Below are 128,670 nucleotides of genomic sequence, written 5' to 3' on the forward strand. Positions count from 1 at the left end.
CAAATCAAAGACAGACACCAGTTTACTAAAAATACTGCTCATTGATTTGAAGACCTTTATTAAGAGCTAATATCTCATCTTACTTGTTGAAGGAAAGTTGGAAGTTGTTGTCTCATTTGTTCCTGAAGTTGAGGATTTCCAACAAATAAAGGATTATTCAACATCATCTATAGGACAAAAATATTTAACTTCAAAGATCAAGCAGTAAAAACCACTCAAAGTTTAAAAACAACTATTGATAATACAGTAATAGCCTATGAAGATTACCTCACAGAATAACAATCATCTACTCCTTTGACGAAAACTTTCTGGGGGTGTTTGTCTTTTTTTGTTTGGTTGGTTCACTTTTGCTTTGCTGTTTTTATTTTCTTGTAAGCGAATAGATTTCCTGATACAAATGAGGCAGTCTTGCCAAGTATTACAAGAAAATCCTTTTCTGTTCAGCCTCCACTACAAACACTACAAATCTAAGTAATAGCTTTGCTGTAAGTATCACTTGAAGTCAAGGATATTTCCAAGTGAGTATTTAACACAGAAGAAAGAATATATTTTCAATCTCAGTTCAGAATTTGACTTTCAATATTACCACTTTAAATAAAAATTGTTACTTTTACAACACCATTCAGAACCACGACCAGAGTAACACCTAGATATGGCACCAAGTCCCCTCCTTTCACTTCTCCCAAACTAGTGGGCATATTTATTTACTGTTAGTTCTACCTTAATTTATAAGCAAAGCACTTGTTTTGTCTCTTTCTAATGCTGGATCACAAGTTTAGGGCTGCACAAAACATACACAACCCCACAAGTTATTTTAGAAGCATGTCAGGCATTTCCAACTACGAATTGAAGAAACTCACTGCAACAAATTGTTCAAAGTAAGCAGGTAATAATTTCAGTGAGTTAGGAATTAACATTAAAAACTGGCCCATTTGCCACAGGCAATTGTTGAGCTATTGAGTTTTGTCATTTTTTATTTAATAGACACAATATATTACTATACCAATGCAATTTACCTGTACTGCAAGATCAGGATTCTGGCTTAATGATTGCATCATGCTTCTCATGTAGGGCGCAGACAACATGTTCTGCATAAGTTGTGGGTTTTCTGTTATCTGCTGTAATAAGCTCTGCATTCCTGGTGTGTTGAACATACCAGCTTAAAGAAAAAATAAAGGGTACTTTAGTAAACATTCTGGCTACCATCAGAGAAAGTAGACTATCTAAACCCAGAATATAACTACTCGGTTTTCATGATTTTAAGACCCTGAAATTTACCTCTGTGTGGTTCTGCTTACACAGACACACCTACTCCCGAAGTTAAGATAAACATTGTACCCAACACACCATCAGCTATCCACATTATTAGCTGTTTCCCATTTGCCTTAGAACAGAAAAAATACTACAATTCATCTACAGATTCATTACCTTTGTTATTTTAAAGCAGTATATAGGTATTATTATCATCACTCAAATTATTTTCATATATTTTTATTTTTCCTATTTTTATTCAGAGGACTTTGATAAAAGTAAAATGTTCTACAAAAGTAAATAGCAATAAAAACTAAATCAAAAACCCTCTTCCTAATGAAAGAATCATTTCAGCAAGTTTGCAAGTATGTGCAAATACACACAGTTGCAGTAACAAACACACCTCCAAGCCCAGGTCCCAAATTCGGTCCGGTTGAGCTCTGTTCCGTAGTGCCAGAAGTGCTGTTTTCAGCACTACTGCTTCCACTGCTCTCACCACTAGTGCCGGTATTTGTCGCGGAAGTCTGTGAGCTGGACTGAGGAGCCCATGGATTTGGCAGAGGATCTCTATTTTCTGTACGAGATGGCTGATTGTCCCCTCCTGCTGATGCATTGCTTACTAAAGAAGCAAATGGGTTACCTCCAAACTACAAAGGAAAGCAAACACTTATCATCTACAAATTTCTAAATCATACATGAAAATAAATGTTTATGGCTCTTAATCAGTTATACTCACCATTCTACAGTAATTAGGTGTAAATATAGTGAAAAGACACTAGCACTTAGAGATACCAGGCCTCCCAAAAAATTAAATCACGTTTCTTTTTGAAAGTAGTGTTGCTACTGCACTGTATTTGGATCACAGTAAAATTGTATCTTTCATATCAGTTTCTGACTTTAAAATCTTTTATGCTTCTCACCTTTAGTTAAAAGTTACTAAACACACCCTTAAAAGGATTTTTTACTGGACCTGCAAAGCTTAAGGCAACAAATGAATTAAAAATTAAGTAATGAACAAATCTATTAACTTTAAAATAGCTTCTCAATCACACGAAGTGATAGCTGTATTTCTTCAGGCTCAAAAGAACACAGGATTTTTAAAGCTCTTTCCTCTCAAGAGTAAGAGGCTATGCAGCAAGTTCAAGTTTCAGGAATTATTTTGTCAAGTAAACATCTGGAAATTTAAGTTACTTAAATTCTGTTATTGAAAAAAAAAATCCTTTCTGTGTCATTTGTAATCTTTTCTCACCTGCTCCTGTGCTGCGTTCAGTATTGGCTCCTGAATGTCTGTGTACATACGCCGCAAGGCATTATATCCCCCTGGTATACTTTCAAGGTTGCTCAAGGCTCGGTCCTGGTTTCGCATCATTTCCTGCATCATTGCAGGGTTTCTAGCAAGTTCTAGTGTCTAGAGAAGTGGAACGTTTAATCTGTATTAATAAGAAATCCATCCTAAAGTGAAAATGTCAGCATTTGGCAATCTCTCAGTTTCCCTGTCTAACCCAGTTTAAAATTATGATTAAAGCTGAATCAACCTGCAGCTCAGTGTGAATCAACACAAATCAGTATTTAGCCAGCATTCTATCGTAATTCTTACTATATCTAACATCACTACAAAAGGCAGCCTATAGTATGAAGTTTAAAATACATACAATTTTATAGGCATCTATTAATCTCTTCGAGTTTTGACACATTTTACCACACAAGATATCTTACTTATCTTTTAATTTAAAAAGCATTTATAAGTACCCACAGTGAGACACAATGAAAATATGCAGTATTTTGGAGAATTACTACTTATGGTAAAATTGCTGGCTAGACAACAGGTTTCAAGGCAGACAGCCACATCCAGTTCTAGCTTCAGAAGACATGGCTACACAGTATTCAATGGTTTTCAGAAACTATGCTGCAGATTTTCCGAAATATCAGTCTGTTTTGGACATTAACAATGAGAAATGTAGACACTGGTTGTCTATGGCAAACTTTTATGGATTTTGAGTAAGACTAAATACTTGAAGAATGTTTACACACTCCACTAAGCATGTCCAATTCCTGCTCTGTTGTTTATACTAACAGCAGAATCACACGTCATGAACTAATAGATCTTTCTACATACCTGTCTCATTATATCTGGATTATTCAGCATGTGACTGATTTCTGGATTTCTCTGTATCAGTTGCTGCATTTGAGGGTTAGCCATAATTAACTGCCTCATCAGGTCGGGATTTGAAAGCATACTCTGAACAAATGGATTCTCCATTATCTGAACCATCATTTCCGGGTTGGACATAAGTTGTCGTTGCATCTGACTTTGCAACTCAGAGAAGTTGGAAGTATTTAAGCCCAGGCTACTCAGGCCTGCCAAACCTCCAAGGCCACCTTTAAGAGGATGAAAAAAAAAGTGACTGACTATACTTCTGATCACATCCAGATTCTTTCTAAATACAAAGTATTTGAACATATCTCATACTTCAAAATAACAAAAATGAATGCAAGTCCCATCTTTTGCAAGGCTGCTCAGGAGTTACTCACTAAGAGTTTCCTTCCTTAAATAATAAGACACATAACTAAAAATCCAACAAACTTTATTCTTAAATAAAATTTGTTTTAATTTTAACAACTTTTCTTCTCATTTTCCAAAGTCAAAATATGAGAAATGTTTGAGTTTCGGGGCTTTAGGTCCTTGTCCCACGCCCTCCAGCAACACTTAACAATAGCATTCGTAATAATAATTTGTAATATGATATGATATGATATTTTGTAATAATCTGTCTCCTCTTGGTTAGGTTATAACTAGGAGAGAAATCTCAATATGAATAATATTTCTTATTCTAATTAAAAGCAGATCCTGTGTTCCTCTTGGTAGTAATGCACCAAGAGCTAATCATATTTTGAATTTTTGTGCTTTGCTGAATCCAAATAAAAAAATTCAGAAGTTACCTGACAGACTGAAGAACCATTTAAACCTAAGAAATCATCTACTTTTCCAATTCTACCTCTTCCCCACTCCCAAATGCACAAAAAAAAAAAAAGAAGAAGAAGAAGAAACAAAACCCCATCACAACTATGGAAACAGGTTATAATTTTTAAGCCAATAGACTACAGCCTCTTCATTCACAGAAGTGAAGACTCATAATACTATCAGACTTGAAACCTGAGAAATACTTAATTGTAAGATTAGCAGCAATTTTATTACTTTTATTGCAGATCTTGGGTTCATGTTACAGGTCCGAACTTCTATGATTCATCTGTATTCAGGTAACAGGAATTCAGATGCTTTTAAGAAGTACAGGACACTGGAAGGAATTTCATTACCTATAGTGCCAAAATATAACATTAGTAGCACCTTACCACTGAAGGTGAAACAGTACAAATGTGAAGTTTGTGGTAAAACACTGGCACAGTTTATCCAGGAAGTTGATGGATGTCCCATCTCTGGAAACATTTAAAGTCAGGTTGGATGGAGCTCTGAGCAATTTTATGTAGTTAAAGATGTCCCAGCTAATTGCACAGAGGCTGGACTAGATCACCTTTAAAGGTATCTCTTCCAACCCACACTATTTTGTGATTCTATATAAAACTAACAAAACAACTCTCCTCTGGAAACTGACTGCTCAGAAACCGGCAGCCAATTCAATATATATCTGTAATCGGCTTTTCGGTGTGCTTATTTGGGTTTTGTTTTTCAAGTTCTGTCTACATTGTAATAAAGCTTTGGGATAATTACCTGAATCCAAGAGGAGATACCCACCATGCTACCTAACAAATATTCTTACCCAAGCCAAAGGGGTTACTATTTGTTGATGCTGGTGTTGAGGTGCTACTGCTTGATGTTGATGTGGTAGCAGTACTCCCAGTGGTGTTTGCCTGTTGAGCTGGGTGGTCTTGTGACCTAAAAAAGCAATTTTAAAACTTTATATAGAGTGTAACAACTTATTTTAAGAAGTGCCATTAAATGTAGCTATAGCATTATACTTGAGAATCTTAAATTACATTTTGATTCTTGGTCAAAACCCCGTTATCCCCACATGGCTTCCTGTAATAAATCTTGCTCAGACATCTGCCATGTCATCAGTTTTTCAAAACAGTAATTTCAAATAGTAAAAACCTGGACAGGTATCACTGCAGCCATTACCACCTTTTCATCCTACCCTGTGATGCCTGCCAATGAATTGTTTTCCCTGTCCTTCCCTTGCTTTAAAGATCCAAGTCTTATTTCACTATACTCACATACTACTAATAGCATGCCCACACCTTGAAGAAATAAAGCCTGAAAATTTTAATGTGGAATTTATTTCATGCCACATCTCTAACAGGATGTTTTACTGAATGTGAAATTTAGTTAATGTCACATTTTATTAGAAGACAAATCTCAGACTTTCAATAACCTTTAAGATTTCAAGGACAGACTGATAATAAAATCACATGAAGCTAAAGCCAGCAAAATTTAGCACAGGCACTAAAGGCTGCCCAGGCTGTATACTCACCACACCCTTCTACTGCAGGCAGAAAGACAGATGTTGCCATGTAGTAAAAAATATCAAGGAACTGAGCTTGAATAAAGCTAACCTGGCCTCTCTGTTCTAAAGAAAGAGACTACTTTGAAATAAAGATCAATTCTCCACTGGGTTTCAACAATCAATAAATTCTATTAGCAATACTACAGAATAAAATAACTTTCAAAACTACGAATTCGATTTCACAAAAAGATTTGAGAATGACAGTACACTAGACTTCATACTTCAGTTCACCTTGGAGGACCTTCCTCCTATAAATATAAGTCTGCTCTTGCTCACCTCAAGCAAACATCAGGAAAAAAAAAACCAACCATACAAACAAAACCATCAGAAAGATGCCTTAAATCCAGAGACTCTTCTGAGGTTTCCAAGAGTTCTTTAACTTCATCATCAGCAACTACAAACTTTGAACACAAGATGACTATAATTAGCCAGGCAGCTGTAACTTGAATGAGAAAGATTATAGACTGTACACTGATCGTGAGTCTCCTGCTAGAGATATTTGGTTTTCTTTCATCTAGAAAACACATACATCTTTCCTCCATAAGCAAAAGAAAAATAATAAGCATAAAATCCTACTTGTATTTTCTGAGAAACTGAAAAACTGTTTTGAGAAGCAACTATGCTGCTTCATGTAATAGACATGAAAGGTCCTCAGAAGTGTGACAGAAAAGTAGATGACAATAAAACTTGCAGTCCAATGGTGCTCCCATGCAAATTGGGGCATGTTCTCTGAAGATGATGGTTCACATGAGTGTCAAACTTGTTAGCCTCCAGTCTTCCAGTGATATTCCTATCAAGTGCACATCCTCTTTTATACCCATTTTGCCATCATGTTTCCTCCCAGCACTTGTGAACAAATGATATCTGTTGACCTAGAACTCTATTCAGAAACTCAGTATTTTTTCACTGCCCAATGCTAATCACTCACTGCTATTCTGACACTGTAGAAGATAGGCCACAAGATTTCACTGGAAGTCTGTAGCATTCTTGAAAATGTAGCACAGGGTTGTTTTTTTTTTTTTTTGCAAGGATTGACTGGGATATACCAGGATTCCTATTCTGAAATTACACATGTAACATAGCTTAGAAGGGAAAAGACCACTTTCAGATCCAGTTTTGGAAAAGCACTTTTACTTATTCAGACACATAGCAGCAACAGTGACAGCAACAGTCAACAGAAAAGTAAATGGCATCAGGTAAGGTAGCTGGGAACAAACCAATCTTGATACTCACAGCCAAAAATCAGCACCTTCCAGGCCACACTGGCAGGGTCTAAATCTTGTTTTTGAGAGAAGCGTAAAATATAGATATTTCAGCAAGAATACTGAGATACTTCAGGATAATGCTATACTTTCTCAGAGGTAATTTTCCTTCTCTCCAGCAGGTTTCAGCATGTTTTTAGTTTATTCAAGCAAAGCTAGTGGGTGGAAACTTTAATGCATCATTTGAAGATAGCACAGGTACATGCAAAGGATCTATAGTTCATTGTTCACTGTTTTCCCAGACATGATCAAAACATTCTGCAGATAGTAGAAATACACTCTTCTAAAATGATTCAAAAAAAGCAGGTCCTAGTGAAGACGTGGGAGTGCAACGTTGGTAAGACAGATGCAGGAACACCAAAAATGCCCCCAAAGCCACACATTTGGCATTTGTGGTCCTGGGGGTTCCTCTGCTCAGAGGCAAAGTTCACAAAGGTCCAAGAGGCTGGCAGTGGTATTTCAGTATGTATATAGTATTTCAGTATAGCTGTAGTAGGTGCAAACTATGACCCTTCTGGAGACTATGCAAGTCAAGAGCATACTGCTAATACTACTACTCATGATGCCTCTCTGCCACACTCAAGACTGCAGGCAAAAAGAGCAATGAAAAAAATAGCAACAGCAGACTACTCATTCAGATGCACAAGGCATAGAATTGCAGTATTACCTAAAACTGTATTCAAGATTGGCATGGCTTGTATCAGCCTAAATTTCAGGTGGAAGAGGCACAGGGCAGGAAAGGGAGACCTCTGACAGTATAAACATATACTTTGACTCCAGGGCAGAAAACATAATCCTTCCAGGGCATGAATACAGAACTGAAGGCATCAATTTCAAAAAGTACCTACATTTAATGCTAAGGCTACAAATTTCAACAAGACTTTGTATTTAATGCTAATGTTACTAGCCAGCGTTTGTGTCTTGGTAAGGGCTAGAAAGGGACAGCCTATTTCTGTTCTCTCCTACACTCTGTGCTGTTTCCTTCAGCATCTGATATTTTCACATCAGAGGGGATTCTCACCACAAGCAGAAAAGACCTAGGTAGAACAGGAGCAAAACCACTTTCACTATAAAAGAATGAATTAAAAAAAAAAATCCCAAACCACCTTAAAATCTCTAGTCTATTTAGTCAGTACACTAAAGCAGTTCTTAAAACTTTTCCTTTCTTGTTTTTACCAAAACAGTGTCTTCACTCACTGTGTTGGTAAAATAAGGAAAAAAAATCACTGCAGAGAAAAAAAAGAAAGAAAAGATTCACTGCAAGTTTTCACGTGTGAAAAGAAAATCTGCATAACATATATTAATAGATAGTAAAAGATGATATCTAACAACTAGGAAGCCGAAACACAGCCAGAACTAAAAAAAAGTTATATAACAAAAAACCAAACAACCAAAAGAAAAACGCAAAAGACATGTATTTAGAAATACAAACCAAATTAAAATACAAGATAAAATAAAAAAAACACTGTAAGCTCATAATTTCACTGTTATTCTGCAGCAGATTTAACTAAGGTGCTGATTGGGGTGATTTAGTCAAATCTAGTTTTGCCCAACAGAAAGTTATTAATAATACAGAGTGCTGTAGAGTTAAACAGAAGACCACTTGTTATTAAGATTACCTGTTTTGTGTTTTGATAACCAGGTGAACAGTGAGTCCATCATGAATTCCGTGCTGAGTCAAAGTATCTTGATCTTTTAAAATTTTTCCAGCAAATATCAACACAAGCTGATCAGTGTGGGACTTGAAACGCTTAGAGATTTCCTCCTTGAACTAAACAAAAAAATTATTATTATACATTTATGTAATTATATACTGAACCGCAATTTTTAAAAATAATTTAGGAACAATCTGTTTTTACATTTGCTATATTACCTCACTTGCACTGCATATTCTGTATTTCACAAACTAGAAATAATTTTGTTTCCTGAACTTCTTTTTGTCCTTAGGAAGATGGGAAATATTACTTTGTCATTTGGAAAAGGAAATCAGAAGAATTTCACATCTAGATCATTATATATGAGTCGTCACAACAAAAATCTGATTTCTCTTGAAGACTACTGTGATCAACCAGGCATGCATCCACGATATAAATACATACAGTATTTAACATTATTTAGTATAAATACATATAGAGTACTTAAACACACCCATATGTATACACATGGTAAAGTAAACATATAATTATATACTAGCAAGTACACAAATACAAATGTGCACACTGCTGAGGCCATCTATTGCTAAAGGACTGTTGATGCAATGTCACAAAGAGAATAAATCTGTCTAGATTTGCTGGAACTGAGTATACTTCTCTCCTTAGATGTCTTTTTGCTGCCTTCCTTCATGTGTCAAAACTAGCATTCCTTTCCACACAGACAAAAGTTATACCTTAGGTGGCTCTGTTTTCTGATTCAATGCATGACACAACTCCATGAAATGCAGCCCAGAGCACAGTGATGAACACATTTTTCATTTCATTGGGAAATCATTACCATACAAGACCTTTTACGAAAGAGGCTGCTTGCTAAGTGTTAACTGTCAAAAACACCTTAAATAACAGATTAGCTTCATATACTTTTTTTTTTGCTGAGTCAGAATCATCTACTGTCTTAGTTTAGAAAGACAGGTATCTGTCAGGGAAAACTGGAGTTTCCCTTGGAATGGAGAATGTAAAAACCCCTCCCTCCAAATTATTACAATTTTGCAATTAGGAGCTTTCAGGCAAAAACAGGCAAAAATATGGGAATAGGAATAACAGTTGTTTACTAGGAATATTAAAAAATACAAATGCAGTAGTACAAAACAAACAAACAAACAAACGTCCTAGAAAGCCCTGACAGAGTCTGAGATACGACCTGACACCCTGTTGTCAGGGTGTTGGAAGCAGTCCAAATGAGTCCTTCTGGAGTAACATGCTGTTCTGTGAAGTAGAGATGATCCTATAGAAAAAAGGGTCCAGTGCTGGGTCTGGTCTTCCTCCGAGAATTCAGTAGAAAACCGGCTGCATTAGTGCTTGGGATTGCAGGTTTTATGCTGGTGGAAAGGCTTTGGCTCCTCCCACTGAATGGAGCATCTCACAATGGAATGAGGTAATGTTATCAGTCATGTGAGAGGCCATTTAAGGTGATGTCCCTCGGAGGAGGATGGGTGCAGGGGGAGAGAAGAACAGTATCTCCCAACAGGTTTCAACAGATGAAAATAGAATACACATTTTTGGTTACATTTTTCAACCCAAGACATCTACACACATGGAAAACAGAATCCTAAAAACATTGTTGAAAATGAATGTAAAGATCATCTAGTCCCAACTCCTTTGCCAAGGACAGGGACACTTTTCACCAGATCAGGTTATTCAAAGCCCTGTCTAGCTTTAACACTTCCTGTGATGGGGCATCCACAGCTCCTCTGGGCAACTTGTACCAGTGTTCTCACAGTAAAGAATGTCTTCCTAATATAAAAGTCATCACCCTTGTATCATCACTCCATGCCCTTGTAAAAAGTCCCTCACCATCTTTCACAGAATTCTCTTTTGGCCACTGGAAGGCTGCTCTAAGGTCTCCCTGGAGCCTTCTCTTCTCCCAGATGAACAAAAGTCTCTCAGCCTGCCTTCACTGGACATGTGCTCCAGCCCTCTGATCATCTTGGCAGCCTCCTCCCGGCTCACTCCAACTGGTAGGTCCATGTCCTCCTGCGCTGGGGTCTTCAGAACTGGACGCAGCACTCCAGGTGGAGTCTCAACAGAACAGAGCAGAGGGGCAGAATACTCCTTGCTTGCCCTGCTGGCCACACTGCTTTTGGATGCAGCCTGAGATACCATTAACTTTCTGGGCTTTGAGAACACATTGCTGGGTCATGTCCAGCCTTTCATCCACCAGCACCTCAAAGTCCTTCTCCTCAGGGCTGTTCTCACTCCACCCTGCCTGTGTTTGTATTTAGGATTGCCCCAAACCAAGCGTAGGACCTTGCACTTGGCCTTGTTGAACTTCATGAGGTTCACAAGAGCCCACCTCTCAAGCCTGTTGAGGATGGCATCCCTTCCCTCCAGTGCCTCATTCATTCCACACTGACTGCCACAGGTTATTGGGGTGCACTCACTCCTGCTGTCTATGCTACTGACAAAGATGTTGAACAGTGCTTGTCCCCATACGGATCCCTGAGGACAGCACTCATCACTGGTCTCCACTTGGACAGTGAGCTGTTCACCACAACCCTTTAAATTCGTTATTCACAGAGCAGTCCATTGTCAAAACCATGTCTCTCCAGTTTAGAGACAAGTCATGTGACAGTGTCAAACGCTCTACATATGTGCAGGTCGATGAGGTCACTCACTTTTCCCTCATCCACCACTGCAACCTCATCACAGGCAGGTTTGTCCTTAGTGAAGCTGAGTTGACTGTCACCAACCTTCTCCTTACCTTCCATGTTCTTTAGCATAATTTCCAGTTCTGCTTCATCATTCTGCCAGACTGACCAGCCTGTGGTTCCCTGGGTCTTTACAGTTTCCCTTCCCAAAAATACATCATGGATGTTCTGTTTAGCCTTTTCCAGTCTGTGGGAACTTCCATGGGGAACTACCACAACTTCTCAAATACAATGCTTAGTGGCTTAGCTACTTCCTCGCCCAGTTCCCTCAGGGACCATGGATGTATCTCATCATATCCCACGGGTCTTGAACCTGATCTTCTACAGAGAATGGTTTTTCACTCTTCCAATCCCTGCTTTCACCAACTTGTGTAGTGTGGCTGGAGCACTTGCCAGTGAGGGAACAGGCTGGGCATCAGATAGTGGGTGCTGGGCCACTGTACTGTGCATCATTTGATTCTCTTGTGTTTTACACCTCTCTCCCTCTCGTTCATTAGCATTATTGTTGTTGTTATTGTTATTACTGTTGTTGTTGTTTTAAATATTAGACTGTTCTTATGTCAATCCATGAGTGTTACTTCTTTTTGTTCTGATTCTCTTCCCCATTTCACTAGGCAGGAGAGAAGTGATGACGTAGTTGCATGATAATTGCTGGCTGGGTTTAAACCATGACAGATTATGATGATGGAAATTAATGCATATTCAGGCAGTTATAAAAAAATAATTTTGGTTTTGTTTAGGTCCTCAGTTTGCACATTGTAACTAAATAACAGTACCAGTAAATTACAGTTAAAATACTTCGTCCACTGGGAAAACCAAAAGCAGAAGGAGTTTAGCATAATTGGCTGAAAATTAGGTGCATTTCTGCCCAATTCTCCTACTGCAGTGATTCATCCTTTTAATTATCATGTAACAATCCAACCAACAATGTCCGCTCATCTGCTTTATTGTTCTAAAATACAAGTTTTACTTCATTGTAATAATACTATGCCTTGTGGTATTACAAAGGTGTTCAGTCATGTCTGGGCATAGGAAAGGACTCAAAGTTGTGAAAATAATGTTTCATCATACTTGACACCTAGTGTATTAATGGAAACCAGTTCATTGCACTCCTGTAGTAACTGACTAAAAATAATGTAAAATCATGTCACTTTTTACATGATTATTAGAAAAATATATGTAGAGAAACATAGTGGGAATCAGACTAAAACACTGAACTGATGTCTAAACAGAGCCCTGGTTTTCCTAGGGAGAAAAGTAAAAAGCATTCTTAACCAGAGTGAGTTGATTCAAGGTTACATTCTCCTTAAAGCATGGCAACTTGTAGATTTGACATGAATTAGAACAAATCCAAAGCTCATCTTACTAAAGCACTTTGCCCAAATTGCCATTTTACCTCAAGTTAACTTGTTTACATAAATCTTTTTTTTTTTTTTTTTTGCTTTGAAACACTGCAGCATAGTTTTTAATATTGAGAACACTCACTGGCTTTTTAGCAGCACACCAGCATTTTTTGTTTATACTCTCAATTCCATGGCAAATACCCTTATCTTCCATAGCAACTTTAAAATAATCACCATTAACAAAACTTGTCTTTTTTTGTTCTGTGTTAAAACACATGGGAAAAAAAGACTTTCTGTGAAGCAGACTACGATTTTTACACCACCTGCTCCGCTTGATTGCCTCTGAAGGTTTTTGCAAGGTACGGATGGACACCATAAAATGCTGATGTCCAGCGCTAAACAAATGCGTACTGGTACCCAAGCCAGTCAAAGTAAACATCTGTCACCAAACAAAGCAAATATCTGAATACACATGAAGTAGAACTGCTGACTAAACCAGTTATCGTTTTGCACTGTCACTTCGGAGAGCAGATCTGTAATTTAAACATTAACCTATTAACATCTTCCTGGCCTTGGAAGAACCTGGTAAAGAGTTATTCCAGCTAAAGTAAAACTACTAACATTCAAACTCTCCTTTGACATTACCATCATATAATGATTCAAAAGTTTCTGTTGACTCATTTTATGACATCAAAACCAGCAACTGTAATAATCTTACTATCTACTCACTAGACGAAGTGCCAAGAAAAAGTAATAAAAAGAAAAAAACAAATAAATCAAAAAATACTTTCCCAAATCCTCTCAACCTCAGCTTAGTAAGTCATATGAAAAAATTAAATTACAGTAACAACCTGGAAGAGGTTTTGGGCAATTAACATCCAAGTCCCACTGACAGTAACAGAAAACAGGCCCCTAAAAGCCTTCAACTACTTTGAAAATATTAAACTACAATTTTATCTAGGTGACTGTAAAAAAAAGTATGGTTGCTGACTCTCCCCACATGAAACTCTGTTTTGAACACAACAGAGGATAACACGGAAGCAAATGTTCGTACATAGAAGGCTGAAATGCAGTTTTCATTCCCAGCGGTCCTTCAAAGAGTTTTACTACAAAGAAATATTTTGAAACAGCATTACCTTGTTCAGCACTGCTGTTTCAAAGCACACCCACAATATTAAAACTTTCAACTGTCTTTCCTAACAATATACACAGTTAAGCATATTGACTGAATTCCAGTCTGTCTTACACCCACACAGCATTCTCATAAGCAAACTTTGATGAGCACCAGCTTTTATATGACAGAATTAATGGTTAAAGGTCATCTTGACCCAAGAAGTAAGGAACCAAACACACTCATGGCCACAGCTGATAGCTGTAGTTTCCTTTTGCGATGAATCATGACTTGGCCATCCTACAACTGACTTAAAGTGAGTCAGTAAAACACAGGGTTTCATTGCACAACTCTAGGACACTATACAGGAAGGAAGACAAGAATTCATCATTTCAAGCAGGAATATGAGAACTTTTGGCCCACAACAGATACAGCATAGCTAGAAAGAACACACAAAATAAGTCTTCTACGTGAGAGTATGCTGTCTTTCATTTCTCAATGGAGTTACTATCTTATGGTGGCTTTTCCAACAACCCATGCTAGTTTCACAATAGAATTACTTCCTCAAATGTCTGCAACCAAATCAAACTCACAAAACTCACACATTTTAAAACACAAAGTCAGATTCTTGATGAGTTAAAAAGCTAGCAGCCCATAAAGGATAAACTGCATAAGCACATAGTAGTGTAAAGGGCTCATGACTCAAGTTCGAGCCATTTCTATTCCTTCCAGGGATTCTTCAGCAAGCCACTGCACTTCTCCAAGACTTTGTTTGGAGAAGCAATGCTTGGCAATCTACTCTCCCCCTGTTTGTTATGTACCTGATCACTGGCAAAGCAACACAAACTGGAAACTCCATTTAGAATAAGCACCTTCATTTCTGCAGTAGCCAGGAGGGGGCATGGCCAGGACCCCCTGAGGTTATTCTGTATCACCTCTTGTCATTGACAGCAACTGGGTAAATGGAAAATATTCCAGAGAGAAGGGGTTCCTTCTGGTCAACAAAACATGGTGGAGGGAGATGTCCAGCATTGTCTGTTATCAGGGGAGTTTTTCCCTTGTGAACCATTGATTTTCTTGCACCCTCTGTCATTAGTATTGTTGCTGTTAATATTTGTTTTCTTATCTCATTGCTGTTTCCAGTAAATTGTTCTTATCTCGATCTGTGATCTTGACCTTTTGTGCTTCCAACTCTCCTCTCTAGCATGCCTTGGCTTGACTGACAACTTAAGAAGAGTGAAAAGAGAAAAAAGCTTTTTAAGTTACAGGACACTAAGCTTCAACTCAACCCATTGAGGTTTTTGTGCTACATAAAAATAGAAAATGCTTCAACTCCTCTCTTTCACTGTTATTTTCATCTTGAAAACTCTCAACCGTATTATGCAACTCCTAACTAATTTATACAACTTTCAATGTTATTTAACAAATAAAGCACTGGCTCAGGAGGGACACGGAGGTGAAAATGTGGCAGAGAGAGAGGCAGTGTGATTGGGAAAGTCTCAGTAGCGTCACTGATAAGGCAATAACATTCCTAAAAACAACAGCACTGTTTAGCAAGAGCCAAAATTGGTGCACTACCAAGATTATTCTCACACTTAATACAAAAGACAGCATCATATCAACTACTAAGAAGAAAATTAACTCTATCCCAGTCAAAACCAGAACATCATGTCACCACATATTCCAAATTCTTAAGATTTTACCCTAACTTTACTCCCACACAATGACCCTTTTTACAGAGACAAGGTTTATAGTCACTAGATTGGAATATTGATTTGTTTTAAAAATCTTTACATGACACCTCTACCACAGCTAATTTTCATTAAGGTCTTCTATGCTGTTGGCAATTTTGAAGTGTATACAGGGCAATTTTTTAAAACTGTGTGACACTGCCAACCAAGGGTGAGGTATTTCAGCAAAACAAACTCACAGGACAAAAGCAGGCCCTATCTGATGTAGGTAACATGTAAAAAAAATAAAAATCGATGTCTTACTTTTATTCAGAGAAAAATCTACACAGAAGACACTTCACACTACTACTTAAATAGGCTGTCTTATTTACTGTCTGCCAGTCATTTATCAGAAAACACTTGTTGAGTACTATGGTCAGATAACCGACACCTTTGAGTTAATAGTCAGGAAAGTCAATATACTTCTGAAGGTTCTTCTATCAAATAACCACCTACCATTGCTCTACAACAATTCTGATATCACAAAACGACTGGAAAAAAAACCCAGGTTAAGAAATATGTATAATCAGAGTATATCATGAGGGAGACTCCATAAAGAATCACACAGATGTGCTACAATGCATTACTGTTAGTGAGACAATGTGTTACTGAGACACCAGACCATGGAAAACCTAACACGAAATGCTTCATGTATTCAAGTGCCTTGAGACACCTGAAAAACAACAGAAACCTGAATCACAGTCCTGGAAACAAAGAACAGACTGGATTCCATTATACAGTTTCAACTTATTTTGTTTATACGGTTCAGTAATGCCTGGATTACAGAAAAACAGTGGAACAGAACTGGATCACATTAAAAGAATTGCTCTTATAAAGTAAAGTTTCTTAAAAAGTAAACCATTACATAAAATATTAAAAGCATATGCAAGCCAGGAAAGATGCTCCACTACCAAATTACCCAAAGCTTTAACAATTTACCATTTACACCTGTGTGATTTTTATAAAGCAGAAGACTACCAATCTGGGATTGCGAGAACCAGGTACAAAAATGAAACTCTGGATTTATGGATTTAAAGTTCAACCATAAACAGTGCTGAAATTTTAGTCAAAAAATTTGAAAGCTCTCCACTTGATAAAATCAGTCTCAACACAAGGGATACATTTACACTTAAAATTAAGTAGCTCATGAGTTTTATCTGTAGTTTAGTATAGTGGAGAAAGTACATTTGTGTTCATCTACTTTTAAAAAACACACTAGAATCTGTTAAATACGCTGTTATTGAAAACTGTGTTGCATACTGAAGAGATAGTCTATTTAAAGGTTAAAGCTAAATAAAAATGGGAGAAAAAAAAACTAAAACTGCAAAAGGATCTAATCTGTTTTCTGTGGAACTAAACTCAGTTTCACTAACTCTTCCTGATGGGCATTACTCTAAAATTTTCATATAATCAAAGGACTGACAATCACTCTCTGCAAGAACTTCAAGTTTCTGAAATTATTAGCACAGATTTACTGTATCCACTGTTTGTTTGCCCCGCACTTAGTAACACACAGCATGTTACTCTGTTTCAGAGCCGTAATGCTCGCAGAATGGACAACTCAGTATCTTTCAGTTACTACACACCCACAGACAGTAACTCTGGACCAGTTATAATAAACTCATGAATACTTCAAGTGTCAACACAGGGCACTAAAACAGCACCCAGAAGCATCAGCGAGCTTCAACTCTCCTAAAACTCCCTCATTCTAAACGATGAAAGTAAAAAACCTGTTTTTCCGTGTAACTGGTTCCAACACCTCAACACTCAAACAAATCAAGTCATTGACTAAGACACAAAGGTATGAGTCGTTCCTAAAATGAGCACACTTTTTCTTTGTATACAGGCTTTACCCACACAATTAAAACAACTCTGTATTGCCATGAACTCAGAAAATATACCAAAGGGAAAAAACATTGAACAAGAGACAATTTTAATGAGCCGGAGTATCAGCACTCTCAAGGTCAGGTAAAGTGAACAAGTTTACAGGTATTCATCTTTTACCCACTGTTCATTCATTACATCTCCGCTTGGAGCAACACCAGTATCATACCTAGTCAAGAATGCAAATATTTGGTCCTTGTCCTAATACTGAGCCAAACTGTGCTCAGCACAATCAAATAGTTTTCAGAGAATCAAAGACAGATGGACAGCAATTGCAATCAACTGACCTTCCAGAGTGGCTTTGTACTTCGTTTATTTTCCATACCAACCTGTATACTCACTGTTCTAGCTCTCAACACAAGATCACAGTAACAAAGTATTCTGCTCAAGTCTTCAGCAGGAAAAAATCTTAAAAAAAAGTTGCAGACCTGGTTTACATTAATGGAGCTACTCAAAATACAATTTTTTCAACCCCATATTTGGCCCTGATGACATGAAATATTTTCTTAGAAAATCCAGGTTCCTGTTCTACCAGTATTCTGAAATGACTGTGAAGAAATAAACAACCCAATTCTGTAAGTTCTAATGTTAGCTACAGAAATATACTGAGGGAGTTTATTTGGTGGGGTTTTGGGGGTTTTTTTTAAGTCTAAAATTTACTGGCGCACCTATCTCAACTGTACAAACCACTTGCTGATCCCAGATGCATCTGAAGAGGTGTTCAAGTTGCCTGGTATTTGAGACTAACCTATTTTCAAGGCTGGCTCTAGACACATTACATCTACTGTTGATTATTATTATTATCAACAGCTCATTTTTGCAGTTTAAAAGAACAAGCCAATATTAGTCACACTATGGGGACAGCATTTTTTAGTGCTGTTATACTGCCTGGAACTTTAATCCAATGGTAAACCCAGCAGGGTTTACTTCTCAGGAATTAAGTCATAACTGAAGATCTAATATTTTAACAACAGTTCCAAAAGAGACAACATTTAAGAGTTTAATATATCTGCAGACAACATAGACATCTGAACTAATGTCCTCTGTTAATTCCCTAAATATGCATGACTGCTTTCAGTAAAAAAATCACACTCTTGACAGATTGTACAACTATTTCAGTTTATGACAACTGTTTATTTGAAAACCTGGCAGCTCCAACAGTATTCAAATCTGAAACAAACCTGTTAAAGTCACATATATTACAAAAATCACAGCTCAAGTAAATTTGTTAATTATTTCAAAAGGACCAAAACTAATGGCTGACTGCTTTTCAGGACAAACACAACCCTCAGGTTAGATTCAGTTTATGAATCTCTTTTGAAATATCCTAACAAAACAAAAGCCCCCAAACTGCAAAGACTTTTACAAAAACTGCATTGATGCTGCTCACAAATCTATGGAGAACAGAGAAGTGAAAAGCATCCCTTTCAGACTGAGACTGCTGGGAAAGCAGTGGACAGCATTAAAAAGCAAACACAGTAATTTTATTTTTGGGAGAAATGCCTAGATCAAGCTTGCAAAGAGAGCAGCTCACAGCACACAACCCTGCAGCTGCCAAAAGACTAGAGAAGAGAGCATCCTCAATGCACTGGCATCTGGAGAAAACCACAATGAAACTTGGGTCTGGGACACTTCCTAGCCCAAATGCTGATGTACAAAAGAAAAAAACCCAAAACAACACAAAACCAAACTGAATCTAGATTAGATTTAAGGATAAAAAATTGAAAGAAATATTAGCATCTTCTCTATTACAGCAACTAGGTGAAACAAAAGTCTGACAGTCTAGCTGAAGTGCTAGCACTACATTTGAAATTTTGGAGCCTTTACTTCATCTTTTGTATCTTTTTCTATTAACCAGACAGCGTCTTTCAGCTCACACTTAAGGAATGATGTCAAGTTCTGTATCTAGACTTTAGTGGTGCTTTCAGACACATAATCTTTTTTTGATGAGGTCTGCAATACCAATGACACCAGAAAAAATTGTGGAATAGCACAAAGTTGCCACATTTAGATCCATTTCAAGGAGAAAACTGGAAAATACTATGGGAAAGGAAAGCAGTTCTGAATCTAGCAATGTCTACATCCTTTACAAAGGGGAGACTCTGTTTTTACATTTTGATAGCATCTTTTCTATGACTTGCTGATTTTTAATTTAAATAAACGAAGTTGTAGCCAATAATTACACAGCAAACCTTCTACAAAACCAGAAGACTTGCAGGAAACAGCGTCGATGAATCAGCAGGTGTCACTAGTATGAGACAGAGACAGCTGGGGCAGACACTTTCACAGGAAGGCACAAAATCCCTCATGACTTGGTTAGCTGACACTAGTGTCATGCTAAGTACCATATCCATAACTAGCACATTTAAGTACAGGAGACTACAGATTTTACACAGTACAAGGCTATGAAGCCCTAAAGTTGAAGGCCTACTTGCTGCTTTTAAAGACAGTGTTAGATCAAAATAACCATTGGAAATACAGAGATAAAAGCGACCACATATGTTTTCTACAGTCACGTTAGCCAGCCAGTGAGACAACAACCACCAAAACCAGTCAGATCAACAGGACAACTCACAGCTAAAAAATGAGAAAAGCGAAGGCTTTGGGATGACCTAATTGTGGCCTTCAGCACCTGAAGGGAACTTACACGAAAGATGAAGCAAGACTGTTTGCAAGAACATGTGCTGACAGGACAAGGGGCAATAGCTTCAAACTGAAAGAGAATAGGTTTAGATTAGCAATTACGAAAAAATTCTTTAGTGTGGGAGTGGTGAGCCACTGGAACAGGCTGCCCAGAGAAGCTGTGGATGGCCCATCCCTGGAAATGTTCAAAGCCAGGCTGGATGGGGCTTTGAGCAACCTGGTCTAGCTGAAGGTGTCCCTGACTACGACAGGGGAGCTGGAACGGGAAGATTTTTTAATGCCTCCTTCCAACCCACACCATTCTACGACCCAATGACTTCACGAACGAGCTTCATCCACCTTCCGAGCCGGCCCTCTGCAGCGCAAGAGACAGAAGTCGGTGAGGAGGGTTACGAGGCGGCACATTTCTCCACTATCCCCGCTAGCCCCAGATGGCAGCGGTCTTCTCCTGGGCCGGGATCGGTGCTGGTGCTCGCCCAACAGCGCCCGGCGCGACCCGGGCGAGCAGAAGCTGCTTTGTCACCGGGAAGGGCCCTCGCCCCGCGCTGCCGGAGGCGGGAGCCGCGGGCCGGCGTTCCCCTCCCGGGTGGCGCTCCGCTCGGCCCCGGCCCCGACGCGGCCCCGCCGGCTCCCTCAGCCCGCTCCGCCGCCCCTCACCTGCCGGATGGTGCTGGTCTCCGAAACGGCGAACTCCTCCTTCTCCTTGGGAGTCTTCACCGTGACTTTGATGATCCGCGGCTCGGCGGCGCCGGCGGAGTCGCGGGTGGGGGAGCCCGGGGAGCTCCCCGCGGGCCCCTTCGCCGTGTCCGACATCGCCGTGCGCGGGCGGGGCCCTGGCCGGCGGCTCCCGGCGGTGCAGCCCAGCGCTCGCGCCGCGCCCCCGACACCGGAAACGGCCTGGCCCGGCCGCCGCGCGCCGTGATGACGCAGCGCAACGGGGAAGTTACTAGAAAGGGGCCCCGCCCGCGCGCGCGGCCGGCGCGGCGCGCGCCCCCGGGGGGATGCGCGTGCCCGCGGGGACGCGCCCGAGCCGCGTGACTCAAACGGGGCCGCCCCGAGCGGCCGCCGTGGCCTGGGGCCGTGGCCTGGGGCCGTGGCCTGGGGCCGTGGCATCCCTGCCCTGTCTGCAGCCTCCGCGGGGATCGTTGTGTCGGGACACGTCCGGAGTGCCGTGTCCAGCTGCGGGCTCCTCAGTGCAAGAGGAGAGAGACAAGGGAGGCAGGCAGCTAATGGAGAGGGTCCAGCGGAGGGTCACAAAGACGGTTTGGGGATTGGAACATCCCTCGTATGAGGAGAGACTGCAGGAGCTGGGCTTGTTTAGTCTGGAGAAGACTGAGAGGGGATTCATCAATGCATACAAGTATCTCAAAGGTGGATGCCCAAGAGGACGGTTCCAGACTCTTCAGTAGAGCCCAGAGACAGTACTAGGAGCAATGTGAGACACTAATATTGAAGCTTTGATAAAAGCTAAGGTTATAGTTAACGATAGATGTTGCTGATTTAGCTGAAATGAATAGATAAGCTTTGCTGAAATCAGTTAAAAGTTAGAGAATGGTGAAAAAAACCCAGATTTAAGATAAGCTACCCCGGATTTAGTGACTCATTGCTTGTCAAACAGAGAAACCAATCAATACAACACAAGACCTCCCGTTTCCAGAAACCCAATGAAATAGTTCTGGAAAACAGGAAACAGGGAGTTCTACCATCCATCAGTCACATCTGCATTGAAAAGGTTGAAAGTTTAGAACGAGGAAGACTCATTTTACTTCCTCCTTTTGGTGACCACTCCTCACAAAAGGACCACCGACCCATTTCAGGGAACAAACTACTCATGCTTAATAGCCTTGTTGTCAATTAGCGTATGAAGTGGAGAGGAAGAAGTGACAGGAGTATGAATATGCATTTGTATTTTGTGTATTCAACATTTTTGTAAATAAAAGGCTTTGTAATTACCCGTGATCTCTGCAGTGCGCATTAGGGAGCTATCCCACGCGCTGCCCAGCGTCGCAATAAACATACACTTTCTAACTTTAACTGTCAGAGATACTTTTGTCCGTCACAGTTGAATATTGATATTAGATCGATACTCATATTTTAATAAATCAAATGGCCATAAACTAAAAGACAGGAAATTCCACTTCAACATGGGAAAGAACTTTACAGTGAGGGTGGCAAGAGCAGTGGCATAAGCTGCCCATGAAGGTCATGGACTCTCCCTCTCTTGAGACATTAAAAACCCATATGGGCACATTCCTGTGTATCCTGCCCTAGCTGGCCCTGCCTTGGCAGAGGGCTTGGACTGGATGATGATCTCTGGAGGGCTTTTCCAACCCTAAGAGTTCTGTTAGTCTGTGTGATATTAGCTATTACTCCTGTTTATCCTCTGTGTGCTTTAACCACTTAGTTAAGATGGTTAAAAGTGGTACTTACTTTAGTGGTACACTATTAGTCATGCTAAGGTGTGCTATAAGTATTAGACTAAGCCTTGTCAACAAACTTTATCACGTTTTTGCTGTGTGACAGGATCCAAGAGAATTGTCTGAAGTTGTGTCAGGGACGTTTAGGCTGGATATTAGGAAAAGGTTTTTTGCACAGAGGCTGGTCTGGCCCAGGAGCAGGCTTCCCAGGAAAGTGGTCACAGTGCTTTTTGTGGTCACTCACCTGCTTTTGCTGATGCCTTTGCTGGTGATTTTGTTGAGTGACATAAACCGCCCAGTTGTGACAGCCCCTCACCTGCCATTCCAGGACCTTCCATCCCCACAGGCAACACAAGCTGACACAAGTCACGGGAAAGCTTAGCATTTGTTGTCAGATGCAAGGGATGGGTGCTTTGGATTTTCAATAAACTCATTCAGAAGGTCACCAGGGGTTTCCCAGCTAGGATCTGGAAGAGCAGGTGTTGGCCATGCGACTGTGGTTTGCTAGAGCTCCAGTCCATAAGAGGTGTTACAGAGGCCTGTAGTGAGATGTAGGGGTTTGATGTTTGTAGAGGAGAATTTTCTGCAAAAGCAAGCACATGTGAACGTGAGCAATCCAACTCCGGCCTACATGCTGGTTCATCGTATTTGGAGATGTGAACAATCTAAGCCTACGTGTGAGAATCAGCGTATTTGGATAAGTAAGCAGCCGGACCGAGAACTTGCAAGACTACGAGAAAAGAAAGAAGTGTTGTGAGAACGAACTCCTGGATGCATAAATGGATAAAAAGTAACATATGGAAATTTGCAAAACCACTGTGTGCGCAATATATGTTAAACCAATCACTGCAAGCAGAGAGACGCGTGCTTTTAGGGCTTGACCAATTGTAAAGCAGCATGTACCGCGTGATTAGTGCCTTAAAAAGTATAAAGATGTATAGAACTTTGTAATAAACAGCTTCACTTGATCATATTGATCATAGCATGATGTCCCATTCTTGATCTCCTGCAATAACTGGCACCCAAGGCCAAGGACTCTCACATTTCTCATATACTGCTTGCAGTGGAAAGAAGAAGCTGAGAAAAAGTGGTAAAGCCGACTGAAGAATTCCTGTTGCCCCAGCAGGAAGCCTTGCCAAGAAGGTGAGAGGGAAATCCCTGCTGTCCCTGGCAGGGATAGCCTCGCCAAGCAGACGGGAGAAGAGCCGCAGAAAAGCAGGCTGGAGCTGAATTGGTACCGAAGCTGAGACTGAAGTGCAAAAACTTGCCCTGATCAGGTAAGTGGTGGCGGAGAAAGATGCGGTTGGACAAAGAGCAAGAAGCTGTCCTAAAACTCCTCCAACATACTATCTCTGTGAGAGGTCTAAAATGTGACGATTCCATATTAAGGAATCTGATCCAATGGACGTGGGATAAGGGTCTTATCACAAGTGTAAATGTGGCTTTTGAACTATCTGTATGGGAAGCAATCGGAAAAGCACTTTGGGAAGCAGTCAGCAGCGGTGGGGTATCAGCCAAAGAGGCACAAAAATTTTCTCCGCTTTAGAAGCTTATCTCAGAAATGTTACATTCTATGAAGGACGAGCGGCAGGCTGTACCTTCTGCTTCCACTGCTTTAACTCCTTCTGGTCCTTCTACTTTTTCTACTTGTATATTTGTGCCTATACCCACTTCACTGCCCAAACCTCGTAAGGAGGAACCTGAGTTGATAATCCTAATAAGAGGCAAGCCACTGAAGCTTGCAAAGAATTACAGCAAGTGACAGAGGAGAGACAGCAGAAAAAACAAGATTCTTAGCTTGAAAGGCAGAATGCTTTGATCTACCAGCTTCAGGCAGTACATCACCATCTGAAAAAGAGGTAGAAGGAAAAGGAGAGGGAGTAGAAGATTTGTTGCAAGAAGTTTTAAATAAACTTGTTGCAATGAATATTAAAACTTCAGAAAAATACTCGAATGCTTATTCTTTTTGTGATCCTTTGCCACCTAGTGGCACAGAGATGAATCAACTCACCACAATAACACAGAACAACACAATTCAGCCCAGATCAAATTCAGTGCTTTCACCATGGACAAATGAAGGGGAAGACCCTAGTTTCAGATGGAAAGGAGTCATTCATGATGCATTAATACAAGGGAATTTTATTCCATGAGCTTTTCCAGTAGTCATTCAGCCTGGAAGAAATCCAAAATGGGAGGCATTTGATTGAAAGTTATTAGAACGTACCAGAACAGCAGTTCAACAATATGGTTTACATTCTCCTTATATGCACCAACTACTGCAGTATGTTTTTACGTGTGGTATATTGCTAGAATGGGATGTCAAATAGATTGCCTCTGTTCTCCTCATTCCATCACAACAGTTATTGTTTCATAGAGCATGGCAATCATTGTGTAAAAAAGAAGCTGCAAAACCAGGATATCAGAATGACCCACTGTTCGAAATAACAGTGTAACAGCTGATGTGAGAAGATCCATGGGCTGATGCCAACCAACAACTGAGAAGCATTCCAGAAGTGCATCAGAAGGCTCAAGAACTGGCTTTTATAGTAATGTCTACAATCCAGAGCCTAGAAAGCCTCATGCTTTTGCCCAAATCCAGCAAGGGCCCAATGAACAATTAACCAAATTTTTTGACCACCTACATCAAGCCATCAAACAACATCCAGATTTTAATGAAAAAATGAAAGAACAGGTGTTCAAAGTATTAACTTTTGACAACCCAAATTAAAAAACTAGGCAAATGCTAGAAACCTTGCCAAAGACTGCTACTGTAGTTATGATAGAACTGTCAGAAGGAGCAACACAAAATACTAATGCAGCCTATGTTGCTGCAGCTGTCAGTGGAGCCATTAAACCTTTATTGGAAAAGCAGAATAAGAAGGGAAAGTGATGCTTCAACTGTGGGAAAACAAGTCATATTAGAAGTCAATGTCGGAGGATAGTATCTGTCGCGGTGCCCACTAGAGTCCATCGACTCTGTCCCCGGCAAGCCCAGGCGCGGCGACAGGCGTTCAGTGGGGTCAGCCTGCAAGCAGCGCAAGCAGGGCTGACTCCCTTGGGTTCTTATCCCTGAGGGGCTCTTGTGTGCGATGTGAAAGCGGCAGGCAGTGGAAAGAAAGGAGGAGACAGTCCTGAGTGAACAGAGGGTTTATTAAAAACACCTCCTCAGCCCAGAACTGGCCGAGGAAGGGAGGGTGCAGTGGGTTTTTGTTAGGGGCTGGCTGGGAGGAGCAAGGGGAGGGGTTGGCTATCACTAGCCAACCAGGGCCAGTTGCTGAGGGACCCAGGGGTGGGGAAACATAACGTGGACTAATCAGGAGAGGGTAGGAGGGGAGTTACAAAGGCGGGAAGGGTAACAGATACATCTAACAAATGTGAGCTAAAAATAACTCACTGCGAGGGTGAGTGAAGGAACAAAGGAATATTAATGAGGGGGGTGAGGGTACAGAGAACTGAACTATTACAGAGAACATATGCAATAAAACTAATTAAAGCACTGCCACAAGTATCTAATAAAAAATTGTGTTGTTATAAATACTCAGCCAATTTTCAAAGTAATAAAATAATCTTTATTAATTTAAGAAAATATAGAATAAAATTTTAAACATACCAGCAATCAAAAGGACAATGGTGATAGACCCGAGATCAATTGGGTGAACACCTGTCACAGTCTCAGTGTGACCCCCCTCTGTTCACAAAATCTCGCCTGCTTCAAGTCCCCTTATATATTCTTTCAATATGTTGTCTGGGCGATGTGGTGTCTGAGGTTCGTGTCTTCTTCTGATGTTGTGTCTGAGGTGTAAGCATCCAATGATTGAACCCTTAGGAGTCCTTGTCGCCAGACAAAGAGGTGGCTCCTTCCTTAATGGCGGTGATTAGCATCATCTCTCCACCTAGCTACACCTTTGTCCTTTCTGAAAAGTAACTTTACAAGCCTGGGCTTGCCCGTTTCAGGGCAAAACCCTTGCTTATAAGTTAACTGTGTCTTATACCTATATTCTCAAGAACAGATAACAAAATACATTAATAATCCCAGTCATCTATAACAGTGTCAAGTGTGCAAAAAAGATAATCATAACACTGTTGACTGTAGGAGAAAGGGAAATGGGAGACAGAGCGCAAAGTCCCTGTAAGAGCTTTACAAGCAGCATTTTTCATGTTCCCATGATTTAGTGGTTTGGTGGTGCTATGACACAAGTGCAGGGAGCGTGGGCTGCCACACCTCAGGACCCACAGGGAGTCTCAGTTTCCTCTGCTCCGCCACTTCTGGGAATGCCAGAGTGGACATCACAACAGCAGTAGACATTACCCTAATATCTGTTGCAGTGCAGTTAGTAGATACTGACATTCAAGGTCCTCCAGGTCACAGACTTTGTACACTGTTGCTAGAAAGATCATCGACCAGCAAACGGGATTTTTGTGTTACTTGGGGTCATTGATGCTAATTATATTGAGAATTGTTAAAGCTATGATTTATATTTTAACTCAACCTGTTTCTATTCCAGCTGTCAGTCGTATAGCTCAACTTGTTCCTTTTTCTTTCTGTATACTGAATCCGGGAATGAGTGTCAGAGGTGACGGAAGTGTTGGATCCACAGGGCAACCACAAGTATACTTTGCAATGGATATTACTAAAGGAAAACCTGAAAAAATTATCACAATGACTGCTAGAGACAGGTCTAAATTGATGCTAAAAATGACTATTGATACAGGCGCTGATATTGCCATTATTTCAGCGGCCTATTGGCCAAATCAATGGGCTACAATATCTCCATATTTGGAATTGCTGGTACCAGGATAAACAGAGATGTGATTGCATTCACTTTCCCAGATGGACTGTCTCCACAATACCTTTTGTGATAAACACTCCTCAAGACTTGAGAGGTTTAATTTGCTGTGACCTGCTCAACCAAATGAGAACCACTCTAGTAACTTATCTGTTGTGGTGCAGTTTTGTTCAACTTGTGTTATATATGTTTTATCTAAAGTTTTAATGTACAATGGTTTGTTCCATGTACCCCCGTTCTATTTCCCCATGGTTTCTCCCTGGAATTCCCCCTTCCTACACTTAGTTGTCAATCCCCTACTCCCTCTCTTTGGCAGCTTGTCTGTCATCTCGGGGCTCTTCCACCAAGCTAGAAAGTTCTATCAAGGGCGTTGAGTGATAGGCGAGGTCCAGAGGAAGTCCCTCCCTGTCCCCTGTGTTTGGTTCCCGAATGTGTCCTTCACCTTTGTGACCACACCCCAGTGATTCCTGATCTGTTGGCCTCTCACCTTCTCCCCTTGTTCCATCCCCACATAAAAGCTGCTGCAAGCCACCCTGAGGTGCTCTGCTTGGGCAAGTCTCAGGAGCTGAGGAGGTGTCTTCAGATGCTCCAATAAAAGCCTTGTGACAACTCAGCAGAGTCCTTCCTTCACTTCTTTGCAATTGTTGCACATTCCATCAGTGCCTTCCGGCATTGTCCGGGAGAAGAACCCACAGGGATCGGCTCGGCTGCCGCAGCCCACTGGCCGTACCCTAAGCCACCGTGGTGCCTGAGCTAGCCCGGTTGGCTTGAGGCAACACCTCAAGAAGGCACCATGACACCCTTTTTAGTGGCTGCTGCTGAAGGGCAGCCAATCCTTTAGATCAAATGGAAAACAAGTAAACCTGTATGGATTGAGCAGTGGCCACTGACAGAACAAAAGCTGCTCACATTAAAGAATTAGTGAATGAACAATTACAGGCAGGACACATAGTTCCCTCAACTGGTGCTTATAATACACCAATTTTTACCATCCCTAAGAAAAATGAGAAATGGAAGCTGTTGGATGACTTGTGGGCAGTTAATGCAGTCATGGAAGACAAGGGTACCCTGCAGCCAGGATTACCATTACCTGTAATGATACCATAAGAATGGATCTGTTAATTATGGATTTGAAAGATTGTTTCTATATGATTCCACTGTATGGTGAAGATGCAGAAAGATTTTCATTTTCAGTTCCCTCCATTAAAAAGGCTGAGCCAGCTCAGTGATACCACTGGATAGGTCTTCTGCAATGCATGCATAACTCCCCCACAATGGGCCAAATTTATGTCGCCTGGGCTTTGGAGCCTGTGGGAAACAGATTTCCACAGTTGCTCATTTGTCATTACATGGACGGGATTCTGGTGGCAGGTTACAATTTGACAAGATCCCTATCTTGTCGGAATAAACAAATGCATTAGAAAGCAGAGGTTTGAAAATTGCTCCTGAAAAGGTTCAGCAACATGATCCATGGAAATATCTAGGATGGAAGCAGAGTTAGGCCACAGAAGGCTGAGATCAAAACAGACATTCAAACCTTAAATGATGTGCAAAAATTGGTAAGAGATTTACAGTGGATGAGAACGTTATATGGAATCACTAAGGATGATCTGAAACCACTCATTCAGTTATTAGGTACTTCCACCCAAGCAAATGACAAATGATTTTTAGGCCCTGAACAAATAAAAGCATTGCAAGAGATATCGGGAAAAAATTGTAACTGCCCATGCAGATCGAGTAAATCCAGATTTCCCCATTCAATTAATGATTATCAATTCAGAATCCACTAATGGAAATAAAATAATCAGGGAACATTCATGTGCTATAATCATGCAATGGATACCAGGTAAGAAAAATCCTCTGAGGATCCTTGAATGGGTATTTTTAGCCATCAGACCTGCTAAGTACTCAACTAGAAATATTTGCTCAGCCCATAATGAAAGGAAGAGCTAGGATTGTAGAAATTTCTGGTAAAGATCCTGAGACGATTCTTGTGCCAATGGTTCAGTCATATCTGGAATGGGGCCTGCAGAATTCAGATGATTTACAAATTGCTCTTGTTGAGTTCAGAGGTGTGATCAGGAGTAAATTTCCTCCACATCATTTTCTTTCATTGTTAAAAGATCAAGCAATGGAACAACATCCTTGGCGATTCGAGGTTCCTGTAGATAGTATAACTGTTCTCACAGATGCTGGAAAGAAATTGGAAAAGGCCACCTGTACCTGGTTAACACAAAACAATCAGTGGGACAAGGATGCTTTGTGTGGGGAATGAACAGAGTCACTTCAGATCTTAGAACTTAAAGCAGTAGTTTGTGCCTTGACAAACTGGAATGCAGAACATCTTAGCATTGTTTCTGATTCACTGTATGTAATAGGAGTAGTTCACCGCATTGAATGAGCTATGGTTAGAGAAGTTGCTAATAAAGCCTTGGCTGCTATTCTTCACTATTTGCTTTTATTGCTTAATCAGTGTGCAGTGCCCTATTTTATCACTCACATTCAGAGTCATCTTATGCAAGGTAGATTAGCAATAGGCAACGATAAAGCAGACGAGTTAGTTATGCCTGCTTGGGTTGGACCTGCAGTAGACACCTTTACCCAAGTGAGATGCTCACATGAATTCTTTCACCAGTCGACAAAAATGTTAGCCAAGCAATGCAGGCTACCCCTAACTGATGCTCAAGGCATTGTAAAATCATGTCCTTCCTGCCAGAAAATTTGTTTTGGCCTAGGGGTTGGGGTCAACCCTAGGGGTTTAAGGCCTTTGCAGACATGGCAGATGGATGTAACTCATGTCAATGAGTTTGGCTGACTCGAGTATGTTCATGTCAGCATTGACATTTATTCACAGGCTATATGGGCAACAGCTCAGTCTGGAGAAGCTACCAGGCAAGTAGAACACCATTTATATAATTGCTTTGCTCTTTTAGGAGTTCCTGCTGAGATCAAGACTGATAACAGACCTGGGTATAAATCTCTTTGCTTCACACAATTTTGTAATCAGTGGGGTATTAAACATGACACTGGCATTCTGCATTCCTCCATGGGACAAGCAATTGTAGAGCATGCCCATCAAACGCTTAAGAATCTGTTGTTAAAACAAAAAGGGGGAACCTCAGGGGTGTCTCCACAGGAGAAGTTGCATAAAGCATTGTATGTATTAAACTACCTGTGGTTGGTGGGTGATAGTCAAGAACTGCCCATGTTGGTCCATAGCCTAGCACTTGGTCCTAGCATCACATCATAGGATTCAGGTGTTTTGGCTAAGTATAAAGATCTTAAGACTGGTGAATGGGTAGGACCTGCTATGGTAAAAATGACTGGAAGAGGATATATATGTTTACTTACAGGGGAAGGACTCTGTTGGGTGGGTGCCCAGTGGGTAAAACCATTTCTTGCCGATGCTGTGCCAGGAAGCTTATCAAAGGGAGCTGCAGGTCCTGACACTGTTGCTGCAACAACTTAATTGTCAACAGGTCTGGAATTCTGATTTGTTACATACTTTGGCAGATCTTGAGTTTAGAGTAGAAGAAATTATCCCAGAACTTAAGGTAGATGAGCACCTACAGCAGAAAGCGTTTCAGGCTTGTACTTACCATGTTCAAACCCAGCTAACAACAACTATTTGCTATCGAAAGAAATTCAAGAACAAGGAGGAGGAGAAATATAGGGCAGTTAGGTTTGGATTGTTGAGATAACGTAGAATTATGGGATCCACCGCAGTAATCATGGCTTCTATTTTTACTCCTGGTGTAGCCTCATCTCAAGCTTTAACACAATTGAAAGGGCTATCTTGTTGGTCAGGGAAACAGGTAATTATCACATCACAGATTTTTAAGTGAATTGACCACTCATGTAAGCAGCATTAGACATGCAGTCTTGCAAAACCGTGCAGCTATTGATTTTTTGTTATTGGCTCAAGGACATGGATGCAAAGATTTTGAAGGGATGTGTTGTATGAATCTTCCTGATTATTCTGAGTCAATTCACAAAAGCCTAAGTCAGTTAAAGGAGAACATGAAAATACTGACGATTGACAATTCACCTTTTTGCTCTTGGCTAAAAAGTATAGGAGTACGAGGATGGTTTCTTGAGTGGTTGAAATTGGATATTATAGTGCTTGTAGTAATTTTAGTTGTGCTGACCATTATTCCTTGTATTTTGAAATGTGTAATTAATACAGCTGAGAATGCTGTTAAGAGAGTCTGGATTGCTCAAAGAAAGGAAGGGGGATTTGTAGAGGAGAATTTTCTGCAAAAGCAAGCACATGTGAACATGAGCAATCCAACTCCGGCCTACATGCTGGTTCATCGTATTTGGAGATGTGAACAATCTAAGCCTACGTGTGAGAATCAGCGTATTTGGATAAGTAAGCAGCCAGACCGAGAACTTGCAAGGCTACGAGAAAAGAAAGAAGTGTTGTGAGAACGAACTCCTGGATGCATAAATGGATAAAAAGTAACATATGGAAATTTGCAAAACCACTGTGTGCGCAATATATGTTAAACCAATCACTGCAAGCAGAGAGACGCGTGCTTTTAGGGCTTGACCAGTTGTAAAGCAGCATGTACCGCGTGATTAGTGCCTTAAAAAGTATAAAGATGTATAGAACTTTGTAATAAACAGCTTCACTTGATCATATTGATCATAGCATGATGTCCCATTCTTGATCTCCTGCAATAGATGTTAAAAGATGCAAGAAAACTAACTTGGCATTGTTTGTGACTCTACATCAATGAAATAATTCAGTACCTGTTGCTTTTGAGTTACTTGGCCCCAGCTAAAGGGTAATAAACACTAGACATTTACTGCTTTAAAGGTATTTGATAGTCCAGACACAGGGAAACCTACTTCTGGAATCAAAGAATTAGAAAACCAGAGAATCATTAAGTTTGGAAAAGATCTCCAAGATTGTTGAGTCCAACCTTTGACTGATCACCAACTTGTCAACTAAACCACAGCCACATCCAGTTGTTTCTTGAACACTTCCAGGGATGGTGACTCCACCAGTGCCCTGGGAAGCCCATTGCAATGCTTGACAACCCTTCTGAGGAAGAAATTCTTCCTGCCATCCAAACCTGAATGTCTGCAGGTGCAGCTTGAGGCTGTGTGCACTTGTCCTGTCACTGCCTCGGAGAAGAGGCCAAGCTCCAGCTGGCTACAACCGCCTTTCAGGTAGCTGATGTTGCCACTGTCATAGTCTCTGGCATTGCAATAATCACAACAGGAGAAAAGTTGGCATATGCCTTTTGAAGACTTTAAAGGATGGCAAAATGGATGGTCATGCTGACAAAATATTGGCAGTTCCCCTTCAAGTCTTTTCTGTCTGTTCCTTAGCACAAATGGGCTTGCTGCTGGTGGCAGTCAGCATGTTGAAAGGGGTTAACACAAATAGATTGAGACACCAGAAGGCTCTTGCCCCACCAGACCAGCAGGAAATATGTAATCTGTCCTCTGGGCTCTCATAACTGCTCATATCCAAAATAATATTATTTTGTCCAAAGTTGCTGGAAGATCTAATGTAAACCCTTCTGTGGGCTTTTTTTAGCAACATAAGGAAGGGATAGCAAATCAAAAAGGTTGGAAACGACATATCTATAGGTCCCACCAAACAAAAAGATATGTCCCTGCTGTCAAGAATTGCCAGAGTGGTTTTCCTTATTCCCTGGAAGCAAACTGTAAGCCAGCATCATGCACTGCAGAAAGTCTGTAGGATGTTCCCTGGGAAAACTGAGGACAAGCAGTTCATCTGAAAGAAAAAGTTAAAAGGGACCTTTTTCTCTAGGACCAGTTTTACTGGTCGGTACCGTGCTTCTCTCTTACACATGTAAGTGATGCAGAGTATTACAGAATAAAAATCCTGATACATAAAAGTGTCTCAGTTCCCTTCTCTCAGTTCACTTCTCTAGTTGTGCTCAGTGAAATGTTACTTTACTCTGCTAATTATTGGGGATGACTGAGAGACAGGAAGACTGATTCGGTGATCAGAGTTCGATTTTACTCAGGTTTCCCAAAAGCTTATATACTATTTCAAACAGGTTAATAATTTTTACTACAATAATCAGATTTAAAATCACACACAGAAAACTCACGCATTTTACAACAATCCTTTGCTTGCAGAAGTTGATTAAATCTTCTCTCTTCCCGTAAGCAGGTGTAATCCCATCTCCTGTAATTTTCACAGTTCTGTTGGTTCCTGCCATGGCACCTTGGTCATCAAACCAGCTATGCTAATCAAGTCTGTTTGACTCTCTGTCTTGTGTATTCCTAGATCTCCCCCTTCTGTATCAACCAAGAACACCCCCTTGATGGCTTTATTAATTAATCTCTGCACACATTGAAGCAAGCAAGGTATCATAACTAATACAATTATTATTACAATCATTACATGCATTCCTATCCTAAGAAAGTCTTTTAGCCAAGATGTCAGACCTTAGCCACTAAACAGGTTATCTAGCCAAGATCCAAATTTTACTTTTAGTTTAAATACACAGTAAAATATACGGAATAATTATAACAATACATAATATAATGCTTAATACATATAAGCTTGTTTTAACTAAATTTCTAATCTATTTATGGAGTCTTTAGCTTCTTAGGCGTTTATTCAGCAATTCAAATCTATCATCTGTTTCCAGGTTTTTTACACTTTTTTTCAGGGCTGAGGCCTCACAATTTTGCAACATAAACTGAATCTCTTACTAGATTAAAAAGAACAGAAAAATTTTGAAAAGCTCTGACAACAGTAGCAAGTTCAATAACTTGAGGGGATTTAAGTCTGCCACTGAACAATTCAAGACATTAAAAACATACAGGTCTTTGCATAATCTTTCAGCAGGAGTGTCCCCAGCTCCCCCCTTTTCTTGTACCAGAAGACGTTTGAGAACGCCATGGGCGCCGGGTCCGTTCTATAATTGATTGTCCTGTGGGTGAGTGAGGTATGCCCCTTTGGTGAGTGATAGCCCATAAGGAGAAGAAGTTTGCAGTTCTACAGGAAATGTATGTGGGCCATTATCTGTTTTAATCTGTTGTGGAATTCCTAAGGTGGCAAAGGCAGCAGCAAAATGACATCAAGTGTCTCTCCCTGTCTCTCCCGTGGGAGCTGAGGCAAACAGAGCACCTGAAAAGGCATCAATAGAAGCATGCACAAATTTCAAGCGGCCAAATTCAGGAATGTGTGTCACATCTGTTTGCCAAATCTGTAGGCTTTGTAGACCTCTTGGAATGACCCCTGTGTTCACATTAGGAAGGGAGCAATACTGGCAGTCAGGGCATATAGAAATGATATTAGAGGCTTGTGCTGGAGTTAATCTGAAAAGTCTTACCAAGGCCCCAGCATTTTGAAAGGTGAAAAAGGAGTGACTCAGTTTAGCTTGTTCTAGTTTGTTAGGCAAAACATGCTGCAATGATGTGTTGTGGTGTGGGTTTTTGCTTTGAGTTTTCAGGCTAGCTTTCTATTTCATTTGTGTGTTATGATTTAAATTATACATGCCATTGTGTGTCAATTCTCTGTATCCCTGCCTCTGTTGCTAGTATTTTCCTTGCCAATCTTCCCTCGCTCAATATATCATTTGCTGTTTTGTATCGTTACACTGCTTTTGCTATTCCCATTGGATTTAGTTCTGTATCCCTGCCTTGGACTCCTCCCTGAGTGCATTCTCATTGGTTGTTTGCTTTGTATTGCCCTGTCTATAAAATCCACGGCAAGACATGTGCTCCCGGTCCTTGGGGTTCAGCTTTTAGTTTTTATTCTTCAGTTGTACCTTTAATAAATCTCCTCAGTTTACCCCAAGACCTGTCTCGCCTCTGCTTCATCTCTGCACCCCAAAAGCAACCGCTGAGACCATCGGAGTTCCTGAGTGGGGAGAAAGAGTCTCCCCGGGGGGAATGTGACGCACCCCAATGCTGGCGTGCGCATCCTGGGAAACGCACACCGCAACATATTGGTGCACCAACATCAGGCAACAGCACCAACGATCTTGAGACCGCGGCACCACCAGAACACTGCAAAATGCCGCTTCAGTACCTTCTCCAGCAGACCGGCCATCCTGGACCGGGGTGGTCCCTCCCCCGCCGCACAGAGACGCCGCGTGCCACCACGCCGTCGTTCCATCACCGCCGGCTGCACGGTGTGACCCGAGCGGCCCCGGCCTGGCGGGACCCCCAGCGCGGCGCAGGGCAGCCCCGGCGGCAGCGCGGCGCGGGCGGCGCGGTGAGGCACCGTCGTGAGTCGCCGCACGGCCCCAGCTCCACCGCTGCACGGCGTGAGCCATGGCATCTGGAGAAATCAGGTGGAGCACACCCCGCCCGATGGCAGCAGTGGCGAGAAGAGCCCGCGGAACAAGCAAACTGCAATGTAGTAGCGCTCATTTGGGGAGCTCCCTGCCTCTTCACAGCCCGCGAAGAGGAAGGGAGTGAAGAACATCAGCGACACGGAACTTCCCGACTCCAGAGAGGAACCACAGCAGGAGCGGCTCCAGAACTCTTTCGTGCCCGCTCCCAGAGGGGGTGTCTACCCGGGGCCGAAAGAGAAAGCTCGCTGAGAAGGCCCTCGCAAGGTGTGGTGCCTTGGAGGAAAGGTGCAGGAACACACCGTTGCTGAGGTCTCTGCCATAAGTGACTTGGGGAGATCCAGTCGCGGAAGCGGCAAGCCGAGAAGAGAGAAGGAGTCCTCGGCAAGTCTTCATTCCATCGACACCTGCTACTCGACCAGCTGCGAGAGTCGTGGTGAGCTGAGGAGCGCTAGATCCAGTGCCAGGGTGGTCCACCTGGGGGGACTAGCACCAGCTGGACCTGCAAGAAGACGAGGTGCTTTGAGGACCAAGCACCGGGAACGGGTAAGGCTTCGGGGTCGCGCCCCTATCTACACAAGCACTTAGGTTCCCTATCGGTAATTAGGAATTGTGACTGGCTAGGCTGGTATGGAATTCCCTTTTCCAAAAGAAAAGAGGGCGGTCGGTAGCTTGCTGTTCAGACTCTACGGGAGTCCCGTGGCAGATCAGCGGCAGCTTGAGTGACATTTAGGTCCTCACTGCCCCTGCTCGGCCCCAGTGGGGGAACTGCAGTAAGCCACGTGAGAGAAAGCTTTTGGAGGGGGAGGGTAGGCTCACCGATTCCTTTCACTCTCACCCCCTGTAACCAAGTGTAAGTCAAAGGTCGCATCTCTGGGGGGAGGAGGGAGGGTGGAAGGGACAAATAAGATGGGACAGAGACTGTTAAGCAGACAGCGAGACGTTTATGTTAGATTTAAACTAATTTTAGTTACTTGTGGGAGAGAATTTAAGAAAAAGGATTTTAAGAAATGATAATTTTGATTTTCGGGTTTTCACAGGGACCCCAATTGAGAATTTCTTTTAGATTGAGTTTTGGGATTTGATTTGGAAAGATAAGTTAAAGTTTGTTTGTGTTATAAGCAAAGAGACCCTTCAACACCACGCATCTCGTCAAAATTCGAGCGTCGGGTCCCTCTCTCATGAATTTTCTGTTGGCTTCTGTGAAGCTCCCCTCACCCTCAGCCCCTCAGACTTCCCCAAACCCCCGCCTATCCTTTTTGCCGGCCGCCATTAACTTGGAGTGTGCAGGCTTTTCCTTCCAAGATGGCAATGCCCACGCTGCTTGGAGCCCACTTTCCCGCACTTCTCCTTCTTTTCCAGTCCTAGAGTCTGTCCCCGGTTCCATGCCTTCTCTCAGAGGTCCTTCCTTCCGTCGCTCTGAGGGTTCGGAGGGAAGAGGTAGCCCAATGAGGTCTCTCCCTCAGAAGGGCCCTCCAGGGTCGGAAGAGCAAGGGGTCAGCCCCTTTGAAGGGATCCCGAATCGTAAATCCAACTCCTTCTTCCAGCCCTACAGCCCCCCCCCTAAGGAGGGACACCACTCCTCAGATGGAGGAGGTAGAGCCGGAAACCCAGACTTGGATGTGTTGTCTTGCCTCCCCCCAAGATGGCTGTGCCCAGGTCACACCTGTTACCGATCCCCTGAAACTGATTGTGACAGTTACCCAGCTCCTAGTTTCTTTTCTGCTTCTAATAATTCACTCATTAATCCGAATGTTTTTGCTTTTCTTTTTGAAAAGAATTTTCCCGATTAGCAAAAACCCCTAGCATTTGAATTGATGCAAGCTTCAATTTTACTGTTTAAAGCATCAAATTAATTTGCTTGTCTTTGCTATATTATTTCTTAGATTTAGTAATTGAAAGAACAGACTTCAGCATATGCTGCAATTATTTCATCTGTGGTAACTGCACAAACTCCTATCCATTTCCTGGTCATACCTTACCCAGTGTTCCTTTTGATTTCTTACTATTGTCATATTTATATTTATTATGTTTATATATGTTGTATTTTGTTATCCTTACTATATTATATTATGTTTATTATCTACATATGTGCATTTAATACATAGTTATTATTATTACAATGATATCTTTACTAGTGTGAATTTAAAAATATAGGTTCATTGGTCTACTCACTAAACCCTGTTCATTGCCTTTTTGCAAGGGCTCAGCAGAAAGTAAATGTCCACAGTTTGGTGATGAAAAACAGATTCAAAACAAGTGATACTTAATTAATTGTTTAATGACAATTATTTTCTTTTGTAAAAGAAAAATTTAACTATGAAGTCAATTTATTTCCACTTCATAAAACTAGTATTTGTTTTCCAGACCAAAAGGAAGGGATTTAAATTAGATGCCTTATTTCTTAAGCTTGATTAAATTATTTAAATTTTGTATCCCAATTTGTTTTTCCTGTGTTGCTTTTAAACTCAAGTGTTCTCTGTGTTCCAGATAATTTTGAAATAATTTATCAAGTTGTGTATTATAGAAGGAAAGTCATGCTGCCACACCTGCACCTGCCACCTTGCGCTCTGATGTTGTCATCTAAGGACTTGAGACTGCTGGGAACCTTCCAACCAGCTGACAGTCAGAACGGCCAAATCAATGAGAAGTTTGCTGCAACCTGCTTTAGCCCAGCAAGTTTGTGTGTTTGTGTTGTAGTTGTCAGCATCATAGATTTGTTAAAACTAAGAGAACTGGTTCAAAGACTGAATATCTTTGTAATTATGTTATTCCTTGCCATTCAAAGAGCAGATCTTCAGCTGTCCGGGAGAAGATCCAACACTGAGTGATTGCAGAGCAAGGGGCATGACCAATACGTCTGTTGTTTTATTTTAGTTATAAACATGATTTAATATTACCTTAATAAAGAAAACTTGACTTTGTGAAAATACAGTAACCAGGAACCCATTAACCACAAATCAAATTTGGCTTTTAAATTTTAGAGTTTAAGATCATCAGCTTGAGCTCTAACCTTGAGACAAAGTCTCAGGGCTGCTGTTTCCCTGAGATTGTCCTTGGGGTTGCTGACCCCCAAGGTAATAAGGGTTCTCCCAAGGTTGCTGTTCCCTGGGAGTTTCCCCTGGGCTGCTGTTCCCAGAGGTAATAAGGTTTTCAGTCTTCGCTCTGGGTGTTTCACACCAAAGCCAGAGACAAGTTGAGTCCAGCAGTTTGTGTTATCAAGCTGTTTATTCTTAATTATCTATCAGTTCTTGTCCAGCTTTGCAAGGCGTCCCCAGCAGAGCAGGACACGCGGCTGGACTGGGGCAGATCAGAGAGCCCCGCACCTTAAGTAAGGTACCCTTGACCCAACCACTGTCTGAGACGTATTTTTTATTTACAAAATTTTACCAATACCTACTACCTTTACTAACATGTCAGTTCTACTCTAAGCCAATCTCTAAAACCCAACTCAGCACAAGATGGGGGACGAGAGCAAGAACAAGGAAGACAGGGGCCACTCCCCAATTCCTCCATCTTGCCTCTTCAGCCCCATATACTAAGAATCCTAATTTCTATATTTATATTCTATAATAAACCATCCACTACTTATTCTAAATTCTTAGGATTTGTGATTCTTCCTGCATGTGAGTGTTCACTCCCATGGACAGGAATCAGAATCAGTGTCCACCTGGGATCTGTGTGGGTCTAACTGACCCCCCTGTACAGATCCCAGACCCTCCTGTACAGTCTTCAAATCCTCCAGAGCGGCCAGAGGAATATCCTGGACTCCAACAACAAAGATCCCTGAAGTTTTAATTGACCAAAGGTAAAATTTTGCAATGATGAATGCAGTTCCTGGATGCTGTAAATGCCAATTTCCTTTAAATTTGCTTTCTCCTTTTTTCCCTAGTAAACATTATTTTTGACATCACACTCTCTTTCTTTTAGAAAAGAAAAGAGGGAGATGTTGTGGTGTGGGTTTTTGCTTTGAGTTTTCAGGCTAGCTTTCTATTTCATTTGTGTGTTATGATTTAAATTATACATGCCATTGTGTGTCAATTCTCTGTATCCCTGCCTCTGTTGTTAGAATTTTCCTTGCCAATCTTCCCTCGCTCAATATATCATTTGCTGTTTTGTATCGTTACACTGCTTTTGCTATTCCCATTGGATTTAGTTCTGTATCTCTGCCTTGGACTCCTCCCTGAGTGCATTCTCATTGGTTGTTTGCTTTGTATTGCCCTGTCTATAAAATCCACGGCAAGACATGTGCTCCCGGTCCTTGGGGTTCAGCTTTTAGTTTTTATTCTTCAGTTGTACCTTTAATAAATCTCCTCAGTTTACCCCAAGACCCGTCTCGCCTCTGCTTCATCTCTGCACCCCAAAAGCAACTGCTGAGACCATTGGAGTTCCTGAGCGGGGAGAAAGAGTCTCCCCGGGGGGAATGTGACGCACCCCAATGCTGGCAGCGCATCCTGGGAAACGCACACCGCAACAGATAAGGTGACCAAGGGGGCAATCCAAACCCCTCCAACAGAGCTTGGGGGTTTCTAGGATTTTTATTCTGAGTCCATCTCCAAGCTGGCATTGGAGAAGGAAATCCCAAACTGCTCCTGGTCATCTCCTCTTCCTCAATTGCTTCACTGCAGCTTTCCTTTGTTTTAATTTGAAAAGCACCTGGAGTGGAGACTTACATGGCAGGGGTCCATGTGATCTGTAGAAGGAATAGTACAAGTACTACCAATCATAAAAACAACACCAGTATGAAAGCAGCCCCACAGCCAATTTCTCTGAAGGATTTTGTCTCCAATGGCTGGAGAATTTGAAAGGGAATCCAGGAAGCCAACTGTGCTGATCACTTTGGCCACACTAGCACACACACTGTGTTCACTGGGTCATTTGCTAGGTCACAGCCTTCTGTGGTTTGGGAAATCATCCCTGCTTTTGCCTTTCCTGCACAGGGAAGCTCAGGCAAAGCTCACCCACTCCCAGCTGCCCTCAGAGGCAAAAGGAATGCCCCACGAGCTCCCTGGCTGCACAACAACGGCTTCTGTAAGGAGTCCAAAATGTCTGTGTGAGACCACAGTAGTGACATTAATAGTGACTTTGTGACCCCCAGCAATGCTGTCCTAAGCAGAAATTTAGAAGGAGGATGAGCAAGTGGGAGAAAAGGAGATGCCACCTTTCCTTTCCCGCTCTGATGGCTGCCTGTTTCCTGGCCCCTCTCTCCTCAAGATTTCTTCCTGTCCTCAGAGGCTCTTTTCTCCAACTCATGAGGTGTCCTTGTGCTGCCTGCACTACTTTGCTGCAGGGATGACAGCAATCAGGCTGCCAGAAGAGGCTGAAGAGAGGCTCCGCTAATTTGAGAAATGGATGCTGTCCAAAGGGAAAAAACAAAAGAAATTGAAAGTAAAGAGCCAAAGGAGAAAGGAAAGCATCCTTTTCCAAACTGAGCTTCTATCAGGGTCAAGCTGGATTCCTCTAGCACCCAGAAACACAGACAGACACAAACGGCAGAGCGCAGATGGACTCAGCTCTGGCTTGCAGGCAGAGCAATGTCTTCCTTGGCATGCCCTTCCCCTCCTGTGCTGGCTGGCATCTTCCTTCACAGCTGGGACAGCCAAGGAAGTGGCCCACTCACCAGCTCCCTGTCTGCCACAAAACCTGGCAGCAAAGCCGCAGAGGTTCTCATCTACTTGACCGGGCCAGGCAGCACATGGGGCTGGCACAAATCCTGCTCAGCTGTCCCTGTTTGGCTGGCAGGAACCTCTAAGAGTGGGCCAGGAGGGACAAGCTGGGTGCACTCTGAGGCTCACAGGCAGCTCCACACAGCCCTTGCCTTGCCACAGACCAGTGTAGAACCGCTTGGCAGGGACTGCTTTCCTTGAGTTCTTCAAGCCCCACTGCAGGCCTCCACCCCCAGCACTGCAATAGTTCACTGCCTTGGCTAGCAGCTAAACCTGAACACAGCAGCCAAGAGCAAAAGGGGGCCTCAGAAATGACCACAAGTTGCGAGCTCTCCTCTGAGGATTACCTAAGACACTTGGGCTTGTTTAGCCTGCAGAAGGGCAAGCCCCAAGGAGACCTTTCAATCTTGGAAGGGGCTTAGAAGAAAGATAGGGACACATCTGTTAGCAGGGCCAATTGCAAGAGGACAAAGGGGACTGCTTTTAAGCTCAAAGAGAGTGGATTCAGATTGGCTCTGAAGGTGGAAACTGTTTTCCAGGGGAGTGCTGAAACAGGGGCACAGGCTGCCCAGAGAGCTGGCAGGTGCTCCACCCCTGGCAACATTCAAGGTCAGGTTGGATGGGGCTCTGAGCAACCTGATCTCCTTGAGCATGTCCTTGCCAGTGGCAGGCAGTTTGGACTAGATGACCTTCACTGGTCCCATCTAACCTCAGTCAGTCTTGGATCCCACTTGGTTTCCATTTGAAAAGCACCCAGAGCAGAGATCACTACAGGGGGCCCATCTGATGTCCTGGAGTTTGTGCGAGGGAAGAGCTGGTGGGCCTGCAGCCTCTTTGCATCGTACCTGCAGAAGTTCCTTGGCAGAGCCTCGCCTGTCCACATCCATCTGCAGGCAGCAGCGCAGAAAGTCACGCAAGGCAGCGGGCAGCCTGAGCGTGTGCACATCTGGTGCCCCCTGCGTGCTTATCAGATACATAGCCTGAAGGAAAGGAAACATGAGAGCCTTCCTGTTTCTTCCATATCCTTAAGTGCTCACCTAGACGCCGTATTTCAAGCTCCAGTCTGCAGTGGCAATTTTTTGCCTAGCAGACCATTAGAGATGAGCCTGCTCTCCCAAAAGACAAAAGGCTCTGGTGCAGCCCCAGTTATTGCAACCTGCAAGAGGCCTTGCCTTGACAGCTCATGAGAGCCCCAGGGACCTTTTTTCAAAGTGGGCCTTGGTGGAACCAGTTGAAGCTGTGGGCATGGGATTTTGTCTAATGGAGACAGACCAGAAGGACACCGGTACCTGAGCGTACTTGCACCTTACCCTGGCACTGTTTAGACGAATGTAAGGAGTCTCTCTTTTGGCCATGTGTATTCCTACGATGCCAAGGGACCAGATGTCCACTTTAGGGCCGTATGGCTCTCCTCTCACCACCTCGGGTGCCATCCAGCGAGGGGTGCCGACCACGGACTTCCGTTTACTGTGCTCAGGGGTGAGCCAAGTACAGAGGCCAAAATCAGCTGAGGAGAAAAACAAACACTGCTTCAAAGAGGAAACCAAGGAAAAGGGTTTCTCACTCCAAGTCTCACAATGCAGTGCTCAATCTTGCTGGAAAAGCAGCTGTGCTCTCTTTCCTCAGGACTGCAGCCAAGAAAATTGAGAGTTGTCCCCTTAACAAACCTGCCACGATTCCCACCTTGGCTTTTCCTCATTCACATGAAGGTTTACACTGTAACTCTCTCCCTTTGGAAGGAGCACACACAAACCAAAGTTACTCTTGACACCTTGTGCCTCTCAGCCCCACTCAGCACCTTCCAGCCACACCCTGAGCTCGCAGCAGTGCTCTGTGCACTCTCAGCAGCTCCACTGCTGGCACCTGGCAGCCAAACAAAAGCAGCCCCAGCCCAGCTCCTCCCCGGAGTGCTGCGCCTGACCAAGAACACTCACCCAACTTGACGGCGCCATCCCGGCTCAGAAGGATGTTGTCACTTTTGATGTCCCTGTGGATCACCTGGTTGGCATGAAGGAAAGCCAGGCCTTGCAGGCACTGAGAGAGAAAAAAGAAAGAGGAGGCCAAAAGTTAGCCTGATCTGAATTCATCACACACAAAAGGAAACTGCTCATGAAGATTCACAGATCCCACAGGAACACTGAGTGCTGGCAAGAGGAAGAGCTTGCTGCTGCAACCCCAGGAGAGCAGGATCTTTCCAAGGGAAGGCATCTTTGTTTCTGAGGGGCAAACATCCGTCGTTGCAGGAGTCTGTCCCCTGCAAAGCCAGTCACAATACTGCTGCTCCGGTGGATATGTTCTCCCCATCCCAAGGACAAAGGAGGGTTTTCCAAAAGAGGAAAAGTCCCTGCCTTAGGTACCAAGGGGATCACTGTCGGGCGGGAGACTGGAGGACAAGCGTTTGATGGCTGCCTCCACAGCAGATTTGGAAGTAGCTGATGAGTCAGTTTTCAGCAGCAAGCACCATGGGGGTGCCATGCCATCCCTTGAAGCTGAGACCTGTGAGAGATGACTCTCCCTTTGGCTTTGCCGTTGGTCTCAAACTCGGACACCTTTGCATTTACAGGCAAAGAAGTCAGTGCAGAAAGATTGTGGGCAAAGGCTTGGAGAGGCAAAGCACAGAAGAGAAAATACAAAGGAAAAGGAGACAGAGAGTTCAACAATGGTAGAGAAGCGTAAAGAACAGACTATAGTAAGGGCAGGGACACTGGCAGACAGTTCCGTCCAGATGCTCTTGCTTCTCTGAAGCATAAGAGCAAGACAGAAAAAAAGCTCTGAACATGGAATCACTCAGCAAAGCTTTCAAAGGACAAGCCCATCCAAGCCATCCCAAGCACAAGCAGGATTCCTTACCTCGCGACAGACTGTTGCTATGTGTCCTACATCCATCCTTTTCTTTCTGACAACCTCAGCTAAAGAGCCTCCGTCCATGTACTCCAGCACCAGCAGGACAGCCCCATTGACAAGGTAGCTGGAAGAGGAAAACAACAGCGTGGAGCTGAATGTGCAAAGCTAAATTGCCGTACGGAAGAAAAGCCTACAGTTGAGTTTTGCTTCCAGGTCACTGCTAAATGAAGATGGAATGAAATGAAGACACGCTCCACCTAGGCTATCCAGTGCTTGCAATCTGTGCTGTCTAAATGGGGAAGACACGTCCACAAAAAAGGAGACGGTTCAGGTGGCAAGCAGGCAAAAAAGGCTGTTTTGGGAGGCAAAGATAAATCTGGAAGCAGACACATCCCAGCAGCTGCTTCATCATCTTCATACACAAATTGCACCCTTAATTCCAGCAACAAGGAGACACAAGTGTTCAGAGCTTTTGCCTTGGGCAAGTGGGTGTGCAGCACTGCGGACACCCTTTGGGAATTCTTGAATAAAGGACAGTCAAAAACAGGAAAACCAATTTCAAACCTGGCAAATTCTGTGTCTCCTAGTCTAGTCTTTTGGCATGCATAGCAATGGAAAAGAGTGGGAACATGGCAAGGCAAATCATTGCTGTGATGCTTTGTCAGCACTTCTCCTCTGACACTTGGAAAAATTCATGCCCCAAAACAGCAAAAGAACATGCAGCCAGTGAACATACAGGCTGCTGGCTTAGTAAGAGAGCCAGATTTCTAAGAACAGTCTCCAAGCTCTTTATGCCAGGAACCATTCCTGGGGACAAAATGCAATCTCCTCCCACGTCTCTTACAGGAGTGGATTGCTGCAATAGAAAGATCGCTTTTGAGCCAGTGAGGAAAGAGCTTTGCAATCTGTGCCTTGCATGTATGCAAACGAACATTCCCAGAACAACACCAGAACTATTTACCTTTGTAGGTAGGTGACAATATTGGGGTTTCTTTTTTCTTTCAAGACCAGGATTTCTTTTAACACTTCCTCGACACCCTGGTGCTGGAGATTAAGTTCTTTTATGGCCACCTACAATGATGTTGAAAGCTGTTAGGAGCACACATTACATGAGCCTCTTTCTCCCGTGCGCTCATGAGCCTGGACGCCTTGTCACCTGGGTAAAAAGGGAATCCAAACCATCAACCACAAAATGCTAACAACACTCTCTGCACCCACAGACTTCTCAAATAGACTTTGTTTATCGCTTACACACCTTTTGCTAGCCAAAAGCAATGTTGCTGCTGTGAAAAGAAATTGAAACCGCAGATAACACGTTAGCATTTCTAGGGGCTTTGACCAGCACTTCAGAAACTGCTGCCATTCTTGATTGTGCGCCAAAGTAAATACAGACAGACATGAGGGAGAAAATGCTGTCCAGAAAAGAACTCCAAGGCGACTCAAAGCAAAGTTGCAATTCTAGCACATCCCAACTTCTTCAGTTTGGATTTTGCATCTCTGAAGAACGTTCTTCACCACGCTCTAGACTTGTAATTATGTAGTGGGTTTAAAAATGAAGAATCCTTTCTGTGGTACATTATGGATACACACCAGGTTGAAATGGGCTTTAGGGCTTACAGAATGCCTTGTAGTGCAGTGCCTCCAAGTGCAGTTCTTGAGCGCAGCACTGCAGGTGGATCAGGAACTACTCCAGGACAATGGAGTAGTATTTGCTGAGAGCCACCAATGAGAATTCAGGACTCTGAACTTTTAGCCCCAAAGAACAGTGGGACTCTCCAAGACACCATCGTGTCTGTTCAGTACAAGCAGCAGCTCTGTAATGGCATGTCACTGACACAGGACCAACACAAGGTTGTATTATTCAAAGCTCTTCATCAACTTCTTCACACTGATGTCTTTGTCTGTGTGTGTGTGTATGTATATGTGTGGGTGTGTGTACCAGGTTACCTAGGACTGAAATGCCAAACTGCACTCCAGACGAGATCTTTCCTTCTTTAGGTCTTGCATTATATTTTCAAACTGCACCACGTGATGGAAAACAATGGGAAATCCTATCTGTGTCTGAACCTGGGCTTAAGAGGAATTGGTCCAAAAATGAGGGCTGTTGCCATCAGCTAATCTATGCATATTTAGCCAGTAAGTCCAAGCCAGTGTGTCCTCAGAAAAACACCACTGCTGTCCTTGCATCCATTCAGCTAGGTAAGAAGGACAAAGCCTGTCCAAGATGCATTTTGCAGCCTGCTTCTGCGGGACAGCCTTTGTAGCATAGACAGGTGGCCCAAAGCTCTGGCCACAGATCCCATCCCAGGGGAAATGAGATGCAAAATCTGCATGGGCTGTTGGCACTTACCTCTTGTCCCCTGGCAGCATCCAAGGCCTTAGAAACGGTGCCAAAAGCCCTACAAAAAGGACAGCGGTGAGAACAGAGAAGCTGTTCAGTGCTGAGAAGCAAAAGGCAGCCCAGGAGGGAGCTCTCTGCTGCCTGAAGCATCTCTAAAACACCAGAGGTCATCTACTCTTCAGCCAATGGCACAGCAGCCCAGCAGCCCTCTGCCGTGCAGCGTGTGCAAGAGAAAAGAGGCGTCCAACAGGAAAAAAAAGGGCTGCTACAAATCTCCAAAGGACACACTAGAATATGGATGTGGGGGTTTTCTTTGCCTTTTCCTTTCTGTGTCTGTGCGTGTGGCGTGCCTTTCCAGGCAATGAAACACGTAGGCCTGTTGGGCCTTCTCACCTCTCTCTTGATTCTATCCGTTAAACTCAGGCAACACCACACAGCCCTTCTTAGTGTCCTGACCACTGAATATTGTTTTCAGCAAGATTTTGGAAAGAAAACAGCTGTTATCTGACAGCTATCAGGAGGGAAGCTCTCTCTCAGGTTTTGCTTCCTTCCTTAGTGTGGCCGTCTTACTTTGACTCATACAAAACCAAGTTTCCTAGGAAAACAAGCAAACTGGTGCCACACGCTTGAGGGACAGGAGGGCTTCCAGGTGCTGCTCCCTAAAGCAGGCAAGACTTTGGCAGCATCCAGTTATCTTTGATGATGCCATGTGATCAGTACTGAGACAGGGACAATCTAAAGCCGGGCTCTGAAGATGCTTGCAGCTTGCCTGACTTCCCACTTGATACTGCACCACCAAAATACCTGGCCCATAGTTGTGTAGAAGGAAGTGTGGCTGCACTCACCCACTGCCAATATGTTGCCAGCCAGTGTATTTCTCTGCTGGATCTGCCATGCTCACAATGCTCCCTGAAAGAAACAAAATGCAAGAAGCAAACTTCAAAAGAGAGATACTGACTTCTAGGAGCTCTGAAACTCAGCCCCACTCTGTGAGGCTCTGAGCAATTCATGGTCGGTTGCCTTACAGTGACATCAACAAGAACAACAACAGCAGCAGCCCCAGCAAGCCAGGCAGCTCTGAAACACACACGGCCTGCACACAGTCTGATTCTCCATACTCCTTTGCAGGTTTACCTTGAGAGCAAACTAAGCCCAGGGAGAAACCTTCAGAGCACACAGAGATCAGAAAGGAACAGGCACCAAGGCAAGTGATTGCAATCTACAAAGGGAAGGAGGGCTGAAAAATCATGACCCTTCCTTTTCTTGGGGAGAAACACTCTCTTGTGAGATTCCACAAAAGGTTTCATACTTTCAGAGTTTAAATGCCCCCTGGGATCTGGGGTGAATTTTTATCAACAGCTGCTTTTTGCAGAGCAGAAAGAATATAGCAAAGTGAATTCCAGGAGAGGAGGGCACTTCTCTACCTCTCAGCAGTTTGCCTAAAGAATGCCTTGCCAGTTTTAGAGAACAGCAGCTCATGCCATCACCAAGAACAATGGCTGTAAGAATTAGGACTCTCTTCCTTTATGAGCAGCCTAAGTTCCAAAGATGACTTTGCCCATTCCCATTTAGTGAAGAACTACAACTCCTTGTCTTCAGCCTGGGAGGCAGCAGGCACCAGCACTGGGCTCGGCCTCCTGAACACGGCCCACGTGCCCCATCTTCCCAAACGGGCACGGCCGAGACGGGTCACAAGGACAGCGCCGCTCCTCAGGCGCTGCCGTGACACACACAGCTGCCCAAAGGAGGTGCTGATCCTTTCACGAGTCCAGGCAAAGCTGCAGCACCGTGGCGGCAGCTGAAACCTCCCAGCTAAGGAAGGCTCCAGCCTCTGCAGACACATCAGCCGTCAGCGGCAGGGCAGGTATGACTAAAAGCTTGGCAAAGCCCATGAATGGCCACTGACAACCACTGTGAAGAAGCCACAGCCAGACCGAGCTCCATCACAAGCTTGTTGACACCACTCGAGACAGAAGATGGTTGTCTCAGAGTTCAGACCCACGGAGGAGTAGATCAATCCACCCTCTGTCCCAAGAGTTGATGGCAGACACTGAGTAAAGCAGGCTCTCTTTACCTCACCGGTTATTCTCTGACAGCCCTGCACTGCCAGCCCTTGCCAGTTAAAAGAACCAGCTGAGTTTTACTGCAGAGTCGCCAAGGCCTTGGTGTGCTTTCCTAGAGTATTGAGGCCGATGCTTAGTATTCCAAGAGTATTCACTGGCTGGGCATTAACCGTGACAAAGTGCCCCGTACTGGAGGAATGTGCTGCAGAGGGGCTGCAGGCTTCCTCCTGAGAATTGCCTGCAGGGCAGTTTTGTCTGACCGTGCCACATTGATGTGACTTTTCAAGATGTACCTGATGTTCTTTTCAAGGAGGTTGGGTTAACCAAACTGTAGAATTCTCATCACAACCAAGAAGGAATCGTAGAAGTAATACCAGTCCTAAAAACAACCCCAGTATGAAACCAGCCCCACAGCCAATCAACTTCTCAGAAGGATTTGGTCTCCAAGGACCAGTGACAAGTCAGGAGTCTAAAGGGAATCCAGGAAGCCAACTGTGCTGATCACTTTGGCCACACTAGCACACACACTGTGTTCACTGGGTCATTTGCTAGGTCACAGCCTTCTGTGGTTTGGGAAACAATCCCTGCTTTTGCCTTTCCCGCACAGGGAAGCTCAGGCAAAGCCCACCCACTCCCAGCTGCCCTCAGAGGCAAAAGGAATGCCCCACGAGCTCCCCGGCTGCATCCAAGCACAACAATGGCTTCTGTAGGGAGTCCAGAATGTCGATGTGACACTGGGGTGAGGAGGAAGATGTGGTACAGCTGATGCTGAGGCACACACACAACACACTGCTCCATTGCACAGGAAATCCACAGGACGTACTCAGCATCTTCAGGCATTGCTTCTCTCTCTCCTGGCTTGACCAGCATGAACTGTCCATGCTCGAGTTTTCAGGCTGCAGAGGGGAGACTCCTTCTTTGGAGGACGCTGCTGCAGAGCCTGTGTCCATCTGGGACAAGAAATTAATTTGTGTCAGAAAGGTGGCTGGCAGAGATTCCCCAGACAGCCCATTTCAAAGGGAAGCCCTTTGGAACAACACTGGTGTAAGGCTGCAAGCTGAGCTGTCAACTCTTCCACCTCAAATCCAACCCAAACAAGCAGTCAGAGACTACAGCTTGGCACAGCCAGCCATAGTAGAGACTGTGAAAGGGAAAAAGCAACTTGAAATTTCACCCTCTTCTCAGCACTGCATTCACCATGGACAGGGACAACTTGTTCGGAATCTGTGTGGGGCACCACGTTCACCTGAACAGACCTCTCAAAATACAAAGCCAGCACTTTGTGGACAGCAGAAATACATTCACAGCATTGCCGGCCCACTGGCCAAAGCATTAGCCCTGCTGCCCACGGCAGCCGCTGAGATTCAGTGGCCCAGTAAGAGTCCTTGTGACCAGCTGCCGTGGAGAACACAGAGTATTGCCTCCATCTACCTGCTGCTGTGCAGGGGAAAGGTGAGAAGAGGAGAGACCCCTTGTTGCATGAGTGCAGTGCCTACTGCTCTTCCACTCACCTGCTTTTGTTCACACAGCCTGTACTGCAGCTGGATCCTGCGCATCCTTTCCATTTCTTCTTTGTGTCTCTTCTCCATTGCCTTCATCTCCCTCTGAGCTTGCTGTAGCTTGTCCTTGATATTGTGTCAGGAAAAATCTTACTAGCACCTGCCTCTGTGCATCCAGTGCCTGCAGTAGTCCTTGCCTTCCCTCGCCTGAGATCTATAGTCCATGGCGCCATTCCTGCCCTTCCCTCTGCTACCTGGCTGGTCAGGCTCACCTGCCCATTCTCCCGCTCCTTACTCAGCTCCAGCCTCAGCTGCTCGACTTGCTGCTGGCTTCGGATTAGCTTTCTCTCCATCTGGTGCATTCTGGTTAAGACAGCAGCCTTCTGATGCTGGAGCTGCACAGAAAGGAAGAGAAGACCGCGTTAAACTTCCCACACACCACTTGTGTGGCAAGCAACATTGATGTGCTCATGCTCTCCAAGAGTATTCTGTTCTCATTCTTGAGTTTACCAAGGCCTAGCTAAGACACAATCCCACCCAGACAGACATTGTGCAGAGAAGCAGAGCCATTAAGGAGCTCACAGGAGTCCAATACAACACACAAACTCTCTTTTCACACTCTTTGCCTTTTGACTGGCTCTGTTTCGTATGATTGCTTATTCTGCTTCTATGATGACAGCTTCCTGCTTCATGTCAAGCAGCCTTTTCTCCTGCTCCCCCTGTACCTCTGCCACGAGGTTTGCCTGTTCCTCCAGCTGCTGCTGCGCCTCCAAACGCTGTTGTTCCAGCTGTCTCTCCTGCCGAGGGGAAGAGACATATCCAGATGAAGTCCCAGCTATGCTCTCCAAAGAAAAAAATGGAAGCCTCATCCCTTCCACAACCCCCGACCTGAAGAGTTCACAGTACTGTCTTTGTGCCCTCCAGCACTCCTGTCTTAACCAGAAACTTAGCAGGAGGGTCAGCAAGTGAAAGGAAAGGAGATGCCACCTTCCTTCCCTGTTCTGATGGCTGCCTGTTTCCTGGCCCCTCTCTCCTCAGCATTTCGGCCTATTTTCTGAGCCTCTCTTCTCAAAGTTCCTCTGCCTTTTGATCAAGGAAAAGCTGCAGGTGGACTGCAGGACAAGGAGGGGGCCAGCACCCCAACGCCCTAGTCACAAGACAGGCCAGCAACAGGGACCTGTGGCATATGTTTCAAGCCCAAAGGGAAGATGTGCGTCCACTGTGGAAGGACAGAAAGCAGGGAACCCCGCTGCTGGGACCGCAGTTGGCAGCGAGGTCAGCAGCAGTTGGCTGCATGGCACGAGGCTGTGGGGAAGATCCTGCTCCTTTGCTGCCATGCCTTGGGTGGTGACCACCCAGCCTCCTGGGGAACTTGACTTTTGCCCATCCTGAAGCTGTAGCTGCATTTACTGTCCCAGCACCATCCTCTACGTCTTCACAGGCCTTCAGGTATGATTCCTTGAAGCCCTCTGCTGCCTGGCCCAGCAACATGTAGCCTACAGCACATGCTTGCAGCCATGTCCCATCCTCAGGCTGCTCTTCTGCTAAGCCTGCCCACCCAGCTAGCCTGAAAACTTCAGGTGCGTATTGTTTCTTACCAAGTTTTCCTGGAGCTTCCTTTTTTCCTCTTCCTGAGCAGATTGCCAGAGTCTGAGAGCCTTGATGTACTGCTCTTCCATCCTGCGGAGCTGTTGGGCCATTTCTTCACATTGCTGCTTGCTGAGAGATCTTACAGCTTGCAGCTCACGACCAAGGCCCCTCACATCCTCTGCAAAGATGGCAAAGGGCAAGTCAGAGACTCCCCAAGCAGAGCACTCTACTGACCTTAAGCCCTTTCAGTTTCAGGCAAGGAGGGACCTGCGCCCAGCTCCTTCACTCCTCAGAAGCGCTGCAGACAGAGCTGGCTACAAAGCAATTGCTCTAGGCAGGGCAATCACCAGAAACAAAGCGCACGAGGCTCTCACCAAGTATCACCTCCTTGGCCTGCGTGGCTGTGCGAACTTGGCCTTCCAGACAGCTCCTGGCCATCTCCAGCTCCGAGATGCGCCGCTGAGCCGCCTGCAGGCTGCTTTGCAGGCTCTCCTTCACTGACCTACAAGTTGTGAAGATGAAGAGAAATTGTTCCTGACGCCCAGGGGCACTTTTTCCAGTAAGATGTACCTTCAGATCCCTATACCTGATGATGGAAAATGGCTTACATGGAAACTCAGATACAGCAAGACTATTTCTGCCACTCAAAATAGCAAAGCAGGCGCCACCAGGTGATTGGGTAGCCTTTCCTCATGACCTTGCCCAGGACAGAAAGCCCAGCTGAGTTTGATCTCAGCAGCCAAAGCTCAAATTGCTGTTGCGTGACGTATCCCACATGGGACGTATCCACCACATGGGTGGCTGTGCCCACAAAGTCTCGGCCAATGAGCAAAAGCCCAGCCTCTGCTCCCAGCCCTGAGTTCATCAAGAACTTCCAAGTCACTTAGCAGGGCAACAGAACACAGTGAGTTCCTTGGTGACTTGTCAAAGTTTAAAGCTATTCATTGTCTACCTAGAGGTTCTTTGTTTTCCAGACGCTGTCTAAGTAAAAGGGACTAAAGGAATGCACTGAACTATGCATGAAAACTCCGGCTTCTGGCAGCATGAGTAGGAAACCAGAACAAGGCTTTCATCTGAACAAGAACTGCTTGGGAGGAGGGACAGATATCTTGCCATTTCAGTTACTGGAAGTTCATGAACAAGAGCACTTGCTACCTTGATTTAGGGCTAACTAAGCCAGCAGTGCACAAATGTCTGCGCACTTTTTAAAAAGGAAGTGGGACCAGACAAAGGCACCTTGACGGGTTACAGCGATGGGTGGACAAGGGCGCAAGCATCAGTGCTCAGCAAGAATCCCCAGACACTGTCAAGATTCACAAGACCTTTCCCTGCTGCTGCTGCTAGTAAGCAGCTCTAGGTCCTGCACCATACTTCACCAGAGTTAGCTCAGAAGACTCTCAAGATTTTCAGCATGACCCTCCAGCTTCACCAAAGGGTCAGCACCCTACTCACAGCAATCACATATAAGAGCATTGAATTCTGAAAATACCATGTAAACTACTTGGCAAGGAAAGATTGATGTTCACGTGCACTGAAGGAGAAACCAAAACCAGATAGAAACTTCCATTTCAGCAAACATCTGCATGGTTTCCCTGGTATTCAATTCAGTGCCAAGTTGCATTTGCCATAGGAATGTGCAAAGGGTCCCAAGCAGGCTCCCAAGAAGAGCTTTGAGAGCTTGAGCTGTCAGAAAAATAACATTCAGGTATTTTTCTCATTGTTTCATTTTTCTCATGTCTCTCCACGTCTCTGTCAGAGAAACATCCGGAGAGCACACAGGAGGCAATCAATCCTGATAGAACGCTTACCACCTTTGTAATTACAGACCTTCAATAATGCCTCATCCAGATTCTCCTCCCTGCCTTTACCTGGTCTCTACCAGCTGCTTGGAAAGGCCTCGTAGCTTCCGCTCCGTGCCTGGCAGCTGGGCTTCCAGGGCAGCCTTCTCTTGTGCCAGCACCGTTTCCTCTCTGCACACCTGGGACAGCGTGTCCCCTTGGCGAGAGGACTCCTGGAGCAGCCTCTCCAGAACCCTGGGGGACGGCCCCTGTGGGCGGCAAACCTGGAAGCAAGGGGGGCACCATTTTCCAAGAGGAACAACAACAACAACAACACAGTCTCGGTCTTAGCTTGCTGCCAGCAGCAGCATTTGGGGTGGTCTTGCTAGGGCGGCAGTCCCCTCTCCCACAAGTGCTGCCTAGGAATAAGGTGAGCGTACCTTTGGCACCGCCAGAGGAACCTCTTCCTTCAGCAGATCCCTGTGAGGCTGCAATTCCTCCGCTGTCTCTGCTGACGTTTCAAAGGCCCGGGCTAGCGAGGAGTGGTGCTTTCTCTCAAGGGCAGACAACTGCTCCCATCTACGCCAAGGGACAGACAAATAAGCCTTTAATAGCAACACAGTCTCCTTGCAAAAACCACAGCTTCATACCATGTCCCACATAGGGCAGGCTCAGGGGCTTCCAACAGCCCTCTAGTTCCACCTCAAGAGAATGCTGCAATGCCCTCCCTAGACCAGCATGTCTCTTTGTCATTTGTGCAGGTGAAAGAGTCTGTAGCAATGAGAAAGTAAAACCAGCTTCCAGAAGCCAAAAGCCAGGTACTTCCAGAAAGCTTAACAGCTTCCTGCCTGCTAGGTCTTATGCTGCTCTCTGATACAGTGGACTGATACTGGACTTGTAAAAGTTGTCTTTGGCTAAGACACGCTTGGCAAGTCCAGATGAGTGCTCTCACAACTACTCTTGCTTTCACTAGGGGAACAAGGAAAGAGCCTGCAAGCTACAGCTTGAGGAGGAGATGGGTACACATTTGCAATCCAATAATGAAGAGATCCCAAGATGGTTTAGGCCGGCAGGGACCCCAGGAAGCCTCTAGCCCAGTCTTCAGCTCCAAGCACTTGGTGTCAGCTATGGCATCTGGACAGGCTGCTCAAGGCTCTATCCAGCTGGGGCTTCCAAATTTCCAGGGCTGGGATCTGCACAAGCTCTCTGAGGTGCTTCTTCTGCTGCACGATTGCCTTTGCAGTTCAATTGCCTTTGCTGCCCTCAAGCCCAGCCTGGACCTCCCCTGCTTTTACTCTGGTCCAGTTCTCAGTGCTTTTTGTCAAGGTTCCAGGAGCCAGTCCCAGGAGGCAGCAATGCTCTAGGTGGCTCAGCAGCCGGACCTGCCCACGGGCTGCCCTACCCCGACTGTGCTGAGCAAGTCAAATGATGAGAAGCCAATTTGTTCTTTGACACGGGGACTCCTAAAGCCCAGCAATGCCCACCCCTGCCCAGAGATAGTGAGAAAGCTTAGCACACACCTGAAATCCCGGGCTTCGCACACTCTATCCATGCTCTCCTGCTGCTCCGCCTCTCCTGCCTGGGCCCAGCAGTCCTGACTGGCAAGAATCTCTCCTGCTGGGGCCTGCAAGGAATGGGCAGGGAAAAAGCACAAACAAACAGTAGGGAGTAGGGATGTTGGCTCCTGAGAGCTTTGAGAAGCAGAGACACAGCTCACGTGAAGACAAAAGCTGGTGTGTGGGGGTGTTGATGTGGGTAAGCGACTAAGCCTTGGCTTGCTCTGTAAGCGTCTGAAGAGAAGCAAGGAACATTTCCCTGCTTGCCTGTGGTCAACTGGCTTCCCCTCAGGATTTCAGGCCTTACAGAGCAGCCAAGAGGAACTGCATTGCAGACCTTCAGAGACAGACCTTGTCTCTGCCATGCACAGCTGCTCAGGATTCTTCTCAGCAAACTTGGGTCATGTCAAGGTTAAGGCTGTCCTGGAAGCAGTGACTGTGGCTGCCTAGCTAGGGCAGGGAGAGGGGCAGGTCCCTGCAGGCAACGGTGCCTCCTCCCTACCCCACAAGGCTGTGAACTGCGCCTTGGGACCACTCTGTGCGCTGACAACAGGAGCCTGCACAGACACTGTGCACAAAGGGGCTCACTTTCACACCAGTAGCACTAAAGGACATCCTGCTGCCGCTTATCTGACACCAAGGGAAGTTCACAGTGCCTGTCACAATGCCAGGAAAATGATGCCTGCGTGTGGAAGTTCAGATCCCGTTTCCCACCTGTCAGTGGACGGGCTGAAGAGCCAGGTCATGGCAGCACTCCAGCCCTCAGCATCTTCAGCCACAAAGGGCAAGTGCTGCCTGATCACAGACCTGCAGCTCTGCGCTGCACCAAAGCTTGGCACTGTACCAACCAAAGCTGCCACTTACTGGTTCCAGATGCTCCGGCCCTGGACTGACAGCACGTGCAGGTAAGTTGTCCTTTGCCTCCTCTTTAGCCTCTGGAGGAAGAGAGCGAGCCAGAGGAGGTTCTTCTGCTGGTGCTGTGGTGCTCTGCAGACAGACAGCAGCGTGAGGGACAGAGAATAACCTGGCGTTTAGAACCTTCTTTGTCCTGAGCTCTATCCCCAGCTGTGGTAAGGACAAGTCATGGATTTGGATACAAGTGGGGTCCTCAGTCATTAAAACTGAATTCAAGGGGGCTGATGACACTAATGTTTGGATGGGACTGCATATGCTTCCGAAGGAGATATTTCAGCCTGGCTACAATCAACGTACAGCCTCCTGTCTGCAAAACTTGACTTTCATTAGTTAAAAGCTCTTCAGCGGAAAAGGAGGAAACTGATGGAATGCTTTTGGTAGTGCTCATGCAGACATTGACGCGTGCTTCCTTTCAACCTGCCAGGCTGGCTCTCAACTACAACAGACCAAGCCCACAGCTTGCTCCACAATCCTCAGACACCAGGAATGTCAAGGGTGCCCATCCCACTCACCGAACCACGGCCTTGACTCCTTCCACCTCTGAGGCGACCTGCAGGTGGAAGGGAAAATGAACCAGGTGATGTTACAAAACTGTCTGTGCTGAGGAAGCCCACAGAATAAGATCACCCAAGCAGAGGGCATTTTCCTTTCACAGCATCCCTCCCAGAGCAACACTTCTTTAGCACAGCAAGCAAGACTGCAGGCCAATACCCTAGGCTGTGTCAACCTCTTGCCGGCCAAGTTTCTGTTAAGAAATTTGGCCGGGAAAATGCAAATTGTTCCTCAGCACTCAGGGCCTACATTGTAGCTCATTGTCCACGCTACAGCTAAAGTGGCTTGTTTCTCCTCTCTTTCCTGGGCTTTAATTTTCTTTTTGTAAAATGCATGCAGCATGTCCCTTGTGGTTGCTGTGAACAATTCCCCACAAAAGCTTTCTCCAAATGCCTCTTAGTGCTTGCAGTTCTGTTCAGACACAGCACAAGCCCAGCTGTGGGCTTCAGGCGCACACACAAGACGGCTTGGCACTCGGCCCTTCAGCCCAAAGCCAATGGCTCTTGTAGCACACAGAGAGGGTCCAGTTCAACAGGCGCATCCTTTAAGGATGGAGCACAGAAAAAAGCTGCTTTCCCTCAGTTCTGGAGAGAACCGCACAGTTTTTAGAAGGACACCTGCAAAGCTCTCCTAGCCTGAATTTTGGAAGTTGTCCACAGCCTGCTGGGCAAGAGACACCCTCTTTTTAGCCGAAGCTGTTGGCAGAAGCTCTACCAACACAATGGCACCTTTATGGCACTTTGCTCTCAATGTGCTGCCCCAAGGGATAAACTTCGACTTACGTCTCAGACCATTCAAAAATCTGCGGGATGACACTGATGAAAAAGCCCTGCTGACTGCTCTACGGACTCGCTCCATCGTTTCAGCAGGGCTGCTCCAGTCCGTGGGTCAGAAAACAAAAACGGAAAAAAAAACCCACTTGCACAAGTCCCCAGACTGCGCAAGGAAAAAGGGACACAAAAGGACACCCGTTGTAATCCACGGACTGTCCAAGAAAGAGGTGAAAACAAAAGACACCTTCCCAAGTCCCCAGACTGTTCAAAAAACAACGAAAATAAAAAAGGACACCGGCACGTGTCCGTACACCCTACAACCGCAGGGGAAAAAAAAAAAACAATGCCTACACAAGTCCACAGACTTGTGCAACAGCAGGCAAAAGAAACAGACTCCCTTGTCAGGGCACAAACTGTTGCCTGAGAACAGCTCCGTCAAGGCAATCCTCCTGCAACGAGCACGCCAAGAGCTGCTCTGGGCGCTGATGCCTTGCGTGCACCAGGGCAACCTCGTCTTGACAGCACTGTGATGTGGCAGCCCTCCACTGACATCACAATAGCAGCTTCTATGGGTTGCTCTGTGAACTTATGCATAGCAACCCAACCTCCTCTGATGCAAAAGAAAGCCCAGAAAGTTCTCCTCTGTCCCAAAGGAGCACAAAACCCCCTTGCAGTCCGTCACCCATAGCTCAGAGGATTGTTGCCCTGAGATTTCCTAATTTGCTGAGCGTACATATTAAAGTGGAAGTGTGCAGCTTCTCACACTCGTAAATGTAAACACAAGATCGTGTTTTGTAAATACTGCCCTTGTTATGGATTCCTTCTCCAAGAGAAGGGGAGGTTGAATGACAGCCTCCTTGACCAATGTGGGTGAGAGGTGGAATAACCACCCTCCAATCCATGGTCACCTTGTGAGAGGTATGTAATAGGAAGAATAAACTAAGGGTGGGCTCTCCTGCCTGCTGCTCTGTTTGAACCCAGACCTCTGTCTCCTGAGTGTCCTTATCTAGCTAGGCTCGCGGTGACAGAGGATCAAAAGTAACACAAAACAGACACCGAGCCCATACCCCCTGTATACCAAGCTGAACACTGAAAAAGAACCGGGATGTGAGGAAACCCAAGAAAACGTGCCCTTTGGCCACCACTGCTTCTGACTAAATTCAAGAACACTTGCTTAAATTCTCAAAGGGAAACTGTGCTTTAATAATATCCTGGAAAGTTCCCTAAATTGGAATGCCTGTCATTCCTATCCATTCACTGCATGGCTAACACCAACTAGCACACTGTAAGGCGTGCTGAAGGAAGAAGGATACCTTAGTGGGGAAAAAAAGCTGAGCAACAAACCACCCATATGTGTTTGTATGACACTGAACAGCGTTTGTGTGGTCAATATGGCAGGGACATGTCCTCTGCAGGGAGCAGTGCCCATGTTCTGTCCATGGTAGGGACTGCCCTTGGAGAGACCTTCACAGTGTGGATGCATCCATGGGCACATTTGCCCATTCTCTCTGCTTCCCTCAGCTCCCAAGTCAGCCCTTCTCTTGAAAATGTTCTCTGTCCAACACTAAGGTCCCAGTGCCTTTGCCAAAACCCACTGCCTTTGGCTTGGGGGAAACCTGCAAAGTCAGATTCCTCCATGCATGTGGGTTGGAAATCTCTATCCTGCCCATGGTGGATACGACGTGCTGCATAGCACTGCATTTTTCAGTCATTTGCTGCACTCTCATTTCTGGCTTGCAGGAGCTGAGTGAATTGATCCTGGTTTTCCTGAGCTAACTTAGTCTTGTCTTTTCTGGAGCACATAGCTCACACAACTGCAAAGTCCATGTCTGCTGCGGATAGTTGCAAGCACCAAACGGGGCAAACGATACCAAGTGCAGGTTCTGTGAAATTCTCCTCTGTCATTTCATTCCATACCTCCCCACAACGTGCCACGGGAAGGAGCAGACAGGTGCCAGTCTCACGGGGAACAGGAGAAGACAGCAGGTCAAGAACAGGACTTACGCCCATGGCTAGAGGAAGCAGAGGAATTTGGAAGGCAAGTGAGTGCTTGAGATGGCAGAGGCCTGCCAAGCTGCCTGCTCTTGTCTTGCTGCTGAAACCGAGAACTTTTGTGCTCTTGAGAACAACCCTTGGGCCTGAACCCCACTGGAATCAGAATGTCTTGGAGGGATTGGCATGTGCCGAGGAATGGCTTACACTGCTCATTTTTTTGGCAATTAACCAGGCCATGTTTTAGAAAGGAGGAACCCAAGTGAGTCTTCGGAGCTTCCTGGAAGGAACAAAGCCCTTTGACAGCAAGCAGCATTCCCTGGCTGTTGTCACAGGAAAAATCCCAACAAGCCGAAGACACCTGGATAAAAGGCTGAAGACAATTTGTGCTACTTTGGCCTGCAATAGCAAGGTCCTGGAGATGCAGGTGAAGGGGCACATAGTGTCCCTGTGTCCTGTTTCTGCATCCTTCTGGGAACCAGAGGAATCCTGCCTCCACCTGTGAGGAACTCAGCCTGGGAACTAATACTTCCTTTCTGCTTTGGCCTTTGTCTTTTTTCTTTCTTTTGGACAGGATTGCTTTGTAACACCAGCTGAGCCTGCCTCCAGCCTGGCTGACTGCACCCAGTCAGCAAAGGCACTGCAGGAAGCCTGGGGAGGAGGCACCGGTGCTCGAGGAGGCTTTGTGCGCTGGCAGCCCAGCGCAGGAGCGGCAATCAGAACCCCGAAATCCTGCACTCCATGGGAAGATTGCCTTCCTCGTCAGCCCGCGCTGAAGCTGTGCAGTGCCCCTGCTGCAGCTGATCCTGACGATAAGAGAGGGACTCAGGAGACATTTTCTGGGTTGTGAGCAGATCCGAGCAGGAGGCAGGAACCCCTGCAGTTTATTTACAAAGTAACTTATATACATCTTCTATAATGTCCATCCATTGGAGGACATTTCCCACCTCCTAATCACCACTGGTCAAACTGTCCATCACCTTTCTCCTCCCATCTAGTAATATGTAAACAATGGGAGACAGTTAGCTAAACATAGCCAGTGTTTACATTAACAAGCGTGAGAGAAGCTGCACATGCTCTTTCAATATGAGCACTTGACATACAGGAAAAAACCTCATGGCAACAGTGCCCCTGTTGCGAGAAAGGAGCAGAGCATCCTTTCAAACAGGCATCAATATGATTAGCTTTGATCTCTGCTGTTTATTCCTGGTATACTCCTTTTATCAGGTTACAGAGAGGAAAGCAAGCACAGCTAAACAGTTGGTGATTGGCTAAAAGTACATATACATATACATTAAATGATTGTTCATTGGTCCATGTTTTTTGGCATCTAGTTTACCTTTTGTTCTACCTTATGAATAGCATTCTGTTTTCTACATCCATGAGAAGGCCTAGCAAGTTGTTACACGTATTCAGCATCCGTGAGGAAGCATCCGTGCAAAGGCACACTAAATTATTACAATTGCTACTTTCTTACTAATTCAAGGTTTACGAGACCAGCACAGGAACAGTACAGACTCTCATACTGTTCCCTGGTAGCAGGGATTGTTCAAACCCCCTATCAATAAATCATGACCTCGCTCTTCTAAAAATTCTTCTACATGCCCCGGCGCTGTGCCTCACGCACGGACAGTCCCGTCACGACAGATTTTGTGTGTGAGGAGTAGGTTACCGTGGTTTCCCCAGCCACTTTTTTCATCACTAGTGCTCTATTTTCACTCATCAATGCTAGTTGTCACACCAAACACCAACATCAACCGTAAAAATTTAGTACACCACATGTGTTCCAGTGGGATTAACAGTGTCAGCTCCTTGCTGCAGAGCAGATCTATGAGGGGTTTTGCATGCTGAATTTCTATTCCCACAGACGTAAAATTTTCCATGTCAAAATCCCACGTGCCAAGCAAGCTTGGTGCTTTTTATGAGATAAGGTAAAAGGAAAGCTTGGTATGAGCACCCAGCTGAGATAGCAATCAATGGTTTGAGAGATGGCATACAGTAATATTTGCTTCTTGGTTCATTGTTCCAGCTAAACCTCACTCCTATGTCTGCCATGTGTGTACAAACATGCAGCAGCCCGGAGCAGGGCTGCAGTTCCCCAGCACTGCTGTCTGGCCTTTTCCTGGCACATGTGGCCCTGCAGCTCATGCAGCTGTGCTATCCCTCCCTACTGCTCCCATCACCAGCAGCTGGAGTGGGAAGCCAAGGTGCGGGAGGAATTCAGTGGCTTAAAAGTGGCTGGGAAAGAACGGAAATAGGCCAATATCTGCCAAAATGAAAACAACCAGAGTTCAACTTAACTCTCTGTGTGGAGAATCTGTCATTAAGGCCCAACCCAACATGCAAGCCAAAATCTTTTCTGATTTAATTTTGTTTATTCAGTTAGGCAGCTACTTTTCTAACAGGTTTCTTCAACCCATCTGAGATTCCATTTGCAAATTATTTTTGTGCTCCTCAGACTGTATTGCTTGGTCTGTAATACTTTTATTCTACTGAAAAGGTAATTTAAGAAACAAAAGGAAAATACTTGCACTAACTTACTACTTAAATTAAAAAGTGACATTTTGTGTGCAAGTCTCAAATCAGACAGGACAAAATGAGCAGGCAATTGATAGTCCAGGACCAGAATGTCCACATGCCAAAAAATTCCCAGGGTTGTTGTGCCACCTTTGCCCATGCACACATACAAACATAAACGTGGAAAGACACCGCCACAGCGCATCGCAAAAAGAATATTTCTCACCATTTCACCTCAGTCCTTCATGAAAGCATTCTGAAGCACCACAGCTTCGATCTGGTGAAGAGACCTAATGCCACAGGCAGCTAAGAGGGCTTACTGAAGTCATGACAAACTAATACCCTGTTTGGGTCTCTGGAATTCATTCTGACTTCCTGGACAGCAGAGAAAGATTCATCACTTGACAGAACAGCACTGATAGCAGTAGAGCAAAAAGGATGTGATAGGGAAAGTGTACTGACTAAATGAATTAGCAAGTTCAGAATATAAAATGGATTGTTGGAATCAAAAAAGGGTCAGGTGCACTTTGGATTTCATGCCTCTGTAGGAATGCACAAGGAATGGAAACAAATTCCTTGCTCAAAGTGAGTGAGAGAGGAATGTTTTCTTTTTAAGCACACACCCCACATGCACAGGGATATTGTACAAGCTGAAAATAACTGCACTTGGTGCGGTGGATTAGGTTTTGATAGTCCAGACACAGAGAAACCTACTTCTGGAATCAAAGAATTAGAAAACCAGAGAATCATTAAGTTTGGAAAAGATCTCCAAGATTGTTGAGTCCAACCTTTGACTGATCACCAACTTGTCAACTAAACCACAGCCACATCCAGTTGTTTCTTGAACACTTCCAGGGATGGTGACTCCACCAGTGCCCTGGGAAGCCCATTGCAATGCTTGACAACCCTTCTGAGGAAGAAATTCTTCCTGCCATCCAAACCTGAATGTCTGCAGGTGCAGCTTGAGGCTGTGTGCACTTGTCCTGTCACTGCCTCGGAGAAGAGGCCAAGCTCCAGCTGGCTACAACCGCCTTTCAGGTAGCTGATGTTGCCACTGTCATAGTCTCTGGCATTGCAATAATCACAACAGGAGAAAAGTTGGCATATGCCTTTTGAAGACTTTAAAGGATGGCAAAATGGATGGTCATGCTGACAAAATATTGGCAGTTCCCCTTCAAGTCTTTTCTGTCTGTTCCTTAGCACAAATGGGCTTGCTGCTGGTGGCAGTCAGCATGTTGGAAGGGGTTAACACAAATAGATTGAGACACCAGAAGGCTCTTGCCCCACCAGACCAGCAGGAAATATGTAATCTGTCCTCTGGGCTCTCATAACTGCTCATATCCAAAATAATATTATTTTGTCCAAAGTTGCTGGAAGATCTAATGTAAACCCTTCTGTGGGCTTTTTTTAGCAACATAAGGAAGGGATAGCAAATCAAAAAGGTTGGAAACGACATATCTATAGGTCCCACCAAACAAAAAGATATGTCCCTGCTGTCAAGAATTGCCAGAGTGGTTTTCCTTATTCCCTGGAAGCAAACTGTAAGCCAGCATCATGCACTGCAGAAAGTCTGTAGGATGTTCCCTGGGAAAACTGAGGACAAGCAGTTCATCTGAAAGAAAAAGTTAAAAGGGACCTTTTTCTCTAGGACCAGTTTTACTGGTCGGTACCGTGCTTCTCTCTTACACATGTAAGTGATGCAGAGTATTACAGAATAAAAATCCTGATACATAAAAGTGTCTCAGTTCCCTTCTCTCAGTTCACTTCTCTAGTTGTGCTCAGTGAAATGTTACTTTACTCTGCTAATTATTGGGGATGACTGAGAGACAGGAAGACTGATTCGGCGATCAGAGTTCGATTTTACTCAGGTTTCCCAAAAGCTTATATACTATTTCAAACAGGTTAATAATTTTTACTACAATAATCAGATTTAAAATCACACACAGAAAACTCACGCATTTTACAACAATCCTTTGCTTGCAGAAGTTGATTAAATCTTCTCTCTTCCCGTAAGCAGGTGTAATCCCATCTCCTGTAATTTTCACAGTTCTGTTGGTTCCTGCCATGGCACCTTGGTCATCAAACCAGCTATGCTAATCAAGTCTGTTTGACTCTCTGTCTTGTGTATTCCTAGATCTCCCCCTTCTGTATCAACCAAGAACACCCCCTTGATGGCTTTATTAATTAATCTCTGCACACATTGAAGCAAGCAAGGTATCATAACTAATACAATTATTATTACAATCATTACATGCATTCCTATCCTAAGAAAGTCTTTTAGCCAAGATGTCAGACCTTAGCCACTAAACAGGTTATCTAGCCAAGATCCAAATTTTACTTTTAGTTTAAATACACAGTAAAATATACGGAATAATTATAACAATACATAATATAATGCTTAATACATATAAGCTTGTTTTAACTAAATTTCTAATCTATTTATGGAGTCTTTAGCTTCTTAGGCGTTTATTCAGCAATTCAAATCTATCATCTGTTTCCAGGTTTTTTACACTTTTTTTCAGGGCTGAGGCCTCACAATTTTGCAACATAAACTGAATCTCTTACTAGATTAAAAAGAACAGAAAAATTTTGAAAAGCTCTGACAACAGTAGCAAGTTCAATAACTTGAGGGGATTTAAGTCTGCCACTGAACAATTCAAGACATTAAAAACATACAGGTCTTTGCATAATCTTTCAGCAGGAGTGTCCCCAGCTCCCCCCTTTTGTTGTACCAGAAGACGTTTGAGAACGCCATGGGCGCCGGGTCCGTTCTATAATTGATTGTCCTGTGGGTGAGTGAGGTATGCCCCTTTGGTGAGTGATAGCCCATAAGGAGAAGAAGTTTGCAGTTCTACAGGAAATGTATGTGGGCCATTATCTGTCTTAATCTGTTGTGGAATTCCTAAGGTGGCAAAGGCAGCAGCAAAATGACATCAAGTGTCTCTCCCTGTCTCTCCCGTGGGAGCTGAGGCAAACAGAGCACCTGAAAAGGCATCAATAGAAGCATGCACAAATTTCAAGCGGCCAGATTCAGGAATGTGTGTCACATCTGTTTGCCAAATCTGTAGGCTTTGTAGACCTCTTGGAATGACCCCTGTGTTCACATTAGGAAGGGAGCAATACTGGCAGTCAGGGCATATAGAAATGATATTAGAGGCTTGTGCTGGAGTTAATCTGAAAAGTCTTACCAAGGCCCCAGCATTTTGGTGAAAAAGGAGTGACTCAGTTTAGCTTGTTCTAGTTTGTTAGGCAAAACATGCTGCAATGATGTGTTGTGGTGTGGGTTTTTGCTTTGAGTTTTCAGGCTAGCTTTCTATTTCATTTGTGTGTTATGATTTAAATTATACATGCCATTGTGTGTCAATTCTCTGTATCCCTGCCTCTGTTGCTAGTATTTTCCTTGCCAATCTTCCCTCGCTCAATATATCATTTGCTGTTTTGTATCGTTACACTGCTTTTGCTATTCCCATTGGATTTCGTTCTGTATCCCTGCCTTGGACTCCTCCCTGAGTGCATTCTCATTGGTTGTTTGCTTTGTATTGCCCTGTCTATAAAATCCACGGCAAGACATGTGCTCCCGGTCCTTGGGGTTCAGCTTTTAGTTTTTATTCTTCAGTTGTACCTTTAATAAATCTCCTCAGTTTACCCCAAGACCCGTCTCGCCTCTGCTTCATCTCTGCACCCCAAAAGCAACCGCTGAGACCGTCGGAGTTCCTGAGCGGGGAGAAAGAGTCTCCCCGGGGGGAATGTGACGCACCCCAATGCTGGCAGCGCATCCTGGGAAACGCACACCGCAACAGATAAGGTGACCAAGGGGGCAATCCAAACCCCTCCAACAGAGCTTGGGGGTTTCTAGGATTTTTATTCTGAGTCCATCTCCAAGCTGGCATTGGAGAAGGAAATCCCGAACTGCTCCTGGTCATCTCCTCTTCCTCAGTTGCTTCACTGCAGCTTTCCTTTGTTTTAATTTGAAAAGCACCTGGAGTGGAGACTTACATGGCAGGGGTCCATGTGATCTGTAGAAGGAATAGTACAAGTACTACCAATCATAAAAACAACACCAGTATGAAAGCAGCCCCACAGCCAATTTCTCTGAAAGATTTTGTCTCCACTGGTTGGAGAATTTGAAAGGGGATCCAGGAAGCCAACTGTGCTGATCACTTTGGCCACACTAGCACACACACTGTGTTCACTGGGTCATTTGCTAGGTCACAGCCTTCTGTGGTTTGGGAAATAATCCCTGCTTTTGCCTTTCCTGCACAGGGAAGCTCAGGCAAAGCCCACCCACTCCCAGCTGCCCTCAGAGGCAAAAGGAATGCCCCACGAGCTCCCCGGCTGCACAACAACGGCTTCTGTAGGGAGTCCAGAATGTCTGTGTGAGACCACAGTAGTGACATTAATAGTGACTTTGTGACCCCCAGCAATGCTGTCCTAAGCAGAAATTTAGAAGGAGGATGAGCAAGTGGGAGAAAAGGAGATGCCACCTTTCCTTTCCCGCTCTGATGGCTGCCTGTTTCCTGGCCCCTCTCTCCTCAAGATTTCTTCCTGTCCTCAGAGGCTCTTTTCTCCAACTCATGAGGTGTCCTTGTGCTGCCTGCACTACTTTGCTGCAGGGATGACAGCAATCAGGCTGCCAGAAGAGGCTGAAGAGAGGCTCCGCTAATTTGAGAAATGGATGCTGTCCAAAGGGAAAAAACAAAAGAAATTGAAAGTAAAGAGCCAAAGGAGAAAGGAAAGCATCCTTTTCCAAACTGAGCTTCTATCAGGGTCAAGCTGGATTCCTCTAGCACCCAGAAACACAGACAGACACAAACGGCAGAGCGCAGATGGACTCAGCTCTGGCTTGCAGGCAGAGCAATGTCTTCCTTGGCATGCCCTTCCCCTCCTGTGCTGGCTGGCATCTTCCTTCACAGCTGGGACAGCCAAGGAAGTGGCCCGTTCACCAGCTCCTTGTCTGCCACAAAAACTGGCAGCAAAGCCGCAGAGGTTCTCATCTACTTGACCGGGCCAGGCAGCACATGGGGCTGGCACAAATCCTGCTCAGCTGTCCCTGTTTGGCTGGCAGGAACCTCTAAGAGTGGGCCAGGAGCGACAAGCTGGGTGCACTCTGAGGCTCACAGGCAGCTCCACACAGCCCTTGCCTTGCCACAGACCAGTGTAGAACCGCTTGGCAGGGACTGCTTTCCTTGAGTTCTTCAAGCCCCACTGCAGGCCTCCACCCCCAGCACTGCAATAGTTCACTGCCTTGGCTAGCAGCTAAACCTGAATACAGCAGCCAAGAGCAAAAGGGGGCCTCAGAAATGACCACAAGTTGCGAGCTCTCCTCTGAGGATTACCTAAGACACTTGGGCTTGTTTAGCCTGCAGAAGGGCAAGCCCCAAGGAGACCTTTCAATCTTGGAAGGGGCTTAGAAGAAAGATAGGGACACATCTATTAGCAGGGCCAATTGCAAGAGGACAAAGGGGACTGCTTTTAAGCTCAAAGAGAGTGGATTCAGATTGGCTCTGAAGGTGGAAACTGTTTTCCAGGGGAGTGCTGAAACAGGGGCACAGGCTGCCCAGAGAGCTTGCAGGTGCTCCACCCCTGGCAACATTCAAGGTCAGGTTGGATGGGGCTCTGAGCAACCTGATCTCCTTGAGCATGTCCTTGCCAGTGGCAGGCAGTTTGGACTAGATGACCTTCACTGGTCCCATCTAACCTCAGTCAGTCTTGGATCCCACTTGGTTTCCATTTGAAAAGCACCCAGAGCAGAGATCACTACAGGGGGCCCATCTGATGTCCTGGAGTTTGTGCAAGGGAAGAGCTGGTGGGCCTGCAGCCTCTTTGCATCGTACCTGCAGAAGTTCCTTGGCAGAGCCTCGCCTGTCCACATCCATCTGCAGGCAGCAGCACAGAAAGTCACGCAAGGCAGCGGGCAGCCTGAGCGTGTGCACATCTGGTGCCCCCTGCGTGCTTATCAGATACATAGCCTGAAGGAAAGGAAACATGAGAGCCTTCCTGTTTCTTCCATATCCTTAAGTGCTCACCTAGACGCCGTATTTCAAGCTCCAGTCTGCAGTGGCAATTTTTTGCCTAGCAGACCATTAGAGATGAGCCTGCTCTCCCAAAAGACAAAAGGCTCTGGTGCAGCCCCAGTTATTGCAACCTGCAAGAGGCCTTGCCTTGACAGCTCATGAGAGCCCCAGGGACCTTTTTTCAAAGTGGGCCTTGGTGGAACCAGTTGAAGCTGTGGGCATGGGATTTTGTCTAATGGAGACAGACCAGAAGGACACCGGTACCTGAGCGTACTTGCACCTTACCCTGGCACTGTTTAGACGAATGTAAGGAGTCTCTCTTTTGGCCATGTGTATTCCTACGATGCCAAGGGACCAGATGTCCACTTTGGGGCCGTATGGCTCTCCTCTCACCACCTCGGGTGCCATCCAGCGAGGGGTGCCGACCACGGACTTCCGTTTACTGTGCTCAGGGGTGAGCCAAGTACAGAGGCCAAAATCAGCTGAGGAGAAAAACAAACACTGCTTCAAAGAGGAAACCAAGGAAAAGGGTTTCTCACTCCAAGTCTCACAATGCAGTGCTCAATCTTGCTGGAAAAGCAGCTGTGCTCTCTTTCCTCAGGACTGCAGCCAAGAAAATTGAGAGTTGTCCCCTTAACAAACCTGCCACGATTCCCACCTTGGCTTTTCCTCATTCACATGAAGGTTTACACTGTAACTCTCTCCCTTTGGAAGGAGCACACACAAACCAAAGTTACTCTGGACACCTTGTTCCTCTCAGCCCCACTCAGCACCTTCCAGCCGCACCCTGAGCTCGCAGCAGTGATCCCTGCACTGTCAGCAGCTCCACTGCTGGCACCTGGCAGCCAAACAAAAGCAGCCCCAGCCCAGCTCCTCCCCGGAGTGCTGCGCCTGACCAAGAACACTCACCCAACTTGACGGCGCCATCCCGGCTCAGAAGGATGTTGTCACTTTTGATGTCCCTGTGGATCACCTGGTTGGCATGAAGGAAAGCCAGGCCTTGCAGGCACTGAGAGAGAAAAAAGAAAGAGGAGGCCAAAAGTTAGCCTGATCTGAATTCATCACACACAAAAGGAAACTGCTCATGAAGATTCACAGATCCCACAGGAACACTGAGTGCTGGCAAGAGGAAGAGCTTGCTGCTGCAACCCCAGGAGAGCAGGATCTTTCCAAGGGAAGGCATCTTTGTTTCTGAGGGGCAAACATCCGTCGTTGCAGGAGTCTGTCCCCTGCAAAGCCAGTCAGAATACCGCTGCTCCGGTGGATATGTTCTCCCCATCCCAAGGACAAAGGAGGGTTTTCCAAAAGAGGAAAAGTCCCTGCCTTAGGTACCAAGGGGATCACTGTCGGGCGGGAGACTGGAGGACAAGCGTTTGATGGCTGCCTCCACAGCAGATTTGGAAGTAGCTGATGAGTCAGTTTTCAGCAGCAAGCACCATGGGGGTGCCATGCCATCCCTTGAAGCTGAGACCTGTGAGAGATGAGTCTCCCTTTGGCTTTGCCGTTGGTCTCAAACTCGGACACCTTTGCATTTACAGGCAAAGAAGTCAGTGCAGAAAGATTGTGGGCAAAGGCTTGGAGAGGCAAAGCACAGAAGAGAAAATACAAAGGAAAAGGAGACAGAGAGTTCAACAATGGTAGAGAAGCGTAAAGAACAGACTATAGTAAGGGCAGGGACACTGGCAGACAGTTCCATCCAGATGCTCTTGCTTCTCTGAAGCATAAGAGCAAGACAGAAAGAAAGCTCTGAACATGGAATCACTCAGCAGAGCTTTCAAAGGACAAGCCCATCCAAGCCATCCCAAGCACAAGCAGGATTCCTTACCTCGCGACAGACTGTTGCTATGTGTCCTACATCCATCCTTTTCTTTCTGACAACCTCAGCTAAAGAGCCTCCGTCCATGTACTCCAGCACCAGCAGGACAGCCCCATTGACAAGGTAGCTGGAAGAGGAAAACAACAGCGTGGAGCTGAATGTGCAAAGCTAAATTGCCGTACGGAAGAAAAGCCTACAGTTGAGTTTTGCTTCCAGGTCACTGCTAAATGAAGATGGAATGAAATGAAGACACGCTCCACCTAGGCTATCCAGTGCTTGCAATCTGTGCTGTCTAAATGGGGAAGACACGTCCACAAAAAAGGAGACGGTTCAGGTGGCAAGCAGGCAAAAAAGGCTGTTTTGGGAGGCAAAGATAAATCTGGAAGCAGACACATCCCAGCAGCTGCTTCATCATCTTCATACACAAATTGCACCCTTAATTCCAGCAACAAGGAGACACAAGTGTTCAGAGCTTTTGCCTTGGGCAAGTGGGTGTGCAGCACTGTGGACACCCTTTGGGAATTCTTGAATAAAGGACAGTCAAAAACAGGAAAACCAATTTCAAACCTGGCAAATTCTGTGTCTCCTAGTCTAGTCTTTTGGCATGCATAGCAATGGAAAAGAGTGGGAACATGGCAAGGCAAATCATTGCTGTGATGCTTTGTCAGCACTTCTCCTCTGACACTTGGAAAAATTCATGCCCCAAAACAGCAAAAGAACATGCAGCCAGTGAACATACAGGCTGCTGGCTTAGTAAGAGAGCCAGATTTCTAAGAACAGTCTCCAAGCTCTTTATGCCAGGAACCATTCCTGGGGACAAAATGCAATCTCCTCCCACGTCTCTTACAGGAGTGGATTGCTGCAATAGAAAGATCGCTTTTGAGCCAGTGAGGAAAGAGCTTTGCAATCTGTGCCTTGCATGTATGCAAACGAACATTCCCAGAACAACACCAGAACTATTTACCTTTGTAGGTAGGTGACAATATTGGGGTGTCTTTTTTCTTTCAAGACCAGGATTTCTTTTAACACTTCCTCGACACCCTGGTGCTGGAGATTAAGTTCTTTTATGGCCACCTACAATGATGTTGAAAGCTGTTAGGAGCACACATTACATGAGCCTCTTTCTCCCGTGCGCTCATGAGCCTGGACGCCTTGTCACCTGGGTAAAAAGGGAATCCAAACCATCAACCACAAAATGCTAACAACACTCTCTGCACCCACAGACTTCTCAAATAGACTTTGTTTATCGCTTACACACCTTTTGCTAGCCAAAAGCAATGTTGCTGCTGTGAAAAGAAATTGAAACCGCAGATAACACGTTAGCATTTCTAGGGGCTTTGACCAGCACTTCAGAAACTGCTGCCATTCTTGATTGTGCGCCAAAGTAAATACAGACAGACATGAAGGAGAAAATGCTGTCCAGAAAAGAACTCCAAGGCGACTCAAAGCAAAGTTGCAATTCTAGCACATCCCAACTTCTTCAGTTTGGATTTTGCATCTCTGAAGAACGTTCTTCACCACGCTCTAGACTTGTAATTATGTAGTGGGTTTAAAAATGAAGAATCCTTTCTGTGGTACATTATGGATACACACCAGGTTGAAATGGGCTTTAGGGCTTACAGAATGCCTTGTAGTGCAGTGCCTCCAAGTGCAGTTCTTGAGCGCAGCACTGCAGGTGGATCAGGAACTACTCCAGGACAATGGAGTAGTATTTGCTGAGAGCCACCAATGAGAATTCAGGACTCTGAACTTTTAGCCCCAAAGAACAGTGGGACTCTCCAAGACACCATCGTGTCTGTTCAGTACAAGCAGCAGCTCTGTAATGGCATGTCACTGACACAGGACCAACACAAGGTTGTATTATTCAAAGCTCTTCATCAACTTCTTCACACTGATGTCTTTGTCTGTGTGTGTGTGTATGTATATGTGTGGGTGTGTGTACCAGGTTACCTAGGACTGAAATGCCAAACTGCACTCCAGACGAGATCTTTCCTTCTTTAGGTCTTGCATTATATTTTCAAACTGCACCACGTGATGGAAAACAATGGGAAATCCTATCTGTGTCTGAACCTGGGCTTAAGAGGAATTGGTCCAAAAATGAGGGCTGTTGCCATCAGCTAATCTATGCATATTTAGCCAGTAAGTCCAAGCCAGTGTGTCCTCAGAAAAACACCACTGCTGTCCTTGCATCCATTCAGCTAGGTAAGAAGGACAAAGCCTGTCCAAGATGCATTTTGCAGCCTGCTTCTGCGGGACAGCCTTTGTAGCATAGACAGGCGGCCCAAAGCTCTGGCCACAGATCCCATCCCAGGGGAAATGAGATGCAAAATCTGCATGGGCTGTTGGCACTTACCTGTTGTCCCCTGGCAGCATCCAAGGCCTTAGAAACGGTGCCAAAAGCCCTACAAAAAGGACAGCGGTGAGAACAGAGAAGCTGTTCAGTGCTGAGAAGCAAAAGGCAGCCCAGGAGGGAGCTCTCTGCTGCCTGAAGCATCTCTAAAACACCAGAGGTCATCTACTCTTCAGCCAATGGCACAGCAGCCCAGCAGCCCTCTGCCGTGCAGCGTGTGCAAGAGAAAAGAGGCGTCCAACAGGAAAAAAAAGGGCTGCTACAAATCTCCAAAGGACACACTAGAATATGGATGTGGGGGTTTTCTTTGCCTTTTCCTTTCTGTGTCTGTGCGTGTGGCGTGCCTTTCCAGGCAATGAAACACGTAGGCCTGTTGGGCCTTCTCACCTCTCTCTTGATTCTATCCGTTAAACTCAGGCAACACCACACAGCCCTTCTTAGTGTCCTGACCACTGAATATTGTTTTCAGCAAGATTTTGGAAAGAAAACAGCTGTTATCTGACAGCTATCAGGAGGGAAGCTCTCTCTCAGGTTTTGCTTCCTTCCTTAGTGTGGCCGTCTTACTTTGACTCATACAAAACCAAGTTTCCTAGGAAAACAAGCAAACTGGTGCCACACGCTTGAGGGACAGGAGGGCTTCCAGGTGCTGCTCCCTAAAGCAGGCAAGACTTTGGCAGCATCCAGTTATCTTTGATGATGCCATGTGATCAGTACTGAGACAGGGACAATCTAAAGCCGGGCTCTGAAGATGCTTGCAGCTTGCCTGACTTCCCACTTGATACTGCACCACCAAAATACCTGGCCCATAGTTGTGTAGAAGGAAGTGTGGCTGCACTCACCCACTGCCAATATGTTGCCAGCCAGTGTATTTCTCTGCTGGATCTGCCATGCTCACAATGCTCCCTGAAAGAAACAAAATGCAAGAAGCAAACTTCAAAAGAGAGATACTGACTTCTAGGAGCTCTGAAACTCAGCTCCACTCTGTGAGGCTCTGAGCAATTCATGGTCGGTTGCCTTACAGTGACATCAACAAGAACAACAACAGCAGCAGCCCCAGCAAGCCAGGCAGCTCTGAAACACACACGGCCTGCACACAGTCTGATTCTCCATACTCCTTTGCAGGTTTACCTTGAGAGCAAACTAAGCCCAGGGAGAAACCTTCAGAGCACACAGAGATCAGAAAGGAACAGGCACCAAGGCAAGTGATTGCAATCTACAAAGGGAAGGAGGGCTGAAAAATCATGACCCTTCCTTTTCTTGGGGAGAAACACTCTCTTGTGAGATTCCACAAAAGGTTTCATACTTTCAGAGTTTAAATGCCCCCTGGGATCTGGGGTGAATTTTTATCAACAGCTGCTTTTTGCAGAGCAGAAAGAATATTGCAAAGTGAATTCCAGGAGAGGAGGGCACTTCTCTACCTCTCAGCAGTTTGCCTAAAGAATGCCTTGCCAGTTTTAGAGAACAGCAGCTCATGCCATCACCAAGAACAATGGCTGTAAGAATTAGGACTCTCTTCCTTTATGAGCAGCCTAAGTTCCAAAGATGACTTTGCCCATTCCCATTTAGTGAAGAACTACAACTCCTTGTCTTCAGCCTGGGAGGCAGCAGGCACCAGCACTGGGCTCGGCCTCCTGAACACGGCCCACGTGCCCCATCTTCCCAAACGGGCACGGCCGAGACGGGTCACAAGGACAGCGCCGCTCCTCAGGCGCTGCCGTGACACACACAGCTGCCCAAAGGAGGCGCTGATCCTTTCACGAGTCCAGGCAAAGCTGCAGCACCGTGGCGGCAGCTGAAACCTCCCAGCTAAGGAAGGCTCCAGCCTCTGCAGACACATCAGCCGTCAGCGGCAGGGCAGGTATGACTAAAAGCTTGGCAAAGCCCATGAATGGCCACTGACAACCACTGTGAAGAAGCCACAGCCAGACCGAGCTCCATCACAAGCTTGTTGACACCACTCGAGACAGAAGATGGTTGTCTCAGAGTTCAGACCCACGGAGGAGTAGATCAATCCACCCTCTGTCCCAAGAGTTGATGGCAGACACTGAGTAAAGCAGGCTCTCTTTACCTCACCGGTTATTCTCTGACAGCCCTGCACTGCCAGCCCTTGCCAGTTAAAAGAACCAGCTGAGTTTTACTGCAGAGTCGCCAAGGCCTTGGTGTGCTTTCCTAGAGTATTGAGGCCGATGCTTAGTATTCCAAGAGTATTCACTGGCTGGGCATTAACCGTGACAAAGTGCCCCGTACTGGAGGAATGTGCTGCAGAGGGGCTGCAGGCTTCCTCCTGAGAATTGCCTGCAGGGCAGTTTTGTCTGACCGTGCCACATTGATGTGACTTTTCAAGATGTACCTGATGTTCTTTTCAAGGAGGTTGGGTTAACCAAACTGTAGAATTCTCATCACAACCAAGAAGGAATCGTAGAAGTAATACCAGTCCTAAAAACAACCCCAGTATGAAACCAGCCCCACAGCCAATCAACTTCTCAGAAGGATTTGGTCTCCAAGGACCAGTGACAAGTCAGGAGTCTAAAGGGAATCCAGGAAGCCAACTGTGCTGATCACTTTGGCCACACTAGCACACACACTGTGTTCACTGGGTCATTTGCTAGGTCACAGCCTTCTGTGGTTTGGGAAACAATCCCTGCTTTTGCCTTTCCCGCACAGGGAAGCTCAGGCAAAGCCCACCCACTCCCAGCTGCCCTCAGAGGCAAAAGGAATGCCCCACGAGCTCCCCGGCTGCATCCAAGCACAACAATGGCTTCTGTAGGGAGTCCAGAATGTCGATGTGACACTGGGGTGAGGAGGAAGATGTGGTACAGCTGATGCTGAGGCACACACACAACACACTGCTCCATTGCACAGGAAATCCACAGGACGTACTCAGCATCTTCAGGCATTGCTTCTCTCTCTCCTGGCTTGACCAGCATGAACTGTCCATGCTCGAGTTTTCAGGCTGCAGAGGGGAGACTCCTTCTTTGGAGGACGCTGCTGCAGAGCCTGTGTCCATCTGGGACAAGAAATTAATTTGTGTCAGAAAGGTGGCTGGCAGAGATTCCCCAGACAGCCCATTTCAAAGGGAAGCCCTTTGGAACAACACTGGTGTAAGGCTGCAAGCTGAGCTGTCAACTCTTCCACCTCAAATCCAACCCAAACAAGCAGTCAGAGACTACAGCTTGGCACAGCCAGCCATAGTAGAGACTGTGAAAGGGAAAAAGCAACTTGAAATTTCACCCTCTTCTCAGCACTGCATTCACCATGGACAGGGACAACTTGTTCGGAATCTGTGTGGGTCACCACGTTCACCTGAACAGACCTCTCAAAATACAAAGCCAGCACTTTGTGGACAGCAGAAATACATTCACAGCATTGCCGGCCCACTGGCCAAAGCATTAGCCCTGCTGCCCACGGCAGCCGCTGAGATTCAGTGGCCCAGTAAGAGTCCTTGTGACCAGCTGCCGTGGAGAACACAGAGTATTGCCTCCATCTACCTGCTGCTGTGCAGGGGAAAGGTGAGAAGAGGAGAGACCCCTTGTTGCATGAGTGCAGTGCCTACTGCTCTTCCACTCACCTGCTTTTGTTCACACAGCCTGTACTGCAGCTGGATCCTGCGCATCCTTTCCATTTCTTCTTTGTGTCTCTTCTCCATTGCCTTCATCTCCCTCTGAGCTTGCTGTAGCTTGTCCTTGATATTGTGTCAGGAAAAATCTTACTAGCACCTGCCTCTGTGCATCCAGTGCCTGCAGTAGTCCTTGCCTTCCCTCGCCTGAGATCTATAGTCCATGGCGCCATTCCTGCCCTTCCCTCTGCTACCTGGCTGGTCAGGCTCACCTGCCCATTCTCCCGCTCCTTACTCAGCTCCAGCCTCAGCTGCTCGACTTGCTGCTGGCTTCGGATTAGCTTTCTCTCCATCTGATGCATTCTGGTTAAGACAGCAGCCTTCTGATGCTGGAGCTGCACAGAAAGGAAGAGAAGACCGCGTTAAACTTCCCACACACCACTTGTGTGGCAAGCAACATTGATGTGCTCATGCTCTCCAAGAGTATTCTGTTCTCATTCTTGAGTTTACCAAGGCCTAGCTAAGACACAATCCCACCCAGACAGACATTGTGCAGAGAAGCAGAGCCATTAAGGAGCTCACAGGAGTCCAATACAACACACAAACTCTCTTTTCACACTCTTTGCCTTTTGACTGGCTCTGTTTCGTATGATTGCTTATTCTGCTTCTATGATGACAGCTTCCTGCTTCATGTCAAGCAGCCTTTTCTCCTGCTCCCCCTGTACCTCTGCCACGAGGTTTGCCTGTTCCTCCAGCTGCTGCTGCGCCTCCAAACGCTGTTGTTCCAGCTGTCTCTCCTGCCGAGGGGAAGAGACATATCCAGATGAAGTCCCAGCTATGCTCTCCAAAGAAAAAAATGGAAGCCTCATCCCTTCCACAACCCCCGACCTGAAGAGTTCACAGTACTGTCTTTGTGCCCTCCAGCACTCCTGTCTTAACCAGAAACTTAGCAGGAGGGTCAGCAAGTGAAAGGAAAGGAGATGCCACCTTCCTTCCCTGTTCTGATGGCTGCCTGTTTCCTGGCCCCTCTCTCCTCAGCATTTCGGCCTATTTTCTGAGCCTCTCTTCTCAAAGTTCCTCTGCCTTTTGATCAAGGAAAAGCTGCAGGTGGACTGCAGGACAAGGAGGGGGCCAGCACCCCAACGCCCTAGTCACAAGACAGGCCAGCAACAGGGACCTGTGGCATATGTTTCAAGCCCAAAGGGAAGATGTGCGTCCACTGTGGAAGGACAGAAAGCAGGGAACCCCGCTGCTGGGACCGCAGTTGGCAGCGAGGTCAGCAGCAGTTGGCTGCATGGCACGAGGCTGTGGGGAAGATCCTGCTCCTTTGCTGCCATGCCTTGGGTGGTGACCACCCAGCCTCCTGGGGAACTTGACTTTTGCCCATCCTGAAGCTGTAGCTGCATTTACTGTCCCAGCACCATCCTCTACGTCTTCACAGGCCTTCAGGTATGATTCCTTGAAGCCCTCTGCTGCCTGGCCCAGCAACATGTAGCCTACAGCACATGCTTGCAGCCATGTCCCATCCTCAGGCTGCTCTTCTGCTAAGCCTGCCCACCCAGCTAGCCTGAAAACTTCAGGTGCGTATTGTTTCTTACCAAGTTTTCCTGGAGCTTCCTTTTTTCCTCTTCCTGAGCAGATTGCCAGAGTCTGAGAGCCTTGATGTACTGCTCTTCCATCCTGCGGAGCTGTTGGGCCATTTCTTCACATTGCTGCTTGCTGAGAGATCTTACAGCTTGCAGCTCACGACCAAGGCCCCTCACATCCTCTGCAAAGATGGCAAAGGGCAAGTCAGAGACTCCCCAAGCAGAGCACTCTACTGACCTTAAGCCCTTTCAGTTTCAGGCAAGGAGGGACCTGCGCCCAGCTCCTTCACTCCTCAGAAGCGCTGCAGACAGAGCTGGCTACAAAGCAATTGCTCTAGGCAGGGCAATCACCAGAAACAAAGCGCACGAGGCTCTCACCAAGTATCACCTCCTTGGCCTGCGTGGCTGTGCGAACTTGGCCTTCCAGACAGCTCCTGGCCATCTCCAGCTCCGAGATGCGCCGCTGAGCCGCCTGCAGGCTGCTTTGCAGGCTCTCCTTCACTGACCTACAAGTTGTGAAGATGAAGAGAAATTGTTCCTGACGCCCAGGGGCACTTTTTCCAGTAAGATGTACCTTCAGATCCCTATACCTGATGATGGAAAATGGCTTACATGGAAACTCAGATACAGCAAGACTATTTCTGCCACTCAAAATAGCAAAGCAGGCGCCACCAGGTGATTGGGTAGCCTTTCCTCATGACCTTGCCCAGGACAGAAAGCCCAGCTGAGTTTGATCTCAGCAGCCAAAGCTCAAATTGCTGTTGCGTGACGTATCCCACATGGGACGTATCCACCACATGGGTGGCTGTGCCCACAAAGTCTCGGCCAATGAGCAAAAGCCCAGCCTCTGCTCCCAGCCCTGAGTTCATCAAGAACTTCCAAGTCACTTAGCAGGGCAACAGAACACAGTGAGTTCCTTGGTGACTTGTCAAAGTTTAAAGCTATTCATTGTCTACCTAGAGGTTCTTTGTTTTCCAGACGCTGTCTAAGTAAAAGGGACTAAAGGAATGCACTGAACTATGCATGAAAACTCCGGCTTCTGGCAGCATGAGTAGGAAACCAGAACAAGGCTTTCATCTGAACAAGAACTGCTTGGGAGGAGGGACAGATATCTTGCCATTTCAGTTACTGGAAGTTCATGAACAAGAGCACTTGCTACCTTGATTTAGGGCTAACTAAGCCAGCAGTGCACAAATGTCTGCGCACTTTTTAAAAAGGAAGTGGGACCAGACAAAGGCACCTTGACGGGTTACAGCGATGGGTGGACAAGGGCGCAAGCATCAGTGCTCAGCAAGAATCCCCAGACACTGTCAAGATTCACAAGACCTTTCCCTGCTGCTGCTGCTAGTAAGCAGCTCTAGGTCCTGCACCATACTTCACCAGAGTTAGCTCAGAAGACTCTCAAGATTTTCAGCATGACCCTCCAGCTTCACCAAAGGGTCAGCACCCTACTCACAGCAATCACATATAAGAGCATTGAATTCTGAAAATACCATGTAAACTACTTGGCAAGGAAAGATTGATGTTCACGTGCACTGAAGGAGAAACCAAAACCAGATAGAAACTTCCATTTCAGCAAACATCTGCATGGTTTCCCTGGTATTCAATTCAGTGCCAAGTTGCATTTGCCATAGGAATGTGCAAAGGGTCCCAAGCAGGCTCCCAAGAAGAGCTTTGAGAGCTTGAGCTGTCAGAAAAATAACATTCAGGTATTTTTCTCATTGTTTCATTTTTCTCATGTCTCTCCACGTCTCTGTCAGAGAAACATCCGGAGAGCACACAGGAGGCAATCAATCCTGATAGAACGCTTACCACCTTTGTAATTACAGACCTTCAATAATGCCTCATCCAGATTCTCCTCCCTGCCTTTACCTGGTCTCTACCAGCTGCTTGGAAAGGCCTCGTAGCTTCCGCTCCGTGCCTGGCAGCTGGGCTTCCAGGGCAGCCTTCTCTTGTGCCAGCACCGTTTCCTCTCTGCACACCTGGGACAGCGTGTCCCCTTGGCGAGAGGACTCCTGGAGCAGCCTCTCCAGAACCCTGGGGGACGGCCCCTGTGGGCGGCAAACCTGGAAGCAAGGGGGGCACCATTTTCCAAGAGGAACAACAACAACAACAACACAGTCTCGGTCTTAGCTTGCTGCCAGCAGCAGCATTTGGGGTGGTCTTGCTAGGGCGGCAGTCCCCTCTCCCACAAGTGCTGCCTAGGAATAAGGTGAGCGTACCTTTGGCACCGCCAGAGGAACCTCTTCCTTCAGCAGATCCCTGTGAGGCTGCAATTCCTCCGCTGTCTCTGCTGACGTTTCAAAGGCCCGGGCTAGCGAGGAGTGGTGCTTTCTCTCAAGGGCAGACAACTGCTCCCATCTACGCCAAGGGACAGACAAATAAGCCTTTAATAGCAACACAGTCTCCTTGCAAAAACCACAGCTTCATACCATGTCCCACATAGGGCAGGCTCAGGGGCTTCCAACAGCCCTCTAGTTCCACCTCAAGAGAATGCTGCAATGCCCTCCCTAGACCAGCATGTCTCTTTGTCATTTGTGCAGGTGAAAGAGTCTGTAGCAATGAGAAAGTAAAACCAGCTTCCAGAAGCCAAAAGCCAGGTACTTCCAGAAAGCTTAACAGCTTCCTGCCTGCTAGGTCTTATGCTGCTCTCTGATACAGTGGACTGATACTGGACTTGTAAAAGTTGTCTTTGGCTAAGACACGCTTGGCAAGTCCAGATGAGTGCTCTCACAACTACTCTTGCTTTCACTAGGGGAACAAGGAAAGAGCCTGCAAGCTACAGCTTGAGGAGGAGATGGGTACACATTTGCAATCCAATAATGAAGAGATCCCAAGATGGTTTAGGCCGGCAGGGACCCCAGGAAGCCTCTAGCCCAGTCTTCAGCTCCAAGCACTTGGTGTCAGCTATGGCATCTGGACAGGCTGCTCAAGGCTCTATCCAGCTGGGGCTTCCAAATTTCCAGGGCTGGGATCTGCACAAGCTCTCTGAGGTGCTTCTTCTGCTGCACGATTGCCTTTGCAGTTCAATTGCCTTTGCTGCCCTCAAGCCCAGCCTGGACCTCCCCTGCTTTTACTCTGGTCCAGTTCTCAGTGCTTTTTGTCAAGGTTCCAGGAGCCAGTCCCAGGAGGCAGCAATGCTCTAGGTGGCTCAGCAGCCGGACCTGCCCACGGGCTGCCCTACCCCGACTGTGCTGAGCAAGTCAAATGATGAGAAGCCAATTTGTTCTTTGACACGGGGACTCCTAAAGCCCAGCAATGCCCACCCCTGCCCAGAGATAGTGAGAAAGCTTAGCACACACCTGAAATCCCGGGCTTCGCACACTCTATCCATGCTCTCCTGCTGCTCCGCCTCTCCTGCCTGGGCCCAGCAGTCCTGACTGGCAAGAATCTCTCCTGCTGGGGCCTGCAAGGAATGGGCAGGGAAAAAGCACAAACAAACAGTAGGGAGTAGGGATGTTGGCTCCTGAGAGCTTTGAGAAGCAGAGACACAGCTCACGTGAAGACAAAAGCTGGTGTGTGGGGGTGTTGATGTGGGTAAGCGACTAAGCCTTGGCTTGCTCTGTAAGCGTCTGAAGAGAAGCAAGGAACATTTCCCTGCTTGCCTGTGGTCAACTGGCTTCCCCTCAGGATTTCAGGCCTTACAGAGCAGCCAAGAGGAACTGCATTGCAGACCTTCAGAGACAGACCTTGTCTCTGCCATGCACAGCTGCTCAGGATTCTTCTCAGCAAACTTGGGTCATGTCAAGGTTAAGGCTGTCCTGGAAGCAGTGACTGTGGCTGCCTAGCTAGGGCAGGGAGAGGGGCAGGTCCCTGCAGGCAACGGTGCCTCCTCCCTACCCCACAAGGCTGTGAACTGCGCCTTGGGACCACTCTGTGCGCTGACAACAGGAGCCTGCACAGACACTGTGCACAAAGGGGCTCACTTTCACACCAGTAGCACTAAAGGACATCCTGCTGCCGCTTATCTGACACCAAGGGAAGTTCACAGTGCCTGTCACAATGCCAGGAAAATGATGCCTGCGTGTGGAAGTTCAGATCCCGTTTCCCACCTGTCAGTGGACGGGCTGAAGAGCCAGGTCATGGCAGCACTCCAGCCCTCAGCATCTTCAGCCACAAAGGGCAAGTGCTGCCTGATCACAGACCTGCAGCTCTGCGCTGCACCAAAGCTTGGCACTGTACCAACCAAAGCTGCCACTTACTGGTTCCAGATGCTCCGGCCCTGGACTGACAGCACGTGCAGGTAAGTTGTCCTTTGCCTCCTCTTTAGCCTCTGGAGGAAGAGAGCGAGCCAGAGGAGGTTCTTCTGCTGGTGCTGTGGTGCTCTGCAGACAGACAGCAGCGTGAGGGACAGAGAATAACCTGGCGTTTAGAACCTTCTTTGTCCTGAGCTCTATCCCCAGCTGTGGTAAGGACAAGTCATGGATTTGGATACAAGTGGGGTCCTCAGTCATTAAAACTGAATTCAAGGGGGCTGATGACACTAATGTTTGGATGGGACTGCATATGCTTCCGAAGGAGATATTTCAGCCTGGCTACAATCAACGTACAGCCTCCTGTCTGCAAAACTTGACTTTCATTAGTTAAAAGCTCTTCAGCGGAAAAGGAGGAAACTGATGGAATGCTTTTGGTAGTGCTCATGCAGACATTGACGCGTGCTTCCTTTCAACCTGCCAGGCTGGCTCTCAACTACAACAGACCAAGCCCACAGCTTGCTCCACAATCCTCAGACACCAGGAATGTCAAGGGTGCCCATCCCACTCACCGAACCACGGCCTTGACTCCTTCCACCTCTGAGGCGACCTGCAGGTGGAAGGGAAAATGAACCAGGTGATGTTACAAAACTGTCTGTGCTGAGGAAGCCCACAGAATAAGATCACCCAAGCAGAGGGCATTTTCCTTTCACAGCATCCCTCCCAGAGCAACACTTCTTTAGCACAGCAAGCAAGACTGCAGGCCAATACCCTAGGCTGTGTCAACCTCTTGCCGGCCAAGTTTCTGTTAAGAAATTTGGCCGGGAAAATGCAAATTGTTCCTCAGCACTCAGGGCCTACATTGTAGCTCATTGTCCACGCTACAGCTAAAGTGGCTTGTTTCTCCTCTCTTTCCTGGGCTTTAATTTTCTTTTTGTAAAATGCATGCAGCATGTCCCTTGTGGTTGCTGTGAACAATTCCCCACAAAAGCTTTCTCCAAATGCCTCTTAGTGCTTGCAGTTCTGTTCAGACACAGCACAAGCCCAGCTGTGGGCTTCAGGCGCACACACAAGACGGCTTGGCACTCGGCCCTTCAGCCCAAAGCCAATGGCTCTTGTAGCACACAGAGAGGGTCCAGTTCAACAGGCGCATCCTTTAAGGATGGAGCACAGAAAAAAGCTGCTTTCCCTCAGTTCTGGAGAGAACCGCACAGTTTTTAGAAGGACACCTGCAAAGCTCTCCTAGCCTGAATTTTGGAAGTTGTCCACAGCCTGCTGGGCAAGAGACACCCTCTTTTTAGCCGAAGCTGTTGGCAGAAGCTCTACCAACACAATGGCACCTTTATGGCACTTTGCTCTCAATGTGCTGCCCCAAGGGATAAACTTCGACTTACGTCTCAGACCATTCAAAAATCTGCGGGATGACACTGATGAAAAAGCCCTGCTGACTGCTCTACGGACTCGCTCCATCGTTTCAGCAGGGCTGCTCCAGTCCGTGGGTCAGAAAACAAAAACGGAAAAAAAAACCCACTTGCACAAGTCCCCAGACTGCGCAAGGAAAAAGGGACACAAAAGGACACCCGTTGTAATCCACGGACTGTCCAAGAAAGAGGTGAAAACAAAAGACACCTTCCCAAGTCCCCAGACTGTTCAAAAAACAACGAAAATAAAAAAGGACACCGGCACGTGTCCGTACACCCTACAACCGCAGGGGAAAAAAAAAAAACAATGCCTACACAAGTCCACAGACTTGTGCAACAGCAGGCAAAAGAAACAGACTCCCTTGTCAGGGCACAAACTGTTGCCTGAGAACAGCTCCGTCAAGGCAATCCTCCTGCAACGAGCACGCCAAGAGCTGCTCTGGGCGCTGATGCCTTGCGTGCACCAGGGCAACCTCGTCTTGACAGCACTGTGATGTGGCAGCCCTCCACTGACATCACAATAGCAGCTTCTATGGGTTGCTCTGTGAACTTATGCATAGCAACCCAACCTCCTCTGATGCAAAAGAAAGCCCAGAAAGTTCTCCTCTGTCCCAAAGGAGCACAAAACCCCCTTGCAGTCCGTCACCCATAGCTCAGAGGATTGTTGCCCTGAGATTTCCTAATTTGCTGAGCGTACATATTAAAGTGGAAGTGTGCAGCTTCTCACACTCGTAAATGTAAACACAAGATCGTGTTTTGTAAATACTGCCCTTGTTATGGATTCCTTCTCCAAGAGAAGGGGAGGTTGAATGACAGCCTCCTTGACCAATGTGGGTGAGAGGTGGAATAACCACCCTCCAATCCATGGTCACCTTGTGAGAGGTATGTAATAGGAAGAATAAACTAAGGGTGGGCTCTCCTGCCTGCTGCTCTGTTTGAACCCAGACCTCTGTCTCCTGAGTGTCCTTATCTAGCTAGGCTCGCGGTGACAGAGGATCAAAAGTAACACAAAACAGACACCGAGCCCATACCCCCTGTATACCAAGCTGAACACTGAAAAAGAACCGGGATGTGAGGAAACCCAAGAAAACGTGCCCTTTGGCCACCACTGCTTCTGACTAAATTCAAGAACACTTGCTTAAATTCTCAAAGGGAAACTGTGCTTTAATAATATCCTGGAAAGTTCCCTAAATTGGAATGCCTGTCATTCCTATCCATTCACTGCATGGCTAACACCAACTAGCACACTGTAAGGCGTGCTGAAGGAAGAAGGATACCTTAGTGGGGAAAAAAAGCTGAGCAACAAACCACCCATATGTGTTTGTATGACACTGAACAGCGTTTGTGTGGTCAATATGGCAGGGACATGTCCTCTGCAGGGAGCAGTGCCCATGTTCTGTCCATGGTAGGGACTGCCCTTGGAGAGACCTTCACAGTGTGGATGCATCCATGGGCACATTTGCCCATTCTCTCTGCTTCCCTCAGCTCCCAAGTCAGCCCTTCTCTTGAAAATGTTCTCTGTCCAACACTAAGGTCCCAGTGCCTTTGCCAAAACCCACTGCCTTTGGCTTGGGGGAAACCTGCAAAGTCAGATTCCTCCATGCATGTGGGTTGGAAATCTCTATCCTGCCCATGGTGGATACGACGTGCTGCATAGCACTGCATTTTTCAGTCATTTGCTGCACTCTCATTTCTGGCTTGCAGGAGCTGAGTGAATTGATCCTGGTTTTCCTGAGCTAACTTAGTCTTGTCTTTTCTGGAGCACATAGCTCACACAACTGCAAAGTCCATGTCTGCTGCGGATAGTTGCAAGCACCAAACGGGGCAAACGATACCAAGTGCAGGTTCTGTGAAATTCTCCTCTGTCATTTCATTCCATACCTCCCCACAACGTGCCACGGGAAGGAGCAGACAGGTGCCAGTCTCACGGGGAACAGGAGAAGACAGCAGGTCAAGAACAGGACTTACGCCCATGGCTAGAGGAAGCAGAGGAATTTGGAAGGCAAGTGAGTGCTTGAGATGGCAGAGGCCTGCCAAGCTGCCTGCTCTTGTCTTGCTGCTGAAACCGAGAACTTTTGTGCTCTTGAGAACAACCCTTGGGCCTGAACCCCACTGGAATCAGAATGTCTTGGAGGGATTGGCATGTGCCGAGGAATGGCTTACACTGCTCATTTTTTTGGCAATTAACCAGGCCATGTTTTAGAAAGGAGGAACCCAAGTGAGTCTTCGGAGCTTCCTGGAAGGAACAAAGCCCTTTGACAGCAAGCAGCATTCCCTGGCTGTTGTCACAGGAAAAATCCCAACAAGCCGAAGACACCTGGATAAAAGGCTGAAGACAATTTGTGCTACTTTGGCCTGCAATAGCAAGGTCCTGGAGATGCAGGTGAAGGGGCACATAGTGTCCCTGTGTCCTGTTTCTGCATCCTTCTGGGAACCAGAGGAATCCTGCCTCCACCTGTGAGGAACTCAGCCTGGGAACTAATACTTCCTTTCTGCTTTGGCCTTTGTCTTTTTTCTTTCTTTTGGACAGGATTGCTTTGTAACACCAGCTGAGCCTGCCTCCAGCCTGGCTGACTGCACCCAGTCAGCAAAGGCACTGCAGGAAGCCTGGGGAGGAGGCACCGGTGCTCGAGGAGGCTTTGTGCGCTGGCAGCCCAGCGCAGGAGCGGCAATCAGAACCCCGAAATCCTGCACTCCATGGGAAGATTGCCTTCCTCGTCAGCCCGCGCTGAAGCTGTGCAGTGCCCCTGCTGCAGCTGATCCTGACGATAAGAGAGGGACTCAGGAGACATTTTCTGGGTTGTGAGCAGATCCGAGCAGGAGGCAGGAACCCCTGCAGTTTATTTACAAAGTAACTTATATACATCTTCTATAATGTCCATCCATTGGAGGACATTTCCCACCTCCTAATCACCACTGGTCAAACTGTCCATCACCTTTCTCCTCCCATCTAGTAATATGTAAACAATGGGAGACAGTTAGCTAAACATAGCCAGTGTTTACATTAACAAGCGTGAGAGAAGCTGCACATGCTCTTTCAATATGAGCACTTGACATACAGGAAAAAACCTCATGGCAACAGTGCCCCTGTTGCGAGAAAGGAGCAGAGCATCCTTTCAAACAGGCATCAATATGATTAGCTTTGATCTCTGCTGTTTATTCCTGGTATACTCCTTTTATCAGGTTACAGAGAGGAAAGCAAGCACAGCTAAACAGTTGGTGATTGGCTAAAAGTACATATACATATACATTAAATGATTGTTCATTGGTCCATGTTTTTTGGCATCTAGTTTACCTTTTGTTCTACCTTATGAATAGCATTCTGTTTTCTACATCCATGAGAAGGCCTAGCAAGTTGTTACACGTATTCAGCATCCGTGAGGAAGCATCCGTGCAAAGGCACACTAAATTATTACAATTGCTACTTTCTTACTAATTCAAGGTTTACGAGACCAGCACAGGAACAGTACAGACTCTCATACTGTTCCCTGGTAGCAGGGATTGTTCAAACCCCCTATCAATAAATCATGACCTCGCTCTTCTAAAAATTCTTCTACATGCCCCGGCGCTGTGCCTCACGCACGGACAGTCCCGTCACGACAGATTTTGTGTGTGAGGAGTAGGTTACCGTGGTTTCCCCAGCCACTTTTTTCATCACTAGTGCTCTATTTTCACTCATCAATGCTAGTTGTCACACCAAACACCAACATCAACCGTAAAAATTTAGTACACCACATGTGTTCCAGTGGGATTAACAGTGTCAGCTCCTTGCTGCAGAGCAGATCTATGAGGGGTTTTGCATGCTGAATTTCTATTCCCACAGACGTAAAATTTTCCATGTCAAAATCCCACGTGCCAAGCAAGCTTGGTGCTTTTTATGAGATAAGGTAAAAGGAAAGCTTGGTATGAGCACCCAGCTGAGATAGCAATCAATGGTTTGAGAGATGGCATACAGTAATATTTGCTTCTTGGTTCATTGTTCCAGCTAAACCTCACTCCTATGTCTGCCATGTGTGTACAAACATGCAGCAGCCCGGAGCAGGGCTGCAGTTCCCCAGCACTGCTGTCTGGCCTTTTCCTGGCACATGTGGCCCTGCAGCTCATGCAGCTGTGCTATCCCTCCCTACTGCTCCCATCACCAGCAGCTGGAGTGGGAAGCCAAGGTGCGGGAGGAATTCAGTGGCTTAAAAGTGGCTGGGAAAGAACGGAAATAGGCCAATATCTGCCAAAATGAAAACAACCAGAGTTCAACTTAACTCTCTGTGTGGAGAATCTGTCATTAAGGCCCAACCCAACATGCAAGCCAAAATCTTTTCTGATTTAATTTTGTTTATTCAGTTAGGCAGCTACTTTTCTAACAGGTTTCTTCAACCCATCTGAGATTCCATTTGCAAATTATTTTTGTGCTCCTCAGACTGTATTGCTTGGTCTGTAATACTTTTATTCTACTGAAAAGGTAATTTAAGAAACAAAAGGAAAATACTTGCACTAACTTACTACTTAAATTAAAAAGTGACATTTTGTGTGCAAGTCTCAAATCAGACAGGACAAAATGAGCAGGCAATTGATAGTCCAGGACCAGAATGTCCACATGCCAAAAAATTCCCAGGGTTGTTGTGCCACCTTTGCCCATGCACACATACAAACATAAACGTGGAAAGACACCGCCACAGCGCATCGCAAAAAGAATATTTCTCACCATTTCACCTCAGTCCTTCATGAAAGCATTCTGAAGCACCACAGCTTCGATCTGGTGAAGAGACCTAATGCCACAGGCAGCTAAGAGGGCTTACTGAAGTCATGACAAACTAATACCCTGTTTGGGTCTCTGGAATTCATTCTGACTTCCTGGACAGCAGAGAAAGATTCATCACTTGACAGAACAGCACTGATAGCAGTAGAGCAAAAAGGATGTGATAGGGAAAGTGTACTGACTAAATGAATTAGCAAGTTCAGAATATAAAATGGATTGTTGGAATCAAAAAAGGGTCAGGTGCACTTTGGATTTCATGCCTCTGTAGGAATGCACAAGGAATGGAAACAAATTCCTTGCTCAAAGTGAGTGAGAGAGGAATGTTTTCTTTTTAAGCACACACCCCACATGCACAGGGATATTGTACAAGCTGAAAATAACTGCACTTGGTGCGGTGGATTAGGTTTTGATAGTCCAGACACAGAGAAACCTACTTCTGGAATCAAAGAATTAGAAAACCAGAGAATCATTAAGTTTGGAAAAGATCTCCAAGATTGTTGAGTCCAACCTTTGACTGATCACCAACTTGTCAACTAAACCACAGCCACATCCAGTTGTTTCCTGAACACTTCCAGGGATGGTGACTCCACCAGTGCCCTGGGAAGCCCATTGCAATGCTTGACAACCCTTCTGAGGAAGAAATTCTTCCTGCCATCCAAACCTGAATGTCTGCAGGTGCAGCTTGAGGCTGTGTGCACTTGTCCTGTCACTGCCTCGGAGAAGAGGCCAAGCTCCAGCTGGCTACAACCGCCTTTCAGGTAGCTGATGTTGCCACTGTCATAGTCTCTGGCATTGCAATAATCACAACAGGAGAAAAGTTGGCATATGCCTTTTGAAGACTTTAAAGGATGGCAAAATGGATGGTCATGCTGACAAAATATTGGCAGTTCCCCTTCAAGTCTTTTCTGTCTGTTCCTTAGCACAAATGGGCTTGCTGCTGGTGGCAGTCAGCATGTTGGAAGGGGTTAACACAAATAGATTGAGACACCAGAAGGCTCTTGCCCCACCAGACCAGCAGGAAATATGTAATCTGTCCTCTGGGCTCTCATAACTGCTCATATCCAAAATAATATTATTTTGTCCAAAGTTGCTGGAAGATCTAATGTAAACCCTTCTGTGGGCTTTTTTTAGCAACATAAGGAAGGGATAGCAAATCAAAAAGGTTGGAAACGACATATCTATAGGTCCCACCAAACAAAAAGATATGTCCCTGCTGTCAAGAATTGCCAGAGTGGTTTTCCTTATTCCCTGGAAGCAAACTGTAAGCCAGCATCATGCACTGCAGAAAGTCTGTAGGATGTTCCCTGGGAAAACTGAGGACAAGCAGTTCATCTGAAAGAAAAAGTTAAAAGGGACCTTTTTCTCTAGGACCAGTTTTACTGGTCGGTACCGTGCTTCTCTCTTACACATGTAAGTGATGCAGAGTATTACAGAATAAAAATCCTGATACATAAAAGTGTCTCAGTTCCCTTCTCTCAGTTCACTTCTCTAGTTGTGCTCAGTGAAATGTTACTTTACTCTGCTAATTATTGGGGATGACTGAGAGACAGGAAGACTGATTCGGTGATCAGAGTTCGATTTTACTCAGGTTTCCCAAAAGCTTATATACTATTTCAAACAGGTTAATAATTTTTACTACAATAATCAGATTTAAAATCACACACAGAAAACTCACGCATTTTACAACAATCCTTTGCTTGCAGAAGTTGATTAAATCTTCTCTCTTCCCGTAAGCAGGTGTAATCCCATCTCCTGTAATTTTCACAGTTCTGTTGGTTCCTGCCATGGCACCTTGGTCATCAAACCAGCTATGCTAATCAAGTCTGTTTGACTCTCTGTCTTGTGTATTCCTAGATCTCCCCCTTCTGTATCAACCAAGAACACCCCCTTGATGGCTTTATTAATTAATCTCTGCACACATTGAAGCAAGCAAGGTATCATAACTAATACAATTATTATTACAATCATTACATGCATTCCTATCCTAAGAAAGTCTTTTAGCCAAGATGTCAGACCTTAGCCACTAAACAGGTTATCTAGCCAAGATCCAAATTTTACTTTTAGTTTAAATACACAGTAAAATATACGGAATAATTATAACAATACATAATATAATGCTTAATACATATAAGCTTGTTTCAACTAAATTTCTAATCTATTTATGGAGTCTTTAGCTTCTTAGGCGTTTATTCAGCAATTCAAATCTATCATCTGTTTCCAGGTTTTTTACACTTTTTTTCAGGGCTGAGGCCTCACAATTTTGCAACATAAACTGAATCTCTTACTAGATTAAAAAGAACAGAAAAATTTTGAAAAGCTCTGACAACAGTAGCAAGTTCAATAACTTGAGGGGATTTAAGTCTGCCACTGAACAATTCAAGACATTAAAAACATACAGGTCTTTGCATAATCTTTCAGCAGGAGTGTCCCCAGCTCCCCCCTTTTGTTGTACCAGAAGACGTTTGAGAACGCCATGGGCGCCGGGTCCGTTCTATAATTGATTGTCCTGTGGGTGAGTGAGGTATGCCCCTTTGGTGAGTGATAGCCCATAAGGAGAAGAAGTTTGCAGTTCTACAGGAAATGTATGTGGGCCATTATCTGTCTTAATCTGTTGTGGAATTCCTAAGGTGGCAAAGGCAGCAGCAAAATGACATCAAGTGTCTCTCCCTGTCTCTCCCGTGGGAGCTGAGGCAAACAGAGCACCTGAAAAGGCATCAATAGAAGCATGCACAAATTTCAAGCGGCCAGATTCAGGAATGTGTGTCACATCTGTTTGCCAAATCTGTAGGCTTTGTAGACCTCTTGGAATGACCCCTGTGTTCACATTAGGAAGGGAGCAATACTGGCAGTCAGGGCATATAGAAATGATATTAGAGGCTTGTGCTGGAGTTAATCTGAAAAGTCTTACCAAGGCCCCAGCATTTTGGTGAAAAAGGAGTGACTCAGTTTAGCTTGTTCTAGTTTGTTAGGCAAAACATGCTGCAATGATGTGTTGTGGTGTGGGTTTTTGCTTTGAGTTTTCAGGCTAGCTTTCTATTTCATTTGTGTGTTATGATTTAAATTATACATGCCATTGTGTGTCAATTCTCTGTATCCCTGCCTCTGTTGCTAGTATTTTCCTTGCCAATCTTCCCTCGCTCAATATATCATTTGCTGTTTTGTATCGTTACACTGCTTTTGCTATTCCCATTGGATTTCGTTCTGTATCCCTGCCTTGGACTCCTCCCTGAGTGCATTCTCATTGGTTGTTTGCTTTGTATTGCCCTGTCTATAAAATCCACGGCAAGACATGTGCTCCCGGTCCTTGGGGTTCAGCTTTTAGTTTTTATTCTTCAGTTGTACCTTTAATAAATCTCCTCAGTTTACCCCAAGACCCGTCTCGCCTCTGCTTCATCTCTGCACCCCAAAAGCAACCGCTGAGACCGTCGGAGTTCCTGAGCGGGGAGAAAGAGTCTCCCCGGGGGGAATGTGACGCACCCCAATGCTGGCAGCGCATCCTGGGAAACGCACACCGCAACAGATAAGGTGACCAAGGGGGCAATCCAAACCCCTCCAACAGAGCTTGGGGGTTTCTAGGATTTTTATTCTGAGTCCATCTCCAAGCTGGCATTGGAGAAGGAAATCCCGAACTGCTCCTGGTCATCTCCTCTTCCTCAGTTGCTTCACTGCAGCTTTCCTTTGTTTTAATTTGAAAAGCACCTGGAGTGGAGACTTACATGGCAGGGGTCCATGTGATCTGTAGAAGGAATAGTACAAGTACTACCAATCATAAAAACAACACCAGTATGAAAGCAGCCCCACAGCCAATTTCTCTGAAAGATTTTGTCTCCACTGGTTGGAGAATTTGAAAGGGGATCCAGGAAGCCAACTGTGCTGATCACTTTGGCCACACTAGCACACACACTGTGTTCACTGGGTCATTTGCTAGGTCACAGCCTTCTGTGGTTTGGGAAATCATCCCTGCTTTTGCCTTTCCTGCACAGGGAAGCTCAGGCAAAGCCCACCCACTCCCAGCTGCCCTCAGAGGCAAAAGGAATGCCCCACGAGCTCCCCGGCTGCACAACAACGGCTTCTGTAAGGAGTCCAAAATGTCTGTGTGAGACCACAGTAGTGACATTAATAGTGACTTTGTGACCCCCAGCAATGCTGTCCTAAGCAGAAATTTAGAAGGAGGATGAGCAAGTGGGAGAAAAGGAGATGCCACCTTTCCTTTCCCGCTCTGATGGCTGCCTGTTTCCTGGCCCCTCTCTCCTCAAGATTTCTTCCTGTCCTCAGAGGCTCTTTTCTCCAACTCATGAGGTGTCCTTGTGCTGCCTGCACTACTTTGCTGCAGGGATGACAGCAATCAGGCTGCCAGAAGAGGCTGAAGAGAGGCTCCGCTAATTTGAGAAATGGATGCTGTCCAAAGGGAAAAAACAAAAGAAATTGAAAGTAAAGAGCCAAAGGAGAAAGGAAAGCATCCTTTTCCAAACTGAGCTTCTATCAGGGTCAAGCTGGATTCCTCTAGCACCCAGAAACACAGACAGACACAAACGGCAGAGCGCAGATGGACTCAGCTCTGGCTTGCAGGCAGAGCAATGTCTTCCTTGGCATGCCCTTCCCCTCCTGTGCTGGCTGGCATCTTCCTTCACAGCTGGGACAGCCAAGGAAGTGGCCCGTTCACCAGCTCCTTGTCTGCCACAAAAACTGGCAGCAAAGCCGCAGAGGTTCTCATCTACTTGACCGGGCCAGGCAGCACATGCGGCTGGCACAAATCCTGCTCAGCTGTCCCTGTTTGGCTGGCAGGAACCTCTAAGAGTGGGCCAGGAGCGACAAGCTGGGTGCACTCTGAGGCTCACAGGCAGCTCCACACAGCCCTTGCCTTGCCACAGACCAGTGTAGAACCGCTTGGCAGGGACTGCTTTCCTTGAGTTCTTCAAGCCCCACTGCAGGCCTCCACCCCCAGCACTGCAATAGTTCACTGCCTTGGCTAGCAGCTAAACCTGAACACAGCAGCCAAGAGCAAAAGGGGGCCTCAGAAATGACCACAAGTTGCGAGCTCTCCTCTGAGGATTACCTAAGACACTTGGGCTTGTTTAGCCTGCAGAAGGGCAAGCCCCAAGGAGACCTTTCAATCTTGGAAGGGGCTTAGAAGAAAGATAGGGACACATCTGTTAGCAGGGCCAATTGCAAGAGGACAAAGGGGACTGCTTTTAAGCTCAAAGAGAGTGGATTCAGATTGGCTCTGAAGGTGGAAACTGTTTTCCAGGGGAGTGCTGAAACAGGGGCACAGGCTGCCCAGAGAGCTGGCAGGTGCTCCACCCCTGGCAACATTCAAGGTCGGGTTGGATGGGGCTCTGAGCAACCTGATCTCCTTGAGCATGTCCTTGCCAGTGGCAGGCAGTTTGGACTAGATGACCTTCACTGGTCCCATCTAACCTCAGTCAGTCTTGGATCCCACTTGGTTTCCATTTGAAAAGCACCCAGAGCAGAGATCACTACAGGGGGCCCATCTGATGTCCTGGAGTTTGTGCGAGGGAAGAGCTGGTGGGCCTGCAGCCGCTTTGCATCGTACCTGCAGAAGTTCCTTGGCAGAGCCTCGCCTGTCCACATCCATCTGCAGGCAGCAGCACAGAAAGTCACGCAAGACAGCGGGCAGCCTGAGCGTGTGCACATCTGGTGCCCCCTGCGTGCTTATCAGATACATAGCCTGAAGGAAAGGAAACATGAGAGCCTTCCTGTTTCTTCCATATCCTTAAGTGCTCACCTAGACGCCGTATTTCAAGCTCCAGTCTGCAGTGGCAATTTTTTGCCTAGCAGACCATTAGAGATGAGCCTGCTCTCCCAAAAGACAAAAGGCTCTGGTGCAGCCCCAGTTATTGCAACCTGCAAGAGGCCTTGCCTTGACAGCTCATGAGAGCCCCAGGGACCTTTTTTCAAAGTGGGCCTTGGTGGAACCAGTTGAAGCTGTGGGCATGGGATTTTGTCTAATGGAGACAGACCAGAAGGACACCGGTACCTGAGCGTACTTGCACCTTACCCTGGCACTGTTTAGACGAATGTAAGGAGTCTCTCTTTTGGCCATGTGTATTCCTACGATGCCAAGGGACCAGATGTCCACTTTGGGGCCGTATGGCTCTCCTCTCACCACCTCGGGTGCCATCCAGCGAGGGGTGCCGACCACGGACTTCCGTTTACTGTGCTCAGGGGTGAGCCAAGTACAGAGGCCAAAATCAGCTGAGGAGAAAAACAAACACTGCTTCAAAGAGGAAACCAAGGAAAAGGGTTTCTCACTCCAAGTCTCACAATGCAGTGCTCAATCTTGCTGGAAAAGCAGCTGTGCTCTCTTTCCTCAGGACTGCAGCCAAGAAAATTGAGAGTTGTCCCCTTAACAAACCTGCCACGATTCCCACCTTGGCTTTTCCTCATTCACATGAAGGTTTACACTGTAACTCTCTCCCTTTGGAAGGAGCACACACAAACCAAAGTTACTCTGGACACCTTGTTCCTCTCAGCCCCACTCAGCACCTTCCAGCCGCACCCTGAGCTCGCAGCAGTGATCCCTGCACTGTCAGCAGCTCCACTGCTGGCACCTGGCAGCCAAACAAAAGCAGCCCCAGCCCAGCTCCTCCCCGGAGTGCTGCGCCTGACCAAGAACACTCACCCAACTTGACGGCGCCATCCCGGCTCAGAAGGATGTTGTCACTTTTGATGTCCCTGTGGATCACCTGGTTGGCATGAAGGAAAGCCAGGCCTTGCAGGCACTGAGAGAGAAAAAAGAAAGAGGAGGCCAAAAGTTAGCCTGATCTGAATTCATCACACACAAAAGGAAACTGCTCATGAAGATTCACAGATCCCACAGGAACACTGAGTGCTGGCAAGAGGAAGAGCTTGCTGCTGCAACCCCAGGAGAGCAGGATCTTTCCAAGGGAAGGCATCTTTGTTTCTGAGGGGCAAACATCCGTCGTTGCAGGAGTCTGTCCCCTGCAAAGCCAGTCAGAATACCGCTGCTCCGGTGGATATGTTCTCCCCATCCCAAGGACAAAGGAGGGTTTTCCAAAAGAGGAAAAGTCCCTGCCTTAGGTACCAAGGGGATCACTGTCGGGCGGGAGACTGGAGGACAAGCGTTTGATGGCTGCCTCCACAGCAGATTTGGAAGTAGCTGATGAGTCAGTTTTCAGCAGCAAGCACCATGGGGGTGCCATGCCATCCCTTGAAGCTGAGACCTGTGAGAGATGAGTCTCCCTTTGGCTTTGCCGTTGGTCTCAAACTCGGACACCTTTGCATTTACAGGCAAAGAAGTCAGTGCAGAAAGATTGTGGGCAAAGGCTTGGAGAGGCAAAGCACAGAAGAGAAAATACAAAGGAAAAGGAGACAGAGAGTTCAACAATGGTAGAGAAGCGTAAAGAACAGACTATAGTAAGGGCAGGGACACTGGCAGACAGTTCCATCCAGATGCTCTTGCTTCTCTGAAGCATAAGAGCAAGACAGAAAGAAAGCTCTGAACATGGAATCACTCAGCAGAGCTTTCAAAGGACAAGCCCATCCAAGCCATCCCAAGCACAAGCAGGATTCCTTACCTCGCGACAGACTGTTGCTATGTGTCCTACATCCATCCTTTTCTTTCTGACAACCTCAGCTAAAGAGCCTCCGTCCATGTACTCCAGCACCAGCAGGACAGCCCCATTGACAAGGTAGCTGGAAGAGGAAAACAACAGCGTGGAGCTGAATGTGCAAAGCTAAATTGCCGTACGGAAGAAAAGCCTACAGTTGAGTTTTGCTTCCAGGTCACTGCTAAATGAAGATGGAATGAAATGAAGACACGCTCCACCTAGGCTATCCAGTGCTTGCAATCTGTGCTGTCTAAATGGGGAAGACACGTCCACAAAAAAGGAGACGGTTCAGGTGGCAAGCAGGCAAAAAAGGCTGTTTTGGGAGGCAAAGATAAATCTGGAAGCAGACACATCCCAGCAGCTGCTTCATCATCTTCATACACAAATTGCACCCTTAATTCCAGCAACAAGGAGACACAAGTGTTCAGAGCTTTTGCCTTGGGCAAGTGGGTGTGCAGCACTGTGGACACCCTTTGGGAATTCTTGAATAAAGGACAGTCAAAAACAGGAAAACCAATTTCAAACCTGGCAAATTCTGTGTCTCCTAGTCTAGTCTTTTGGCATGCATAGCAATGGAAAAGAGTGGGAACATGGCAAGGCAAATCATTGCTGTGATGCTTTGTCAGCACTTCTCCTCTGACACTTGGAAAAATTCATGCCCCAAAACAGCAAAAGAACATGCAGCCAGTGAACATACAGGCTGCTGGCTTAGTAAGAGAGCCAGATTTCTAAGAACAGTCTCCAAGCTCTTTATGCCAGGAACCATTCCTGGGGACAAAATGCAATCTCCTCCCACGTCTCTTACAGGAGTGGATTGCTGCAATAGAAAGATCGCTTTTGAGCCAGTGAGGAAAGAGCTTTGCAATCTGTGCCTTGCATGTATGCAAACGAACATTCCCAGAACAACACCAGAACTATTTACCTTTGTAGGTAGGTGACAATATTGGGGTTTCTTTTTTCTTTCAAGACCAGGATTTCTTTTAACACTTCCTCGACACCCTGGTGCTGGAGATTAAGTTCTTTTATGGCCACCTACAATGATGTTGAAAGCTGTTAGGAGCACACATTACATGAGCCTCTTTCTCCCGTGCGCTCATGAGCCTGGACGCCTTGTCACCTGGGTAAAAAGGGAATCCAAACCATCAACCACAAAATGCTAACAACACTCTCTGCACCCACAGACTTCTCAAATAGACTTTGTTTATCGCTTACACACCTTTTGCTAGCCAAAAGCAATGTTGCTGCTGTGAAAAGAAATTGAAACCGCAGATAACACGTTAGCATTTCTAGGGGCTTTGACCAGCACTTCAGAAACTGCTGCCATTCTTGATTGTGCGCCAAAGTAAATACAGACAGACATGAAGGAGAAAATGCTGTCCAGAAAAGAACTCCAAGGCGACTCAAAGCAAAGTTGCAATTCTAGCACATCCCAACTTCTTCAGTTTGGATTTTGCATCTCTGAAGAACGTTCTTCACCACGCTCTAGACTTGTAATTATGTAGTGGGTTTAAAAATGAAGAATCCTTTCTGTGGTACATTATGGATACACACCAGGTTGAAATGGGCTTTAGGGCTTACAGAATGCCTTGTAGTGCAGTGCCTCCAAGTGCAGTTCTTGAGCGCAGCACTGCAGGTGGATCAGGAACTACTCCAGGACAATGGAGTAGTATTTGCTGAGAGCCACCAATGAGAATTCAGGACTCTGAACTTTTAGCCCCAAAGAACAGTGGGACTCTCCAAGACACCATCGTGTCTGTTCAGTACAAGCAGCAGCTCTGTAATGGCATGTCACTGACACAGGACCAACACAAGGTTGTATTATTCAAAGCTCTTCATCAACTTCTTCACACTGATGTCTTTGTCTGTGTGTGTGTGTATGTATATGTGTGGGTGTGTGTACCAGGTTACCTAGGACTGAAATGCCAAACTGCACTCCAGACGAGATCTTTCCTTCTTTAGGTCTTGCATTATATTTTCAAACTGCACCACGTGATGGAAAACAATGGGAAATCCTATCTGTGTCTGAACCTGGGCTTAAGAGGAATTGGTCCAAAAATGAGGGCTGTTGCCATCAGCTAATCTATGCATATTTAGCCAGTAAGTCCAAGCCAGTGTGTCCTCAGAAAAACACCACTGCTGTCCTTGCATCCATTCAGCTAGGTAAGAAGGACAAAGCCTGTCCAAGATGCATTTTGCAGCCTGCTTCTGCGGGACAGCCTTTGTAGCATAGACAGGCGGCCCAAAGCTCTGGCCACAGATCCCATCCCAGGGGAAATGAGATGCAAAATCTGCATGGGCTGTTGGCACTTACCTGTTGTCCCCTGGCAGCATCCAAGGCCTTAGAAACGGTGCCAAAAGCCCTACAAAAAGGACAGCGGTGAGAACAGAGAAGCTGTTCAGTGCTGAGAAGCAAAAGGCAGCCCAGGAGGGAGCTCTCTGCTGCCTGAAGCATCTCTAAAACACCAGAGGTCATCTACTCTTCAGCCAATGGCACAGCAGCCCAGCAGCCCTCTGCCGTGCAGCGTGTGCAAGAGAAAAGAGGCGTCCAACAGGAAAAAAAAGGGCTGCTACAAATCTCCAAAGGACACACTAGAATATGGATGTGGGGGTTTTCTTTGCCTTTTCCTTTCTGTGTCTGTGCGTGTGGCGTGCCTTTCCAGGCAATGAAACACGTAGGCCTGTTGGGCCTTCTCACCTCTCTCTTGATTCTATCCGTTAAACTCAGGCAACACCACACAGCCCTTCTTAGTGTCCTGACCACTGAATATTGTTTTCAGCAAGATTTTGGAAAGAAAACAGCTGTTATCTGACAGCTATCAGGAGGGAAGCTCTCTCTCAGGTTTTGCTTCCTTCCTTAGTGTGGCCGTCTTACTTTGACTCATACAAAACCAAGTTTCCTAGGAAAACAAGCAAACTGGTGCCACACGCTTGAGGGACAGGAGGGCTTCCAGGTGCTGCTCCCTAAAGCAGGCAAGACTTTGGCAGCATCCAGTTATCTTTGATGATGCCATGTGATCAGTACTGAGACAGGGACAATCTAAAGCCGGGCTCTGAAGATGCTTGCAGCTTGCCTGACTTCCCACTTGATACTGCACCACCAAAATACCTGGCCCATAGTTGTGTAGAAGGAAGTGTGGCTGCACTCACCCACTGCCAATATGTTGCCAGCCAGTGTATTTCTCTGCTGGATCTGCCATGCTCACAATGCTCCCTGAAAGAAACAAAATGCAAGAAGCAAACTTCAAAAGAGAGATACTGACTTCTAGGAGCTCTGAAACTCAGCTCCACTCTGTGAGGCTCTGAGCAATTCATGGTCGGTTGCCTTACAGTGACATCAACAAGAACAACAACAGCAGCAGCCCCAGCAAGCCAGGCAGCTCTGAAACACACACGGCCTGCACACAGTCTGATTCTCCATACTCCTTTGCAGGTTTACCTTGAGAGCAAACTAAGCCCAGGGAGAAACCTTCAGAGCACACAGAGATCAGAAAGGAACAGGCACCAAGGCAAGTGATTGCAATCTACAAAGGGAAGGAGGGCTGAAAAATCATGACCCTTCCTTTTCTTGGGGAGAAACACTCTCTTGTGAGATTCCACAAAAGGTTTCATACTTTCAGAGTTTAAATGCCCCCTGGGATCTGGGGTGAATTTTTATCAACAGCTGCTTTTTGCAGAGCAGAAAGAATATTGCAAAGTGAATTCCAGGAGAGGAGGGCACTTCTCTACCTCTCAGCAGTTTGCCTAAAGAATGCCTTGCCAGTTTTAGAGAACAGCAGCTCATGCCATCACCAAGAACAATGGCTGTAAGAATTAGGACTCTCTTCCTTTATGAGCAGCCTAAGTTCCAAAGATGACTTTGCCCATTCCCATTTAGTGAAGAACTACAACTCCTTGTCTTCAGCCTGGGAGGCAGCAGGCACCAGCACTGGGCTCGGCCTCCTGAACACGGCCCACGTGCCCCATCTTCCCAAACGGGCACGGCCGAGACGGGTCACAAGGACAGCGCCGCTCCTCAGGCGCTGCCGTGACACACACAGCTGCCCAAAGGAGGCGCTGATCCTTTCACGAGTCCAGGCAAAGCTGCAGCACCGTGGCGGCAGCTGAAACCTCCCAGCTAAGGAAGGCTCCAGCCTCTGCAGACACATCAGCCGTCAGCGGCAGGGCAGGTATGACTAAAAGCTTGGCAAAGCCCATGAATGGCCACTGACAACCACTGTGAAGAAGCCACAGCCAGACCGAGCTCCATCACAAGCTTGTTGACACCACTCGAGACAGAAGATGGTTGTCTCAGAGTTCAGACCCACGGAGGAGTAGATCAATCCACCCTCTGTCCCAAGAGTTGATGGCAGACACTGAGTAAAGCAGGCTCTCTTTACCTCACCGGTTATTCTCTGACAGCCCTGCACTGCCAGCCCTTGCCAGTTAAAAGAACCAGCTGAGTTTTACTGCAGAGTCGCCAAGGCCTTGGTGTGCTTTCCTAGAGTATTGAGGCCGATGCTTAGTATTCCAAGAGTATTCACTGGCTGGGCATTAACCGTGACAAAGTGCCCCGTACTGGAGGAATGTGCTGCAGAGGGGCTGCAGGCTTCCTCCTGAGAATTGCCTGCAGGGCAGTTTTGTCTGACCGTGCCACATTGATGTGACTTTTCAAGATGTACCTGATGTTCTTTTCAAGGAGGTTGGGTTAACCAAACTGTAGAATTCTCATCACAACCAAGAAGGAATCGTAGAAGTAATACCAGTCCTAAAAACAACCCCAGTATGAAACCAGCCCCACAGCCAATCAACTTCTCAGAAGGATTTGGTCTCCAAGGACCAGTGACAAGTCAGGAGTCTAAAGGGAATCCAGGAAGCCAACTGTGCTGATCACTTTGGCCACACTAGCACACACACTGTGTTCACTGGGTCATTTGCTAGGTCACAGCCTTCTGTGGTTTGGGAAACAATCCCTGCTTTTGCCTTTCCCGCACAGGGAAGCTCAGGCAAAGCCCACCCACTCCCAGCTGCCCTCAGAGGCAAAAGGAATGCCCCACGAGCTCCCCGGCTGCATCCAAGCACAACAATGGCTTCTGTAGGGAGTCCAGAATGTCGATGTGACACTGGGGTGAGGAGGAAGATGTGGTACAGCTGATGCTGAGGCACACACACAACACACTGCTCCATTGCACAGGAAATCCACAGGACGTACTCAGCATCTTCAGGCATTGCTTCTCTCTCTCCTGGCTTGACCAGCATGAACTGTCCATGCTCGAGTTTTCAGGCTGCAGAGGGGAGACTCCTTCTTTGGAGGACGCTGCTGCAGAGCCTGTGTCCATCTGGGACAAGAAATTAATTTGTGTCAGAAAGGTGGCTGGCAGAGATTCCCCAGACAGCCCATTTCAAAGGGAAGCCCTTTGGAACAACACTGGTGTAAGGCTGCAAGCTGAGCTGTCAACTCTTCCACCTCAAATCCAACCCAAACAAGCAGTCAGAGACTACAGCTTGGCACAGCCAGCCATAGTAGAGACTGTGAAAGGGAAAAAGCAACTTGAAATTTCACCCTCTTCTCAGCACTGCATTCACCATGGACAGGGACAACTTGTTCGGAATCTGTGTGGGTCACCACGTTCACCTGAACAGACCTCTCAAAATACAAAGCCAGCACTTTGTGGACAGCAGAAATACATTCACAGCATTGCCGGCCCACTGGCCAAAGCATTAGCCCTGCTGCCCACGGCAGCCGCTGAGATTCAGTGGCCCAGTAAGAGTCCTTGTGACCAGCTGCCGTGGAGAACACAGAGTATTGCCTCCATCTACCTGCTGCTGTGCAGGGGAAAGGTGAGAAGAGGAGAGACCCCTTGTTGCATGAGTGCAGTGCCTACTGCTCTTCCACTCACCTGCTTTTGTTCACACAGCCTGTACTGCAGCTGGATCCTGCGCATCCTTTCCATTTCTTCTTTGTGTCTCTTCTCCATTGCCTTCATCTCCCTCTGAGCTTGCTGTAGCTTGTCCTTGATATTGTGTCAGGAAAAATCTTACTAGCACCTGCCTCTGTGCATCCAGTGCCTGCAGTAGTCCTTGCCTTCCCTCGCCTGAGATCTATAGTCCATGGCGCCATTCCTGCCCTTCCCTCTGCTACCTGGCTGGTCAGGCTCACCTGCCCATTCTCCCGCTCCTTACTCAGCTCCAGCCTCAGCTGCTCGACTTGCTGCTGGCTTCGGATTAGCTTTCTCTCCATCTGGTGCATTCTGGTTAAGACAGCAGCCTTCTGATGCTGGAGCTGCACAGAAAGGAAGAGAAGACCGCGTTAAACTTCCCACACACCACTTGTGTGGCAAGCAACATTGATGTGCTCATGCTCTCCAAGAGTATTCTGTTCTCATTCTTGAGTTTACCAAGGCCTAGCTAAGACACAATCCCACCCAGACAGACATTGTGCAGAGAAGCAGAGCCATTAAGGAGCTCACAGGAGTCCAATACAACACACAAACTCTCTTTTCACACTCTTTGCCTTTTGACTGGCTCTGTTTCGTATGATTGCTTATTCTGCTTCTATGATGACAGCTTCCTGCTTCATGTCAAGCAGCCTTTTCTCCTGCTCCCCCTGTACCTCTGCCACGAGGTTTGCCTGTTCCTCCAGCTGCTGCTGCGCCTCCAAACGCTGTTGTTCCAGCTGTCTCTCCTGCCGAGGGGAAGAGACATATCCAGATGAAGTCCCAGCTATGCTCTCCAAAGAAAAAAATGGAAGCCTCATCCCTTCCACAACCCCTGACCTGAAGAGTTCACAGTACTGTCTTTGTGCCCTCCAGCACTCCTGTCTTAACCAGAAACTTAGCAGGAGGGTCAGCAAGTGAAAGGAAAGGAGATGCCACCTTCCTTCCCTGTTCTGATGGCTGCCTGTTTCCTGGCCCCTCTCTCCTCAGCATTTCGGCCTATTTTCTGAGCCTCTCTTCTCAAAGTTCCTCTGCCTTTTGATCAAGGAAAAGCTGCAGGTGGACTGCAGGACAAGGAGGGGGCCAGCACCCCAACGCCCTAGTCACAAGACAGGCCAGCAACAGGGACCTGTGGCATATGTTTCAAGCCCAAAGGGAAGATGTGCGTCCACTGTGGAAGGACAGAAAGCAGGGAACCCCGCTGCTGGGACCGCAGTTGGCAGCGAGGTCAGCAGCAGTTGGCTGCATGGCACGAGGCTGTGGGGAAGATCCTGCTCCTTTGCTGCCATGCCTTGGGTGGTGACCACCCAGCCTCCTGGGGAACTTGACTTTTGCCCATCCTGAAGCTGTAGCTGCATTTACTGTCCCAGCACCATCCTCTACGTCTTCACAGGCCTTCAGGTATGATTCCTTGAAGCCCTCTGCTGCCTGGCCCAGCAACATGTAGCCTACAGCACATGCTTGCAGCCATGTCCCATCCTCAGGCTGCTCTTCTGCTAAGCCTGCCCACCCAGCTAGCCTGAAAACTTCAGGTGCGTATTGTTTCTTACCAAGTTTTCCTGGAGCTTCCTTTTTTCCTCTTCCTGAGCAGATTGCCAGAGTCTGAGAGCCTTGATGTACTGCTCTTCCATCCTGCGGAGCTGTTGGGCCATTTCTTCACATTGCTGCTTGCTGAGAGATCTTACAGCTTGCAGCTCACGACCAAGGCCCCTCACATCCTCTGCAAAGATGGCAAAGGGCAAGTCAGAGACTCCCCAAGCAGAGCACTCTACTGACCTTAAGCCCTTTCAGTTTCAGGCAAGGAGGGACCTGCGCCCAGCTCCTTCACTCCTCAGAAGCGCTGCAGACAGAGCTGGCTACAAAGCAATTGCTCTAGGCAGGGCAATCACCAGAAACAAAGCGCACGAGGCTCTCACCAAGTATCACCTCCTTGGCCTGCGTGGCTGTGCGAACTTGGCCTTCCAGACAGCTCCTGGCCATCTCCAGCTCCGAGATGCGCCGCTGAGCCGCCTGCAGGCTGCTTTGCAGGCTCTCCTTCACTGACCTACAAGTTGTGAAGATGAAGAGAAATTGTTCCTGACGCCCAGGGGCACTTTTTCCAGTAAGATGTACCTTCAGATCCCTATACCTGATGATGGAAAATGGCTTACATGGAAACTCAGATACAGCAAGACTATTTCTGCCACTCAAAATAGCAAAGCAGGCGCCACCAGGTGATTGGGTAGCCTTTCCTCATGACCTTGCCCAGGACAGAAAGCCCAGCTGAGTTTGATCTCAGCAGCCAAAGCTCAAATTGCTGTTGCGTGACGTATCCCACATGGGACGTATCCACCACATGGGTGGCTGTGCCCACAAAGTCTCGGCCAATGAGCAAAAGCCCAGCCTCTGCTCCCAGCCCTGAGTTCATCAAGAACTTCCAAGTCACTTAGCAGGGCAACAGAACACAGTGAGTTCCTTGGTGACTTGTCAAAGTTTAAAGCTATTCATTGTCTACCTAGAGGTTCTTTGTTTTCCAGACGCTGTCTAAGTAAAAGGGACTAAAGGAATGCACTGAACTATGCATGAAAACTCCGGCTTCTGGCAGCATGAGTAGGAAACCAGAACAAGGCTTTCATCTGAACAAGAACTGCTTGGGAGGAGGGACAGATATCTTGCCATTTCAGTTACTGGAAGTTCATGAACAAGAGCACTTGCTACCTTGATTTAGGGCTAACTAAGCCAGCAGTGCACAAATGTCTGCGCACTTTTTAAAAAGGAAGTGGGACCAGACAAAGGCACCTTGACGGGTTACAGCGATGGGTGGACAAGGGCGCAAGCATCAGTGCTCAGCAAGAATCCCCAGACACTGTCAAGATTCACAAGACCTTTCCCTGCTGCTGCTGCTAGTAAGCAGCTCTAGGTCCTGCACCATACTTCACCAGAGTTAGCTCAGAAGACTCTCAAGATTTTCAGCATGACCCTCCAGCTTCACCAAAGGGTCAGCACCCTACTCACAGCAATCACATATAAGAGCATTGAATTCTGAAAATACCATGTAAACTACTTGGCAAGGAAAGATTGATGTTCACGTGCACTGAAGGAGAAACCAAAACCAGATAGAAACTTCCATTTCAGCAAACATCTGCATGGTTTCCCTGGTATTCAATTCAGTGCCAAGTTGCATTTGCCATAGGAATGTGCAAAGGGTCCCAAGCAGGCTCCCAAGAAGAGCTTTGAGAGCTTGAGCTGTCAGAAAAATAACATTCAGGTATTTTTCTCATTGTTTCATTTTTCTCATGTCTCTCCACGTCTCTGTCAGAGAAACATCCGGAGAGCACACAGGAGGCAATCAATCCTGATAGAACGCTTACCACCTTTGTAATTACAGACCTTCAATAATGCCTCATCCAGATTCTCCTCCCTGCCTTTACCTGGTCTCTACCAGCTGCTTGGAAAGGCCTCGTAGCTTCCGCTCCGTGCCTGGCAGCTGGGCTTCCAGGGCAGCCTTCTCTTGTGCCAGCACCGTTTCCTCTCTGCACACCTGGGACAGCGTGTCCCCTTGGCGAGAGGACTCCTGGAGCAGCCTCTCCAGAACCCTGGGGGACGGCCCCTGTGGGCGGCAAACCTGGAAGCAAGGGGGGCACCATTTTCCAAGAGGAACAACAACAACAACAACACAGTCTCGGTCTTAGCTTGCTGCCAGCAGCAGCATTTGGGGTGGTCTTGCTAGGGCGGCAGTCCCCTCTCCCACAAGTGCTGCCTAGGAATAAGGTGAGCGTACCTTTGGCACCGCCAGAGGAACCTCTTCCTTCAGCAGATCCCTGTGAGGCTGCAATTCCTCCGCTGTCTCTGCTGACGTTTCAAAGGCCCGGGCTAGCGAGGAGTGGTGCTTTCTCTCAAGGGCAGACAACTGCTCCCATCTACGCCAAGGGACAGACAAATAAGCCTTTAATAGCAACACAGTCTCCTTGCAAAAACCACAGCTTCATACCATGTCCCACATAGGGCAGGCTCAGGGGCTTCCAACAGCCCTCTAGTTCCACCTCAAGAGAATGCTGCAATGCCCTCCCTAGACCAGCATGTCTCTTTGTCATTTGTGCAGGTGAAAGAGTCTGTAGCAATGAGAAAGTAAAACCAGCTTCCAGAAGCCAAAAGCCAGGTACTTCCAGAAAGCTTAACAGCTTCCTGCCTGCTAGGTCTTATGCTGCTCTCTGATACAGTGGACTGATACTGGACTTGTAAAAGTTGTCTTTGGCTAAGACACGCTTGGCAAGTCCAGATGAGTGCTCTCACAACTACTCTTGCTTTCACTAGGGGAACAAGGAAAGAGCCTGCAAGCTACAGCTTGAGGAGGAGATGGGTACACATTTGCAATCCAATAATGAAGAGATCCCAAGATGGTTTAGGCCGGCAGGGACCCCAGGAAGCCTCTAGCCCAGTCTTCAGCTCCAAGCACTTGGTGTCAGCTATGGCATCTGGACAGGCTGCTCAAGGCTCTATCCAGCTGGGGCTTCCAAATTTCCAGGGCTGGGATCTGCACAAGCTCTCTGAGGTGCTTCTTCTGCTGCACGATTGCCTTTGCAGTTCAATTGCCTTTGCTGCCCTCAAGCCCAGCCTGGACCTCCCCTGCTTTTACTCTGGTCCAGTTCTCAGTGCTTTTTGTCAAGGTTCCAGGAGCCAGTCCCAGGAGGCAGCAATGCTCTAGGTGGCTCAGCAGCCGGACCTGCCCACGGGCTGCCCTACCCCGACTGTGCTGAGCAAGTCAAATGATGAGAAGCCAATTTGTTCTTTGACACGGGGACTCCTAAAGCCCAGCAATGCCCACCCCTGCCCAGAGATAGTGAGAAAGCTTAGCACACACCTGAAATCCCGGGCTTCGCACACTCTATCCATGCTCTCCTGCTGCTCCGCCTCTCCTGCCTGGGCCCAGCAGTCCTGACTGGCAAGAATCTCTCCTGCTGGGGCCTGCAAGGAATGGGCAGGGAAAAAGCACAAACAAACAGTAGGGAGTAGGGATGTTGGCTCCTGAGAGCTTTGAGAAGCAGAGACACAGCTCACGTGAAGACAAAAGCTGGTGTGTGGGGGTGTTGATGTGGGTAAGCGACTAAGCCTTGGCTTGCTCTGTAAGCGTCTGAAGAGAAGCAAGGAACATTTCCCTGCTTGCCTGTGGTCAACTGGCTTCCCCTCAGGATTTCAGGCCTTACAGAGCAGCCAAGAGGAACTGCATTGCAGACCTTCAGAGACAGACCTTGTCTCTGCCATGCACAGCTGCTCAGGATTCTTCTCAGCAAACTTGGGTCATGTCAAGGTTAAGGCTGTCCTGGAAGCAGTGACTGTGGCTGCCTAGCTAGGGCAGGGAGAGGGGCAGGTCCCTGCAGGCAACGGTGCCTCCTCCCTACCCCACAAGGCTGTGAACTGCGCCTTGGGACCACTCTGTGCGCTGACAACAGGAGCCTGCACAGACACTGTGCACAAAGGGGCTCACTTTCACACCAGTAGCACTAAAGGACATCCTGCTGCCGCTTATCTGACACCAAGGGAAGTTCACAGTGCCTGTCACAATGCCAGGAAAATGATGCCTGCGTGTGGAAGTTCAGATCCCGTTTCCCACCTGTCAGTGGACGGGCTGAAGAGCCAGGTCATGGCAGCACTCCAGCCCTCAGCATCTTCAGCCACAAAGGGCAAGTGCTGCCTGATCACAGACCTGCAGCTCTGCGCTGCACCAAAGCTTGGCACTGTACCAACCAAAGCTGCCACTTACTGGTTCCAGATGCTCCGGCCCTGGACTGACAGCACGTGCAGGTAAGTTGTCCTTTGCCTCTTCTTTAGCCTCTGGAGGAAGAGAGCGAGCCAGAGGAGGTTCTTCTGCTGGTGCTGTGGTGCTCTGCAGACAGACAGCAGCGTGAGGGACAGAGAATAACCTGGCGTTTAGAACCTTCTTTGTCCTGAGCTCTATCCCCAGCTGTGGTAAGGACAAGTCATGGATTTGGATACAAGTGGGGTCCTCAGTCATTAAAACTGAATTCAAGGGGGCTGATGACACTAATGTTTGGATGGGACTGCATATGCTTCCGAAGGAGATATTTCAGCCTGGCTACAATCAACGTACAGCCTCCTGTCTGCAAAACTTGACTTTCATTAGTTAAAAGCTCTTCAGCGGAAAAGGAGGAAACTGATGGAATGCTTTTGGTAGTGCTCATGCAGACATTGACGCGTGCTTCCTTTCAACCTGCCAGGCTGGCTCTCAACTACAACAGACCAAGCCCACAGCTTGCTCCACAATCCTCAGACACCAGGAATGTCAAGGGTGCCCATCCCACTCACCGAACCACGGCCTTGACTCCTTCCACCTCTGAGGCGACCTGCAGGTGGAAGGGAAAATGAACCAGGTGATGTTACAAAACTGTCTGTGCTGAGGAAGCCCACAGAATAAGATCACCCAAGCAGAGGGCATTTTCCTTTCACAGCATCCCTCCCAGAGCAACACTTCTTTAGCACAGCAAGCAAGACTGCAGGCCAATACCCTAGGCTGTGTCAACCTCTTGCCGGCCAAGTTTCTGTTAAGAAATTTGGCCGGGAAAATGCAAATTGTTCCTCAGCACTCAGGGCCTACATTGTAGCTCATTGTCCACGCTACAGCTAAAGTGGCTTGTTTCTCCTCTCTTTCCTGGGCTTTAATTTTCTTTTTGTAAAATGCATGCAGCATGTCCCTTGTGGTTGCTGTGAACAATTCCCCACAAAAGCTTTCTCCAAATGCCTCTTAGTGCTTGCAGTTCTGTTCAGACACAGCACAAGCCCAGCTGTGGGCTTCAGGCGCACACACAAGACGGCTTGGCACTCGGCCCTTCAGCCCAAAGCCAATGGCTCTTGTAGCACACAGAGAGGGTCCAGTTCAACAGGCGCATCCTTTAAGGATGGAGCACAGAAAAAAGCTGCTTTCCCTCAGTTCTGGAGAGAACCGCACAGTTTTTAGAAGGACACCTGCAAAGCTCTCCTAGCCTGAATTTTGGAAGTTGTCCACAGCCTGCTGGGCAAGAGACACCCTCTTTTTAGCCGAAGCTGTTGGCAGAAGCTCTACCAACACAATGGCACCTTTATGGCACTTTGCTCTCAATGTGCTGCCCCAAGGGATAAACTTCGACTTACGTCTCAGACCATTCAAAAATCTGCGGGATGACACTGATGAAAAAGCCCTGCTGACTGCTCTACGGACTCGCTCCATCGTTTCAGCAGGGCTGCTCCAGTCCGTGGGTCAGAAAACAAAAACGGAAAAAAAAACCCACTTGCACAAGTCCCCAGACTGCGCAAGGAAAAAGGGACACAAAAGGACACCCGTTGTAATCCACGGACTGTCCAAGAAAGAGGTGAAAACAAAAGACACCTTCCCAAGTCCCCAGACTGTTCAAAAAACAACGAAAATAAAAAAGGACACCGGCACGTGTCCGTACACCCTACAACCGCAGGGGAAAAAAAAAAAACAATGCCTACACAAGTCCACAGACTTGTGCAACAGCAGGCAAAAGAAACAGACTCCCTTGTCAGGGCACAAACTGTTGCCTGAGAACAGCTCCGTCAAGGCAATCCTCCTGCAACGAGCACGCCAAGAGCTGCTCTGGGCGCTGATGCCTTGCGTGCACCAGGGCAACCTCGTCTTGACAGCACTGTGATGTGGCAGCCCTCCACTGACATCACAATAGCAGCTTCTATGGGTTGCTCTGTGAACTTATGCATAGCAACCCAACCTCCTCTGATGCAAAAGAAAGCCCAGAAAGTTCTCCTCTGTCCCAAAGGAGCACAAAACCCCCTTGCAGTCCGTCACCCATAGCTCAGAGGATTGTTGCCCTGAGATTTCCTAATTTGCTGAGCGTACATATTAAAGTGGAAGTGTGCAGCTTCTCACACTCGTAAATGTAAACACAAGATCGTGTTTTGTAAATACTGCCCTTGTTATGGATTCCTTCTCCAAGAGAAGGGGAGGTTGAATGACAGCCTCCTTGACCAATGTGGGTGAGAGGTGGAATAACCACCCTCCAATCCATGGTCACCTTGTGAGAGGTATGTAATAGGAAGAATAAACTAAGGGTGGGCTCTCCTGCCTGCTGCTCTGTTTGAACCCAGACCTCTGTCTCCTGAGTGTCCTTATCTAGCTAGGCTCGCGGTGACAGAGGATCAAAAGTAACACAAAACAGACACCGAGCCCATACCCCCTGTATACCAAGCTGAACACTGAAAAAGAACCGGGATGTGAGGAAACCCAAGAAAACGTGCCCTTTGGCCACCACTGCTTCTGACTAAATTCAAGAACACTTGCTTAAATTCTCAAAGGGAAACTGTGCTTTAATAATATCCTGGAAAGTTCCCTAAATTGGAATGCCTGTCATTCCTATCCATTCACTGCATGGCTAACACCAACTAGCACACTGTAAGGCGTGCTGAAGGAAGAAGGATACCTTAGTGGGGAAAAAAAGCTGAGCAACAAACCACCCATATGTGTTTGTATGACACTGAACAGCGTTTGTGTGGTCAATATGGCAGGGACATGTCCTCTGCAGGGAGCAGTGCCCATGTTCTGTCCATGGTAGGGACTGCCCTTGGAGAGACCTTCACAGTGTGGATGCATCCATGGGCACATTTGCCCATTCTCTCTGCTTCCCTCAGCTCCCAAGTCAGCCCTTCTCTTGAAAATGTTCTCTGTCCAACACTAAGGTCCCAGTGCCTTTGCCAAAACCCACTGCCTTTGGCTTGGGGGAAACCTGCAAAGTCAGATTCCTCCATGCATGTGGGTTGGAAATCTCTATCCTGCCCATGGTGGATATGACGTGCTGCATAGCACTGCATTTTTCAGTCATTTGCTGCACTCTCATTTCTGGCTTGCAGGAGCTGAGTGAATTGATCCTGGTTTTCCTGAGCTAACTTAGTCTTGTCTTTTCTGGAGCACATAGCTCACACAACTGCAAAGTCCATGTCTGCTGCGGATAGTTGCAAGCACCAAACGGGGCAAACGATACCAAGTGCAGGTTCTGTGAAATTCTCCTCTGTCATTTCATTCCATACCTCCCCACAACGTGCCATGGGAAGGAGCAGACAGGTGCCAGTCTCACGGGGAACAGGAGAAGACAGCAGGTCAAGAACAGGACTTACGCCCATGGCTAGAGGAAGCAGAGGAATTTGGAAGGCAAGTGAGTGCTTGAGATGGCAGAGGCCTGCCAAGCTGCCTGCTCTTGTCTTGCTGCTGAAACCGAGAACTTTTGTGCTCTTGAGAACAACCCTTGGGCCTGAACCCCACTGGAATCAGAATGTCTTGGAGGGATTGGCATGTGCCGAGGAATGGCTTACACTGCTCATTTTTTTGGCAATTAACCAGGCCATGTTTTAGAAAGGAGGAACCCAAGTGAGTCTTCGGAGCTTCCTGGAAGGAACAAAGCCCTTTGACAGCAAGCAGCATTCCCTGGCTGTTGTCACAGGAAAAATCCCAACAAGCCGAAGACACCTGGATAAAAGGCTGAAGACAATTTGTGCTACTTTGGCCTGCAATAGCAAGGTCCTGGAGATGCAGGTGAAGGGGCACATAGTGTCCCTGTGTCCTGTTTCTGCATCCTTCTGGGAACCAGAGGAATCCTGCCTCCACCTGTGAGGAACTCAGCCTGGGAACTAATACTTCCTTTCTGCTTTGGCCTTTGTCTTTTTTCTTTCTTTTGGACAGGATTGCTTTGTAACACCAGCTGAGCCTGCCTCCAGCCTGGCTGACTGCACCCAGTCAGCAAAGGCACTGCAGGAAGCCTGGGGAGGAGGCACCGGTGCTCGAGGAGGCTTTGTGCGCTGGCAGCCCAGCGCAGGAGCGGCAATCAGAACCCCGAAATCCTGCACTCCATGGGAAGATTGCCTTCCTCGTCAGCCCGCGCTGAAGCTGTGCAGTGCCCCTGCTGCAGCTGATCCTGACGATAAGAGAGGGACTCAGGAGACATTTTCTGGGTTGTGAGCAGATCCGAGCAGGAGGCAGGAACCCCTGCAGTTTATTTACAAAGTAACTTATATACATCTTCTATAATGTCCATCCATTGGAGGACATTTCCCACCTCCTAATCACCACTGGTCAAACTGTCCATCACCTTTCTCCTCCCATCTAGTAATATGTAAACAATGGGAGACAGTTAGCTAAACATAGCCAGTGTTTACATTAACAAGCGTGAGAGAAGCTGCACATGCTCTTTCAATATGAGCACTTGACATACAGGAAAAAACCTCATGGCAACAGTGCCCCTGTTGCGAGAAAGGAGCAGAGCATCCTTTCAAACAGGCATCAATATGATTAGCTTTGATCTCTGCTGTTTATTCCTGGTATACTCCTTTTATCAGGTTACAGAGAGGAAAGCAAGCACAGCTAAACAGTTGGTGATTGGCTAAAAGTACATATACATATACATTAAATGATTGTTCATTGGTCCATGTTTTTTGGCATCTAGTTTACCTTTTGTTCTACCTTATGAATAGCATTCTGTTTTCTACATCCATGAGAAGGCCTAGCAAGTTGTTACACGTATTCAGCATCCGTGAGGAAGCATCCGTGCAAAGGCACACTAAATTATTACAATTGCTACTTTCTTACTAATTCAAGGTTTACGAGACCAGCACAGGAACAGTACAGACTCTCATACTGTTCCCTGGTAGCAGGGATTGTTCAAACCCCCTATCAATAAATCATGACCTCGCTCTTCTAAAAATTCTTCTACATGCCCCGGCGCTGTGCCTCACGCACGGACAGTCCCGTCACGACAGATTTTGTGTGTGAGGAGTAGGTTACCGTGGTTTCCCCAGCCACTTTTTTCATCACTAGTGCTCTATTTTCACTCATCAATGCTAGTTGTCACACCAAACACCAACATCAACCGTAAAAATTTAGTACACCACATGTGTTCCAGTGGGATTAACAGTGTCAGCTCCTTGCTGCAGAGCAGATCTATGAGGGGTTTTGCATGCTGAATTTCTATTCCCACAGACGTAAAATTTTCCATGTCAAAATCCCACGTGCCAAGCAAGCTTGGTGCTTTTTATGAGATAAGGTAAAAGGAAAGCTTGGTATGAGCACCCAGCTGAGATAGCAATCAATGGTTTGAGAGATGGCATACAGTAATATTTGCTTCTTGGTTCATTGTTCCAGCTAAACCTCACTCCTATGTCTGCCATGTGTGTACAAACATGCAGCAGCCCGGAGCAGGGCTGCAGTTCCCCAGCACTGCTGTCTGGCCTTTTCCTGGCACATGTGGCCCTGCAGCTCATGCAGCTGTGCTATCCCTCCCTACTGCTCCCATCACCAGCAGCTGGAGTGGGAAGCCAAGGTGCGGGAGGAATTCAGTGGCTTAAAAGTGGCTGGGAAAGAACGGAAATAGGCCAATATCTGCCAAAATGAAAACAACCAGAGTTCAACTTAACTCTCTGTGTGGAGAATCTGTCATTAAGGCCCAACCCAACATGCAAGCCAAAATCTTTTCTGATTTAATTTTGTTTATTCAGTTAGGCAGCTACTTTTCTAACAGGTTTCTTCAACCCATCTGAGATTCCATTTGCAAATTATTTTTGTGCTCCTCAGACTGTATTGCTTGGTCTGTAATACTTTTATTCTACTGAAAAGGTAATTTAAGAAACAAAAGGAAAATACTTGCACTAACTTACTACTTAAATTAAAAAGTGACATTTTGTGTGCAAGTCTCAAATCAGACAGGACAAAATGAGCAGGCAATTGATAGTCCAGGACCAGAATGTCCACATGCCAAAAAATTCCCAGGGTTGTTGTGCCACCTTTGCCCATGCACACATACAAACATAAACGTGGAAAGACACCGCCACAGCGCATCGCAAAAAGAATATTTCTCACCATTTCACCTCAGTCCTTCATGAAAGCATTCTGAAGCACCACAGCTTCGATCTGGTGAAGAGACCTAATGCCACAGGCAGCTAAGAGGGCTTACTGAAGTCATGACAAACTAATACCCTGTTTGGGTCTCTGGAATTCATTCTGACTTCCTGGACAGCAGAGAAAGATTCATCACTTGACAGAACAGCACTGATAGCAGTAGAGCAAAAAGGATGTGATAGGGAAAGTGTACTGACTAAATGAATTAGCAAGTTCAGAATATAAAATGGATTGTTGGAATCAAAAAAGGGTCAGGTGCACTTTGGATTTCATGCCTCTGTAGGAATGCACAAGGAATGGAAACAAATTCCTTGCTCAAAGTGAGTGAGAGAGGAATGTTTTCTTTTTAAGCACACACCCCACATGCACAGGGATATTGTACAAGCTGAAAATAACTGCACTTGGTGCGGTGGATTAGGTTTTGATAGTCCAGACACAGAGAAACCTACTTCTGGAATCAAAGAATTAGAAAACCAGAGAATCATTAAGTTTGGAAAAGATCTCCAAGATTGTTGAGTCCAACCTTTGACTGATCACCAACTTGTCAACTAAACCACAGCCACATCCAGTTGTTTCCTGAACACTTCCAGGGATGGTGACTCCACCAGTGCCCTGGGAAGCCCATTGCAATGCTTGACAACCCTTCTGAGGAAGAAATTCTTCCTGCCATCCAAACCTGAATGTCTGCAGGTGCAGCTTGAGGCTGTGTGCACTTGTCCTGTCACTGCCTCGGAGAAGAGGCCAAGCTCCAGCTGGCTACAACCGCCTTTCAGGTAGCTGATGTTGCCACTGTCATAGTCTCTGGCATTGCAATAATCACAACAGGAGAAAAGTTGGCATATGCCTTTTGAAGACTTTAAAGGATGGCAAAATGGATGGTCATGCTGACAAAATATTGGCAGTTCCCCTTCAAGTCTTTTCTGTCTGTTCCTTAGCACAAATGGGCTTGCTGCTGGTGGCAGTCAGCATGTTGGAAGGGGTTAACACAAATAGATTGAGACACCAGAAGGCTCTTGCCCCACCAGACCAGCAGGAAATATGTAATCTGTCCTCTGGGCTCTCATAACTGCTCATATCCAAAATAATATTATTTTGTCCAAAGTTGCTGGAAGATCTAATGTAAACCCTTCTGTGGGCTTTTTTTAGCAACATAAGGAAGGGATAGCAAATCAAAAAGGTTGGAAACGACATATCTATAGGTCCCACCAAACAAAAAGATATGTCCCTGCTGTCAAGAATTGCCAGAGTGGTTTTCCTTATTCCCTGGAAGCAAACTGTAAGCCAGCATCATGCACTGCAGAAAGTCTGTAGGATGTTCCCTGGGAAAACTGAGGACAAGCAGTTCATCTGAAAGAAAAAGTTAAAAGGGACCTTTTTCTCTAGGACCAGTTTTACTGGTCGGTACCGTGCTTCTCTCTTACACATGTAAGTGATGCAGAGTATTACAGAATAAAAATCCTGATACATAAAAGTGTCTCAGTTCCCTTCTCTCAGTTCACTTCTCTAGTTGTGCTCAGTGAAATGTTACTTTACTCTGCTAATTATTGGGGATGACTGAGAGACAGGAAGACTGATTCGGTGATCAGAGTTCGATTTTACTCAGGTTTCCCAAAAGCTTATATACTATTTCAAACAGGTTAATAATTTTTACTACAATAATCAGATTTAAAATCACACACAGAAAACTCACGCATTTTACAACAATCCTTTGCTTGCAGAAGTTGATTAAATCTTCTCTCTTCCCGTAAGCAGGTGTAATCCCATCTCCTGTAATTTTCACAGTTCTGTTGGTTCCTGCCATGGCACCTTGGTCATCAAACCAGCTATGCTAATCAAGTCTGTTTGACTCTCTGTCTTGTGTATTCCTAGATCTCCCCCTTCTGTATCAACCAAGAACACCCCCTTGATGGCTTTATTAATTAATCTCTGCACACATTGAAGCAAGCAAGGTATCATAACTAATACAATTATTATTACAATCATTACATGCATTCCTATCCTAAGAAAGTCTTTTAGCCAAGATGTCAGACCTTAGCCACTAAACAGGTTATCTAGCCAAGATCCAAATTTTACTTTTAGTTTAAATACACAGTAAAATATACGGAATAATTATAACAATACATAATATAATGCTTAATACATATAAGCTTGTTTCAACTAAATTTCTAATCTATTTATGGAGTCTTTAGCTTCTTAGGCGTTTATTCAGCAATTCAAATCTATCATCTGTTTCCAGGTTTTTTACACTTTTTTTCAGGGCTGAGGCCTCACAATTTTGCAACATAAACTGAATCTCTTACTAGATTAAAAAGAACAGAAAAATTTTGAAAAGCTCTGACAACAGTAGCAAGTTCAATAACTTGAGGGGATTTAAGTCTGCCACTGAACAATTCAAGACATTAAAAACATACAGGTCTTTGCATAATCTTTCAGCAGGAGTGTCCCCAGCTCCCCCCTTTTGTTGTACCAGAAGACGTTTGAGAACGCCATGGGCGCCGGGTCCGTTCTATAATTGATTGTCCTGTGGGTGAGTGAGGTATGCCCCTTTGGTGAGTGATAGCCCATAAGGAGAAGAAGTTTGCAGTTCTACAGGAAATGTATGTGGGCCATTATCTGTCTTAATCTGTTGTGGAATTCCTAAGGTGGCAAAGGCAGCAGCAAAATGACATCAAGTGTCTCTCCCTGTCTCTCCCGTGGGAGCTGAGGCAAACAGAGCACCTGAAAAGGCATCAATAGAAGCATGCACAAATTTCAAGCGGCCAGATTCAGGAATGTGTGTCACATCTGTTTGCCAAATCTGTAGGCTTTGTAGACCTCTTGGAATGACCCCTGTGTTCACATTAGGAAGGGAGCAATACTGGCAGTCAGGGCATATAGAAATGATATTAGAGGCTTGTGCTGGAGTTAATCTGAAAAGTCTTACCAAGGCCCCAGCATTTTGGTGAAAAAGGAGTGACTCAGTTTAGCTTGTTCTAGTTTGTTAGGCAAAACATGCTGCAATGATGTGTTGTGGTGTGGGTTTTTGCTTTGAGTTTTCAGGCTAGCTTTCTATTTCATTTGTGTGTTATGATTTAAATTATACATGCCATTGTGTGTCAATTCTCTGTATCCCTGCCTCTGTTGCTAGTATTTTCCTTGCCAATCTTCCCTCGCTCAATATATCATTTGCTGTTTTGTATCGTTACACTGCTTTTGCTATTCCCATTGGATTTCGTTCTGTATCCCTGCCTTGGACTCCTCCCTGAGTGCATTCTCATTGGTTGTTTGCTTTGTATTGCCCTGTCTATAAAATCCACGGCAAGACATGTGCTCCCGGTCCTTGGGGTTCAGCTTTTAGTTTTTATTCTTCAGTTGTACCTTTAATAAATCTCCTCAGTTTACCCCAAGACCCGTCTCGCCTCTGCTTCATCTCTGCACCCCAAAAGCAACCGCTGAGACCGTCGGAGTTCCTGAGCGGGGAGAAAGAGTCTCCCCGGGGGGAATGTGACGCACCCCAATGCTGGCAGCGCATCCTGGGAAACGCACACCGCAACAGATAAGGTGACCAAGGGGGCAATCCAAACCCCTCCAACAGAGCTTGGGGGTTTCTAGGATTTTTATTCTGAGTCCATCTCCAAGCTGGCATTGGAGAAGGAAATCCCGAACTGCTCCTGGTCATCTCCTCTTCCTCAGTTGCTTCACTGCAGCTTTCCTTTGTTTTAATTTGAAAAGCACCTGGAGTGGAGACTTACATGGCAGGGGTCCATGTGATCTGTAGAAGGAATAGTACAAGTACTACCAATCATAAAAACAACACCAGTATGAAAGCAGCCCCACAGCCAATTTCTCTGAAAGATTTTGTCTCCACTGGTTGGAGAATTTGAAAGGGGATCCAGGAAGCCAACTGTGCTGATCACTTTGGCCACACTAGCACACACACTGTGTTCACTGGGTCATTTGCTAGGTCACAGCCTTCTGTGGTTTGGGAAATCATCCCTGCTTTTGCCTTTCCTGCACAGGGAAGCTCAGGCAAAGCCCACCCACTCCCAGCTGCCCTCAGAGGCAAAAGGAATGCCCCACGAGCTCCCCGGCTGCACAACAACGGCTTCTGTAAGGAGTCCAAAATGTCTGTGTGAGACCACAGTAGTGACATTAATAGTGACTTTGTGACCCCCAGCAATGCTGTCCTAAGCAGAAATTTAGAAGGAGGATGAGCAAGTGGGAGAAAAGGAGATGCCACCTTTCCTTTCCCGCTCTGATGGCTGCCTGTTTCCTGGCCCCTCTCTCCTCAAGATTTCTTCCTGTCCTCAGAGGCTCTTTTCTCCAACTCATGAGGTGTCCTTGTGCTGCCTGCACTACTTTGCTGCAGGGATGACAGCAATCAGGCTGCCAGAAGAGGCTGAAGAGAGGCTCCGCTAATTTGAGAAATGGATGCTGTCCAAAGGGAAAAAACAAAAGAAATTGAAAGTAAAGAGCCAAAGGAGAAAGGAAAGCATCCTTTTCCAAACTGAGCTTCTATCAGGGTCAAGCTGGATTCCTCTAGCACCCAGAAACACAGACAGACACAAACGGCAGAGCGCAGATGGACTCAGCTCTGGCTTGCAGGCAGAGCAATGTCTTCCTTGGCATGCCCTTCCCCTCCTGTGCTGGCTGGCATCTTCCTTCACAGCTGGGACAGCCAAGGAAGTGGCCCGTTCACCAGCTCCTTGTCTGCCACAAAAACTGGCAGCAAAGCCGCAGAGGTTCTCATCTACTTGACCGGGCCAGGCAGCACATGCGGCTGGCACAAATCCTGCTCAGCTGTCCCTGTTTGGCTGGCAGGAACCTCTAAGAGTGGGCCAGGAGCGACAAGCTGGGTGCACTCTGAGGCTCACAGGCAGCTACACACAGCCCTTGCCTTGCCACAGACCAGTGTAGAACCGCTTGGCAGGGACTGCTTTCCTTGAGTTCTTCAAGCCCCACTGCAGGCCTCCACCCCCAGCACTGCAATAGTTCACTGCCTTGGCTAGCAGCTAAACCTGAACACAGCAGCCAAGAGCAAAAGGGGGCCTCAGAAATGACCACAAGTTGCGAGCTCTCCTCTGAGGATTACCTAAGACACTTGGGCTTGTTTAGCCTGCAGAAGGGCAAGCCCCAAGGAGACCTTTCAATCTTGGAAGGGGCTTAGAAGAAAGATAGGGACACATCTGTTAGCAGGGCCAATTGCAAGAGGACAAAGGGGACTGCTTTTAAGCTCAAAGAGAGTGGATTCAGATTGGCTCTGAAGGTGGAAACTGTTTTCCAGGGGAGTGCTGAAACAGGGGCACAGGCTGCCCAGAGAGCTGGCAGGTGCTCCACCCCTGGCAACATTCAAGGTCGGGTTGGATGGGGCTCTGAGCAACCTGATCTCCTTGAGCATGTCCTTGCCAGTGGCAGGCAGTTTGGACTAGATGACCTTCACTGGTCCCATCTAACCTCAGTCAGTCTTGGATCCCACTTGGTTTCCATTTGAAAAGCACCCAGAGCAGAGATCACTACAGGGGGCCCATCTGATGTCCTGGAGTTTGTGCGAGGGAAGAGCTGGTGGGCCTGCAGCCGCTTTGCATCGTACCTGCAGAAGTTCCTTGGCAGAGCCTCGCCTGTCCACATCCATCTGCAGGCAGCAGCACAGAAAGTCACGCAAGGCAGCGGGCAGCCTGAGCGTGTGCACATCTGGTGCCCCCTGCGTGCTTATCAGATACATAGCCTGAAGGAAAGGAAACATGAGAGCCTTCCTGTTTCTTCCATATCCTTAAATGCTCACCTAGACGCCGTATTTCAAGCTCCAGTCTGCAGTGGCAATTTTTTGCCTAGCAGACCATTAGAGATGAGCCTGCTCTCCCAAAAGACAAAAGGCTCTGGTGCAGCCCCAGTTATTGCAACCTGCAAGAGGCCTTGCCTTGACAGCTCATGAGAGCCCCAGGGACCTTTTTTCAAAGTGGGCCTTGGTGGAACCAGTTGAAGCTGTGGGCATGGGATTTTGTCTAATGGAGACAGACCAGAAGGACACCGGTACCTGAGCGTACTTGCACCTTACCCTGGCACTGTTTAGACGAATGTAAGGAGTCTCTCTTTTGGCCATGTGTATTCCTACGATGCCAAGGGACCAGATGTCCACTTTGGGGCCGTATGGCTCTCCTCTCACCACCTCGGGTGCCATCCAGCGAGGGGTGCCGACCACGGACTTCCGTTTACTGTGCTCAGGGGTGAGCCAAGTACAGAGGCCAAAATCAGCTGAGGAGAAAAACAAACACTGCTTCAAAGAGGAAACCAAGGAAAAGGGTTTCTCACTCCAAGTCTCACAATGCAGTGCTCAATCTTGCTGGAAAAGCAGCTGTGCTCTCTTTCCTCAGGACTGCAGCCAAGAAAATTGAGAGTTGTCCCCTTAACAAACCTGCCACGATTCCCACCTTGGCTTTTCCTCATTCACATGAAGGTTTACACTGTAACTCTCTCCCTTTGGAAGGAGCACACACAAACCAAAGTTACTCTGGACACCTTGTTCCTCTCAGCCCCACTCAGCACCTTCCAGCTGCACCCTGAGCTCGCAGCAGTGATCCCTGCACTCTCAGCAGCTCCACTGCTGGCACCTGGCAGCCAAACAAAAGCAGCCCCAGCCCAGCTCCTCCCCGGAGTGCTGCGCCTGACCAAGAACACTCACCCAACTTGACGGCGCCATCCCGGCTCAGAAGGATGTTGTCACTTTTGATGTCCCTGTGGATCACCTGGTTGGCATGAAGGAAAGCCAGGCCTTGCAGGCACTGAGAGAGAAAAAAGAAAGAGGAGGCCAAAAGTTAGCCTGATCTGAATTCATCACACACAAAAGGAAACTGCTCATGAAGATTCACAGATCCCACAGGAACACTGAGTGCTGGCAAGAGGAAGAGCTTGCTGCTGCAACCCCAGGAGAGCAGGATCTTTCCAAGGGAAGGCATCTTTGTTTCTGAGGGGCAAACATCCGTCGTTGCAGGAGTCTGTCCCCTGCAAAGCCAGTCACAATACCGCTGCTCCGGTGGATATGTTCTCCCCATCCCAAGGACAAAGGAGGGTTTTCCAAAAGAGGAAAAGTCCCTGCCTTAGGTACCAAGGGGATCACTGTCGGGCGGGAGACTGGAGGACAAGCGTTTGATGGCTGCCTCCACAGCAGATTTGGAAGTAGCTGATGAGTCAGTTTTCAGCAGCAAGCACCATGGGGGTGCCATGCCATCCCTTGAAGCTGAGACCTGTGAGAGATGAGTCTCCCTTTGGCTTTGCCGTTGGTCTCAAACTCGGACACCTTTGCATTTACAGGCAAAGAAGTCAGTGCAGAAAGATTGTGGGCAAAGGCTTGGAGAGGCAAAGCACAGAAGAGAAAATACAAAGGAAAAGGAGACAGAGAGTTCAACAATGGTAGAGAAGCGTAAAGAACAGACTATAGTAAGGGCAGGGACACTGGCAGACAGTTCCATCCAGATGCTCTTGCTTCTCTGAAGCATAAGAGCAAGACAGAAAGAAAGCTCTGAACATGGAATCACTCAGCAGAGCTTTCAAAGGACAAGCCCATCCAAGCCATCCCAAGCACAAGCAGGATTCCTTACCTCGCGACAGACTGTTGCTATGTGTCCTACATCCATCCTTTTCTTTCTGACAACCTCAGCTAAAGAGCCTCCGTCCATGTACTCCAGCACCAGCAGGACAGCCCCATTGACAAGGTAGCTGGAAGAGGAAAACAACAGCGTGGAGCTGAATGTGCAAAGCTAAATTGCCGTACGGAAGAAAAGCCTACAGTTGAGTTTTGCTTCCAGGTCACTGCTAAATGAAGATGGAATGAAATGAAGACACGCTCCACCTAGGCTATCCAGTGCTTGCAATCTGTGCTGTCTAAATGGGGAAGACACGTCCACAAAAAAGGAGACGGTTCAGGTGGCAAGCAGGCAAAAAAGGCTGTTTTGGGAGGCAAAGATAAATCTGGAAGCAGACACATCCCAGCAGCTGCTTCATCATCTTCATACACAAATTGCACCCTTAATTCCAGCAACAAGGAGACACAAGTGTTCAGAGCTTTTGCCTTGGGCAAGTGGGTGTGCAGCACTGTGGACACCCTTTGGGAATTCTTGAATAAAGGACAGTCAAAAACAGGAAAACCAATTTCAAACCTGGCAAATTCTGTGTCTCCTAGTCTAGTCTTTTGGCATGCATAGCAATGGAAAAGAGTGGGAACATGGCAAGGCAAATCATTGCTGTGATGCTTTGTCAGCACTTCTCCTCTGACACTTGGAAAAATTCATGCCCCAAAACAGCAAAAGAACATGCAGCCAGTGAACATACAGGCTGCTGGCTTAGTAAGAGAGCCAGATTTCTAAGAACAGTCTCCAAGCTCTTTATGCCAGGAACCATTCCTGGGGACAAAATGCAATCTCCTCCCACGTCTCTTACAGGAGTGGATTGCTGCAATAGAAAGATCGCTTTTGAGCCAGTGAGGAAAGAGCTTTGCAATCTGTGCCTTGCATGTATGCAAACGAACATTCCCAGAACAACACCAGAACTATTTACCTTTGTAGGTAGGTGACAATATTGGGGTTTCTTTTTTCTTTCAAGACCAGGATTTCTTTTAACACTTCCTCGACACCCTGGTGCTGGAGATTAAGTTCTTTTATGGCCACCTACAATGATGTTGAAAGCTGTTAGGAGCACACATTACATGAGCCTCTTTCTCCCGTGCGCTCATGAGCCTGGACGCCTTGTCACCTGGGTAAAAAGGGAATCCAAACCATCAACCACAAAATGCTAACAACACTCTCTGCACCCACAGACTTCTCAAATAGACTTTGTTTATCGCTTACACACCTTTTGCTAGCCAAAAGCAATGTTGCTGCTGTGAAAAGAAATTGAAACCGCAGATAACACGTTAGCATTTCTAGGGGCTTTGACCAGCACTTCAGAAACTGCTGCCATTCTTGATTGTGCGCCAAAGTAAATACAGACAGACATGAAGGAGAAAATGCTGTCCAGAAAAGAACTCCAAGGCGACTCAAAGCAAAGTTGCAATTCTAGCACATCCCAACTTCTTCAGTTTGGATTTTGCATCTCTGAAGAACGTTCTTCACCACGCTCTAGACTTGTAATTATGTAGTGGGTTTAAAAATGAAGAATCCTTTCTGTGGTACATTATGGATACACACCAGGTTGAAATGGGCTTTAGGGCTTACAGAATGCCTTGTAGTGCAGTGCCTCCAAGTGCAGTTCTTGAGCGCAGCACTGCAGGTGGATCAGGAACTACTCCAGGACAATGGAGTAGTATTTGCTGAGAGCCACCAATGAGAATTCAGGACTCTGAACTTTTAGCCCCAAAGAACAGTGGGACTCTCCAAGACACCATCGTGTCTGTTCAGTACAAGCAGCAGCTCTGTAATGGCATGTCACTGACACAGGACCAACACAAGGTTGTATTATTCAAAGCTCTTCATCAACTTCTTCACACTGATGTCTTTGTCTGTGTGTGTGTGTATGTATATGTGTGGGTGTGTGTACCAGGTTACCTAGGACTGAAATGCCAAACTGCACTCCAGACGAGATCTTTCCTTCTTTAGGTCTTGCATTATATTTTCAAACTGCACCACGTGATGGAAAACAATGGGAAATCCTATCTGTGTCTGAACCTGGGCTTAAGAGGAATTGGTCCAAAAATGAGGGCTGTTGCCATCAGCTAATCTATGCATATTTAGCCAGTAAGTCCAAGCCAGTGTGTCCTCAGAAAAACACCACTGCTGTCCTTGCATCCATTCAGCTAGGTAAGAAGGACAAAGCCTGTCCAAGATGCATTTTGCAGCCTGCTTCTGCGGGACAGCCTTTGTAGCATAGACAGGCGGCCCAAAGCTCTGGCCACAGATCCCATCCCAGGGGAAATGAGATGCAAAATCTGCATGGGCTGTTGGCACTTACCTGTTGTCCCCTGGCAGCATCCAAGGCCTTAGAAACGGTGCCAAAAGCCCTACAAAAAGGACAGCGGTGAGAACAGAGAAGCTGTTCAGTGCTGAGAAGCAAAAGGCAGCCCAGGAGGGAGCTCTCTGCTGCCTGAAGCATCTCTAAAACACCAGAGGTCATCTACTCTTCAGCCAATGGCACAGCAGCCCAGCAGCCCTCTGCCGTGCAGCGTGTGCAAGAGAAAAGAGGCGTCCAACAGGAAAAAAAAGGGCTGCTACAAATCTCCAAAGGACACACTAGAATATGGATGTGGGGGTTTTCTTTGCCTTTTCCTTTCTGTGTCTGTGCGTGTGGCGTGCCTTTCCAGGCAATGAAACACGTAGGCCTGTTGGGCCTTCTCACCTCTCTCTTGATTCTATCCGTTAAACTCAGGCAACACCACACAGCCCTTCTTAGTGTCCTGACCACTGAATATTGTTTTCAGCAAGATTTTGGAAAGAAAACAGCTGTTATCTGACAGCTATCAGGAGGGAAGCTCTCTCTCAGGTTTTGCTTCCTTCCTTAGTGTGGCCGTCTTACTTTGACTCATACAAAACCAAGTTTCCTAGGAAAACAAGCAAACTGGTGCCACACGCTTGAGGGACAGGAGGGCTTCCAGGTGCTGCTCCCTAAAGCAGGCAAGACTTTGGCAGCATCCAGTTATCTTTGATGATGCCATGTGATCAGTACTGAGACAGGGACAATCTAAAGCCGGGCTCTGAAGATGCTTGCAGCTTGCCTGACTTCCCACTTGATACTGCACCACCAAAATACCTGGCCCATAGTTGTGTAGAAGGAAGTGTGGCTGCACTCACCCACTGCCAATATGTTGCCAGCCAGTGTATTTCTCTGCTGGATCTGCCATGCTCACAATGCTCCCTGAAAGAAACAAAATGCAAGAAGCAAACTTCAAAAGAGAGATACTGACTTCTAGGAGCTCTGAAACTCAGCTCCACTCTGTGAGGCTCTGAGCAATTCATGGTCGGTTGCCTTACAGTGACATCAACAAGAACAACAACAGCAGCAGCCCCAGCAAGCCAGGCAGCTCTGAAACACACACGGCCTGCACACAGTCTGATTCTCCATACTCCTTTGCAGGTTTACCTTGAGAGCAAACTAAGCCCAGGGAGAAACCTTCAGAGCACACAGAGATCAGAAAGGAACAGGCACCAAGGCAAGTGATTGCAATCTACAAAGGGAAGGAGGGCTGAAAAATCATGACCCTTCCTTTTCTTGGGGAGAAACACTCTCTTGTGAGATTCCACAAAAGGTTTCATACTTTCAGAGTTTAAATGCCCCCTGGGATCTGGGGTGAATTTTTATCAACAGCTGCTTTTTGCAGAGCAGAAAGAATATTGCAAAGTGAATTCCAGGAGAGGAGGGCACTTCTCTACCTCTCAGCAGTTTGCCTAAAGAATGCCTTGCCAGTTTTAGAGAACAGCAGCTCATGCCATCACCAAGAACAATGGCTGTAAGAATTAGGACTCTCTTCCTTTATGAGCAGCCTAAGTTCCAAAGATGACTTTGCCCATTCCCATTTAGTGAAGAACTACAACTCCTTGTCTTCAGCCTGGGAGGCAGCAGGCACCAGCACTGGGCTCGGCCTCCTGAACACGGCCCACGTGCCCCATCTTCCCAAACGGGCACGGCCGAGACGGGTCACAAGGACAGCGCCGCTCCTCAGGCGCTGCCGTGACACACACAGCTGCCCAAAGGAGGCGCTGATCCTTTCACGAGTCCAGGCAAAGCTGCAGCACCGTGGCGGCAGCTGAAACCTCCCAGCTAAGGAAGGCTCCAGCCTCTGCAGACACATCAGCCGTCAGCGGCAGGGCAGGTATGACTAAAAGCTTGGCAAAGCCCATGAATGGCCACTGACAACCACTGTGAAGAAGCCACAGCCAGACCGAGCTCCATCACAAGCTTGTTGACACCACTCGAGACAGAAGATGGTTGTCTCAGAGTTCAGACCCACGGAGGAGTAGATCAATCCACCCTCTGTCCCAAGAGTTGATGGCAGACACTGAGTAAAGCAGGCTCTCTTTACCTCACCGGTTATTCTCTGACAGCCCTGCACTGCCAGCCCTTGCCAGTTAAAAGAACCAGCTGAGTTTTACTGCAGAGTCGCCAAGGCCTTGGTGTGCTTTCCTAGAGTATTGAGGCCGATGCTTAGTATTCCAAGAGTATTCACTGGCTGGGCATTAACCGTGACAAAGTGCCCCGTACTGGAGGAATGTGCTGCAGAGGGGCTGCAGGCTTCCTCCTGAGAATTGCCTGCAGGGCAGTTTTGTCTGACCGTGCCACATTGATGTGACTTTTCAAGATGTACCTGATGTTCTTTTCAAGGAGGTTGGGTTAACCAAACTGTAGAATTCTCATCACAACCAAGAAGGAATCGTAGAAGTAATACCAGTCCTAAAAACAACCCCAGTATGAAACCAGCCCCACAGCCAATCAACTTCTCAGAAGGATTTGGTCTCCAAGGACCAGTGACAAGTCAGGAGTCTAAAGGGAATCCAGGAAGCCAACTGTGCTGATCACTTTGGCCACACTAGCACACACACTGTGTTCACTGGGTCATTTGCTAGGTCACAGCCTTCTGTGGTTTGGGAAACAATCCCTGCTTTTGCCTTTCCCGCACAGGGAAGCTCAGGCAAAGCCCACCCACTCCCAGCTGCCCTCAGAGGCAAAAGGAATGCCCCACGAGCTCCCCGGCTGCATCCAAGCACAACAATGGCTTCTGTAGGGAGTCCAGAATGTCGATGTGACACTGGGGTGAGGAGGAAGATGTGGTACAGCTGATGCTGAGGCACACACACAACACACTGCTCCATTGCACAGGAAATCCACAGGACGTACTCAGCATCTTCAGGCATTGCTTCTCTCTCTCCTGGCTTGACCAGCATGAACTGTCCATGCTCGAGTTTTCAGGCTGCAGAGGGGAGACTCCTTCTTTGGAGGACGCTGCTGCAGAGCCTGTGTCCATCTGGGACAAGAAATTAATTTGTGTCAGAAAGGTGGCTGGCAGAGATTCCCCAGACAGCCCATTTCAAAGGGAAGCCCTTTGGAACAACACTGGTGTAAGGCTGCAAGCTGAGCTGTCAACTCTTCCACCTCAAATCCAACCCAAACAAGCAGTCAGAGACTACAGCTTGGCACAGCCAGCCATAGTAGAGACTGTGAAAGGGAAAAAGCAACTTGAAATTTCACCCTCTTCTCAGCACTGCATTCACCATGGACAGGGACAACTTGTTCGGAATCTGTGTGGGTCACCACGTTCACCTGAACAGACCTCTCAAAATACAAAGCCAGCACTTTGTGGACAGCAGAAATACATTCACAGCATTGCCGGCCCACTGGCCAAAGCATTAGCCCTGCTGCCCACGGCAGCCGCTGAGATTCAGTGGCCCAGTAAGAGTCCTTGTGACCAGCTGCCGTGGAGAACACAGAGTATTGCCTCCATCTACCTGCTGCTGTGCAGGGGAAAGGTGAGAAGAGGAGAGACCCCTTGTTGCATGAGTGCAGTGCCTACTGCTCTTCCACTCACCTGCTTTTGTTCACACAGCCTGTACTGCAGCTGGATCCTGCGCATCCTTTCCATTTCTTCTTTGTGTCTCTTCTCCATTGCCTTCATCTCCCTCTGAGCTTGCTGTAGCTTGTCCTTGATATTGTGTCAGGAAAAATCTTACTAGCACCTGCCTCTGTGCATCCAGTGCCTGCAGTAGTCCTTGCCTTCCCTCGCCTGAGATCTATAGTCCATGGCGCCATTCCTGCCCTTCCCTCTGCTACCTGGCTGGTCAGGCTCACCTGCCCATTCTCCCGCTCCTTACTCAGCTCCAGCCTCAGCTGCTCGACTTGCTGCTGGCTTCGGATTAGCTTTCTCTCCATCTGGTGCATTCTGGTTAAGACAGCAGCCTTCTGATGCTGGAGCTGCACAGAAAGGAAGAGAAGACCGCGTTAAACTTCCCACACACCACTTGTGTGGCAAGCAACATTGATGTGCTCATGCTCTCCAAGAGTATTCTGTTCTCATTCTTGAGTTTACCAAGGCCTAGCTAAGACACAATCCCACCCAGACAGACATTGTGCAGAGAAGCAGAGCCATTAAGGAGCTCACAGGAGTCCAATACAACACACAAACTCTCTTTTCACACTCTTTGCCTTTTGACTGGCTCTGTTTCGTATGATTGCTTATTCTGCTTCTATGATGACAGCTTCCTGCTTCATGTCAAGCAGCCTTTTCTCCTGCTCCCCCTGTACCTCTGCCACGAGGTTTGCCTGTTCCTCCAGCTGCTGCTGCGCCTCCAAACGCTGTTGTTCCAGCTGTCTCTCCTGCCGAGGGGAAGAGACATATCCAGATGAAGTCCCAGCTATGCTCTCCAAAGAAAAAAATGGAAGCCTCATCCCTTCCACAACCCCCGACCTGAAGAGTTCACAGTACTGTCTTTGTGCCCTCCAGCACTCCTGTCTTAACCAGAAACTTAGCAGGAGGGTCAGCAAGTGAAAGGAAAGGAGATGCCACCTTCCTTCCCTGTTCTGATGGCTGCCTGTTTCCTGGCCCCTCTCTCCTCAGCATTTCGGCCTATTTTCTGAGCCTCTCTTCTCAAAGTTCCTCTGCCTTTTGATCAAGGAAAAGCTGCAGGTGGACTGCAGGACAAGGAGGGGGCCAGCACCCCAACGCCCTAGTCACAAGACAGGCCAGCAACAGGGACCTGTGGCATATGTTTCAAGCCCAAAGGGAAGATGTGCGTCCACTGTGGAAGGACAGAAAGCAGGGAACCCCGCTGCTGGGACCGCAGTTGGCAGCGAGGTCAGCAGCAGTTGGCTGCATGGCACGAGGCTGTGGGGAAGATCCTGCTCCTTTGCTGCCATGCCTTGGGTGGTGACCACCCAGCCTCCTGGGGAACTTGACTTTTGCCCATCCTGAAGCTGTAGCTGCATTTACTGTCCCAGCACCATCCTCTACGTCTTCACAGGCCTTCAGGTATGATTCCTTGAAGCCCTCTGCTGCCTGGCCCAGCAACATGTAGCCTACAGCACATGCTTGCAGCCATGTCCCATCCTCAGGCTGCTCTTCTGCTAAGCCTGCCCACCCAGCTAGCCTGAAAACTTCAGGTGCGTATTGTTTCTTACCAAGTTTTCCTGGAGCTTCCTTTTTTCCTCTTCCTGAGCAGATTGCCAGAGTCTGAGAGCCTTGATGTACTGCTCTTCCATCCTGCGGAGCTGTTGGGCCATTTCTTCACATTGCTGCTTGCTGAGAGATCTTACAGCTTGCAGCTCACGACCAAGGCCCCTCACATCCTCTGCAAAGATGGCAAAGGGCAAGTCAGAGACTCCCCAAGCAGAGCACTCTACTGACCTTAAGCCCTTTCAGTTTCAGGCAAGGAGGGACCTGCGCCCAGCTCCTTCACTCCTCAGAAGCGCTGCAGACAGAGCTGGCTACAAAGCAATTGCTCTAGGCAGGGCAATCACCAGAAACAAAGCGCACGAGGCTCTCACCAAGTATCACCTCCTTGGCCTGCGTGGCTGTGCGAACTTGGCCTTCCAGACAGCTCCTGGCCATCTCCAGCTCCGAGATGCGCCGCTGAGCCGCCTGCAGGCTGCTTTGCAGGCTCTCCTTCACTGACCTACAAGTTGTGAAGATGAAGAGAAATTGTTCCTGACGCCCAGGGGCACTTTTTCCAGTAAGATGTACCTTCAGATCCCTATACCTGATGATGGAAAATGGCTTACATGGAAACTCAGATACAGCAAGACTATTTCTGCCACTCAAAATAGCAAAGCAGGCGCCACCAGGTGATTGGGTAGCCTTTCCTCATGACCTTGCCCAGGACAGAAAGCCCAGCTGAGTTTGATCTCAGCAGCCAAAGCTCAAATTGCTGTTGCGTGACGTATCCCACATGGGACGTATCCACCACATGGGTGGCTGTGCCCACAAAGTCTCGGCCAATGAGCAAAAGCCC

At 46.7% G+C, this 128,670-nt stretch overlaps 10 protein-coding genes across 13 annotated transcripts in view; all 10 read right to left on the minus strand.

The window, feature by feature from the left end:
* Nucleotides 1-21,232, minus strand: part of UBQLN1 (ubiquilin 1) — a 26,283-nt gene extending 5,051 nt beyond the window's left edge. For both annotated transcript variants that reach the window (XM_063421596.1, XM_063421595.1), the window contains exons 1-8: nt 20,762-21,232; nt 8,653-8,804; nt 5,028-5,143; nt 3,368-3,630; nt 2,501-2,659; nt 1,655-1,898; nt 1,017-1,159; nt 84-167 (exon numbers count right to left, since the gene is read on the minus strand). In XM_063421596.1, the coding sequence (XP_063277666.1) occupies nt 84-167; nt 1,017-1,159; nt 1,655-1,898; nt 2,501-2,659; nt 3,368-3,630; nt 5,028-5,143; nt 8,653-8,804; nt 20,762-21,217 (1,617 nt within the window). In that variant the 5' untranslated portion in view covers nt 21,218-21,232. The remainder of the gene's footprint in view (nt 1-83; nt 168-1,016; nt 1,160-1,654; nt 1,899-2,500; nt 2,660-3,367; nt 3,631-5,027; nt 5,144-8,652; nt 8,805-20,761) is intronic.
* An 18,769-nt stretch (nt 21,233-40,001) lies between these two features.
* Nucleotides 40,002-47,266, minus strand: LOC134564516 (serine/threonine-protein kinase PAK 3-like). Its single transcript, XM_063423410.1, has 8 exons — nt 47,258-47,266; nt 45,074-45,183; nt 44,119-44,236; nt 43,203-43,302; nt 42,579-42,775; nt 42,114-42,248; nt 40,764-40,957; nt 40,002-40,295 (listed from the first exon to the last, which is right to left on the minus strand). Exons 1-8 carry the CDS (start codon nt 47,264-47,266, stop codon nt 40,199-40,201), a joined length of 960 nt encoding a protein of 319 aa, XP_063279480.1. The 3' UTR covers nt 40,002-40,198.
* LOC134564451 (ciliary rootlet coiled-coil protein 2-like) lies at nt 46,653-62,996 on the minus strand. 2 transcript variants are annotated; one of them, XM_063423312.1, is made up of 10 exons: nt 55,804-62,996; nt 54,904-55,007; nt 53,824-53,962; nt 53,474-53,667; nt 51,980-52,107; nt 51,614-51,783; nt 50,741-50,812; nt 50,288-50,410; nt 49,340-49,466; nt 46,653-47,362 (listed from the first exon to the last, which is right to left on the minus strand). In XM_063423312.1, the coding sequence occupies exons 1-10, from the start codon at nt 56,053-56,055 to the stop codon at nt 47,295-47,297; spliced, it is 1,377 nt and encodes a 458-aa protein (XP_063279382.1). In that variant the 5' UTR covers nt 56,056-62,996; the 3' UTR covers nt 46,653-47,294. The 2 variants fall into 2 exon arrangements, 1 of the variants encoding a protein (XP_063279382.1); XR_010083564.1 differs by lacking the exon at nt 46,653-47,362 and having other exon boundaries at nt 49,368-49,466; nt 50,028-50,410; nt 55,804-62,991.
* Nucleotides 62,997-63,470: 474 nt separating this feature from the next.
* LOC134564517 (serine/threonine-protein kinase PAK 3-like) lies at nt 63,471-72,675 on the minus strand. The gene is made up of 9 exons (XM_063423411.1): nt 72,632-72,675; nt 71,872-71,920; nt 70,483-70,592; nt 69,528-69,645; nt 68,612-68,711; nt 67,988-68,184; nt 67,523-67,657; nt 66,173-66,366; nt 63,471-65,704 (listed from the first exon to the last, which is right to left on the minus strand). The coding sequence occupies exons 1-9, from the start codon at nt 72,673-72,675 to the stop codon at nt 65,608-65,610; spliced, it is 1,044 nt and encodes a 347-aa protein (XP_063279481.1). The 3' UTR covers nt 63,471-65,607.
* LOC134564455 (serine/threonine-protein kinase PAK 3-like) lies at nt 72,062-75,759 on the minus strand. Its single transcript, XM_063423317.1, has 3 exons — nt 75,437-75,759; nt 74,749-74,875; nt 72,062-72,771 (listed from the first exon to the last, which is right to left on the minus strand). The coding sequence occupies exons 1-3, from the start codon at nt 75,521-75,523 to the stop codon at nt 72,704-72,706; spliced, it is 282 nt and encodes a 93-aa protein (XP_063279387.1). The 5' UTR covers nt 75,524-75,759; the 3' UTR covers nt 72,062-72,703.
* A 321-nt stretch (nt 75,760-76,080) lies between these two features.
* LOC134564518 (ciliary rootlet coiled-coil protein 2-like) lies at nt 76,081-87,903 on the minus strand. The gene is made up of 7 exons (XM_063423412.1): nt 81,213-87,903; nt 80,313-80,416; nt 79,233-79,371; nt 78,883-79,076; nt 77,389-77,516; nt 77,023-77,192; nt 76,081-76,221 (listed from the first exon to the last, which is right to left on the minus strand). The coding sequence occupies exons 1-7, from the start codon at nt 81,462-81,464 to the stop codon at nt 76,081-76,083; spliced, it is 1,128 nt and encodes a 375-aa protein (XP_063279482.1). The 5' UTR covers nt 81,465-87,903.
* A 1,618-nt stretch (nt 87,904-89,521) lies between these two features.
* On the minus strand, nt 89,522-96,191 carry LOC134564432 (serine/threonine-protein kinase PAK 3-like). Its single transcript, XM_063423285.1, has 7 exons — nt 95,892-96,191; nt 94,937-95,054; nt 94,021-94,120; nt 93,397-93,593; nt 92,932-93,066; nt 91,582-91,775; nt 89,522-91,113 (listed from the first exon to the last, which is right to left on the minus strand). The coding sequence occupies exons 2-7, from the start codon at nt 95,012-95,014 to the stop codon at nt 91,017-91,019; spliced, it is 801 nt and encodes a 266-aa protein (XP_063279355.1). The 5' UTR covers nt 95,015-95,054; nt 95,892-96,191; the 3' UTR covers nt 89,522-91,016.
* Nucleotides 96,192-97,470: 1,279 nt separating this feature from the next.
* On the minus strand, nt 97,471-109,647 carry LOC134564431 (ciliary rootlet coiled-coil protein 2-like). Its single transcript, XM_063423284.1, has 11 exons — nt 107,185-109,647; nt 106,622-106,744; nt 105,722-105,825; nt 104,642-104,780; nt 104,292-104,485; nt 102,798-102,925; nt 102,432-102,601; nt 101,559-101,630; nt 101,106-101,228; nt 100,158-100,284; nt 97,471-98,180 (listed from the first exon to the last, which is right to left on the minus strand). Exons 3-11 carry the CDS (start codon nt 105,751-105,753, stop codon nt 98,113-98,115), a joined length of 1,053 nt encoding a protein of 350 aa, XP_063279354.1. The 5' UTR covers nt 105,754-105,825; nt 106,622-106,744; nt 107,185-109,647; the 3' UTR covers nt 97,471-98,112.
* A 5,283-nt stretch (nt 109,648-114,930) lies between these two features.
* On the minus strand, nt 114,931-121,600 carry LOC134564434 (serine/threonine-protein kinase PAK 1-like). Of its 2 annotated transcripts, XM_063423288.1 has the most exons (7): nt 121,301-121,593; nt 120,346-120,463; nt 119,430-119,529; nt 118,806-119,002; nt 118,341-118,475; nt 116,991-117,184; nt 114,931-116,522 (listed from the first exon to the last, which is right to left on the minus strand). In XM_063423288.1, exons 2-7 carry the CDS (start codon nt 120,421-120,423, stop codon nt 116,426-116,428), a joined length of 801 nt encoding a protein of 266 aa, XP_063279358.1. In that variant the 5' UTR covers nt 120,424-120,463; nt 121,301-121,593; the 3' UTR covers nt 114,931-116,425. The 2 variants fall into 2 exon arrangements, with proteins under 2 accessions (XP_063279358.1, XP_063279359.1); XM_063423289.1 differs by lacking the exon at nt 116,991-117,184 and having other exon boundaries at nt 121,301-121,600.
* Nucleotides 121,601-122,879: 1,279 nt separating this feature from the next.
* Nucleotides 122,880-128,670, minus strand: part of LOC134564433 (ciliary rootlet coiled-coil protein 2-like) — a 12,177-nt gene continuing 6,386 nt past the window's right edge. Inside the window, exons 6-11 of the mRNA XM_063423286.1 lie at nt 128,207-128,334; nt 127,841-128,010; nt 126,968-127,039; nt 126,515-126,637; nt 125,567-125,693; nt 122,880-123,589 (exon numbers count right to left, since the gene is read on the minus strand). Of these exons, the coding sequence (XP_063279356.1) occupies nt 123,522-123,589; nt 125,567-125,693; nt 126,515-126,637; nt 126,968-127,039; nt 127,841-128,010; nt 128,207-128,334 (688 nt within the window). The 3' untranslated portion in view covers nt 122,880-123,521. The remainder of the gene's footprint in view (nt 123,590-125,566; nt 125,694-126,514; nt 126,638-126,967; nt 127,040-127,840; nt 128,011-128,206; nt 128,335-128,670) is intronic.

The sequence above is a fragment of the Prinia subflava genome, chromosome Z (assembly GCF_021018805.1).
Source record: "Prinia subflava isolate CZ2003 ecotype Zambia chromosome Z, Cam_Psub_1.2, whole genome shotgun sequence".
Lineage (NCBI taxonomy): Eukaryota > Metazoa > Chordata > Aves > Passeriformes > Cisticolidae > Prinia > Prinia subflava.

Bases quoted from the DNA above. Each gene is read 5' to 3' on its own strand.
- LOC134564516 (XM_063423410.1), bottom strand. The intron at 44,237-45,073 runs GTAAATAGTTCT...TTCCTCTTCCAG, and splicing joins ATTGTCACCTACCTACAAAG to CTACCTTGTCAATGGGGCTG. The intron at 42,776-43,202 runs GTGAGTGTTCTT...TTTTCTCCTCAG, and splicing joins GGATGGCGCCGTCAAGTTGG to CTGATTTTGGCCTCTGTACT.
- LOC134564451 (XM_063423312.1), bottom strand. From the start codon at position 56,055: ATGACTGAGGACCCCACTTGTATCCAAATCCATGACTTGTCCTTACCA. The intron at 52,108-53,473 runs GTAAAGGCAGGG...CACAACTTGTAG, and splicing joins AAGCAGCTGGTAGAGACCAG to GTCAGTGAAGGAGAGCCTGC. The intron at 47,363-49,339 runs GTACGTCCTGTG...TGTTTCTTTCAG, and splicing joins GCAATGCCTGAAGATGCTGA to GGAGCATTGTGAGCATGGCA.
- LOC134564517 (XM_063423411.1), bottom strand. From the start codon at position 72,675: ATGGGCCAGGTATTTTGGTGGTGCAGTATCAAGTGGGAAGTCAG. The intron at 71,921-72,631 runs GCAAGCTGCAAG...TCCTTTTTGTAG, and splicing joins AGTATCAAGTGGGAAGTCAG to GGCTTTTGGCACCGTTTCTA. The intron at 68,185-68,611 runs GTGAGTGTTCTT...TTTTCTCCTCAG, and splicing joins GGATGGCGCCGTCAAGTTGG to CTGATTTTGGCCTCTGTACT.
- LOC134564455 (XM_063423317.1), bottom strand. From the start codon at position 75,523: ATGAAGGCAATGGAGAAGAGACACAAAGAAGAAATGGAAAGGATGCGC. The intron at 74,876-75,436 runs GTGAGTGGAAGA...TTCTTGTCCCAG, and splicing joins GGCTGTGTGAACAAAAGCAG to ATGGACACAGGCTCTGCAGC. The intron at 72,772-74,748 runs GTACGTCCTGTG...TGTTTCTTTCAG, and splicing joins GCAATGCCTGAAGATGCTGA to GGAGCATTGTGAGCATGGCA.
- LOC134564518 (XM_063423412.1), bottom strand. From the start codon at position 81,464: ATGACTGAGGACCCCACTTGTATCCAAATCCATGACTTGTCCTTACCA. The intron at 80,417-81,212 runs GTAAGTGGCAGC...CATTCCTTGCAG, and splicing joins GGCCGGAGCATCTGGAACCA to GCCCCAGCAGGAGAGATTCT. The intron at 79,077-79,232 runs GTACGCTCACCT...CCTTGCTTCCAG, and splicing joins TTCCTCTGGCGGTGCCAAAG to GTTTGCCGCCCACAGGGGCC.
- LOC134564432 (XM_063423285.1), bottom strand. From the start codon at position 95,014: ATGGACGGAGGCTCTTTAGCTGAGGTTGTCAGAAAGAAAAGGATGGAT. The intron at 93,594-94,020 runs GTGAGTGTTCTT...TTTTCTCCTCAG, and splicing joins GGATGGCGCCGTCAAGTTGG to CTGATTTTGGCCTCTGTACT. The intron at 91,114-91,581 runs GTGGCATCTCCT...TTCCTTCTACAG, and splicing joins ATCAGAGCGGGAAAGGAAAG to ATCACATGGACCCCTGCCAT.
- LOC134564431 (XM_063423284.1), bottom strand. From the start codon at position 105,753: ATGGATAGAGTGTGCGAAGCCCGGGATTTCAG. The intron at 104,486-104,641 runs GTACGCTCACCT...CCTTGCTTCCAG, and splicing joins TTCCTCTGGCGGTGCCAAAG to GTTTGCCGCCCACAGGGGCC. The intron at 102,926-104,291 runs GTAAAGGCAGGG...CACAACTTGTAG, and splicing joins AAGCAGCTGGTAGAGACCAG to GTCAGTGAAGGAGAGCCTGC.
- LOC134564434 (XM_063423288.1), bottom strand. From the start codon at position 120,423: ATGGACGGAGGCTCTTTAGCTGAGGTTGTCAGAAAGAAAAGGATGGAT. The intron at 119,003-119,429 runs GTGAGTGTTCTT...TTTTCTCCTCAG, and splicing joins GGATGGCGCCGTCAAGTTGG to CTGATTTTGGCCTCTGTACT. The intron at 118,476-118,805 runs GTAAGGTGCAAG...CCTTTCCTTCAG, and splicing joins TTCGTCTAAACAGTGCCAGG to GCTATGTATCTGATAAGCAC.